This window comes from Balaenoptera physalus, assembly GCF_965194825.1.
Source record: "Balaenoptera physalus genome assembly, chromosome: 7".
NCBI lineage: Eukaryota > Metazoa > Chordata > Mammalia > Artiodactyla > Balaenopteridae > Balaenoptera > Balaenoptera physalus.
This window is the reverse complement of record NC_138886.1, coordinates 36477586-36602157: the sequence shown is the minus strand read 5'-3', so window position 1 is coordinate 36602157 and position 124572 is coordinate 36477586. Positions and strand designations below refer to the sequence as shown.

Genomic DNA, 124572 nt, shown 5'->3' with positions numbered 1-124572 from the left:
TGGCAGGAGATTGTACCAGTATCACAGACTAAGGTCACAGTGCTAAATTTTATAACGTGTTGGTGTTGGATGCCTTGGCATTAGGGCTTCTCTCCCTCCTGTGAGATCTCAATATAGGGGCCAACGGGGCTTTCAGATACACCGATTCTGCTCCAAGTCATGGGATCCTTTGTTCTCCAAGGCCATATTCACAGTTAGTAAATTAACAGAGAACATGATAGCACTTAGAAAATGTTTGCTCTGGCTGGGCAGTTGCTTCCAAGCGACAATTTCTAGAAGGGCTGCACAAATCTTTGATGGACAGCTACTTGTCTCTGCAAGTCCCCTTCCTGCTGAATGACTAAAACTTAAATCTCAGTCAATTCAGTAGGATCTCAGCTTAGTCAAGGCCTCTCCCGAACCGCCCCCCGAGTTTTGAGAGGAAAATACAGAGTCAAACCCACCAACTGGGACTGAGGAAGAAGGCAGGACATCTGGTCCTCAGTTGTCATCATCAATCCCTGTTGACACCTGCATTCTCACCTGGTGTCCAGTGTATAGACCATGCAAATGCCAGCTACAGCCTTCTCATTCTGATCTTGAGGCCTCTTCAGGCTCTCAGCTTTCTCAGCTCCTGCCTTGCCCCTCTCAAAGGGCATAGAAAACACTGAGCTCCTCTTCTGTGTCACTTTAGGTGGGGAGCGAGGAACAGTACATACCTGCAGCCATTTCTCCTCTACACTCCCATCATGCTCAGTGCAGGGGAACTTCATGAGGTGTGTCACTTCCCTGAGCTCCATGGGAAACGAGGCTCAGATCCCCTCTTATCTCATATTCTCAAGCCTTTCTGGGGTTCTGTGTCCCAGCCCACAGTAGCCTCCCTTCTCCAGTGGCTCTCCTCCTCCCCCATCACAGGGAGTCAAGTTGTTGGGGACTGATGGGGTGGAGGGACTGTATTGACTGACCACGGTATTCTTACAAGTCCATTGTTCAGACAAATACTTTACGCCCTCAGCCTTTTGGGCTAGGTTCTGATATCTCAAAAGCTTTTACTCTTGAAACCACTGTCTCTGGGAATTTCATATGTCTTGTTTTTAAAACCAAAAAGCTAGGAATTATCATCTTTGTCTACTTTTCTACTCTAATAATCATCCCTGAGGAAATGAATGCCTTGCTCTCATGTCTAGTTTTAGTAAAGAAATTACTGGGAATATACTTAAAATATATTAATATTTCAAAAAATTGGCCCACCATATATATATATATGTGTGTGTGTGTGTATACATATGTGTGTGTGTATACATATATATGTGTGTGTATACATATATATGTGTGTGTATACATATATATATATATAAGACTTTATATATAAAGTCTTAAAGAATTCAAAATGGACCTATTCCTTATCAAGATAGGTCAATTTGTGATAAGAAAATGTGTTTAGGCTAAATAAACCCAGAAAAATTATTTCCATTAAAGATTAACTTCAGGAATTTACTGTGCATAAATTCCAAAAACCAATGTATGGGGTCCTAGTTAATTAAAATCAGCAAAACTTGCCATGTTCTTAACAAAAATGTTTCTCGGGGCTTCCCTGGTGGCGCAGTGGTTGAGAATCTGCCTGCCAATGCAGGGGACACGGGTTCGAGCCCTGGTCTGGGAAGATCCCACATGCCGCGGAGCGACTAAGCCCGTGAGCCACAATTACTGAGCCTGTGCGTCTGGAGCCTGTGCTTCGCAACAAGAGAGGCCGTGACAGTGAGAGGCCCGCGCACCGCGATGAAGAGTGGCCCCTGCTCGCCGCAACTAGAGAAAGCCCTCGCACGGAAACGAAGACCCAACACAACCAAAAATAAATAAATAAATAAATAAATTTATTAAAAAAAAAAAAAAAAGTTTCTCTTCCTCTAGATACTAGAGAGAAATTTGGAGCTACATAAAGGAATGAAGAGCATTAGAAATGCTTAACATGTGGGTAAATATAAAACACATTGTCAGGACTTCCCTGGTGGTGCAGTGGTTAAGAATCCACCTGCCAATGCAGGGGACATGGGTTTGAGCCCTGGTCTGGGAAGATCCCACATGCCGCGGAGCAACTAAGCCCAAGAGCCACAACTGCTGAGCCCGCATGCTGCAACTACTGAAACCTGCGCACCTAGAGCCTGTGCTCTGCAACGAGAAGCCACTGCAATGAGAAGCCTATGCACCACAACGAAGAGTAGCCCCCCGCTCGCCACAACTAGAGAGAGCTCACGCACAGCAACAAAGACCCAACGCAGCCAATAAATAAATAAGTTTAAAACACATTGTTTCTCATTTTATAATCTCTTATTTAAATAATTGACTATTTAAAGCAAAATAATAACAGTGTGTGGAAGCAAAATGTATGATAACATTAGCACAAAAGATGGGAGGGGAAAATGGAAGTATACTGGTGTCACGTTCTTACATTTGACATGAAGTGATTATTATTTGAAGGTGGAGTGTAATCAGTTAAACTGTATACTATAAACCCCAGTGCACCTACTGAAAAATAAACAAAGAAGTAGAGCTGATAAGCCAATAGAGGAGATAAAATGAAATCATAAAAACAACACTCCAAACGCTTTATTATTCTAAAAGAAGGTAGGAAAAGTGGAAAAAAGGAAAAAAGAACAAATGGAGAAAATAGAAAACAAATTGCAAGATAGATTTAAACTCACCCATATCAACAGTTGTATTAAATCAAAACGATCTAAACATTCCAATTAAAAGACAAATTGTCAGATTAAATTAAAAAGAAAAAAGCAACCAACTATATGATTTCTACAGGAAACTTACTTTAAATATAAAGAAACAACTTAAAAGTAAAATGATGGGGAAATTATACTACACAAAGATGAATCAACAGATTTGATGGGGTTTATTTATCTAAAATACAGAAAGATGTTTTTGAGCTCAGGACAAAATCATTGGTCAGAAACATTTTTTTAAAGTGCCATTTTAAAGATGACCTCTAAGCATTAACCTTTGTTTAGAATGAAAGATAATTACACCAGCACTGTACAATAGAACTATGTAAACGCCAGAGTGAACCACATATGTAATTTTAAGTTTTCTAAAAGGCACATTAAAAAAGTAAAAAGAATAATGGTGGCTACATGTTGTTATACGTTTGTCCAAACCCACAGAATGTGTTACCACCAAGAATGAACTCTAAGGTAAACTATGGACTTTGGGTGATAATGATGTGTCAATGAAGGTTGATCAGTTGCAACAAACCTACCACTGTGGTGCGGGATGTTGATAGTGGAGGAGCCTGTGCGTATGTTGTTATGTTGAGAAAGGGGGTATATGGGAAATCTCTGTACCTTCTGCTTACTTTTTCTGTGAACCTAAAACTGCTCTAAAAAATAAAGCCTATGTAAAGCAAAAACAAGTCAAAAAAAAAAGGTGAAATTAATGTTAGTAACATTTTACATTCTTGTTTTCATACTAAGTCTTCCAAATCTGGTTCCAGCACATGTCAACTTGGACTTGCCACATCTCAAGTACTCAACAGCCACATATGGCTAGTGGCTACCATATTAGTGCAACTCTAGGATTTTTGACTCTTCTCTCCTGGGGAGGAGTGGGGAGTAAGGTGGGATGAAGTGGTAAAGGTGACTGGGTCTAAATGCTGAGAACCTCTGACACCACGTCGAATAACTGTACATCATTCTATCTTATAAGTAAAGAGGCGGCCTCTCAGAGAAGCAAGAGAATTGTTGCCACAGCAAATGTTTTAGAAAGATTATTGTAACTTATTCATGTTTTCCTTTTGTAAACCTAAAAGAGAGGGAATAGAGAGAGACCTAAAAGACATACAAACCAACTTCAGTATATGGACATTGGTTGGAACTTGAAAAACTGTAAAAGGAAATTATGAGACAATAACGAAAATGTAAACTTACTGGACATTTAACATTAGGTATTTTAAAATGTAACTGTGGTTATGTTTTTTTAAAAAGGAAGGGGAACGGAAAAAGTTATTAACATAACTCACGAACGGAAAAGAGAGGGAGAGGAGGAGGGAGAGAGGGACAGGGGTGGAAAACGCTTTGATAGCAAGTGAATCCTCTCAAACATACCCCACAGGAGCTGTGGGGATAAGGGGTGGAGTGGGGACCCACCTCCAAATTGTCTCTTAAAAGTCTAAACCCAACCTGACATTCAAGGCTCTCCATATTTAGATACACAAGCATTCCTCTCCCCACATTTTCCTGATAGGAATAGGTACCTAGAACATCGAAGACATTGAGGCTACACGTGCCAAAGAGCTTTGGTGGCGAATTCGTGCCTCGGGCCCTTGTCAGGGGACCGTGTCCGGGGCAGATTCCCTCCAATTTCAGGAGTTGTCCCGGGTGGCACGCCTTCTTTGCGTGTGAGGCAGCGTCTGGCAGAAAGGATATTAAGACCATTGAAGGTACGTGAAAGGGACAAGTCCCTTTGGTTCAGCCTTGGCTTATGCCTCAGTTCTCAGGCGAACTTGCAGTGTGACCTGGACCAGATGGTCTCTTCTCTGAGCCTCAGTGACCACATCTGCAAACCTCAGGAGGTCCAGGCGTTCCAAGGGCGGTTCCAGCTCTGACATCCTCCGACTCCACTCTTGGAGAACGCTGGCTGCGGTACTCCCCGGCAGAAGCCGACACACAGCTGGGCCTTAACAAAGAGCCCGGGTCTCGGGCAGGTTCCCGCCCCCAGCAGGTTTTGGAAAGTCTGTGCGGCCGAGGGGCGGGGCTTCAGCGCGCCGCAGCCAATCATCAAGGGCCCAGGCCGCCGGGGCGGGGCCTCCGCGAGCTGCGGCGGCGGGCAGGCTGGGTCCGAGCATCCCGCGGCTCCGGACCCCCGGCCCGGACATGGCGACCGTCCGGGCCTCCCCGCGAGGCGCGCTACTGCTTCTCCTGGCCGTGGCGGGGGTCGCGGAGGTGGCAGGGGGCCTGGACCCGGGCAGTGCGGGTGAGTAACTGCTGGAGCAGCGGTTCGGGGCGGTCCGGAGCGGCCGCCTCAGCGCTCCAAGATGGCGCGGGGTAGGGGGCGGGGGTGCCGGCGACCCCCAGACCCGGCCCAAGTCCGGTGACCCAGGGTCCGGAGGTCCCAGCAGGCTGCAGGAGAAGCTGAGGCGGGAGGAGCAGGACCCCTCTCCACGCTCGCTCTCCCCGCCCCGATCTGCTGAACTGGGAGCGGTGACCCGGGTTCGAGGCCTTATTCTGTTACCCACCGAGCAGGGGCCCCCAGCTCAGCCCTTATCCCCTCACCCGGCTCGGGTATCTGTCCGAAGAGGGTGAAATGCCTTTGCCCAGGATCGTCGCGAGGGTTGGATGGGATTTCTGAGGTGCCGCCGCCTTACCCCCGCCCTGGCCAGTTATTGTTGCTTGTTCCTTGACCCGTGGTTCAGAAAGGCCGACCTCGGGCAGCGAGCATTGATGGGCCCTGCAGCCTGCCTGACTTCTGAAGTCTCAGAAGACAGTAGATCCAAGCCTCCTAAATCCGATTCTGCTGCCGTTCGCTGTGGGTATGCTGTGTGTCCAAGACAGCGCTGGGCTCTGGCAGGAGACAGATTAAAAATCAGGAAACTGTCTCTTTGGGGTCTGACTGGCTTGAGGAAAGTTTTGTTCTTGCTCTAGAGGAATTAGACCACGAGTGGATAGCAAGCTGTTCAGTGCTTATTGAGTGTCTCTCACGTGCTGGGCTTTTAGGAGTTGTTGCCATCTCCTGCTTTCCAGCAGCCCTGGCTAGGAGGTGGGGTGCAACAAGACATGAGCAGCTCGAATTCAAGGCAGAAGTGTCCAGAGGAGATGAAGGGCTGTGAGTGCACAGAGGGAGAGAGATGATGGATGATGTCCACCTAGGGTAGGAAGAAAATTGAGTGATGCCCCAACTGCAGTAGATATTAAAAGATGACTGGGATTTATACATGCAAAAGTGGTGGAGAAGTGCATTGCTTACAGGGAGACACACCTAGAAAGAGCAAAATCAGTCTCAAGGTTATAAGGTAGCTTACAATGTTAAAAGTTTTTTTGTTTTTTGTTTTTTTTTCAGTCAAGAGTATTTAAAGAAGGGAGAGGATCGTCAGGAACCTGGGGTTAGATAGTTAATTATAATTGGATTCTAACAAGCTGTCAATTAGACAAATCAAAGGAGAGAGAGAGACAGAATGCTGTGTATTTGTGGCTAAATCAGCTTACCTTTCTGGGTCCCATTTTTCTCATTAAGTTAAAGAAATTGAACTAAAGCACTTTCAAAGTTATGGTTCATTAGAAAATTAGTCGTCCATTCTTATTCTACAACTAGTCAATTCTGTGGGAGATAGTAGGGTAGAATATAGTTAAGAATATTTGAACAAATTAGTTAGCTTTAGTCTCTGTGCTTTAATATCCACATTTATTGTATACAGAAATTCTCATAGATTTTATTGTGAGAATTGAGGTAATACATGTATAGCATTTAGAATAGCATATAGTAAGCACTGAAATGTTAGCTCTTAAGGTTGGGAAACACTGTACACTGTACCCCTCTCTTATAAATTCACAAACACGTTAGATTCATAATAATTCGCAAGGATTCCTGTAGTAAAGAAACTTGTTGCTGGGAGAATAGAGAAATGGGGAACTGACTGCTGATGGGTATGCGGTTTCTTTTAGGGTGATGAAAATGTTCAGAATTGGAAAGTGGTGAGCACAGTTCTGTAAATGTACTAAAAACAACTGAATTGTGCCTTTAAAAGGATGAATTTTGTGGTATATGATTGTTAAAAGATAAACTGAGGCATATTAAAATGTTAAGAGTTTATTTGAGCAAAAATTGATTTGAATTGGGCAGTGCCAAATGGGAAGTAACAGGAGCTAGCGGAAGGACTTTTATGGAAGAGGTGGAAACAAAGCAAGGAAATATTCGATTGGTTATAGCTTGGGCAGGTGCCTTATTTGGGAGAGTCCAGGTGGCTGTTTGTGATTGATTGTCCTTAGGGTTCTGATTTCTTAACCTTGGGGCACTATAGGCTTAGGTTTTGGTTTGCTTAGGTAGGCTACTGAGGCATTGAAGCCGCCTCAGTCTAATGGCCTCCTTGTTTTATTAATTTAACATGATTTATATCTCAATAAAATTATTATGCAAAGAAAGAAAGAAACTTGTTTGCTTAAAGAACTCTTTTTCTTCATAACACCTAAAGCACACTTTAGAAAATTCTGGGCTAGATGATTTCTAAAGGCCCTACCAGTTCAAAAAGTCCATGACAATATAGAGTTTGCATTGTTTAGTAAGAAGAAAAATTCCAAGTTTGATGTAAAAGTGAGATTTGTTCCTTTTACTAAATTCTTAGGCATATATTGCCTGGTTCCTTACATAAAAGACATTGAGTAATACAATGGACAAAGGCTTCCACTGTGGATTTGTATAAACTGTGGAAAACGTTCTTCAATCCTAAACAAAAATTAAGAACACAATATTAAATTGTATTTCATTGAAGGCCTGACTTGTATTCCTGCTCAGACAGTCTTCTTTCCCATCTCCTTACCCCATCCAAAGTCGGGTACTCCTGTCTCCTCTGGTATAAAGCGTTTCACAAGTCTCATCTGTTCTGACTTGCAGATTTTTGTTCCTGTTGGGGGAGAGGGGGTGAGGGAAGGAATCATTTGACTTGCTCAATTATTATTATCTCCTGTGAAGTTTGGCCACACCCTCCTCATTGGAGTAATGCCACACTTCCTATCCTGTGTACTTTCTGGTCTCCTCAACACCCCCAGCTCTCCTCCCCAGCACCTCTGGTGTTCCCTTTGGAGGATGGGATGGAACCCTATGCTGCAGTCTCAGGATCTGTGTGTCATGGCACCTGATATTAGCTCTGTTTCTATTTAAGATATTTTCTAATAGTACAAAAGAGAGAAAGATGTAACATTAAGGGCTAGGTTTCAATAAGTTGACATTTAAGAAATTATGTAATAGTCAGCCTAGAATCCTGAAAAAGAATGTAATGAATTTTAAGTTAGAAAAAGCAACCGCCTATCTGGAGGAATGTAATAAGAAGCAGATTCTCTTCCCTAAGAACTATCTTGGCCCACACTGTACAAAGAGCTAGAATTGGTGATAGACCAGATATGACAGTTTATTCTGGTGTGCTACTAAAAGTTCCTATCTTATATCCATAGATTTAAACAGTCTTTCATTAATCATACTTTTCACCATATGCCACTTCTGGAAGAAAGTGGGACAATATCAAGGAGGTGGTTTTTATATATTATAAATGTGTTTTTTTAAAGGAGCAAAACAGATACTACAGGGGTTTGTTTATTCAAAAAATATTTGCATGCTTACTATATGTCAGGCACTGTTCTAGGTGCAGGGTTGCTGCTCTCAAGGGGCTTACATTCTAGCAGAGGGGAGACAGACAATAAACAGTTAAATAAAATGATTTCTGGTAGGGATAAATACGCTGTGAAGGAAACACATAGATGGTAGCGTAGAGCAACAGTCCCCAGCCTTTTCGGCACCAGGGACCGGTTTCGTGGAAGACAGTTTTTCCGCGGGGTGGGGGGAGGGGGGAGGGGGATGGTTCGGGCGGTAATGCTAGCAGTGGGGAGCAGCAGTTGAAGCTTCACTCACTCGCGCTCCACTCACCTCCTGCTGTGCGGCCCGGTTCCTAACAGGGCCGTTCCTAACAGGCCACGGGCCACCAGTCCATGGCCAGGGGTTGGGGACCCCTGGCATAGAGGGGAGTGGTTCTTAACATAGTGATGACAAGAATGGCTTCTTTGAGAAGGTAAGGTTCTGAACTGAAATCTGAAGACCGAAGGTGCTGTCCTTAGAAAAGACCGGGGTGGAGACCAGGAAGTACATAGGCCCTAAGGCAGGAAAGAACAGAAGGTCAGTATGGTTGCAACATAGTGGGCAGGAGAGTAAACCAGGGCTAGATGGTGCTGGGCCTTGCAAAAAGCCACGTAAGGACTGTGGATTTTATTCTATATACAAATAAAAACCAATGGACTTTTTTTTTTTTTTTTCCAGTGGACTTTTAAGTAAGAGATAAGTGCTTTGATTTCTATTTTAGGTCACGCGGGCTGCTGAATGAAAAAAAGTGATCATAATAGGGTAAGAGTAAAAGCAGAGCTACTAGAAGCCCATTTAGTAGTCGAAGCAGGAGATAATGTCTTACAGTAGAGTGGTGGTGGAGATAGAAGAGGAGAGATTCAAGATATATTGCTGTTGGATTGGATGTGGGAAGGGAGGGAAGGAGGCAGTAAAGATTATTTATAGATTTTTACCTTGAGCAACTTAGTGAAAAATAATGCTATTTACTGAGGTTGAGAAGATGGGGAGGAGCAAGTTGGAGGGTTGGCAGGTGAGTCAGGAAGAGAATCAAAATTTCCGTTTTTGTATGTGTTTAAGACGGATATTAGGAATAACTCCCCTTGGTCCATTGCTTTCTAAACTTAATTTCATGCCTGTAAGTATTCCATTCAGCAAATATTTGTTAAGGGGTTAATAGTGCCAGACACTGTGATAGGCACTAGGTATATAATGTGGTAAGCAAAAACAGACATGGTCTCTGCTTTCATGGGGTTTAAGGTTTATTGAGAACATCAGACATTAAATGTCACCAAAAAGTGTATAATATCTACACTGCTAATATTTATGTGGTTATATTAGTACATATCCATTTATATTCTAAATCTGAATATATTTGAGGAAAAATGTGATTTAGTCAAGTAATGGATGCTGTAGAGCACATAGATTACATGAAGAAGACGTCAAGAAAAGTATAAGTATTAAGAGAAACATTTTGACCATGGACTATACCATTGGGAGCCAGACATTAATACTTTCAGATCCCTTGTTTTACACATGGGTGTCCTATGGCATAGAATGGGGAAGGGAATTATCTGAGAGTACTGGCTATTAGCATCTGCAGGGAGGATCTGAGGAGTCATTTGCTTTAGTTGTTTCATAATGATGAATGATAATGTGTTAAGGCTCTTTTGACCCCCAAAAGAACAGAAACCAGGGTTGCTCAGGATTAGGGAGCTAGTTATATAGCATCTAACAGGGAACACATGGAAATCCAAGCATAGGAAATTGAGCACAGCACAACCTCAGGGACTGCTGTGGGAACTGGAAAGCTGCCAGCAACCAAGACTACTTTTAGAGACAGTCTCTCTCTCTACCTCTCATAGAGTCTCTCTGTACATCTCTTGCATTTCCCACTCTCCACCAACCAGCTTCCTCCTTTTACTCATGGTTTCTGCACACCATAAAACTTCCTCAGCCCCAGCTCATCTTGACCTTATAGATGCAGAGCCCACCACCAACTGGCTGTATACCTCTGTGCCTGTGCATATGATTGGGTCCAGCTTATCTTTTGACCTGGGTCAAAAACTCATATGATGTTTGCTAAATCATGGCTTGGTCACCGTGTGAAATATGGTATGGCAGTGGTATAGTGGGAGAAATAAACTTTTTGTACTTTTTTTTCTGATTAAAAAGGCATTGTATAAATAGGAAATTATTACTTATTAGCCAATGAATAAATAAAATTTTTCGAGCTGAGCACTGTGCTAAATGGGTACAAGAAGTTTCCGTTCAATCTGGAGATACCATTAGTACACACATGAAATTATTAGAGTTAAGTGTTAAAGCTTCCAGTTCTGACTGGAAAAGTAGGACATTAAATAACCAAAAAACCAACATGGCCTGGAGTTGTTGGAGAAGAAAGGCTTACTAAGAGTTGAGTTGGGATTTCAGCCTTGAAAGATGTTTAGGATTTATGTCAGCAAGAAAGAGGGCACTAAGCATTTCAGGCAGAAGGCTGTGTTCATGGTAAATGTAGGCTTTCCTTGTTAAAAAGTAATAGAAGATCAGGGAAGGGGAGGTAAGAAGACGACTTGGAAAATTTAGAACTGGAATAGCAGGAAGCCATTGTAGGCCCTTAGATTAGAAGAGTGACATCATGAAAGGTCTATTTAAAAAATTAATCTGGCACTCACTGATAATAGAAGAGAATGAGCATAATTGGCTGTTGTAGCAGTGCAGTATGAGGCAAGCAATGGAGAAGGATATCCATCTGTCTAGATAAATAAAGCGGTATGACAAGATGTTAGCAGTGTTGAATCCAGGTGGTGGGTATATAAATAATCATTTTATTGTTTGGCTCTTCCTTGGCTGATGATATATTTTATGTATATACACAGATATATATATATATCATTAAAGGGATAAATGTGACAATTGTAAGAATGCATTTATAAGTTAAAGTTGCAGTTGTCATTTAAATGTTTTTAAAGTGATTGTCAATTTCCAGGCTGTTTTAGAAATAAAAATTTGATTAAAAGTAAGATGAGAATTTTTAAATTAGCGTATCTTTTTTATTTGAAATGACTGTTTTCCGCTATCAGCTTGGATTTAGTTTTTTCCCCTTCAATAGTGCAGGATATATATATTCTGTTCTAGTAATTCTCTAGGAATACATTAATTAGAAGGAATCTTTATTTTCTTTAGAAAAGAAAACAGGACTGGCTTTTCATTAACCAAATTGAATTACAGCTTTTGGGAGGCTTCTGGGGCAAAATCTCTTTTAACTTCAAAAATCCTATAATTCTGTGAATATTTTAGCTTTAGATTAGGGTGTGTATTTGTTTTTAAATGCTGGTTGGTCTTAGAAGTTGCATTTTTCCCTTGTGGCTGGAGCATGTGCTTCCTGCTTACTTGCCTATCTTTAGTAGACATGTGGTCCAAACCAGCAGACAAACCTTGATGTTTCTAATTATTGGATGATTCTACTCACATATTTCTAGGTTACATTAATCCCTTCTTAAACCCAATATACATGGCCTTTAGTAAGCAGTTTTTGGTTTTTATTAATTTTATAATTACAGACTTTTGGAATAAGAATGCAAAATATGACGCTCTTCCTTATGTCTCTAATAAGGATAACACCTGTGCTGTTTATTTTCATCCTGTCAATATCAAGTGTTATTTTGAACTAATTTACCTTTATCTGTTCAGTTCCATTTTATGAAAATAACCGGAGTTTTAAACTATTCTTGAAGAACTAGAAATTAGGTTAGAATCAAATTATAAAAACAAAACATTTCTAGAATTCACTGTCTTCTCTTGTATAAAACATTAGGCTTTGGAGAGTTTTTTTGCACTCTAATAGTTCAATGACCCAATTAATCCATTTTAAAAGCTCTAAAAAAGACAAAGACCTTTAATTGCCACATTAATTGCGTTTGAATCCTTTGCCCTCATTCTTAATGAAGGCATATGACTAGATATCTATTTGTAGATATTTATTTCTTAAAAAATATGCAGGGTTTAAGATTCTAGTAAGTTTTTGTTGTTTCAAAGAAAGAAAAATGTGTACTAATATAACGATGACTAAGGTTAAAAATAAAGTGTGGAAAATGTGATGGAGTGTAGGTCCCCTAGCCTGTTCTAGGAGGGTGGCAGTCCTCTCAAGGGAGGAAATGTACTATTACAGAGGAATGCTTGGTTGGGAGGGGGAAGGGCATTATTACCAGAAGACTTCAGGCTGCTCTCTTTAATCCCATTTTGTCAGAAATTTCAGAAGGCTTTTGGAAAGACTAGAAGGGAATATGTCAAAATGTCAACACACGTTCTGGCAGGACAGTGGGAATATTAGGTCATTTTTCTTCTTATTTTCCAAATTTTGGGGTTTCTTAATGAAAAAATGAATTATTTTAAAATTTTAACTTTGGTGGCCACTCTACTATAAATTTGACCTTCACCATTAAATAGGAAAAAAACAGGCCTTTATATTTTTAATAAAACCTTTCATTGTTATTGGAGTTTTAATTATGACATGTTTTATGTTTCTGTTCTAAATAGACCTTTGCTCCAAGAAACTTTTTTCCAAAAATCCTTAGGCCCAAGTCAGACTCTTGTCTGCCTGACTGTTTACTTTTTGCTAAGCCTGTGCTTATTGGGACCATATGTTATCCTGAGCTATCTTTGCTCTTGATCAGCTGGATTTTCTGCCCTCGTGTGACCTTTGTGTTGGGGGACAGTAGAAAGTGGCAACAACTTGAGCACTTCAAAAGAGCACATCAGTATCACACAGGAGACCCCCCCCCCTTTTTTTCCTGCCTGTCCTCTCCATTCTAATGAGGCTGGGGACATAACAGAATCTTAGAAGAGGGGGTCGGCATGGTGTGGCATGGCAGGGGAGAAGGGGTGTTGTGAGAAAGTCTCATGAGTGTTTGGGCCCTCCCTCGAATTAGTAGCTTCTAAGAAAGTAACTACAGCCTATAAACAAGGAATTTTTTAAATTTCTGAAACTTAATGGAATTTCTATATGTTTTTCAGAATTTTAAAGTCAAATGTTTAGAACTTTAAGACAGCTTTTCCCACATAGTATTAGAAAGCCAGCCCCACAATAGTCTTTTTTTTTTTTTTTTCTAAAACATAGTTTCATCAGATCCTTCCTTTCCTAAAGAGCACATACTGCCTTCCTGCTGTCATTTTTATTCCCTTCACTCACTCTTTTTTTTTTTTCTTAAATTTTTATTTATTTTTGGCTGTGTTGGGTCTTCGTTTCTGTGCGAGGGCTTTCTCTAGTTGCGGCAAGCGGGGGCCACTCTTCATCGCGGTGCGCGGGCCTCTCACTGTCGCGGCCTCTCCTGTTGCGGAGCACAGGCTCCAGACGCGCAGGCTCAGTAATTATGGCTCACGGGCCCAGTTGCTCCGTGGCATGTGGGATCTTCCCAGACCAGGGCTCGAACCCGTGTCCCCTGCACTGGCAGGCAGACTCTCAACCACTGCACCACCAGGGAAGCCCCCACAATAGTCTTTTATGAAACTAAACTATAGTGGTATAATATCACTATATATCACAGTAATATCATACACCCTGTCATTGTTTTACGGATTAACAGTGATCGGTTTTGAATTTAAAGGATTGTTGGTAAGAGCTAAAGAGGACCTTTTTTATTCATTCATTTCTCCCCAATACTAATCCTACCTTCAATCAAAAAAGCTCTGCTTTCACGTATATTGAAATTGTATAGATTTCATTTAAAGAGATTATGTTGCATATATATGTATAAAACCATTGTATTTGATCTACCTGCCTGAAATATAATATTATTATGTCCTTGTCTCTTTTGACTTAGCAGTCTAAACAGGCACTGATCAATGTAGTTGTATCTTTTTTTTCCAGTCAACATCACTCTAGAATAGTAACATGCCCCCCTGCTGATTATCTCTATCACCAATTTATTAATTTCTCTGGGCCCATAATGCTGCTTGGCAAATTTTTCCTTTTCTCTGATATTTCTCAAATTGGCATTCTGAAATGTTAATATGTGGCATGAAAAAAAGTATTCTGTGCTCTGAGAAATCTGTCTACTTAGATCCCTTTTTAGGAGATTAATGATGCATATTAACATATTAAAACCTTCATAAAATCCTACAGAAAAGAATTCTCTTTAATTTTTTAATCCTTTGTTTCCCAATTTATTTGAACATGAAACATTTTCTCTTGAGGGATAGATATTAACAATTCATGAAACAGTGTTTCATAGAACAGAAGTTTGAGAAACATTTATAGTTGCCTCCTTTATTCTCTACAATGGCTGTTCCAGACCTCTACAACCTCACCTCAAGCCCAACACCATCTCAATCCTTTTTGTTTTCAGACCTAATCTCTACTTCACTGAGATAATGGAGGCTTACGTGTAACATGTCCAAAACAAAATTCATTATCTTTTTATCATTTAACCTTACATTATAGGTATAATAATAGAATATAGTCCATAGGGTAATTGTGAGGTTGAATGAGATAATACATAAAGCAAGCAGTAAAATTCTGGCATGTAGAAAGTACACAGTACCTAGTAGTTATTATTATTAAATGACAGTCTCCCCTATTAGATTGTAAGCTTCTTGAAGGCAAAAACCATGTTCTGCAACACAGCACCGTCCTTGACTTGAAATAGGTACTCAGCAAAGGTTTGTTGAGTTAAAATGGATAGTAATAGTAATAATTGTTGAATAAATGGTTTGTGTAACCATCTGGCTTAGCTTAATCATCATGTTTATTTAACAATAGGCAACATCAGGTGTTTATTTTTTCTCCCTAGGTGCACTGTGTTGTAATCATTCAAAGGATAACCAAATGTGCCGTGATGTATGTGAGCAGGTAAGCTTACATAATAATTGTAGAAGATATTATTTAGTATAATTGTTTTGGAGAAATCTGCTGGGCAGCACTTAAAACAAGTGTTCAGAGTTCACATCACCAATGATGGAACAAATTAACGTGTGTCTGCTGACATGATGGAGCACAGTATCTTAAGTAGGATTCTTGCCCAAAATACATAACCTGAATCATGAGGAAACAATAGGGCAAACCCAGATTGAGGGATATTCCTCAAAACAACTGCCTGTACCCTTCAGAGGTATCAGTGTTATAAAAACAAAGGCTAAGAAGCTTCTAGATTAGAGGAAACTAAAGAGACAACTAAATGCTAGTGCATAATCCTGGATTGGGTCCTGGAATTAAAAAAAAGATTGCTATAGAGGACATGATTGAGATAAATTGGTGAAATTTAAATATGAACTGTAGGGACTTCCCTGGCGGTACAGTGGTTAAGAATCCACCTGCCAATGCAGGGGACACACGTTCAAGCCCTGGTCCGGGAAGATCCCACATGCCATGGAGCAGCTAAGCCCGTGCGCCACAACTACTGAGCCTGCACTCTAGAGCCCGTGAGCCACAACTGCTGAGCCCGTGCGCCACAACTACTGAAGCCTGCGCGCCTAGAGCTTGTGCTCCGCAACAAAGGGAAGCCACCGCAACAAGAAGCCCGCGCACCGCAATGAAGAGTAGCCCCTGCTCGCCGCAACTAGAGAAAGCCCGCACGCAGCAATGAAGACCCAGCACAGCCATAAATAAATACATACATACATACATACATACATACATACATACATACATACATACTGTAATAATATTGTACCAGTGCTATGATCTGAATTTGATGATTATATTGTGGTTAGCTAGGACGGTGTCCTTGTTCTTACGAGATATGTGCTGGGATTTAGGAATGATCATGTCTATAATGAATTCTAAATGTTTCATCAAAGTAATAGTAATAATGTGTATATGTAGAGAAAGTTAAACCAAATGTTGCAAATGTTAGTAATGGGTGAATCTAGATGAAGGCTATGTTGGTGTTCATTGTACTATTTTGGAAACTTTTCTGTGGTTTTGAATTTTTCTGCTTGAGCCTTTTTAGGCAGGTTCCACTGAGACAGCAGCTGTTTGTGTCTTACCTTTCTTTCATCATCTTGATTGTGTAGTTCTAGTCTTACCACTTGAGAATTAACGACCTCAGTCATCTTTTGAGGAGTTTTCAAGTAATAACCTGGATTTTGTTACTTCTTAAAAATGAGAGCACTACCTAACTGGGATTAAAACTTCTCTCAAACAGTATTATGAATTTAGAAAGATTTTGCAAGATACTCTAAGTATAAAACAAGACAGCTCATCTAAATAGCTGCTAGAGAATTCATGTCAAAACACTATAGCAGATTAGGTTTTCTACAAGTTTACTGCCAGAACGATAGCTTTTGAAAGCAAAAATGGCCTCTTGATGGTGTCACCATAAGGGAGCTTTTAAAGTAGCTCTTCTACTTTTGGAAGCACTGCTTTCCTGACTTTTTGCTTTGTTTCCTCTTGTTTTTTCCACTAAGGTTCCATAGGGTAAATGATTTTTATGAGGCACCTGGAACAGGCAAGGTCTAATTTCATTAAATATCAAGTGCTAGAAATTCTATAATTTAGCATATTAAGTGAATACTGTAGTCATCCTTTATTAGGAAAAAACATTCTTCCCTGACCAAGTTCTTAACTAATTGAGAAATAAGGCAAAGGAGTAAGGCAGGTAAAACCCCAGATATTACTTTTATCACTAGTTACACAGATGCTGAATGTAGCATTTATCTCCAGGTAAACACTAAACTACAGAATTAGACTTACTCCCAGAGGAGGAGAGGTAAGGGTTGGGTTATATATGTTCACTTTCCCCTGCCAAACTCAGCAGTCAGATGAGTCAGTCATTGCAATCACGGGAGAAGAGAGAGAGGCCAGGGTGCTAAAATTGCTAGAGCTCACTGAAAATGAAAGGAATTACCAGGAGTGAGGAATCATTATTTCTTCAACCAGTAGGAAATGAAGAAAGGGTGGCGTTCTGCTGATATTTAGGTTTGGAGTTGGAGTGAATACTAGTGCCCTTGATGGCTGTGGAAAGTTAGGAAAAAGATGGTAGGGGGATGAGTTGCTGAATTATCAGTGAAAACCACTATGTGAAGACAGTTGGAGATTTGGAGTTAAAACTTTTAGAATTTGAATTTAGATAAGAAGTCAGGACTGATGTTTTATAATAGTCAGCACAATAAGGTGTCAGATGCCATATAATTCAAGAAGTTTGAGATCTGAGAAAAGTCCCTCAGTTTTAAAAAGAGGACTTTTAGAGGAGATATTCTAGAACAGGGACTTTTGTTTGCTTTGTTTGTGCTGAATCCCCCAGTGCTTAGAATCGAAACTCTGCCTTTTCCAATTCCACTACAAATGTGATGTGCTTCCTCCTTCCCTCCTTCTCTCCCTCCCTCCCTTCTTTCCTTTCTTCCTGACTTTTTTTAATTCTTTCTTGCCTTTCGTCGTTGTCTTTTCCCCTTTCTTTTTCTTTTCCTTCTTCTTTTTAATCTTTTCATGATGGGAATTTTCAAATATATACAAAAGTAAAGAGAAATACAATAAACTCCCATATTCAGCTTTCTCATTGTTAAGTCAAGGCCAGTTGTGTTTCATTTACAGTCCCATCTACTCCTCCCCCCCGCGCATTATATTGAGGCAAATTTATATTGAAACAAATCCCAGTTGTCATATCATTTGCTCCATAAATTTTCAGTCTGTATCTATAAATTATAAGTATTTGTTTAAAAAATAACCATGTTACCATTACCACTTCTTTAAAAATGTAATACTCAAATATCTAGTTATTTTTCAAATTTATTAACTGTTTAATAAGTTTCATTTTATAAGTTTGAATCAGGATCCAAGTGAGATATAAGCATTGCAGTTGTTTTTTAAATATCTTTTAATATGGGTTTCTCCTTGCAGTTTGTTTAATGGATAAATCTGGTCATTTATCCTGTGGAGTTTCCCACAGTCTGAATCATGCTGTTTGTAGCCCTATGGTATCATTTAATGTGTTCCTCTTTCCTCTGTATTTCTGTAATTGGTAGGTAGATTTAAGAGCAGAGCTGTCCAATAGAATTTTCTTCAGTGATCAAAGTATTTCATATCTGTATGATCCAATAGGGAAACTGCTAGCTCTGTGTGTACAGTAAACACTTGAAATATGCTTCAAGAGACTGAGGAACTGAATTTTAAATTTTATTTCATTTTCACTGATTTAAGTTTAAATTTAAATAGCCACGCATGGCTGGCAGCTACCTTATGGAGTAGATCCAGAGGCTTGATCAGATTCAGGTTAGGTTTTGTTTTTGTTTTGTTTGGCAAGTCTTACTCATAAATAGTATTGTGTCTGGTTGTCTCTTTGTAATGTTAGCAGTCATTGTTAATAATTGCCTCAATGCATTAATTTACTAGGAGTTACAAAATGGTGATATTCTAGCTCTCTTCATTTATTAATTATAGTTTGTGGTTTGGGAGAAAAATGGCTGTTAAAACTAACTGGAGATAAATCCTTTTTCATTGTCGTTAGCATTCATAGACTTTACAATCTTGACTATTTGCAGGTAATAATATATGTAATGATTTAAATTTACAGAGACATTAAATTGTAATTGCATTAATTAAAGTTGTATTTGGAAGTGAGCCAACTAGCCTGTTGAGTGAACTTGTCAACCCCTCAGCAGCTTTATTTAAAAGATGGCTTTGTCTCTATTTTATGGAATTCTGTGGAGAAGTTTTTGCTACAATGCTATTCACACAGTTCTTCACCAATATAAAGGGTATGGCATAGTCTGTTTTTCATTGTGGTCAGTTGACTAAAAGCAGTTTGTAGGACAGTTTAGAATAAATTTATTGTTTTTTCTTCCTTTTCTGTTTTTTTTTCTCCCCTATACCCTAACAGGTTAACAGCCTGGTTTTCTCCATTTTTGAGCATTATACTTGCCGTATTTAGATTTTGTTGATTATTTGCCAAGCTAACCAACCTTTCAAGAAATATTACCTCAACTTAATTTAGATCTTTCCAAAGGTTTTCCGTTTATAAAGGGAAATTGGAAAATATTCTAGACAATTCATATATCTAGAGGACAATAAGTTTACCTCTTCTATTTTCTTGTTGAAAAAAATGCCACAAAACTTTTTTTTTTTTTTTTTTGTCAAATAGATATTCTCCTCAAAAAGTGAATCCCGACTAAAACATCTGTTGCAGCGAGCCCCAGATTATTGCCCTGAAACAATGGTAGGTCTTATTTAACTTAACTATGGAAGCTTTTGTCTAATGAAGCACTCTAATGAGTTACTTTAGATTTAGCAAATTTTTCAGTGTAATTGGGGTTTGTGGTCAAATAAAATGTTAGATTTAACTAGGTACTTTAAAAAGATCTTCACACAAATTGCTAGATAGAATATTGTTTTTCATCTTTCATTGTTTATTTTATACCTATGTTGTAGGTATATGATATATTCCAGTCTTTAAATTTCATTATAATAGTTTATCTGGAATTGGGAATTTTACTTATTATCATATTTTGACAATTTTATGAAAACCATAATAACTAAGTCTTACATATATTTTGATTTTTAAAAAGTTGGATTTGGGGTAAGGGAAAATGTGTGATTTCTCATTACTTCTGTCTTCCCATTTTCTGGTATATTATAGATACATTGCATTCTTGTCTGAATCATGTAACTTAAAATGCCTCTAATGCGTGGGCCATCCTCAGCGTTTGGGATACTCATGAGCCAGGCTAAGAAAGTCTGAGCTGGCATGAGGGAGCCTCCTTATATAAGGTAGCTTGGGTTAAATGGGGGGAAGGTTGATGATCAAACAGTTCTGACTGACATATTTTCCTTTAGTCACTCAACAGGCACTTTTATCTCTGTGCTTGGAAACAGTTATCCCAGTAAGCATCCTGAGTAACCGTATTTGTCCTTAGTACTCTCAGATGGGAAGATGGGAAAACAGCAAGCAGTATTTTTACATCTCAGTTCTATTTTTTCTTCCCTGAATAACTGGTTGATACTCATATAGTTCTAGATCATTGATTGTATAGACACAAACATAATCAAATTAGCTATATATAATTTCTGTAGAAACTTTCATATTTAGGAACTGGTTATCTACATAAAAGTCTTTTGGTGATTACAATTTTAGGTTGAAATTTGGAGTTGTATGAATTCATCTTTGCCAGGTAAGCAATAGAAGTGCAACATTTAGCACTTTATTTTTTAAAACTTATTTTGTGATTGTAAAATCTGTGTCATAGTCCTGTAACCTAATGTTTACCCTTGAATTTCTATCCTCTCCTTCCTGTAGGCACCCAAATTTTCAAATGTATAATTAATTCTCATTCACTCAGTCCTTAATGGTACTCTTGTCTCCACTTCTACCATTCTATTGAAACTGGTCTTTGAAAGATCACCAGGATCTCTTGGTTCCTAGATCTTATGGCTTTTTCTCAGTACTTATTCTCTTTGACTTCCCTGTGACACTTGATATGATTGACCACTCCCTTCTTGTGACTTCACCTTGGCCTTGTGACTTTGCCCTCTCTTATCCCCACCTCCCCCACACACCGTCCCCCCCATAACTACCACAGTTATTTCTGTGTGTGGTCCTCTTCCCTTCTCTCTCCACATTCACCCTGGTAACCACATTCCTTCCCAGAACTGTTAACTAATCAGCTCTGGGAAGATAACTTTCAAATCCAAGTCATTGTTCATGACCTCTAGACGTCTTTACCTGGATCTATGCATCCAGGTGGCATCTGAAGTGCCAATTCAAAACCAAACTCGCCTTATAACTGCTTTCTCTTGTGAATGACACTCTAGACTGGAAGCCCTCAAGTCATTATCTCTGATTGCTTTTTCTTTTTAGCTCATTGACTCTCTTCTTGTAAAATCTTGTGTCTACCCTCACCATTTCTAGTTCAAGCCTTTATGATTACACCTTTGGGGTAGATTATTGCAATAACCTTGTAACTGGTGTTTCAATACACCATAGGTGTCCTCCCCACCCCCTTCAAAAAAAATCCCTCCGGGGATATCCACTTCCATCAGAATAAAGGCCAAACTCCCTAGCCTGGCATTCATGGTCTCCTAGGATTAAAGCTCATTTTCCAGTCCTGGTTAAAGCCAGTGCCTTGAAAAAAAGGGAGTATATCTTATGTTTCTCTGAATTCTAAAGGCTCTCACACTGTTTGAAGTTTTCATTTCAAACAAATTGTACTATTTGCTTCCTAGAATTGCCCACGTCCTTGCTTGTTCTCCCAGTTATCCCTCTCCCTGGTGTCTGCAATTATATATATATGCGTGTATTGTTCCTACCAAACTGTAATCTCCATAAAGGGATAAATCATATATTTTATCTATCTCATAGCCCACAAAATACCTAATAGAGTGCCTTGTACACAATAGGGGTTCAGTGAATGTAAATGCTTGTTGAATAATTTAATATTTTCTAAGAGACACTGGATATGTGAAAACAGCAGTAAAATGCATTATGGTATAAAAGTTCACAGAGTTTATGACCTACACTGTTTCCATTCAAAATTCTTTCTAGAATATGAGTGATTCTGAATAGCAAGCAGCAAAGATTGAGAGGAAACTATACTAGGCAATGGGACTAGATGGGAGTCTGTTGCCCTTTATACCATTAAAACATGTAGGGTTACAGAAGCTTATGATATGCAGGATTTTTAGCCAGTTTTAACAATTGGGATGGTTTATGATTATATTTTGAGAGCTTTGTCTGTCCATGGGCCATTTGTTTGCTTTTGTTTGGTTTGTTTTTTAGCAGAATACTTCTATTTGTTATATTAGGTCTTAGTTTTGTATAGAGAACTATGTTACATATTGCCTTGAATCCCTGACATTTTTTAAAAATGGAAATAATAATCTAATTTAATGTACATGTGGATTTGCAGATCTATGTATTATATGGAAGCAGCATAAAGCATTTCTTAAAAGAGATAAGAAGGAATTTGCAGCATTCCTACAAGTGAATCTTTTCTTTTTTCATAATTATTACTTATATCTCCTAATTTTATCCTAGGAGTTATTCATTGACATTTATGATTGCAAAAAGGGATCTGAAAATTGCATTAGAACACTGTGTAATTTTATCACCTTTTGGTATCACTGTAATTTGGTTGGAGAAATAGAGCTATGCATAAATTGAACCAGAATAGTCATTTTGCCCCACAATAAAGTGTACCCATCAAAGTCAGTCATGGCTCACAGGAGATGTTCCTGTCTGTTTACTAAGTATCAGTTTTTAAACAGCATCATGTGTTTTATGCTATTCTAGGTATTTAATATTTTGAATGTTGGAATACAATAATACTCATGCCCTTTTTCGTTTGTTGGCTTATTAAGTTAAATGGAATCCTTTCCTCTTCTGGTTCATAGTCCAAAGGTGAAGAAAGCCTCTCATTGCTTTCCTTAGCCTGTATGTCCTCTAGAGATTCTGTTTACCTAAGAGTGAGAATGAGCTAAAGAGAGTTTAGGGTGGGCAGGGAGAAGAGGGGAAAAAAAACAAAGGACCTGGTAATTTTGCTGTGAGGGACCCTGAGAAGACTGATAGCATTGAGAGTAAGGGTGGGAGGAGGGGTTTCATACTTTTGAGACCCTGCTATCTAAGCTAGCTTTCTTATGGACACCTGCTTTGACTTGTAGTGGTATCCATGAACCAGTTTGGCACTCTATTTGTGTTTGTCACTACTTATGACCAAAACATTTGAACATTTTGTTTTTAAGGTGTGTTTAAGAAGTCTGATGGCTGGGTTGGCTTAGGCTGCTGTGAACTGGCTATTACCTTGGAGTGTCGACAGGCATGCAAGCAGGTAACACTTGGCAATCAGGCTTTTAAGCAGCGTGGAGTAGAGTTTCAGTTTTGGCTGTGTCTTGGACCTAGCCTACCTCATATCCTTGGAGAGGTGACCCATAACAGCTGCAAATTTAGCATTTCTTACATGGACCATTTCCTTTTAGACATGCTGCTTTTTCAGTTACGGCTGCTGCATGTAAGACCCTCAGCCTTCTCTTATTCTTTCTTAACTTCTCTCTGCCACACAAAGAAAGAATATTATAGGAATCAAGGCCTTTTGTATTCTGCCTATGGTCATGCTTAGTCAATGCTGAATGACTCCAAATGGTCGTGTAAATTTCAGGCATGCTTGGATGAGAGCAGTTGACACAGTTGGCTTATTTTGCTTTCATCTTCCCTCTGTCTTTCATCATGGGTTTACTCTGAGTATGTTCTTTTATACCTTCTCTGCTCCTAAGGTGAGCGTGACTCCTACAGTGAATTATGACTTCTCTTTGATTTGATATATCTCAGGTCCAATTCAAGTTAGGCCTCTGAACTCTTCCTCACTGTGTATATTTTCATAGTGGTTCCTCAGAGTGCTGTGGAAAAACTGGTCTCCTGGCTCCTCATACTCCAAATGGTGGGAGTATGGAAAACTGGGAAATTTAAGTGTCCCTAAAACTAAACTGGAAAGCCTTCTCTTATTTTCTCCTTCTAGTGACTGGTCTCTAGACAGGAGTAAATGAGACATGCTGATGCCTTTGCTTTCATACAGACCACTGAGCCACACTCTTTGGGCAGCACATAGCCTAGCTATCTGCTATTCTCCTCCAGGCATTGAGACGAAACTGAGTTGCAGAGGATTTGAGCTATGGTACATCTAGTGGGCCACAGAATAGTTGCCAGTCCATTCTGCTTCTTGCTTTCCCTGTCCTCATCAGCTGGTCTATTCAGAATTGCATGAGCCTGGGTGATAGAACAGGAGGAAATAGAACAAGGAACCGGAGTCCATGGCTCTGGAACTATGTCTCTAAATGAGGATTATCATCATGTGGAAGAACAGCCACCCCTCAGCAGATTTGTTTTGGCTTGTTTTTTATAGAAAGTGTATACTTAAATGTAGTAAATAACCTATTTTTCTGTGTGTGAGTTTCCTCATCTGTAGAAGGAATATCTTCTACATAAACTTGTTAAGAAAATTACATAAAAATAACTTATTAATTGTCTGGCATTGCCTTTCCCTCTTTAGTTGTCTCCTCTGTTATATATGGATCTTGGCTCATATGGGAACTTAAAACATGAAGGGTTAAAGAAAAAGCAAACTATAAATGCCCTAGCAAAGCTTCACAAGAAAATTCACTGCAGCAGAGCTTCAGAGCTTCACAAGAAAATTTGCTACAGAATGGAATTCAGCTTAAAAAAAAAGTCCTCTGTTTACATTTCCTTCAAAGTTATCTAGTTTCTGAAATAACAAAAGGACTGTGTCATTATGTGAGATTAAAGCCATAAAAGTTAGAGTGAAATTCTAGCATATCTGGAGCTAATGTTTGTTTAATGTGGATTAAATAAATTAATGCAGAAATTTGTTATTTTTTAGGCATCTTCAAAAAATGATATTTCCAGAGTTTGCAGAAAAGAATATGAGGTATGCATTTTATTTAACAAATTTGGATAGATTAATTAGATGTTATCAGAATTGATAAAATCGCTCAAATTTTAAAAATGAATTCATTGTTAAATAAATTGCCTTTTACTTTACAGAAAATATGGCCTTGAGAAAAATGTGGTTTACCTTTTTTAGAAATGTTATAACTTTAATTAACTTGTTGAAATTAAACGTTAATTTGAAAGAAATGCCTAAATCACATATACAGAGGATTTAACCTATAATGTTTTCATAATAAAGCAACTGGTTGTATCCAAGGTTGTAAAATAGTTTTTCTTAGGTTCCATATCCTCTTTTGCCCCTTTTCCTATACCTTGATCCATCCAGGTATCCACCTTTATGAACTACCTCTAATTGGAAGAAACAAAATCACATTGCTAGTGTGAGTAGCTTCAGACTTTCCTAGCATCTTACATTTGCGGGGGAAAGGTACATACCAAATTACAAAGGCTGTATTAAATCTGAAGGACTCTTGTCTCCCAATGGTGGTGTTTCAAGCACTGTGGTATCTAGATTGGGCGTGGGGGGGACACAGGTTGAGGAGGGGCAGAGGTAGAGGAGGTATTTCACACCAGGCAAATATGTACAAAAGATTGTCCCTAATGTGATAAAGCTCCTCACTGGGACTACTTTGTTCAGTTCCTAGAACTTCATTGTTAAGTATGATAATATTATTATTTTCTATAGTGTAAGACCGTGTAATTAAGCATACTTAAGCACATATGCCTCATTCATCATTTGTATGTATAAACATTGGGATTCCTATTGCTTTTAATAGTCTGTATTCTCTTGGAGAAGAAAGATAGAACAACTCTCTTAACTGCTTCTAGATTATAGTTCTGATTTTTTTTTTCTTTTCTCAAAGCCTGTAATTATATCTCTCGATTAATATTTTGGAATTGGAAAAATCTTATTTATCTTTTGTTCCTTTGTACTATTGCTAAGTTATATCTGTTTCTCTGAAGACAAATTTCCAAAATAACTGCAACTTTTCTCTGTTCTTATTGAAAAGAGCCTTTCTACAAAGAAGTAAAAGATCTTTCTTTTTTTTCTTCTCTCTCTACCTTTGAAATAACTAGTTTTAGTTTCTCTTGAACAGAGTGGCTAACTGTGATAATTCCTTCTTTTCTCCCACATGATGTCTGACACTGTCCATCTCCTGTAGCCTGTCCTCCATTATTTTAGTGTGCTTCCTTCTCTTGTCTGGATTTCTGCATTGCCCTAGGAAGTCTGCCAGTATGTGTTGATGAAGGACGGGACAGGAAAGGTAAGAGAGATAAACACTGTCCTATGAGAGAAATACTAAGAGTAGTTTACCTTTTCCAGTCTATCCTCCCCTATTTGGCCTAGAATTAAGCAACTATCTTCCAAAAATATACATGCCAAGAAGTTTCTTTCGCATATATATAAACGTAAAATATATATATGTAAAGTATACATGTGTTTTATATATATATGTGTGTTTTATATATATATAAAACTGACTGTACAAATTATTCAAGATAATTCAAGATTCAATTTGATTTTTTATATGTTATTTAGAAATAAAAAGTGAGGCAAGAGCACTTTAACACAGAAAGAAGTTTCTGCATTATAAGCCCCAAATAACAGTCACTCTCACTGAATTGTTAAAGTCTTGTCTAGACACAATGGCTATTTGTTATAAAGTGAATTGGGTAACATTGGTGTAGTGCAACCTATTTTAACTGGATTAGTTGCTTATTAACATTAGAATAATTTATAAAACTAGGCTTTTGGTACCTTTTCCTTAACACTGGAGTGGTCCCTGGAAGTGAACTTCCAGATGTCTAAGCTATTCCTTTAGGCTTACAACTTTAGGGGTTAACATTTACCCTGAAGGATGGTGTTGTGTAGTTTGACTAGAGATTCAGAGAATGAGCTGTTATATTTGAAGGAGCTAATGTTTATCTTTACTGATAAGCTGCTGCAGAATCCCCTTTGAGGGGATTTCCTGAGAAATTTACTTACATGAATAAAGTTAAAAATTTTTATGCCATTTAAGATTGTTTTGTTCCAACCAAGCTAAGATAAACTAGTAAAATGTAAAGCATTTTTATGTCTGATTTTATAGTATCTGGTTTCTTTTTTATGCAAATCAACAAATATTTATTGAATAGTGAGAGGCAGTTTTATTATATTAGAAAGAAAACAAACTTTCGGGAATTCCCTGGCAGTCCAGTGGTTAGGACTCCGTGCTTCCACTGCAGGGGGCATGGGTTTGTTTCCTGGTCGGGGAGCTAAGAGCCCTCATAGCTACACAGCGTGGCCGAAAATAAATAAATAAAATAAAATTATCTTAAAAAAAGAAAGAAAACAAACTTTGGAGTCAGACCTAGGTTAGAATTATGGTTAAGCTACATATAGCTCAACTTCAAATACTAAAGAATTATACCTGAGTCAAGATAGTTAAAATATGTACTGAATGCTCAAGAACTCAAGGAAATTGGAAAGCAGACTGAGCATGTTGGGAGTTAACAGGGAAAACTTTGCAAAAGAGAGGCCTGAAAGGATTGGTATAATTTGGGTTAGAAGACTGGATCAACAGCATGTTAGCAAAAATGCACATGACTGAGGTGGGGGGTAAAAACGAAGATAGGCCTATTTTGGGCTGAGAATCTGCTTGGATAGGCAAAGTGGGACCAGATCCTGGAAAAATGATATTTTGGGGCTCAGCCCATTATTAAGTAGAGGGAGATGATAAAGATTCTGTGATAGGAGACCAACATAACAAATAAAAGTCCAATATTTTAGAAAGCTTCAAGTCTTAGGTATGTGCAGGCTAAGTTTTAGATCCCCGAAATTCCTCTAACTTAGCTAAAAACAAATAAGGCCCACAACTAGGATGATAGCAATAGAATCGAGTATTTGGGAATAAATCAGAGATTTGAAGGTAGAGTCCATCATTCAGGATTTGTTATAAAGGATTGAATATAGGAGATGATGTTCAGGGAAATATAAAAAACAATTAGTGAATTGGGAGATAGGACTAAAGAAGTTATATGGAAAAGCAGCGCAGGATAGGCTGAAAGAGAGTTTAAGGGACATGGAGGATAGAGGAAGTATTCTAATTGGAATACTCAAAGAAGAAGAAAGAATATGGGACAGAGGCAGTGTTTAAAGAAGCCCAAGAAATCCCCAGCAGGATTTTTTTTTAAAGCCATATGTTACAGACATACCTCATAGCCACAGGTCTTAAAAAGCAGTCAGGAAAAAAGACATTGTCTTCAAAGGAGGTCAACAGCTGATTTTTCAGTAGCAACAGAGGAAGCCAGGAACAGTGGAATGATACCTAAACTGTTCTGAGAGAAAATAACTATCATATCCAGCGGAAATATTTTTCAAGAAAGAAGGCAAAATTAAGGTATTTCCAGACGACAAAAACAGAGAATTGCCAGTACTGGACCCTTGCTAGAAATCCTTCTTTAAAGGAAGTTCTAAAATATCTATAATTATTTGAGATGCAAAGGAAAATGAGAACAATAAAAATACAAAGTGACTAAGTTAAAACACACACAGGTTGTATAAAGCAGTAATAATTTATTATTGAGTTTAAAAAAAGAGAGAAAATACACAGCAAAGATAGCATATACATTGGGAAGGGATTTTAAAGAAATTGAAGTATATTGTTAGGTCTTTTTAAGTGTAAAAACCCGTATCTCAGAGGTAGTTAGGAATACCAGACTAAAGATGAGGAGAGATCATGCCCAAAGTCAACCATGAGGTAACCCTTGAACGCTGAGCGTGAAAGAAAGCTCTGTGAAAGAAAAAATATAGAAAAAAATAGAAAGCTGATTTTGAAAATCGTTTTTAGGGAACGGAAAGAGGAGGAGCCATATGCTGATCTGACATTCAGTGAGAATATTGATTGAGATATTCCAAGAGAAAGAGAAATTCTTATTAGTGAAAGTGTTCAAAGCAAAGATTTACTGGATAAATACATTGTGGAGGGGATTTCTGCAATGGACAGGAGATTTGGCTGTTCTCCCATCTTTGCAGTTCTCTTATTCTGACTCATACCTATGAAAGAGTACTTCCTTCAGAAATTGAGAATACTTCTTTCAGAATCACACACATTTGGTTAGAGCTATCAAAATCAACCAGTGGCTTGATAACTCCATCACAGACGTGTTCAAGTGTCACGGGCATGCTTGGTTCTAGGTTAGCCATGCGTTTTCACAGGCTTGGTCTTGGCCCATCTAGAAGTATTTATCAGGCCACATGCGCTCATGGATGTATGATACTAGACCAGGGATGATATTTAAAATATTAAACAACTGGAATGACAGGCACCAACAATCAGAACAAATGCTGGATATAAACTAGAGCCATACTAGTTTAGCCATACTAGGGCAAATTGGCTGATTAGAACTAAAGTAAAAACTTAATCATGTTTTCCATGAGGTGTGAGACATCTAGTGTAATACTTTTTGCGTAGTCTTTGTCTACAGCTGGCTGAAAACATTTTCTTCTAGCCACCAAGACGGTGGTTAAAAACAAAAATTGGTTGTTGATAGTGATTTTCTTGAATGTCAGAATAAACATCAAGATGATATGAGGCTGGTGTATTTCCAGAGACCTGGCAGTGTCTGTAACATGATGAGACAAATTTTAGTTTCAGGTTCATAAACCCATTTCATACCTTTATGTCACACCTTACCTGCCATTCTCTAACATAATGGCCATAAATATATATACCTTTCCATTTGCTGCATGAGCCACTGAAATACAGTGTTGCAAATTTGTCATCAGACTTTTGTGCTTTTACTCTTTTGTTCCTTCTTTCACAGATCCTTCTCTACGCTTTTCTTTATATTGTTTTCAGAAATGTGATTTTCAATTCTCTCCTTTCTTCCTAGCTTTCTTCAGTCCAGTTATTTGATGTTATTTCATTAAGGAAGTTGAGAAACTATGAAGGAAAGTCAGTATGAGATATTTTTGTGAGGATTTGCTTTTTTTTTTTTTTTTTTTTTTAAGCTTAAGCCATTTAAGTTTTAAACTAAACTGTTGCTAAAGAAAACTAAAATAATGTTCTGTCCTGGGGCTCTGGTTCTCTGAGAATGCTGAGATAAAATTAAGACTCTGAGGATATTAAAAAGAGGCTCTAAGAACCACAAAAACAAAGATGGTCAGCCTTGTGAGTGCCAGGCTCAGTTCTGTCAGCACTATCCTATCAACACACAGCTAAATGCATAAGAGAAGAGTGCAGGTATGTGTTAAATTTTATTTTTTGAATATTCACGTGTTCAAAATTCAAAACAGTATACAATAAAAAGTCTCTTTCCTACCTCTTATACCACAGCCACCCAGTTCCTAAGGTCACCAGAGATATTTTATGCACATAAATGTAAATATGTATATATAGTCCTCTTCTACCCTTCTGTACACAAATGGTAGCTTACCACACACTTTGTGGTACCCGTGGATGCCAGTGTTTGGTGCATATTTATGTATGTCTATATGGGCTGTCCAGTGTATCCTCAGGAAATGTCGCAATAAAATGCTCTGTTTTAAAGATTTCTATGTTTTAATTTTATTTTGTTCCTTTTCTCTCAAATTAACCTTGATTCTAGATTTACTACCAGAAGCATAAAGGAAAAGGGATGAAAAAATAGCCCTAAAAATTTAGACCTAGGAGGGCAGGGATGTAGGACCAGCAGGATTCTCTGGACAGCTAGAGGCCTTCTGTGCCTCGGTATGATTGGATCTGTGCCGCAGTAGTTCCAGGAATAGAGTAGACCTTCTTACATGGTAGATGACAGCCTAGGCTCTGGAAGTTGGCTTGGGGATTTCAGCAAAAAGAATCATGTGGTACTTTGCCTCAGCAGAGCCTTCAGCACCTAAATGTAAAGCTTCTTTTAGTTAGTACCAAGGAAACTCTGAGAATTGTCAGAATATGGTAAGTAGAAGACTGTGAATGGGAGGCTTTGTAAATGGTAAAATGCTATACAGGTATGCTGTATCAGAGTAGATTTGAGCCGTTACCTGCAGCTGATGAGCTCCAAAAAGAGCGAAACCTATTAGGTCCTGCAGTACTGGCTTAAGATAGTATAAAACCTTGATTATGTTCCATTTGTATGTTGTTTTGTTTTGTCATATTTTGTGCTGGGGAAGGGAATAGCTCCCATTTCGTCTCCTTGAGCTAGTGTATTTCCTCTGCAGTCCATTCTTCTTATAAGTCACCTGAATGAGATCGTCCCAAAAGGGAAATCTGATCAAGTCTGATTAGATTGTGACCTGGTCTAATCCAAATGGCCAGGTTTTTCTCCCTAGGCAATCTCATCTACTCCCATAGCTTTAATTGCCCCAATATGATGACAACTCCAGAATCTTCTTTGCTAACCTCTTTTTCTCCTGAATCACTGCTGGATATGTGTTCTTTCGATGCTCAACTGACATTTCAAATCAGCCAAACTGACTGTTAACCTTCCCTACCTCTCCTTCCCTCTACCCTACTGCTACACAACACCACACATACACACATCTCCAAACAAAAACTTATCATTTTTCTTACATTTCTTGCTTGGTTGTTTAAGTACAGTCCTCCCAGACACATAAACTAAAAGCCTAAGAGGTATTGTCTACTCTTTCTTCTTTCTCACCACCTCCCACAAAACAAAACAAAACAAAAAATAAAACAAAAAAACTGGCTATCAATCTCTAAAGATTTGCCTCTGAAATATGTCTTAAATTTGTCTCCTTTCCAGATCCTCAGTTACTGCCTACCTCAGGCCTTTATACCACTTTGGGGGACAACTACAATAGCTGCCCAACTAGCTTTCCTGTCTCTAATTTCTCCTCTTATTTACTATCTCCACTTCTCCTAGGGTGACCTCTTTAAAGACCAAATATGGTCGTATCACTCCCTTCCTTGAAACTCTTCAGTGGCTCACCTGTAAGATACAGTTCATGTTCCTCAGCCTGGTGTACTTAAGCTTTTCTCGATCTAGCCCCTGACTCTTCCCTCCTTGACGCTTCAGCAGCTTACTGCTTATAACTTCCCAGATCGACCATGTGTTGTATTTGTTAGTTGTAGTTGTACCACCTGTTGCCCTCCTGGAATTCCTGTTCCCTGAATCCATCCTATCATCCCCATCCATTAGTAGGCTGGAGCCAGCTCCTACCAGCTAGGGAGAACTGGTTGTCAAATATTCAGGAATTTGGCAAGCCAGTTTTTAACTTGAAAAGCAGCTGTGATGGGGGTATTTATACCACACATATCAGCAAATATTACAAATCAGAACTCCCCTTCACCCCCACCCCACCCCAGCATGCCACAACCCCTGCTGAAATCCTGGCTTAGATGGTTCCTCTTTAAAACCTTTCCTGCTCAGCCCTCTACCCTCACACACACAAAATTAGTTGCTATTTATAAACACTTGACATGCTTTATTATAGCATTGGTCACCGTATAGTGTAACTCTTTGTTTTCAAGTCACTTTTTAATGCTAAAGTCTTGAGTTCCTAGAACAGAGTCCATGTCTCAATTGTCTTTGCATGTCATTCATTCATTCCTTCAACATTCATTGAGTTGATACACTTAATATGTATCAGGCACTGTTCTCAGAGTACAAAGATGGAAGGATTTAGCCACTGTCTGTAAGAAGTTCATAGCCTAGTCCATGGGAAGAGAGAAATTCAAATAGTCCGTTACAATACAGTGAGACAAGTACATTGCTAGAAGTCTGTGCAAGACACGTTGAAGCCTGGAGGAAAAAACCCTTCCCAGGGTAATGGGGAAGTCTTCACAGAGCAGGTAAGACTTAAAGGATGAACAAAAATTTGTTGCCTGTAAATAGGTGCTACAGTTAGTATTTTTATAGGTAGAATTTTTTAATAGAAAATTTTCTCACTCTGGACAGTACACAAGGTTCTTTGTTTCAGAGTAAATAGCAGTTTTATGTGAAAACCCTGTGTAAATGTCTATGAATCAGGCATTCTTTGAATGAGCAGAGAAAGCACTGAATACTGTATCTGTAATCACAATGTTGTGTAGCAAACCATCCCAAAACTCCATAGCCTAGAATTATTATTATTTAATAATAATTTATTATTTCTCATGCATTTAGCAGGCCTAGCTGCTTCTGGCTGCGCTCACTTGTGCATCTGCAGTCAGCTGGCAAGTCAGCCAGGGTCTGGCTGGTTTAGGATGCCCTTGGCTAAGTCAGCTCAGCTCTCCTCCATGTGTCTCTCCCAGCCTTCTAGCAGGCTAGCTCAGGCAGGTTCCCATGGTGGTGGCAGGGGCCCAAGAAAAGAATTGGAAACATGCAAGTATATGTGCAGGTCTCTACTTACCTCATGCTTGCTACTGTCCACTTAACTAAAGCAAATCACATGACTAAGTCCAGAGTTAGTGTGAGAGAAATAGATACAGGGAAATGTAAAAAATTGGGGCCATTGCTGCAGTCAATCTGCCACAAACACATACTCTGTGTAAGCTGTCTTCTAGACCTTATGTTACTCTGCAGGTGTTACTTGCCAGTGAATTTGCTTCCAGCTGGTTGGATGCTCTGGGTGATAATGAGCAAACTTCTCTGAGCAGTCTGGACCTATTAATCTTATCTCAGTTTTGGGTTTCATTTTTATCCCACTATTGAAATGACATTTATTATTTGGGAGGCTGAAGAGTCATTTGTTTAGTGATATCCATGTCCTATTAAACTCCTTTACATATTCTAGTCACTTAGATTTTTTTTACTAAAAAACCATGGTGTCCACAACAAGGAGAAAATATCTTGTGGAGGTTTAAAAAACATGTTTTTAAAGGTCAGTTATTGGGGAATTCCCTGGTGGTCCAGTGGTTAGGACTCGGTGCTTTCACTGCCATGACCTGGGTTCAATCCCTGGTCGGGGAACTAAGATCCTGCAAGCTGCACGGCGTGGCCAAAAAAAGAAAAAAAAAAAGGTCAATTATTTAATCTCTCCAACTTAGCATTTAATAAGCTAGATTCTTCATGCAAAACTTCAAACTGGGAGAACTCTCAGTCCATCTGTGAAAAGCAAACAGATTTTATTTATTGAGACCTTAGGAACAAAGCAGCCCCTTTACTTTTAACTAGTAGGCTTGGGAATAGGAAACATTAATAACAGTTCATAGAATGTACTCTTTTGGGTCTTTGTCCAGAAGTGACTAAAATATCCAAGATTCAAACCTGGTTTTGTTTGTTTTTAATAAAATTCATGTGAAATGTTTGTTTCATTTTCATCATCCTCATCATTGGTGAGAAAGGGAAGCTGGAGGGACCAGTAGTAGTAGAAGGGCAGTGGACAGAGAAAGTATTGAGACAAGTGGACAAATGGAGAAATGCTAGAAGGGGTCACTGAAGTGGAAAAGTGAGTGGCCAGGTCAGAAAATAAATCTGCAGAGCCAACTTCTGAGCAAGAGGTTAGAGCCGCAGTCTACCTCGCAGATGGACCCCAATGGCTCTTCTCCCCAGAAGGAAGGTCAGTGTGGCATAAAGGATCACATAGGGTTCCCTTGACTTTGATTTCACTCTGTATCTGAGTTTTTCTGCTAGGTGTGCCCACAGGTGGGAGGGCTTATTGCAGTTCTCAAAAACCATTTTAGGTAGGGCAGGGAACTGGCTAATGAAAGCAGCTGCCTGAGGAAAGATTTCATGATCAAAATTTTTAAGGGAAATAATAATACTTCAAGAAAATGATTTTTTTTCACAATTTAAGATGTTGATTTAAAAAATAGACTTAAAATAGGTTACTCTATGGACATAAATTCAACCTTGCATTGGCTGCATTCAGAATAATAATCCAAAGTCTTCTCACAGGATAGTGTCATGGGAGAGCACTGGCAGAGCAGTCTGGGTTCTAGCCCCGCCTTTGCCCTTTGCTTACTGTGTACATCTCTCTATCCAGCTGTATAGTGAAGGCTTTGGGACTTGAAGATCTCTTGCTGTCAACGCTCACATACTGACTTGTTCTTTGGGTCTCTGAGGTTTTCGTAGATCCTAACCTCAGTTACACTGTAATTTTGATCTCTTCTAGAGTAAGATGAGTGGGGTGAGGGAGCTGCTATATGGAGTCACATTGAGTATAATATTGGTGGCAGAAGGTCAAAAGAGGCTCGGTATAAACCCAACTGAGTATAAACCCTCAGTTACTGCCCACTTTTGCCACTAGATGGCGATCAGACATTTGAAAGACTTAATTGACTAGCTAAGACCCTGATGGACCATCTTAAGAAATGAAGAGACTGTCGGCCAGGGCTGTAACTCATGTGTGTCTTAAACCCTGTCAAACTAGTCAGCAGTAGTTTTAGCAGTGAAAAGGTAGAGTTACCTATAGTTTATACCTTAGGTAGAGTTACCTAAGGTTAAGACTCTTTTATCAAAGAGGGGGATATGATAAAATCATGATGCGTGTAAAGTAAGCAACAGAGAATTGATGAATTCATCAAATACCAGTATACTTGAGTGAAGGATCATTCTTTTTTAAATTTAATTTAATTTCATTTTTTACTGAAGTAGTTGAATTACAATGTTGTGTTACTGCTGTACAGCAAAGTGACTCAGCTATACATATATATACATTCTTTTTCATATTCTTTTCCATTATGGTTTATCACAGGATATTGAATATAGTTCCCTGTGCTATACAGTAGAACCTTGTTGTTTATCAATTCTGTATATACCAGTTTTCATGGTATATATACCATGCAACCCCAAACTCCCAATCCAACCCTCTCCCACCCACCTCCCCTTTGGCAACCGCCAGTCTATTCTCTATAAGGACCATACTTTGAAACCTTAAAACTGGTAAAGATAAAGAAAGAGATGTAAAAATGGTATTAACACTAGAGGTGCTGCCATGTGGAAATATAAAAGTTTTTAGTTCAACAAGTTAGAGTAACTCTATGCATGAAAGGTCTATCAGTGAACATTAAGGGAAACGAGAAATGCTTAGGGAACATCTCTGAACTCTGGATGTGACATAAAGAGAGACAGCTGAGCCCTTCTGTATCAGCGGTTAGCAAACTTTTTCTGTGAAAGGTCAGGAAGCAAATATTTTAGGCTTACCGGCCAGTTTAGGCTTACTGTCCACTCAACTCTACCATTATAGTGTGAGGTAATCGTATACAATATGTAAATGAATGGGTGTGACTGTGTTCCAATAAAACTTTACTTACAAAAACAGGCAGCAGGCAAGATTTGGCCTGGGTGCCATAGTTTGCCAAACCATTTGTGGGTGAAAGCTAGGGTCCATAAGTAGTTCTCCTTTCTAGGCCTCAGACTCTGGCTTCTTCTGTCAAATGAGTTGGATTAGCTGATCTCCGACATTTTTCAGATTTTGTGTCCTTTAGTACCTCTCTCTGAAGCTAAGTGATCCACAAGGCTGACCCAGAGTGATATTTCTTTTATTTTTAAGATCAAATTAAAAAAAAAAATCAAGCTTGAACAAATTTGTAAGTTTCTAGAGCAGGATTTCTCAACCTTGACTCTATTGACATTTGGGGCCGGATAATCCTTTGTTGTAGGGGAGCTGTCTTATGCCTTGTAGGATGTTTAACAGCATCTCTAGACTCCTTTACCTACTAGATGTCAGTTCAGTAGAACACCCCAACACCCCCGTGTTATGACAACCAAGAATGTCTCCAGACATTGCCAGATGCTCCCCGGGAAGCAAGATGACCTCCACTTGAAAACCACAGCTCTAGAAACTTTAAGAGTAACTGGAAGAATAACAAAAATGGAAATCAGGGCATGTAACCCAGGACAGCCACCAAGATAATAAACATACTTCTTTAGGAACAAGGCCAAAAAAGCCAAAACCAAGAGGAACCAAGAGGAACAAGAGGAACAACCAGCATATTAGAAAGAGAATGGCAGGGAATTCCCTGGTGGTCCAGTGGTTAAGACTCCGTGCTTTCACTGCTGAGGGCCCGGGTTCCACCAGGGAACTAGGATCCCACAAGCCTCTCAGCTCAGCCAAAAAAAGCAAAGCAAACAAAAAAAAGAGAAGGGCAATGAGAATTTTATTTACCCAGTTAAGAGGGGCTGGAAAATTGGTAGCAGATGACTTTTTTTTTTTTTGGCTGCACCAGGTCTTAGTTGCCACGTGTGGGATCTTTAGTTGCTTGCAGCATGAGGGCTCTTTTAGTTGCGTCATGCGGGATCTAGTTCCCTGACCAGTGATCGAACCTGGACCCCCTGCATTGGGAGCTTGGAGTCTTAACCATTGGACCACCAAGGAAGTCCTGGTAGCAGATGAGTTTTTAATGTTGATTTAGATCATTTTATTGAAAGTGTTCCTGAAACCATTGAACCAAAATAGAGGGCTACCTATAATGGGTAGCTGAAAAGTCAAACTAAAACAAAGAAACATGGATGAAGAGAAATATAAAAAAGACCACTATTAAAGAATACCAAGAATATTTATTTTTCACTATTTTATATTATTTAATGAGATCTCTAACAGAAAGAATTCATACTGGGTGAATTCATTAGCCCTTTTCTATGGGTCCTGGGTATTTTGTTTTGCTTTGGATAAATCAAGTGTGGTTTATTCCTACAGTAGAATATTATTTAGTAGAGAAAATGCAGTACAGCTTCACACAACTACATAGATGGATCCTTGAAGCTAGGTTTTAAATGTCAGTAAAGCTGACATTTAATAAGTCTAGATCACGTAGCCAGCTTGGAAGTTAGTTGCAAATAAAAGCCAAAATCATCTCTATTCATTAATAAGGGTGTACTTGTTTTCCATCTACCTTTTATTTATGCCCATATTCTTTTAAGAATTTATTCTCTTCCAAGTGTGATATTAATCATAGTCTACAAGCCCTGATTATCCAAATAGCTTTGTACAAGGAATGTTTTGTTTGTCTTGTTTTGTTTATTTTCCTTACAATGACTTTAACACAGTGTGATATTTTCCGAACAGTGATCTAAGAGATCTAAAAACATTAATTCTAGTCTCAGATTCTACTTTTAACTTGCTCTGTGACCTGTGTCTCTCCCCTGCTAAGGAAATGGTTTCTTTATCTGTAATATGGTAAAGAGATTCCCCAACTCTGGCCCCAGGATGGCTACATAAGAATCATCTTTGAGGCCTTGTTTAAAATTTAGATTTCTGTGCTTCATTCCCAAATTCCAATTCTGTAGTCTAGGGTAAGGCCTAGGAAGCCCAGGTGTTCTAGTGCATGGCCAGGTTTGAGAACAATTAGAGGTGATCTCTAAGGTCCTTTCAACTCTAAAATGCAGTGGTTATATGAAATATGTATTTCCCTAAATAACCTTTATTATATTATTTTCTGAAAGCTTTTTTATGTTCTACAAGAAATAATTGAGATTACTACATTGTACTTTCCCCACATCCGCACATTGGTACAGCTTTACATAAACTTGGTTTGCTATAAGGTGGTCAGCTTATGGCTTGGGTGATAATCTTGATCCCCAAAATGTATTAGAAGATGGTTTCTCTTTTCACCAGAATGCTATATCATAGTTTCTTTGTTTTTAATCTTGGATTTAGAAAAGAATTAAATAGTTTGATATCCTGATTTGCGTATAACTATAAAAGTGGAATAAAATTAGAAATTCTATGTGGTTGTTAATTTCTGTTTGTTTTCCTTTAATTTACAGAATGCTCTTTTCAGTTGCATTAGCAGAAATGAAAGTAAGTATATTGTTGATGGTTATACAAGCAATCCAAAGAGCAAAACACAGTTTACAGAATATGATTTAGCTGTTATAAATATTGCCAAAACTCTGACATTATAACTTAGGCTGTTACTAAACCGTCTGAAGGAATGTGCACAGCAGGATTCTGATAGGCTCTTTCCTCTGGAGTGTTTGGGCCATTCATGAATTCGAACAATTCCCATGTCCTAATTACAGATTTACAAAGCAGATATCAGTGCTGGGTGTTTTAGAGGAAGATCATGCCCCACTTGGATAAACAGGAAGTTGAGCACTCCCATGTGATATAAACAGAAGTTGAACACTCCCACGTAATACAACGTAATATAATTGCAGCACTTGCTGAGGGCTGCCTCTCAGTTCATTCAGCAGATATTCACTGACTGCTTGCTCTGTGCAGGGCAGATGCACACCTGTGGGGGACACAACCTGTACACAAAGAACTCTGGGACACGGTGGGTATGGGATAGAGTTACTGATAAGGTGCCGAGGGAGTTCAGAGGAAGGAGGGATCACATCTTGCAGGGGCGCTTAGAGGTGACTTCATGGAGTTGGTAGCTGAACTGGGCCTTGAAGGATGGACATGATGTGAGCAGTAGAGATTGGAGGAAGGGCATTCCAGCTGAAGGGAACAGCGAGAGCAGTTGGAGATGGGGAAACAGGTGTGAGGAGTAAAGAGTTGTTAGGTGAGCTTGGCAGTGGGGTGTATTAAAGTATAAGAAACATTAGCTGTCTGTACTTTATCTTCTACTCTTTCTAACTGGGGTTTAGTTCAAGATTTTTCAGATAGTCTTTAGCACATAATCCTATATCCTCCCACACTGTGAGGAAGCCAGCCTAATTGGGGCATCAGAAGACAGGCATCTTTGTCCTATTCTCACTTGTCTCCTCTGTCCTCAGCATCCCTCACCCCTGCCCCCAGTTTTAGCTTCATTGAGGTTGACAATGATAAATGTAGCCATTAATGATTGTTCTTTGTGATTAAAATGAACAATTCAGCAATGAACAATGTAAGTTTGTTAGTAATTTCAAATCAAAAACTTAGTTGGCACAATAGGTATGAAACAATTTCCTTGTCCAGGAAAGAGGCTTGTCTTGCTATCAGTTTAGTCCTACTTTAGTTCATTTGTGTATGATTTTATCATTATCATTATTTCTGATAGTCGCCTGAGTTCCCTGCTCATTCCTTGGTCTGTGGAATCCACCAGAAACCTGATTCTGGTTCCTCTATAACCATCCCTACTTATTATCAGAGGTTTCCTACCTGCCATTTTCTTAACCTTTTCCGGCCATACCTCTACCCTTTTGGCTCCCTTCAGCCTCCCACAGACCCCTTAGCCTCTCCTATGAGGACCTCTTGCTCTTCATTATAAATCCCACATCTGCACCCCCAGCCACTCATCCTGCTCTTCCCAGATACCTTAAATAGTCCACCTTGATTTTTAAAAACACGTACATACAGAATCATTTATTCCAAATGTGGGTTTTATTTTTCACTGTTGAAGCAAGTCATATCAGTTATGAGGTGAGGACTTTCAATTTAGGCATAGTCTTGGAGATTTTCAAACAGTATAGAACTTTTGGGATTTTGTTTCAAGATAGACAGTTATATAATTTGCAAATTTATGAAGTGGTCCTGATATCTCTTAGTTTTTACTGGTCCTATTTTATAAATGTGAGGTATTTGGGGTTTTGTTTTATTTTGATATGTTTGATTTGTTTTGCTTTGGTTTGCTTTGTTTATGAATCTCCACAGATCTAATGTGGAAAGAAGCTGTTCCAGTGGTTCTCAACATGGGTGCTATTAGCATTTTGGGAAACAGTTTCGATTGTATGAGACTCCTGTACATTGTGCAGCATTTAACAGCCCTGACCCCCATGTGCTAAATGCCAGCAGTCATCCTTAAGTCATCATGAAAACCAGAAACACTTCCACATGCATCCAAATTCTCCCAGGGGCTGGTACTGCTTCTGCTGAGAACCACTGCACTATAGACTATAAGTTGACAAATAATGACTTTCTCAGACCAGTGAGCGCCTGAATGTCCCCATGGCCATGCTTATAGTAGTGCTGACTTTAAGTACGTGTCTTCTATGGCATGGTTTTATTTCTGAAATTCAAAAAGACACATATTGTTCCATCATTATTATGATGATTTAATGTTAGCAAATAGCTGATTTCATTTCAATGTAATCTCCTTTTTTTTTCCCCTAGTGGGCTCAGTTTGTTGCAGTTATGCAGGCCATCACACAAACTGCCGAGAATACTGTCAAGCCATTTTTCGAACAGACTCTTCTCCTGGTCCTTCTCAGATCAAAGCAGTGGAAAATTATTGTGCCTCTATTAGTCCACAATTAATACACTGTGTAAACAATTATACCCAATCTTATCCAATGAGGAACCCAACAGATAGTAAGTAAAAGCCACATATTCCTCTCATTTCAATCTTTGGTAAAATAATTTGTAAAAAAAAAAGAAGTAAATTCTTGAAGATATCTACAGTCTGGGTCATTTGGGAAATACCAGGCTTCCTTTGGTCTTTAGATTTGGCAGACTGGACATTATCATCACAGCTAAAAGATGCCAAGAAAGACAGTGCTGTCAAGGGTATGAAGAAACAGGCACTCTCTGTTCTGAAGTGGGAAAATTCACTGGTATGGATATGTTAAGAGGGTAAATTGGGTTATGACCATGAGAATTTCAAATAATCATGCCTTTTAATCTAGCAATTCCATTTCTCAGAAATTATCCTTCACAAAAACTCACAAATTGTCAAAAATACATCTACACATATAAAGGATGTTTACTACAACATTGCTGGTATAGAGAAAAATTAAAAATGACCTAAACATCCACCAATAGGATATTGATTAAAGTTGATTAAATAAATTATGTATCTCTATAATAACAACATTATACAATCAACATACTGGAAGATGTATTATGTAAATCAATGAAGTTAGTACACTCCCTCACACAATACACAAAAATAAACTCAAAATGGCTTAAAGACTTAATTATAAGACATGATACCATAAAACTCCTAGAAGAGAACATAGGAGAAACATTCTCTGACATAAATTTTAGCAATATATTCTTAGGTCAGTCTTCCAAGGCAAAAGAAATAGAAGCAAAATAAACAAATGAGACCTACTCAAACTTATAAGCTTTTGCACAGCAAAGGAAACCATAAACAAAATGAAAAGACAACCTATGGCCTGGGAGAAAGTATTTATAAACAACGCGACCAACAAGGGCTTAATTTCCAAAATATACAAACAGCTTATACAACTCAATATCAAAAAAATAAACAATGCAATCAAAAAATGGACAGAAGACCTAAATAGACATTTCTCCAAAGAAGACATACAGATGACCAGCAGGCACATGAAAAGATGCTCAATATCGCTAATTGTTAGAGAAATGCAAATCAAAACTACAATGAGAGAGAGGGCAGACAGCAGAAGCAAGAAGAACTACAATCCTGCAGCCTGTGGAACGAAAACCACATTCACAGAAACATAGGCAAGATGAAAAGACAGAGGGCTATGTACCAGATGAAGGAACAAGATAAAACCCCAGAAAAACAACTAAATGAAGTGGAGATAGGCAACCTTCCAGAAAAAGAATTCAGAATAATGATATTGAAGGTGATCCAGGACCTCGGAAAAAGAATGGAGGCAAAGATCGAGAAGATGCAAGAAATGTTTAACAAAGATCTAGATGAATTAAAAAACAAACAAACAGAGATGAACAACACAATAACTGAAATGAAAAATACACTAAAAGGAATCAATAGCAGAATAACTGAGGCAGAAGAACAGATAAGTGACTTGGAAGACAGAATGGTGGGATTCACTGCTGCAGAACAGAATAAAGAAAAAAGAATGAAAAGAAATGAAGGCAACCTAAGAGACCTCTGGGACAACATTAAACGCAACAACATTTGCATTGTAGGGGTCCCAGAAGGAGAAGAAAGAGAGAAAGGACCCGATAAAATATTTGAAGAGATTATAGTCGAAAACTTCCTTAACATGGGAAAGGAAATAGCCACCCAAGTCCAGTAAGTGCAGAGTCCCATACAGGATAAACCCAAGGAGAAACACACCGAGACACATAGTAATCAAATTGACAAAAATTAAAGACAGAAAAATTATTGAAAGCAGCAAGGGAAAAACGACAAATAACATACAAGGGAACTCCCATAAGGTTAACAGCTGATTTCTCAGCAGAAACTCTACAAGCCAGAAGGGAGTGGCATGATATACTTAAAGTGATGAAAGGGAAGAACCTACAACCAAGATTACTCTACCCGGCAAGGATCTCATTTAGATTTGATGGAGAAATCAAAAGCTTTACAGACAAGCAAAAGCTAAGAGAATTCAGCACCACCAAACCAGCTCTACAACAAATGCAAAAGGAACTTCTCTAAGTGAGAAACACAAGAGAAGAAAAGGACCAACAAAAACAAACCCATAACAGTTGAGAAAATGGTCATAGGAACATACATATCGATAATTACCTTAAACGTGAATGCATAAAATGCTCCAACCAAAAGACACAGGCTTGCTGAATGGATACCTAAACAAGACCCATATATATGCTGTCTACAAGAGACGCACTTCAGACCTAGGGACACATATAGACTGAAAGTGAGGGGATGGAAAAAGATACTCCATGCAAATGGAAATCAAAAGAAAGCTGGAGTAGCAATACTCATATCAGATAAAATGGACTTTAAAATAAAGAATGTTACAAGAGACAAGGAAGGACACTACATAATGATCAAGGGATCAATCCAAGAAGAAGATATAACAATTATAAATATATATAGTATTATAAATATATATGGTGCACCATAGGAGCACCTCAATACATAAGGCAACTGCTAACAGCTATAAAAGAGGAAATTGACAGTAACACAATAATAGTGGGGAACTTTAACACCTCACTTACACCAATGGACAGACCATCCAAACAGAAAATTAATAAGGAAACACAAGCTTTAAATGACACAATAGACCAGATAGATTTAATTGATATTTATAGGACATTCCATCCAAAAACAGCAGATTACACGTTCTTCTCAAGTGTGCACGGAACATTCTCCAGGATAGATCACATCTTGGGTCACAAATCAAGCCTCAGTAAATTTAAGAAAATTGAAATTGTATCAAGCATCTTTTCTGACCACAATGCTATGAGATTAGAAATGAATTACAGGGAAAAAAACGTAAAAAACACTAACACATGGAGGCTAAACAATACGTTACGAAATAACCAAGAGATCACTGAAGAAATCAAAGAGGAAATCAAAAAATACCTAGAGGGCTTCCCTGGTGGCACAGTGGTTAAGAATCTGCCTGCCAATGCAGGGGACACGGGTTCGAGCCCTAGTCTGGGAAGATCCCACATGTCACGGAACAACTAAGTCCGTGTGCCACAACTACTGAGCCTGCGCTCTAGAGCCCGCGCTCTGCAACAAGAGAAGCCACTGCAATGAGAAGCCAGTGCACCACAGCAAAGAGTAGCCCCCGCTCGCCTCAACTAGAGAAAAGCCCCGGTGCAGCACCAAAGACCCAGTGCAGCCAAAAATAAAATTAATTAATTAAAAAAAAAGTTTAAAAATATACCTAGAGACAAATGACAGTGAAAACACGACAATCCAAAACTTATGGGTTGCAGCAAAAGCAGTTCTAAGTGGGAAGGTTATAGCAATACAAGACTACCTCAAGAAACAAGCAAAATCTCAAATAAACAATTGAACCTTACACCTAAAGGAACTAGAGAAAGAAGAACAAATAAAACCCAAAGTTAGTAGAAGTAAAGAAATCATAAAGATCAGAGCAGAAATAAATGAAATAGAAACAAAGAAAACAGTAGCAAACATTAATAAAACTAAAAGCTGGTTCTTTGAGAAGATAAACAAAATTGATAAACCATTAGCCAGACTCATCAAGAAAAAGAGGGAGAGGACTCGAATCAATAAAATTAGAAATGAAAAAGGAGAAGTTACAACAGACACCGCAGAAATACAAAGCATCCTAAGAGACTACTACAAGCAACTCTATGTAAAATGGACAACCTGGAAGAAATGGACAAATTCTTAGAAAAGTATAGCATTCCAAGACTGAACCAGGAAGAAATAGAAAATATGAACAGACAAATCACAAGTAATGAAATTGAAACTGTGATTAAAAATCTTCCAACAAACAAAAGTCCAGGACCAGATGGCTTCACAGGTGAATTCTATCAAACATTTAGAGAAGAGCTAACACCCATCCTTCTCAAACTCTTCCAAAAAATTGCAGAGGAAGGAACACTCCCAAACTCATTCTATGAGGCCACCATCACCCTGATACCAAAACCAGACAAAGATACTACAAAAAAAGAAAATTACAGACCAATATCACTGATGAATATAGATGCAAAAATCCTCAACAAAATACTAGCAAACAGAATCCAACAACACATTAAAAGGATCATACACCATGATCAAGTGGGATTTATCCCAGGCATGCAAGGGTTCTTCAATATATGCACATCAATCAATGTGATAACCATATTAACAAACTGAAGAATAAAAACCATATGATCATCTCAACAGATTCAGAAAAAAGCTTTTGACAAAATTCAACACCCGTTTATGATAAAAACTCTCTAGAAAATGGGCATAGAGGGAACCTACCTCAACATAATAAAGGCCATATATGACAAACCCACAGCAAACATCATTCTCAATGGTGAAAAACTGAAAACATTTCCTCTAAGATCAGGAACAAGACAAGGATGTCCACTCTTGCCACTATTACTAAACATAGTTTTGGAAGTCCTAGCTTTGGCAATCAGAGAAGAAAAAGAAATAAAAGGAATACAAATTGGAAAAGAAGAAGTAAAACTGTCACTGTTTGCAGATGACATGGTACTATACATAGACAATCCTAGAGATGCCACCAGAAAACTACTAGAGCTAATCAATGAATTTGGTAAAGTTTCAGGATACAAAATTAATGCACATAACTGATAAGAACCTGATATATAAAAAAATAAAATTCAAAAATTCAAAAAAACCCCAAAATTAATGCACAGAAATCTCTTGCATTCATATACACTAATGATGAAAAATCTGAAAGAGAAATTAAGGAAACACTCCCATTTACCATTGCAACAAAAAGAATAAAATACCTAGGAATAAACCTACCTAGGGAGACAGAAGACCTGTATGCAGAAAACTATAAGACACTGATGAAAGAAATTAAAGATGATACCAACAGATGGAGAGATATACCATGTTCTTGGATTGGAACAGTCAACATTGTGAAAATGACTATACTACCCAAAGCAATCTACAGATTCAATGCAATCCCTATCAAATTACCAGTGGCATTTTTTACAGAGCTAGAATAAAAAATCTTAAAATTCGTATGGAGACACAAAAGACCCCGAATAGCCAAAGCAGTCTTGAGGGAAAAAAACGGATCTGGAGGAATCAGACTCCCTTACTTCAGGCTATACTACATAGCTACAGTAATCAAGACAATATGGTACTGACACAAAAACAGAAATATAGATCAATGGAACAGGATAGAAAGCCCAGAGATAAACCCACGCACCTGTGGTCAACTAATCTATGACAAAGGAGGCAAGGATATACAATGGAGAAAAGACGGTCTCTTCAATAAGTGGTGCTGGGAAAACTGGACAGCTACACGTGAAAGAATGAAATTAGAACACTCCCTATTTTTGTGTATTAGAATACACAAAAATAAACTCAAAATGGATTTGAGACCTAAATGTAAGACCGGACACTATAAAGCTCTTAGAGGAAAACATAGGAAGAACACTCTTTGACATAAATCACAGGAAGATCTTTTTTGATCCACCTCCTAGAGTAATGGAAATAAAAACAAAAATAAACAAATGGGACCTAATGAAACTTAAAAGCTTTTGCACAAAGGAAACTACAAACAAGATGAAAAGAGAACTCTCAGAATGGGAGAAAATATTTGCAAACAAATCAACGGACAAAGGATTAATCTCCAAAATATATAAACAGCTCATGCAGCTCAATATTAAAAAAACAACCCAATCCAAAAATGGGCAGAAGACCTAAATAGACATTTCTCCAAAGAAGACATAAAGATGGCAAGGAAGCACATGAAAAGCTGCTCAACATCAGTAATTATTAGAGAAATGCAAATCAAAACTATAATGAGGTATCACCTCACACCAGTTAGAATGGGCATCATGAGAAAATCTACAAACAACAAATGCTGGAGAGGGTGTGGAGAAAAGAGAACCTTCTTGCACTGTTGGTGGGAATGTAAGTTGATACAGCCACTATGGAGAACAGTATGGAGGTTCCTTAAAAAACTAAAAATAGAATTACCATATGACCCAGCAATCCCACTACTGGTCATATATGCAGAGAAAACCATAATTCAAAAAGACACATGCACCCCAATGTTCATTGCAGCACTATTTACAATAACCAGGTCATGGAAGCAACCTAAATGCCCATCAACAGACGAATGGATAAAGAAGTAGTGGTACATATATACAATGGAATATTACTCAGCCATAAAAAGGAATGAAATTGGGTCATTTGTAGAGACATAGATGGATCTAGAGACTGTCATACAGAGTGAAGTAAGTCAGAAAGAGAAAAACAAATATCGTATATTAACACATGTATGTGGAACCTAGCAAAATGGTACGGAAGAAATGGTTTGCAGGGCAGAAATAGAGACACAGATGTAGAGAACAAACGTATGGACACCAAGGGGGGAAAGCAGCGGGGGAAGGGGGAGTAGTGTGATGAATTGGGAGATTAGGATTGACATACATACGCTATTATGTATAAAATGGATAACTAGTAAGAACCTGCTGTATAAAGAAATAAAATTCAAAAATAAATTTAAAAAATAAATTTTAAAAAAACCTACAATGGGGGCTTCCCTGGTGGCGCAGTGGTTGAGAATCCGCCTGCCAATGCAGGGGACACAGGTTCGAGCCCTGGTCTGGGAAGATCCCACATGCTGCGGAGCAACTGGGCCCGTGAGCCACAACTACTGAGCCTGCGTGTCTGGAGCCTGTGCTCCGCAACAAGAGAGGCCGTGATAGTGAGAGGCCCACGCACCGCGATGAAGAGTGGCCCCCACTTGCCACAACTAGAGAAAGCCCTCGCACAGAAGCAAAGACCCAACACAGCCAAAAATTAAAAAAAAAAAAGAAAAAAAAACCTACAATGAGAGAAGAAAAAGAACTACACCTCACACTAGTCAAAATGGCTGTCATCAAAAAGTAAATAAATAAATGCTGAAGAGGGTGTGGAGAAAAGGGAACCCACCAACACTGTTGGTGGGAATGTAAATTGGTACAGCCACTATGGAGAACAGTATGGAGGTTCCTTAAAAAACTACAAACAAAGTTACCATATGATCCAGCAATCCCACTCTTGGGTATATTTCTGCAAAAGATGAAAACTCTAATTTAAAAAGATACATGCACCCCAATGTTCATAGCAGCACTGTTTACAATAACCAAGGCATGGGGCTTCCCTGGTGGCACAGTGGTTAAGAATCTGCCTGACAATGCAGGGGACACAGGTTCGAGTCCTTGTCCGGGAAGATCCCACATGCCGCAGAGCAACTAAGCCCGTGTGCCACAACTACTGAGCCTGCACTCTAGAGCCCGCAAGCCACAACTGCTGAAGCCCGCGTGGCACAACTACTGAAGCCCCCGCACCTAGAGCCCGTGCTCCACAACAAGAGAAGCCACCACAATGAGAAGTCCGTGTACCGCAACGAAGAGTAGCCCCTGCTCGCCGCAACTAGAGAAAGCCCGCGCGCAACAACGAAGACCCAATGCAGCCAAAAATAATTAAATAAGATTTATTTAAAAAAAAAAAATAACCAAGGCATGGAAACAACCCAAGTGTTCATCAACAGATGAATGGATAAAGACGATGTGACACACACACACACACACACACACACAATGGAATATATTACTCAGCCATAAAAAAGAATGAAATAATACCATTTGCAGTAACATGGATGGAGCTGGAGATTATCATACTAAGTGAAGTAAGTCAGACAAAGACAAATACTATATGATATCACTTATATGTGGAATCCAAAAAATAATACAAATGAGCTTTTTACAAAACAGATAGACTCACAAACATAGAAAACAAACTTATGGTTACCAAAGGGGAAGGGGGGTGGGGTGAGGGATAAATTAGAAGTATGGATTAAGATGTACACTACCGTATACAAAATAGGTAAACAACAAGGACTTACTGTATAGTGCAGGGAGCTATATTGAATATCTTGTAATAACATATTATGGAAAAGAATAAAAAAACCCAACATATATATGTATAACCGAATTACTTTTCTGTGCGTGTGAAACTAACACAATATTGTAAATTAACTATACTTCAATACAAAAAAAAAAAAGATGTATGTTTACAGAAGTCCAAGATGTAATAAGCAAAAAAAAGCAAGTTTCAGAACTAAATGTATATAATAAGGTACATTTTTAGTTATATACCTATTTGTTCCACATTATATGGATGTGTAATGTTTGAATTTTACCAATGAAATTTATTACTTTTATAATAAAAACATCAATATAAATGAGATCCTGATACTTTTAAAAAATTAGGGCCTCCTAATGAACTTGCACCTTATGGGGTCTTCAAAATCTCAGCTTTGGAAAGCCCATAATCCACTTTCTTCATTTAGAGGTGATCAGACTTTAAGAACTGACTAATTAAGCAAAACTGGCAAGAGACTTGTAAGACTCAGAAGCCAGATGCCAATGTTTTGATTTACAGTGGGATACTGAAAGACTTGTTTTTGTAAACTCAAAAGCAGTGCTATGGGCCTTGTTTGGCCAGAATCTAAAGCAGAACTCTAAGGCTTATGGCATTTGTGTGGTTGTGTGATGAAAATCAGAGGGTGAAGCATTTGCCATAATAACCTTCATTCATTTTAAAGGCAGATCTGTCTTCACTGACATTTAGGCTATAGAGAGGTGCTGCTGAAGCAACATTGATAGATAGCAGCTCAAAAAAAAAAAAAAAAAAGGCAGAAAAATGTTTTAAGGGTAGAACAACCATCTCAAATGTCTGTGCTAATACACAGGAAATCCGGAAAAGAAAGCTACGGACAGATAACAGATATGCCTGAATAAGCTTCTTAAGAAGTCAGACTCCTAAGAAAACTACTTCAAAGAAGCCCTCTGAATCCTATAGACTGGTTGAAAATGTTCTCTTGCTTTCTGATTTTTTTATAGAAAAGTAAAGGCAGAAGCAAACTGATATCTTGTCAGAGTTTGTAATTGTATTATTTAAATTGCTACTTAGATTAATTTGCACAGATTTGTAAAAGCTTTATATCCCAGAATGTAATGAAATACAGTATTTGTGGTTATTGCTATTAAAATTAGTCATCTTTCTCATTATGTCAAGAACATAATCCCTTTTATGTAGCTGTTTCTAACATGCAATAATTCCAGTTTGATCTACAATACCCTTTCCAGGAACATAAAATGCCTTGCATGTAAGGACCTCTTAGGTGTAAGAGGACTTTTCATTTATCTAGGAATAGTGCTGGAGATCCCATGATTGGGCACAGTGGTGAATCTGGTAATAAATACCTGGTCTACCTTTAGCTTTTCACTTATTTCCTATATTACAAAGTAATGGAGAGAGAATTTGGTAGGCTCAGTATCCTGGAGAAATTGACATGACTCAAAGTAATAACAGGTTCCAGTACACCACTGAGTCCTTCTGTCTGAGCAATGCATGACATAAAACCAGCTAATTAAGCCACTTATATTCTGAAAATGTAGGTTTATATTGCTGTGACAGAGCTGAAGATCATGCTTGCCAAAATGCCTGCAAGAGAATTCTGATGTCTAAGAAAACAGAAATGGAGATTGTTGATGGCCTCATCGAGGGTTGTAAGACCCAGCCTTTGCCTCAGGATCCACTTTGGCAGTGTTTTCTTGAAAGCTCACAATCTGTTCACCCTGGAGTCACTGTACACCCTCCTCCCTCTACAGGCCTTGATGGCGCTAAATTGCACTGTTGTTCTAAAGCAAACACTTCAACATGTAGGTCAGTACCTCATTTTCCTTTATTAAAAACAGTAGAAAATAGCATTTTAATTAATGAATTTAAGTCTAGCAAATGTGTGTTATATTCTTGTACTGCGTAGTCTTAAGAGTCTAGAAGATATAAAATCATTCTTTCATCCAGCAGATATTTATTGAGCATCATGTATATATAGAGCATTGTTTTTGTACATTGAACTAAAAGCACTGTGTTTTGGGGTGTGGAGGTTTAGCATTGGCAGGGCAATAAATATTTAATGATGATGCAATATGAATTCTACCCTCGACGTTATCGTCAAGTAAGCTTACAATTTAGGAGATGTTTTGAGCAGACATCTAAGGGATATTCTTTCTGTTAAATTGTGAAACTTTGAACTTAATCAACTTTTTGCATATGTTGGTGAATAACCTGGGCTGGCACTTATATCCAAAGTTAGACAACAGTGTATTGGCATTCATTTGGATGATACACTTAGGGATAAAAAATTGACAGTACTATTTGTGTAGGATGGAGGAAACACAATCTAGAGATAAGAATAAATGGAAATAAGGTAATGGTTTAACACAGGTGAAACAGAAGTTTGCTTTATTAGAGATATTTTGGGTGAAAAGGTACCACATATTACTAGAATATCCTGAAATGAATATGACATACAAGGAGTAAAACGATCTTCCTGTGGTTTCTAAATTGGATGGACTTTAGCAAAAAATTGTACCTAGAATAGCTCATCAGACTTTATCAAAGATATGAAAAAATCTGGAAAATATCCAAAGAAAATTAACAGAAGGGCTAAAAGAGAAGTTAAGTTGGCCCTATAATTCAGGAAATTGGGTTGCTGATAGGAATTAATAAATGTACATATGGGAGGGATGCTGAGTACTTCTCTGAATGTCTACAAAAGAGTTTATGCCCTGTAGTCACTGGAGATAGGACTGGCTGTGTCATCCCAGAAGAATTTCAGTAAGAAACATGGCATCTCTTACCTTGATGTAAGGTTTTATGGTATACTGAATGCTTTCACTTTCATCTTGTTTCATCCTCATGAAACCTTACAAGATGACTGGTATCATCTTATGACTGATGTCAATTTGTATAATTCTTGTATGTATATAGAAAACTAACTCTGAGATGTTAAACGATCTGTCCAAGGTCATACAGAAAGTTAGGACTAAAGAAGGGACTGATTTCCAGATCAAGGTACCTAATGGATCTTTTTTTTTTTTTATGGCTGCGTTGGGTCTTCGTTGCTGCGTGCAGGCTTTCTCTAGTTGTGGCGAGCAGGGCTACTCTTTGTTGTGGTGCGCGGGCTCTCATTGCTGTGGCTTCTCTTGTTGCGGAGCACAGGCTCTAGGCACAGAGGCTCAGTAGTTGTGGCACGTGGGCTCAGTAGTTGTGGCTCACGGGCTCTAGAGCACAGGCTCAGTAGTTGTGGCGCACAGGCTTAGTTGCACCGCAGCATGTGGGATCTTCCTGGACCAGGGCTCAAACCTGTGTCCCCTGCATTGGCAGGCAGATTCTTAACCACTGCACCTCCAGCGAAGTCCCTACCTAATGGCTCTTGATATCAGCTTTCTCATCCCCATCATGTGTAAGCTCAATTGAGAGCAGGGACTTTGTCTCTTTTATTCAACACTGCATATCCAGTGCCTTCAACAGGGCCTCACACAAAACAGGCACTCAATAAATGCTGGTAGAATGAATGAGCAAACTTATAAAAGTAAAGATACCCTCCTCATAGGGGTAATCATGAGAGTCAAAATGTGACAGGGGTGGAGAATTTTTACTTGTGACTTTGCATATTACGGTAGTATTAAAATTTTATATTATGTGTTACTTTTTTTTTACACTTTTATTACATTTATAAATGTTAAAAATTAAACTAATGAATATAATGTGTGAAAGCACTTTGGAAATGATACTGATGTTATTTTAGCTATATACATGCACTGAAGTTGCTTTATAATCATCTAATACTGAAATAAAAATACATACATACTACAATAGTGTATATATATATATATATATATATAGTATATATTGCTATATACAATAGTTTATAGCAGCTTTGGAATTCATAAAGCCTTTACATGTAGGCTATCTTGGTATATCTTAAGGAATATAAGTGGCTTGGGGATACTTTTTCAGGGAGAATCCAGTGAACCCTAAGTCTATAATGCTTCTTAAAAGGAGTCTGAGGATCATGTCACAGTTTTGCCTCCTGTGATTGAAGCATAAATATAGTGGACTATATCTTTGTGGAGGCAAAACCATATGCTTTATCTTACTTCAAGTAAAGGTAAAAGAGAGATCAGAAATATAAAGGGGAATAATTGTGCCAAGAATAAGGATGTACAAATACTATAATTAAACATTAAATTTAGCACCGAGCTTTCTAGAAACCATAGCAAAAAGGAAAGAGATGGATAATAAAAGAAAGCTAACTTTTTCATATAAAAGATTACTTTTTCAGGCTCTAAATTCTAGAAGATAGATCTTAGTCTTTTGGTTTTTGTACTTTTTTTTCGTTTATGTTCCAAAGTACAGTTCATAGAGTTCAAGTTTTATGCAAATCAAATATTTATTCATTTGGCTCATCTGTACGTTTCTTCATTTGTTCTTTTGTTTCAGGGAACTGTGCACTAAACTTTATAGCATGAGCTGGGGCAATACACAGAGTTGGCAAGAGTTTGATCGCTTTTGTGAATATAATCCAGTGGAAGTGTCCATGTTGACCTGTTTAGCAGATGTTCGGGAACCTTGCCAGTTGGGTTGTAGAAATCTTACTTACTGTACTAATTTTAACAACAGGTAGGAGCAAGTTACTATACATGGAATAGAAGTATTTTATCATTAATTGCCTTGTTTTTAAATAAGTGAAAAGATATTTTACTCTGATTTTGTTCCTGCTAAGTTAAAAGGAAGTAGTATACCTTTATCATTTCGTCTTTAAATGCTGTATTCTATCTTGTAAATCACCCCTGGGAAAGGAAGCACTATAACAAAGTCACTTCTAATCTCGAGATACTTCAAACTTCTAGAATTCAAAGAGTCTCCTCTTCAGTCTACCATTCTTCCCCTCTCCCTTCTGCTGCACCACCAGTGGAAATAATTCACTGCAGAATAAAACACCGTGAGCAATTTGCTCATCCGAATGCCCTCTTATGGACAATTTGTTTTGAAGGACCTTCAGATTGGTTGAAGTTCCCACTCAGTGAGTCCCCTATTTCATACAAAAACTTTCTTTACAGAAGCAATTTGAATAGGTGTTTCCCTGAGATATCAATTATGGTATGAAAAATAAGGGCCAAGAACTGAATTAATGGCTGAAGAAGCAATGAAGAAAACAGAAAAAGGGCATTCAGAAGCATAGAGAATGCCATATCAGAGAAGCCAGAGAGGGAGAGTTTCTAAAGAAAAGGGGACTGGCTGGTTTTATGAGCTGCAGCCCAGGGATCAAGAACACAAAAAGGAAGAGAATCATTCAGTTGAGGCAGAAGGAAGTTCAGAGGATACTCACCTCAAGCTAACACACATCCGATCCTCTTAAAAGTATTCAGATTATTATTTTGAGTAAGAAAATTGAGATATCTTTACAACTAGTGTTAGCCAATAAGGACCTGGCTTAGAGGTTGAGCAAATTTGAAGTCTATGAAACGTTTCAAGTTAAATTTGCACATAGTTCTAGCTTCTGGTAATGGTGGAGCAGTTTGTATCAGACTACCACTCCTGTCAGTACCAATTATGAGCTCTGCACAAAATATAAAAACACAATTGTTTTGAAGGCATTTGAGAGTGACCAAAAGCAGGAGGAGGTACATCTCATTAAAGATAGAAACCACACTGAGTGGGGGCCACATTTATCCAGTTTTTTCTTCATGGGCACTCTCAGTCCCCTGGCATGGCATACAGAATTCAAGCAAAAAGCAGCAGTCTTGGGCTGAGGAGTTAAGAGATCACAGTTTGGGGCTGCCAGAGTGGCTGGATATGAAATTGGAAAATCCCAGAAAGGAGGGAACCACAAAAGGAGATGCCCCAACAATCTGCATACAAGCTCCCCTTAAATCCTTGAATTTAACAAAGTCACAGGGTACAAGTTTAACATACAAAAGCCAATTGTATTTCTGTATATTAGCAACAAACAGTTAGAAAATGAAATTTATAAAAAAAAATTTGCACATTGCATCAAAAATATGAAATACTTAGAGGTAAATCTAACAAAAGATGTGCAAGAACTCTACACTAGGAACCAGAAAACTTTGCAGAGAGAAATTAAATGGAGAGAAGTACCATGTTCATGGATTAGAAGACTCAATATTGTTAAGATGTTAATTCTCCTGAAACCAATCTCTAGATTCAGTGCAATCTCAATCAAAATCCCAACCAGCTTTTTAAAAAAGAAAGTGCCAGACTAATTCTAAAATTCATATGAAAAGACAAATAACCTAGAATAGCTAAAACAATTTTTTTAAGGAATAAATTTGGAGAACTTACAGTACATGATTTCAAGACTTATTATAAAGCAATAGAAATTAAGTCAATGTAGCAATTCCCTGGTGGTCCAGTGGTTAGGACTCTGTGCTTTCACTGCCGAGAGCCCAGGTTCAGTCCCTGGTCAGGGAACCTAAGATCCCGCAAGACGTGTGGCACAGCCAAAAAAGAATAATAATAAATTATATAATAATAAATAAATAAATAAATTTTAATTTTAAGAAGAAATTAAATCAATGTAATATTGGCATAAATTTAGACAAATAGATCAATGACAAAATAGAGAGGCAAGAATAGACCCACACGTATAAATTGATTTTCAACAAAGGCAGCAAAGCAATTCAGTGCAAAAAGAAACATCTTTTCAACAAATGATGCTGGAACAACTGAATATCTGTATGAAAAAAAAAAAACCTTAACCTCCATCTCACACCATCCATAAAAATTAATTCAAGATGGGTCGTAGAACTAAATATAAAAGCTAAAAATAAAAGCTTCTAGGAAAAAAAAATAGGAGACTATGTTGATAGCCTTGATATAGCCAGAGATTTTGTAGGCAGGACACAAAATACACTAATTATAAAAGAAAAAAATGAGTGAACTAGAGTTCAACAGTAAACATTTTTGTTCACCAAAAGACACCATTTAAAATTTGAAAAGATAAGCCACAGTCTGAGAAAAAATATTCAATATATTACACATGTACACACACACAATCACACACACGTGCATTTGACAGAGGTCCTGTATCCAGAATATATAAATAACTCCCACAGCCTCATAATAAAAAGTCAAACAACCCAATTAAAAAATGGGCAAAAAATTTTCAAGGACACTTCATCAAAGAAGACATCAAAAGAGCCACTTAGTATATGAAAAAGTGTATTACCATTAGTCATGCAAAATGCAAATAAAAACCCCAATGAGATGCCTCCTCATACCGAATAGTTAAAATTAGAAGACTGACAAGCATGTAAACCAACTAGAAGTTTCATACATTGCTGGTGAGAGTGTAAAATGGTATGACCACTTTGGAAAACAGTTTGGCAGTTTCTTAATAAGTTATGACCCAAAAATGCCATTCATAGCCAGGGGAAAGAGACATGAAAACGAGAAACAACCTTTATGTCTATAAGACAGTGAATGAATAAACCAGCATTTCTCAAAGTGTGGTCTGTGGTCCCCAAAACCCCTTGAGATCAAAACTATTTTTATAATAATACTAAGATGTTATTTGCCTATTTCACTCACATTCTCAAAAGAGTGAAGAGTGAAGTTTTCCAGCTGCTTTAAGACATGATACAGCAACAGATTGAATGCAGGAGCAGATATGAAAATGCAGCTGTCTTCTATAAAGCCAGACATTAAATAGATTTTCAAAACTATAAAACAGATCTACCCTTCTCACTAATTTGTGCTTTAACATGTAATGGGTTTATTATCATTTTAAATGAATTAATAAGTACTTTAAAAATCTCTCAGTTTTGATTTACAATGTGATGGGTAGGGGTGGATATAACCCACATAAACAAAAACTTTTTGAGAACTTAATAATTTCAAGAATGTAAATGAGTCCTGAGATCAAAAAGTTTGGGAACCACTGAGATAAACAAATTGTGGTACATTTATTAATGGAATACTACTGAACAATAAAAAGAACAATTTATATGTACAACAACATGAGTAAATCTCAAGAAGATTATTTAGCTAAAGACACTAGACCCAAAAGAATACATATAGTATGATTCCATTTATATGAAGTTCTACAACAGGCAGAATTAATCTATGGTGATCTAAGCTCAAACGGTGGTAGCCTCTGGGGTGCAGTCAGCAGGGAGGGCATTGACTGGACAGGGACACAAAGGAACTTTCTGACATGATGGAAATGCTTCTTTGTTGATTTGGATATGCCTGTGTGAATGTACATGTTTGTCAGATCACATCAAACTAACCATAAAATCTGTAAATTTTATTTTTATAAATAATACCTCAATTTTTAAAACTTGGACTTTAATATTTATTTTGTGAAATGAAAGAAATGGTATAGTTGGAGATGATAGTCCTGTCCACAGTGTTTTAAAGTTTTTAACTGCCTCACAAAAATCCATATTATGAAGAAAAATTGCAATCAGAGTCTAAATGCTAGTGTCTATGTCTACATTGAATCTTCATATATTCAAAGCTGACAATCTTTGATGGGTTGTATGTACTTTCTTCTTTAAAAAAAAATCAGATTTTCCTGATGCATTAGCATGTCAAGATTTTACATATTGTTTCTCTGTAGAAAGTAATTGCCTCTTGATTCCTTCTGGCCTTTTTTCTCTTCAGGCCAACAGAACTTTTCAGGAGTTGCAATGCTCAGTCAGATCAAGGAGCCATGAATGACATGAAGCTGTGGGAGAAAGGAAGCATAAAGATGCCATTTATCAACATACCTGTTCTTGACATTAAAAAGTGTCAGCCAGAAATGTGGAAAGCAATAGCTTGTTCACTGCAGATTAAACCTTGTCATAGTAAATCCCGGGGAAGTATTATTTGCAAGTAAGTTTCTTTCATCATAATGACTCTCTGGTTTTGGTTCAGACCCCTCATGATCTCTACCCACAGCCTATCTTTAGTTTTCTTTCCCACCACTTCCTTTTGCCCATCACCCCCGCATGTCAAATGCTTTCCCACTTTTCCTCCTCTGCTGAAAATACTCTTCCATCTCCACTCGCCCACCGCTTGTCCTTCTTAATCCCTCTCAAATACCAGTCATTCCTATGGAATCTTCCCAGATTTCTCCAGCTGATAGTAATTTATCCCTACTACAAATTTCTGTAGACCTTTATTTGTACTTCTCTAATGGAACTTAGTTCAAGAAACATTGTGTATCTTCAATGCACAATTCTATTTGTATATTTTCATTTGTGTACTTGTTTTATATTCTGTTAGACTTTGCTCTCCTTGAGGAGTTTATTCTTCTTTGTACCTCTCTTTTCTTATTTCCTCTCTCCTCTTTTTCTCCTCTTCAGGGATTAGCATAATCCTAATATGCAATAGGTATTCCAAAAATGTTTGATGAGTGAAAGACTTAGTAAATATACTCATTAGGGCCTGTTCCTGAAACATTTTGTGAATGGTTTGCTTACGATCTAGGATAAAATACAAGGACCTACTGTATAGCACAAGGAACTATACTCAGTATTTTGTAATAACCTATAAGGGAGAAGAATCTGAAAAAGAATATATATATAAAGAAAAAGAATATATATATATATATATATATATATATATATATATATATATATATATATATAACTGAATCACTTTGCTATACCTGAAACTAACACAACATTATAAATAAAACTATACTCCAATAAAAAATAAAATTTAAAAAAAGTAAATAGGAAGACAAAAAAAAAAAGGCTCTAAGATAAAGATGAAAGCTGCTATGGTGGGTGAAACCAAAAGCATTAACTACATAGTAATCTGTGTCATCTGCTCTTCAAGCATCTTTTTTTCCAAAACCAAGGTAATATCCAGCCCCTAAGGTAATGGTATGTGGCTCAGTGCTGCTGGGCACTTGATGACTGACTGCAGATTATTTCAACCTTGAATAGGGTCCAGATCTGTTCTCTGACATGACTTTAGGGTGGCCTGAGTAGGGGAGAGATGAGGGGTAACTACTGGGTGACAAGCAAGAGGCAACAAGTGGGAAATTTATAGACTCTTAGCACAGAAATTTTATAGATGTCAAATCCCTATTGAAGACAGAAAATTTTAAAGTAGTGGATTTTCCAGTTGTTATAGGCCAAACACCTTAATGTTGATAACAAAGCAGATTTTTAAAAAGAGAGCGGCAGGAAGGGAGTGATAGAAGAAGAAAGGAAGAAGCAAGCATGCATAAGGTCCTGAGACAATGTATGATTTTGCAAAGAGCAAATCAGATTAGCCTAGGTTCATTTCCTTTCAAAGACAGTGAAAAGCCACACTGATGGTAGTAACAGTAATTATGAGTGTAAAATCTGAGCAAGGCCTTTGATCTCAGGTCGGAGAAAGTTAGGCATGCTTTGATGTGGTAATACATTACTTACTCCTCAACCTAATAAGGTCTGCTATCACTCCTGTTCTCTTTTGTCATACTTACACCTATAAAGTGTGAAACATTGTTGAGTTATGAAAACTGAAACAGAATTGATATTGGCTAGACAACGTGAGGCAGTTCCTCAAACCCTAAATTTGTGTGTGTATTCCTTTTCAAGATCAGATTGTGTGGAGATTCTGAAGAAATGTGGGGACCAGAACAAATTCCCTGAAGACCACACAGCTGAAAGTATTTGTGAGCTTCTATCACCTACAGATGACCTGGAGAACTGTATACCTTTGGATACATATCTCAGTAAGTACTTTGTTTTTTTTAATTTCAAAGGCTTCTCCCTTCTGTCTCTGCCCTTGATGTTTGCTTTGGATGAGCATCCTTCTGTTGAGAACATGCGGTTTAATGATACTACCTCAACTGCAGACTCTTACTTGCTTGGCCTCTTTGGCCCAGGAAAGAACTGTCATCTTTCTCTCTTTTCTTTTTTTGATTTTTATTGGAGTCTAGGTGATTTACAACGTTGTGTTAGCTTCAGATGTACAGCAAAGTGAATCAGTTATACATATACATATATACACTCTTTTTTAGATTCTTTTCCCATATAGGACATTACAGAGTATTGATTAGAGTTCCCTGTGCTTTACAGTAGGTCCTTATTAGTTATCTATTTTATATATAGTAGTGTGTATATGTCAATCCCCCCCATCTTAAAATATGGACACGGAAGCAATTATTATATCAGTCTGAGGAGGTAGTGAACTGTTATCAATCAGGAATTCTAAGTGGTGACTCAGGGGCCAGCATACTCAGATAACCAGCTCTTTATCATTGCTGTCTCCTTGCCATGATTTGACCAAGAAGTGGAATTTCCCCTAGGGAGTCTTCAGCTTTCTGTCATCAGAATATCAGTGGACCTGAGCCAGGTGTTGGCTTGGACTTACCCACCAAATAGGGGGTAAGGAATGATGGTCTGGGTTAGTACATGAAAAATGGAATTTTTCTGTGCCAAATACTCCTACCAAGAGCTAGAAGAATAAGTTGGTATCTCCTTGAAGAATTCTGGAGCTAAGCTTCCTGGCAGGAGGTGACTATGTGTGGTGGAAACCAGGGAGTAACAAGTAGAACTCACACACCATGTAGTTAGGGTAAGGGAAGTGTTTAGGCTGCCACCAGGGGGCATTAGTGCCTTGAGCTAGCTGGAAAGGCAGTGAATTCAGCTCCTGCTAGCTTTGTTTTCCTGTGTTAGATAGGATTAAGTTCAACTGCAAATAACAGAACAGATAGAAGCAAAAGAAAGCCCAGAAGTAAATAGTCCAGGGCTGTTATAGTGGCTCCATCATCAGGAACCCAGGCTCCTTTTTCTTTCTGCACCATCCTTAGTGCTTGGCTTCCATCATCAAGGTTACTTCATGTATTTATCATCACATGACTACTGTAATTCTAGCCACCATATCCTAGTGTAAGGGAAAACCACCCCTAATTGTAAGGGAAACTGGGAGAGATGTTTTTATCTGTGGGTCCATTGCCATCCTGCTATATATAGCAGAAAACATAGCAGAAAATATCTGCTATATTTTCTCAAGACAAACAAACTGTGTCCCTTAGCCTTAGTGACCAGTATAGAAAAAAAGAGAGCATTAGACTAGAATCATAGGCAGATCACTTCTTTGAGTCTCAGCTTCCCTATTTATAAAATGATTGGGCTGGATGAGATAAACTCCAAGAGCCCTCTACCTCTTTTAGCATTAGAGGCCTAAAATCAAGTAGGCAAAATGAATGTATTCACAATCCTGGATGCTATTAGAGCAGTCAAATATATGTGTAGAAGGAAACTATTTCAGTGGGAGGAATCTTAAAGAAATGCTTTTGTTTAAATTTCAATACTCTTTTTAAATATCACACATATAGTTGGCCCTGCATATCCACAGGTTCCGCATTTGCAGATTGAAAATATTCGGAAAAGAAAAATTCCAGAAGGTTCCAAAAGGCAAAACTTGAATTTGCTGTATACCTGGCAACCATTTACATAGCATTTACATTTTATTTACAACTATTTACATAGTATTTACATTGTATTAGGTATTATAAATAATCTAGAGATGGACTTCCCTAGTGGTGCAGTGGTTAAGAATCCGCCTGCCAATTCAGGGATCACAGGTTCGAGCCCTGGTCCGGGAAGATCCCACATGCCATGGAGCAACTAAGCCTGTGCACCACAACTACTGAGCCTGCACTCTAGAGCCCGCGAGCCACAACTACTGAAGCCCGTGTGCCTAGGGCCCGTGCTCCACAACAAGAGAAGCCACCGCAATGAGAAGCCCGTGCACCACAATGAAGAGTAGCCCCCGCTCACCGCAACTAGAGAAAGCCCGTGCACAGCAACGAAGACCTAACACAACCAAAAATAAATAAATAAATAAATAAAATTAAAATAAATAAATAATCTAGAGATGATTTAAACTATACAGGAGAGAGTACTTAGGTTATATGCAAATACTATGTATGCCATTTTATATAAAGGACTTGAGCATCCTCAGATTTTGGTATTCATGGGGGTCCTGGAACCAATCCCCCACAGATACTGAGGGATGACTGTATATTAAATGAGATTCTTCCTTGGTCATTGTTTAACAAGTTAAGAAATATAATCATGGTATAGGGTCCATCTTACCATAATAAATTATCATCATTTATGGTGAAATGTGCTAAATTATCCCTCTTAGACATAAGCTATTTGACTACCTTATTCAAAATATACCTGTTACTTTCTATCCCCTTACACTGCTTATTATTTATTGTTATCTGACTTTTTATTTACATACATACACACACACACACACACACACAGTGTCTATTTATTGTCTATATCCTGACCAGAACGTAAACTCTATGTCAGAGGTTTGTCTGTTTTGTTCACTACTCTATCTCTAGTGCCTAGAACCTTGCCAGGTGTATTGTAGACACCCAATAACATTTATTTATAACAAATGAATGAATGTATGTTTATGCTAAATGCACAAATGATCAAGGAATCTGAGTATTTTAATAGCTTACTAGAATCAGTCCTCATGAGCTGTCCATTTGTTCCAGATGTCATTAACTCAGACAATTTACAGACCTCTGCTACTCTTTTGGGTTGGTTAAACTGATCTGTTTTTGTTTTTTCAGGACCAAGTACTTTAGGTAACATTGTAGAAGAGGTAACTCATCCCTGTAACCCAAATCCTTGCCCCGCTAATGAGCTCTGTGAGGTAAACCGGAAAGGGTGTCCGTCTGGTGATCCCTGCCTTCCATACTCTTGTGTTCAAGGTAAGAGGTAGATGGGTGGGGTGTGGGGTGGGTATGAGTACGTGCCTCTGCTGTTTCTTCACAGGAGTTATCTTTGGAATGAGATTATTTTCTAAATTATGTTTTTCTATAATGTTCAAGGTTTTTCCAACATGTATTATTTATGTAAGCAGAAAAAGACAAAGACAAATGTAATTTTCGACAGTCATTTTGATTGTAACCTAATTTCAATCCGAACCCAGACTCTCATAACGAGTCGTAGGGTTCTTGACAACAAAAGAAGAAAGACCCTTGGGCCAGCTTTTTGTACTTTGTCTTCTATGCTATAATGTTTGAGAAGATGTACTGCACATTGTTCGTGTTTTTTCTTTTCTTTCCTTTAAAACATGGAGAAATAGCATTCTCAATCGGATGTGTAATTATCTTCATAAATTTAATGTTGTGCTGAAACGCATATGATTTTAAGGCTGAAAAATTTTTATCCCATAGAATTCTTATGGTCTTTATCTCTCTGTGGGTCCCTTTAGAATATAGTTGCTTTCTTATATCTATTTCCCAATTGAAGATGTTTCTTTATCATGTTAGAATCAACATTTTTAAACATGTGTGAAGTAAAAAGGAACAAAAGATTAAATAAGCATGATGTCTCAAAGGACCATGTATAATATTTGTGTAATGCTATAATATATCAGCTATAGCATCATAATAAATCTTGTTAAATTTGGAAACAAATGGGTTTTCCTTAAGTCCAATCAAGTATTCAACTTTTCTTTGAATTTAAGATGTACTTGTTTTCCATCACTAAAAGTTTTCTGACCAAGATTATTCTAAAACTAGTCAGTCGCCATACTCCATTTTAAAAATATCTGTGATTCCAACTACTGAGCCTGCGTGTCTGGAGCCTGTGCTCCACAACAAGGGAGGCCACGATAGTGAGAGGCCCATGCACCGCGATGAAGAGTGGCCCCCACTTGCCACAACTAGAGAAAGCCCTCACACAGAAACGAAGACCCAACACAGCCAAAAATAAATTAAAAAAAAAAAAAAAAAGATGTGAGCTATATATATATATATATATATATATATATATATATATATATATATATATATATATATATAATGGAATACTACTCAGCCATAAAAAAGAGTGAAATAATGCCATCTGCAACAACATGGATAGACCTAGAGATTACCCAACACAGCCAAAAATAAATTAAAAAAAAAAAAAAAGATGTGAGCTATATATATATATATATATATATATATATATATATATATATATATATATATATATAATGGAATACTACTCAGCCATAAAAAAGAGTGAAATAATGCCATCTGCAACAACATGGATAGACCTAGAGATTATCACACTAAGCGAAGTAAATCAGAAAGAGAAAGACAAATATCATATGATATCACTTATATGTGGAATCTAAAATATGACACAAATGAACACATCTACGAAACAGAAATAGACTCGCAGACATAAGAGAACAGACTTGTGGTTGCCAAGGGGAAGGGAGGAGTTGTGGGGGAAAGGATTGGGATTTTGAGATTAGTAGATGCCAACTAGTATATATAGGATGGATAAACAACAAGGTTCTACTGTAGAGCACAGGGAACTATATTCAATATCCTGTGATAAACCATAATGGAAAAGAATATGAAAAGGAATATATATAACTGAATCACTTTGTTGTACAGCAGAAATTAACAGAACATTGTACATCACTATACTTCAATAAAATTAATAAAAAATACAGTAACAATTAAAAAAAACTGTGATTTTAACATACATTTGATAAGCCTAAAGAAATAAAAAACTACATATCTTATAGCATTTTTGTACAGAACTATTGCTATCTTTGAGGTACATGTCCTTTAATCACCACCATCTCACAGAATATGGAATTTTTGTTTGAGAGGATACGTTTTTGGCCAGTGAACCAAAGCAGTTCCTTAGTTTAGTGAAAGTTCTATTACATAATCTTTAGTGGCCACACAGTACCTATAAGACTTGTGTGAAGTGTATCTAATGTCATAAAACAATATCAGAGAACAATACCAGCTCTCTCAGCTAATTTTGTCTATACAGGTTGCAAATTGGGAGAAGCATCTGATTTTATTGTCCGTCAAGGGACACTGATCCAAGTGCCATCATCTGCAGGGGAAGTTGGTTGTTATAAAATTTGCTCATGTGGGCAAAGTGGACTCTTAGAAAACTGTATAGAGATGCACTGTATAGACCTTCAGAAGTCTTGTATTGTTGGAGGAAAAAGAAAAAGTGAGTGTTGAACTGTTTTTGTTTTTTGTTTTTAACATGAGATTAGTTATATTAATTTTGTAGGGAGAACATTGGATGGGTTCTCACCAGAAAGTAAAGTCTACAAAGCAGATATTCCAGGGAAGTATTTTTCAACTATACAGAACATGAGGACTTCTAAGGAACCCTCTTAGAAGCCTCATCAAGGAGGGACTAACAGCTAATAATAACTAACACTTGAACTCTTAACTGTGTGCCAAGCACTATGCTAAGTCTTGGCCTGTGTTATCTCCTTAAATCCTCCCAGTTGCTCTTTGATACGGGTGCTATTGTAAGGAAGCTGATGGTAAGAGAGGTCACCCAACTAGTAAGTGACCAAAGCAGAATTCAGTCCCAGGCCTATTCGACTCCAAAGCCCTTGCCCTCCACAGGCAAGGACACAGGTCTACCCCTCCCCACCCCTTCCTCAACAGTCTCTCTCCCCTCTGCCCCTTTCCCAGAAGTAAAACTCAGAGTTTGACGTCATGCAAAGCAAACTGGGGGATGGAAACGACACTGTTGATCCGTGATTGTGAGAGAGCACATTAACAGGTGCCCCGCTTTATCGCCTTCTCTAAAAGTCTGAGAGTCTTGCTTTCTCACTGTTTCCTTAACCATCTTTTGCTTATAGCCCTAATAACTGTTCTTATCAATATATAACCTCAAAAATTGTGAAAAAATACCACTTTTGAGAGTGTGCTCCCCACTACACGTGCTCATTCTGCTATCCTTACCTCTACGTCCATCCCCCTAGCCATCAACCAGAGTAGTTCAGCTTGTATATGCCTCTTGTTTTACTCTTCTGTGTGAGATTTTATTTTAAGAAGAGTACTCTTGGCTAAAAAGGGCTTGCAAATTTCTGCTTAGACCAGCAAGTCAGGTATTCATTGCTTAGTCCATATTCTAAAATGTAATGTATGTACCTTGAATCACAGAAAACATCTGAAGATAGACAAGTTCATTCCTTCCATAAGCTTTCACTGATTAAATGCCTATTCTATACAAAAGAACATACTAGTGCCTTGTGGAGCTGAAACTGGGATGAGGGATTGAGGTCATGCTTTGCATGCTAAGATGGGAGAGAATTTGAGCCACAAAAAGGAGCAGACCAAATGTATGTACTTTAAGGAGCTAGTCATTTCTGCCAGGGCATCAGGAGAGTCTTCAACCCAAAGATGGCATCAGGGCTGGTCCTGGAAAGATGAGTTAAGTTCCAGAAGGAGGAAAGGAACGAGCACTTGAGGCAAAAGAGGTAGCCAGAAACATTCTCAGAGAATAAGGTGCAGTCTGGTGAGATGAGCACATTAGGGGTTTTGAGGGGTATGGTGGGAGGTAAATACAAAAATGTAAGTATTACAAATTTAACTCCCTAGTTTGTGTATTCAGAAGTCATCTTTCAAGAATTTCTATTTTAGAGGTCTTTAAACTATTAAATTTTTTAATTTATGATTTATTTATAAATGCATGACATAGATCAACATTTTATTTCTCTTTCTCTCAGGTCATGGAACTTCCTTTAATATTGACTGCAATATCTGTTCTTGTTTTGCTGGCAATTTGGTGTGTTCTACCCGCCTGTGTCTCAGTGAGCACAGCTCAGAAGATGACCGTCGTACCTTCACAGGTAACCATGGTCACCCAGAAGCTGCCCTCATCCCTTTGTACTCATGTTCCCTTCAAGGCAGCTTCTCTGGTCTTGCCTTAACTGCAAATTTTCACAGTAAAATTAATACATAACCTGAGAGCAAGGTACTTTCCTCTCTGGATCTGTTGCCTCCTCTATAAATTGAAGGCATTAAACTAAGTGGTTTCTTAGGGTCCTTTTGGAGTTCCATGAGTCAAAAAGAACAGGGCCAGTGATTGGGATGGTTTTAGTTAAATGTAATTTTTCTACCTGCTAAAATACCCATTTATCCCTACCATTATGGTCTAAAGTGTCCATATATTTTCTAAATTTGCTTCTGTTTTAATGTTTTTTTTACCACCTTCTTTCTTGTCCTACCTTGTCTTACTGAATTCATATAGGTAGGGACCCCTATAAACAAAGCTATAGGTAGAAAAAGTAAAGAGTGTTTCTCCCAATCTAGTATATAAAATCTAGAAGTTAGATGTGTCAAGTCTTCCTTGGGAGATTTCTGGAATGTTGAAGGGTGATAACAAAAGCAAGACAAAGACAAAGGTTGTAAACACCTTACATAGATTCCTTCCATTCATATCTCATTAGGGATGGGGAAAAACAGGAAAGTAACTCAGGAAATTATTGTAATTTTGAAACTTAAGAATTTTTGTGAACAATCGGTCAAGAATACGACTTTCTTGACTTTCCTTTGCTTTATGCTGCTGGTATTATGCTCACACCAGCTGCAATAAATGAAAAGCCTAGCTCGATGGGATGCTCTTTTCTTGAGAAGAAGCTACGGTTGTCAACAGCAACAGCACAGTGGCTGGTATCTGCTGGTGTCTGCTTTTTCCCAAATCTGAAATACCTTCGGTTCTGGGTGAAGAGGAATCAGGTAGCTTCCCTTACTCCATTTCTTGCTGCTGCAGCAGCAGCTTGATTCTCCTTCCATGGAGTTGGTATTACACATGGAGTGGGGTAGGAAGAGAACAGAATAGGGTTTTACCAACCTTGTATCCCCAGCCCATTGGAAATAAAAAGGAGATCAGAAATAAGAAGTGATGAGGCAGACTGATGAGGAAGTAGAGGCAGGACTAGCTCCACGCCATCCTCTATCCACCCTAATGAGTACCAGCCTTTGCTGCTTTATTGTTCTGTTGTTGTTGTCCTTTATTTTTATCCTTTGTCTGCTTGGTCTGATGAGGACAATTCATTCTACTTAGAGAAACAGTTAAAATGATGTGGGGATGAAAAATGAACTAAGGATTTACACAGAAGACTTCTATTTATTTACTTACATCTAAGTGTTTTTGGAAGTTGAACTTTACAACTAGCAGGACGCTTTTTCCCTGTAGTGTGTAGCCCCTCATGTCCTGGGATAAATTACATTAATGACTATTTAGCTAGCAGACTCTAAGGAGATTTTACTGGCCACAAGGTATACCACATTTTGGGGGACTCAGAGAGTGCCCCAGTCCACACAGGACTCAGAAGGAGATGTTCATAAAAATTCTTAAGTCTCAAGTTACAATAATTTCCCAAGTTACTACCTTCTTGTTCTTCCCCCTCCCTAAGGAGATGGAAGGAACCTATGTGAGGCATTTACAACCTTCATTATTTGTCTTGGTTTTGATATTATCCTTTAACATTCTAGAAATCCCCTAAGCCAGAATCAAACATCTAAATTTCAGATTTTATATACCAGACTGGGAGAAACATTCTTTACTTTTCCTACCCATAGCTCTATTCGTCTCTACCCCTGGAATCAAGATCTGGAGGCCCTCAATTAGCTGGCAATAAATGGAACAAAGGAAAGTCGTTATGCAGACAAATGGCTTTTCAGAACCTTGCCACCTTTAAAAACACTGTCAGAGATTGGAAGGATTTTTTTTCTGACTTATTAAAATTCTATTTTAACCTGAGACCTCTGCGTGCTTGTTAGTGGTTTGCCTTAATTAGGAAACATGAGGGGAAGGGGACCATACAAATGCACACTGTTGAGGCACTCTCCTCCCTTCAGGTCTGCCCTGTAACTGTGCAGATCAGTTTGTCCCTGTGTGTGGGCAGAATGGACGCACTTACCCCAGCGCCTGCATTGCTCGCTGTGTGGGCCTCCAAGACCATCAGTTTGAGTTTGGATCATGCATCTCAAAGGATCCATGTACTCCTAACCCCTGCCCAAAAAACCAAAGGTAAGTCAAATGCCTCCTTATCTTTTTCAACTGAAGGTCACAACTTACTCTATACCAGACAGTGAAAATACAAAGATGAATTAAGGTGGTCTCTGCCCTGAAAAGTTGGAGTCTAGAGGGAAAGATCCAGGTAAAGCTGCTTGGTAACATGCTTTGATTGGGGGCCCAGAAGTTGAGCAGTTTACACAGCCTGGGGGAACCTGGGAAAGCCTCTAGAGCATGTGATAGTCGGCTGGAAAAACGAGGAGGAGACTGACAGCAAGGTTTACGGTGGAGGAAAGGTGGTGCTGGTGAAGGCAGAGAGAGTAACAGGAGCAAAGATCTTGGCTGCTGGAAACGAGTAGAGAGCGTGGTGTATGCCGGGAGCTAGAGCAGTTCTGTAAGACTGGAACAAAGTGTGAGGCGAGGAGAGGTGGCAGCTGAGACAAGAGAGGCAGATGCATTCTTGTTACTAGCTACCTATGCCTGATGGCAAGAGGAAACATTCTACTTAAAACCTACCTCCATTGTAGGGATGGGACATGAGAAATCTCTGGAAGTGCAGCTTCAGTATTTTATGAAGTTGTTTAGGGGCTCCTTTCTCTGCAGTTTCCTCAGGAGCTCAGAGTGCAGTTGACCTCGCCTTAATGACGGATTTCTGCCTGTGGTGGCTGCAGGGTGAGGGTCCTGATGATTCACTTAGGTTTCAAGCTTCTAGAACTGGAGTGTTCACCGACTACCTCAGAGAGCTGAGCAGGACATGTCCCAGTGCCACAGTCCTTGCCTTATGAAGGTTTTGTGGAGAATAAGCAATTGCTTCTCCATCCTGAAAATCCTGGTGCAGCATGAAGGGATGGAAAGATTTTCTCGTGTGTTAAATTTATTTTAACAAACTTAAATTTTCTTTTAGCAAAGAGAGTTGGTCACCCATCTAGCAAAGTTTACATCATGAAAACTAAGCCCAAAGAGTTGCTATGGAAGGAAGACAGGGTGCTATACATAAGGAAACATGATAAAGAAATAAATCAGGGCTTCCCTGGTGGCGCAGTGGTTGAGAATCTGCCTGCCAATGCAGGGGACACGGGTTCGAGCCCTGGTCTGGGAAGATCCCACATGCCACGGAGCACCTGGGCCCGTGAGCCACAATTACTGAGCCTGCGCGTCTGGAGCCTGTGCTCCGCAACAAGAGAGGCCACGATAGTGAAAGGCCCATGCACCGCGATGAAGAGTGGCCCCCGCTTGCTGCAACTAGAGAAAGCCCTCGCACAGAAACGCAGACCCAACACAGCCAAAAATAAATAAAATAATTAAGTAATTTAAAAAAAAAAAAAAAAGAAATAAATCAAAAGGATAATATAGTTGTGTTGGGAGGTAGAATTGAGGGTTGTTTTGGTATTTGTTTGTTTCCCTCTATTTGCTAAACTTTCTGAATACGGTTGGCTTGCTTTTATAATAAAACAATAAAATCTCAAAGTGGAAAGGGCTGGCTGGGTATAATACAAAATAAATATAAAAGAAAAGTTTGAAAAATGCAGCTACATGAAAATGAAAATTTTCTGCATGGTAACAAACAAATGACAAACTGAGAAGAATCTCAGAGAAAGGGCTGATGTCCTTACAATATAAAGAACCCCTACAAATCAATATGAAAAAGATGAGGGCTTCCCTGGTGGCGCAGTGGTTGGGAGTCTGCCTGCCAATGCAGGGGACACGGGTTCAAGCCCTGGTCTGGGAGGATCCCACATGCCGCGGAGCAACTAAGCCCGTGTGCCACAACTACTGAGCCTGCGCGTCTGGAGCCTGTGCTCCGCAGCAAGAGACTGCAATAGTGAGAGGCCCGCGCACCGTGATGAGGAGTGGGCCCCGCTCTCCGCAGCTGGAGAAAGCCCTCGCACAGAGGCGAAGACCCAACACAGCCAAAAATAAATAAATAAATTAATTAATGAAAAAGATGAACAACCTAGTATAAAAATGGGCAAAGATCAATAACCAATAGAAAATGGACCAAGGACGTAAACATAGGAGAAGAAGTAGAGATGGTTCTTAAACACTTGAAAAGATGCTTATATTAGCTGGGGGGGAGTAACTCTAGCTACTGTATACAAACCCAAATATCAGTGCTTTAACATAGTAGAAGTTCAAATACAGTCCATTTGGGTATTCAGCAGGTGGCTTTCTACATGTGATTCAGAGACTTAGGATCCTTCCATCTAGCAACTCTGCTCCTACAGCCTCTAGTCCTCCTCTGTCCAGCAGACAAGAGAAGGGAGATGATGGAGGTTGCTCTTGAGAAGCTTTTACAGGCCAGATTAAAAATTCATCTCTACTTCCAGCCACATTCCATTGTCTAGAACTTAGTCATTCGGCCAGAACTACTGCCAGGGAGGCTGGGAAATGTAACCTAGATGTATGCCCAGGAAGAAAATTAAATGAATTTGATGAATGATCATCTAGCCAATCTACCACAATGCTTAACCTTTCTCATATTAAGAGAAATGTAAATTAAAGTAAAACTACAATTGTGTACCATTTTCTGTCTACCAGATTGGTAAAGGTAAAAAATTTGATGACAAAATGTGGGGAAGTAGGCACTCCCATACAAGAGGGTTTTGGGGTGAAGATTGGTACATCCTCTTTGGAGGGCAATTTGTCCAAGGCTACCAAAATTTTAAATGCACATACTTTTTGAGTCAGCGTATATAAATGCTTATTCTTATATAAAATATCTCTGGAAGAATAAATAAGAAATTGATAATAATGGTTGCCTCTGGGGAAGGGAATTAGGTGGCTGGGACACAAGGAGTAGGAAGATTTACTTTTCACTGTATATGATTTTGTGTCTTTTCACTTTCTACATGGGCTTGTATCATCTGTTCAAAAACTAATTGTTTAAAAAATAAGAAGTTGAGAATAAATAAATAAAGTTGTAGTCATTCATCAAGTATCTATGGATATACCAGGCATCTTTCTAAACACTAGGACACAATAGTAAGCAAGACAAAGTCCCTGCCCTGATCATGTTTATTTTAATTTACCCACCAGAGTCTCAGCCTTTCCTATTGATCCTCTTATTTTTGTACGTTCAAATTGGTAATGTTTTTCCTTCCAAAATTACCAAATTTCTCCTGATATTCTTTGTTCTCATTCCTTCAATGTTAATAGATAGTGAAGTTCTAAATATTCTTCTTTTTCTTTATTTCTCTTCAAATGTCTTAAATTTCTGTAAAATTATTACTACATGCATTCTAATTTCTTTCTTCTAGTTTTATTGAGATAGAATTGACATATAGCACTGTATAAGTTTAAGATGTATAGCACAATTATTTGACTTACATACATCATGAAATGATTACCACAATACGTTTAGTGAATATTCATCATCTTATATATATACAAAATTAAAGAAATGGAAAAAAAAATTTTTTTCCTTGTGCTAAGAACTCTCAGGATTTATTCTCTTAATTTTCATATATAGCATTCAGCAGTGTTAATTACATTTATCATATTGTACATTACATCTCTATATTATAACTAGAAGTTTGTATCTTTTGACTACCTTCATCTAATTCTCCCTCCCCTCACCCTTTGCCTCTGGTAACCACAAATCTGATCTTTTTCTATGAGTTTGTTTGTTTGTTTTGAAGTATAATTGACCTACAACTCTGTGTTAGTTCCTGGTATACAACATAGTGACTCAGTATTTCTATACATTTTGAAATAATAGTTTAGTTACTGTCTTTCATCATACAAGGATATTATTGTACGTAGTTATCGACTGTATTCCCCATACTGTACATTTAATAGCTGTGATTCCTTTATTGTGCAACTGGAAGTTTGTACCTCTTAATCTCCCACACCAATTTCTGTCCTCTCCCCACTCTCCTCCCCTCTGGCAACCACCCGTTGGTTCTCTGTATCTATGACTCTGTTTCTTTTGTTATGTTTGTTCATTTGTTTTGTTTTTTAGGTTCCACATATAAGTGAAATCATACAGTATTTGTCTTTCTCTGTCTGACTTATTTCACTTAGCATAATACCCTCTAGGTCTATCCGTGTTGTCGCAAGATTTTGTTCTTTTTTATGGCTGGGTAATGTTCCATTTGTGTGTGTGTGTGTGTGTGTGTGTGTGTGTGCACTCGCACACACATGAAGTTTCCCTTTTCTCCACATCCTCACCAAGACTTATTTGTTGTCTTTTGGATAATAGCCATTCTGACAGGTGTGAGATGATATTTCATTGTGATTTGATTTACATTTCCCTGATAATTAGTGATGTTGAGCATCTTTTCATGTGCCTGTTGGCCATCTTTATGTCTTCTTGGGAAAATGTCTATTCAGATCCTCAGCCCATTTTTTGATTGGGTGTTTGTTTTTTTTGATGTTGAGTTGTATGAGTTCTTTGTATATTTAGGATATTAACCCCTTATCAGATATATCGTTTGCAAATATCTTCTCCCATTCAGCAGGCGGCCTTTTGATTTTGTTGATGGTTTTCTCTGCTGTGCAAAAGCTTTTTAGTTTGATGTAGTCACATTTGTTTATTTTTGCTTTTGTTTCCCTTGCCTGAGGAGACATATCTAAAAAATATTACTAAGACTAATATCAAAGAGCATACTGCCTATGTTTTCTTCTAGAAGTTTTATGGTTTCAGGTTTTACATTTAAGTCTTCAATCCATTTTGAATCTATTTTTGTGTATGGTGTGAGAAAGTAGTCCAATTTGATTCTTTTACATGTAGTTGTCCAGTTTTCCCAACACCATTTATTAAAGAGGCTGTCTTTTCCCCATTGTGTATTCTTGCCTCCTTTGTCATAGATTAATTGCCCATATAAGAATGAGTTTCTTCGTGGACTTTCTATTCTGTTCCATTGATCTATGTGTCTGTTTTTGTGCTAGTACCATACTGTTTTGATGACTGTGTGTAATATAGTTTGAAATCAGGGAGAGTGATACCTCCAGCTATGTTCTTCTTTCTCAAGATTGTTTTGGCAATTCAGGGTCTTTTGTGTTTCCTTACAGATTTTAGAATTATTTGTTCTAGTTCCATGAAAAATGCTATTGGTATTGTTATAGGGATTGCATTGAATCTGTAGATTGCCTTGAGTAACATGGCCATTTTAACAATATTAGTTTTTCTAATCCATGAGCACGGCATATCTTTCCATCTTTATGTGTCGTCTTCAGTTTATTTCATCAGTGTCTTATAGTTTTCCAAGTACAGGTCTTTTACTTCCTAAGTTAAATTTTTTCCTAAATATTTTATTCTTTTTGATGTGATTGTAAATGGGATTGTTTTCTTAATTTCTCTTTACATGCATCCTAATTTTAAATCCCATCAGAAGAGGCAACCACATTAGTAGTAGTGATGGTGGTGGTGGTGATTTCAGTGCAGGAAGCTTATCTCTAAAAAGAATAGAAGTAATTTCCTTTGAAATTATATGATGCTAGCTAATATATTCTTCTCCTTTTACTTTATAGATTAATATTTGTGTATCCTATTATTTCAAATACCCAGTAAAAGCTAAACATTTTCGTAGGTCTTATCTTGTTATAGAAAATTATAAGTACCCTTTATAGAAATGAGGGAGGCAAAAAGAGTCTAAAGAAGAAATGAACCATCCTCCCTAACCCCTCTGAAGAAGTTCAGAGATTGAGAATGGAGCAAGGTTCAGGTATTACTGGGAAAACCCAGCTTCAGGGGGTGGCATTCTCTCAGTGATTCACTACCAGCCAGCATCAGGTCCTCAGCCTTGTAAGCACAGAAACCTGAAATTTTCAGCACATACTGTGAAGCCTTCTCTTAAGATAGACTCATATTAGCCAAGCTGATAATTAAGCCTCTGAAAATGCTTCATTTATTACTAATGAGAAGGCCTCCAGCCTTGGGCCCCAGCCCATTTGATGGCTTCATATCATGCCTCTTCCACCCTGAGCATACTTTGCTCCTGCTCTTGGTGTCCCCTGCCCTCTCCCCCAGCACCACAGGGTCTCAGGCATCACACCTTTGCTCTGCTGCTCCCTCAGCCTGGCAGGCCTTCATCCTCCTGGTTCTACCTCCTCCCGGTGCTTTCTCCAGGCTCCCCAATCAGAATGACTCATTCCCACGATCATTTGGTGTGTGATTTTCTACCTGATAGCCTGCTTTACATGCACGCTCGACTCCCCACTCTCCATAAGCTCTTGGGCACAGGGACTGTTTCTGATTGCTCTCTTACTTTCTCCTCAGCCTCCTGTGCCCTGTCAGTGCTTTGCCGGCCCCACCATGGTCCCTTACGACATTGGCTCATGGTGCTGCGTTTGTGTTTTTCAGATGCATACCCAAACCACAAGTCTGCCTGACAACTTTTGATAAATTTGGATGTAGCCAATATGAGTGTTTGCCAAGACAGCTCACCTGTGACCAGGTCCGAGATCCTGTTTGTGATACAAACCACATGGAGCACAGCAATCTCTGCACTTTGTACCAGAGAGGGAAAAGCCTCTTATACAAAGGCCCGTGCCAGGTACCACTGTTTACCTGACAAACCCAAGTACACTGAGCGTGAAATCAGCTTATGATCTTTTACACATGAATCAGCAGTGAGACCCCTTCAGGGTCTGCTGTGAATCCCGTCAAATCTAGAGCACTCAGTCCTCCACCAAAAATGAGCCATCCCGAGGCTGGCTTTTCCTCCTAACACTGGAGGGCCCCCTTGCTCATGTGTGAACCTTTGCACATCTAGTGTACAGAGCAAGAAGAGAGAGGCTTCTTGCCGCCAACCATTAGGAAAAGAATTTAAGTCTCACACCCCCTGGCATTAGTCAGCAGCATCTTCACTTCCCCTAGTTCTGCGGGCCCTCGTTAGAAAACAGCCCAGGAAGAATGCCAGGTAAAACAACGAAGAAAAGAGCTCTTTCCCCACTCTTCCCACTGAAGTCCTACCTGAGGTATGAAAGGTCACTGAAAATTTCTCTGAAACTTAATGTTGTCTTACATCAGTTTATCTTTCAGTCTTTGAGGGTCGTGAAATCTGTATTCATGTTAAAAATAACCCCAAGGACAACCCCACTGAGGCCTCCCACAGTAGCACTGATCTGTGTGCTGGGCCCTCTGCCTGGGGGAAGCCCAGCCTTGGGCCAGCATCCCCTGCCCACAGCTGGCTGACACCAGACATGCTGGCTGCTCATTTCCTGGTCTTCATTGTCGGAAAATCCCTTCAGCTCATCTCCCTGGGCTTGTTTCCCCTCAGAGATCATGTTCCAAGTGCACTGATACCTTTACTGTGAATTCCCAGTCTTCTCTTCCTGTTGTTCCCTGTTCCTGGCTTCAAGTTTTCTCTTCCATGTTCCTAACCTACCTCATGGATCCAGTCTGTCTGCTCTCCTGATCTCTCCACTCTTCCCTCTCCTTATCCCAAACCCAGCGTGAAATGATAAGGCCTCTGAATTTGCATGAAGATTGGTCTTGTTTTCTTCTAACAGGTTCTTCTGGAATAATGGAAGTCTGGAGGGAGGGAGGATTTTTATCTCATATCAGTTCACAGAGAACGAGTACCCAAGTCGAGTACCCAAGTCCTGGAGAGGCTGAGAAAAGTAATCTCTTCAATTCATCTTGGGACAGCCCTATTGCCCCCAGCCCCACCCCATGTTTAGCAACCTCAGGAGCTTACTTCAGAGGGTCCAAGAATTTATACTGTCTTTTTTCCTTCCTGAAAATAGGGAGACCTACTCTGCACTCTTGGTTAGGAAAAGTGCACCACAGAGGTTTATAGGCTAAGTGTGCATTCTTGCCCTCAGGCCTTCTGCAGAGCCCCAGAGCCCATCTGCGGGCACAACGGGGAGACCTACAGTAGCGTGTGTGCTGCCTACTCGGACCGGGTGGCGGTCGATTACTATGGGCCCTGCCAGGCCGTCGGGGTCCTCTCCGAGCACAGTTCTGTCACTGAGTGTGCTGCTGTGAAGTGTCCTTCGCTCTCAGCGACCGAATGCAAGCCCATCATCCCACCCGGTAGGCTGGCGGTATTGGGGGTGGGGCAGGGGTGGAATTGGGAGGATTTGCATATCTGTCTCCAGAGAGTGAGTCACTGAGAAGAGAGATGACTAGTGTGTTTAAACTTTCCAGAAAGTCTTGACTCCAGCTGATGCTGATTAGATGCATTACTCTGGGCCAACCTTAAAAAGCTGTGGATCTGCCTTAGACATCATCTGGTCTGGTGATTTTAAAACAATGTGGAAAACTTTTTTCAATCCTGCCTTAAACACCAATAGATAAACAGCAATATATAATTGCTAGAATTATGGTTATTAGTTCAAATGCGTAGTGTTTGCATATTATAAAGTTAATGAATAAGGAATTGGTCACTAATGAATGAATAATTGAAGTAGTTTTGATGAACACAAACATTTTAAATTGAGAAAAACAGAAGATAGTTGTTGTCTTAGATTGGCCTTAGCATCTAATTTAATTGTTTTGGTTGCATATAATCAGGAAAGTCTTGTTTCGTACAGGCTATTATAAGCGGTGACAGTTTTCAAACAGCTTACCTTACAGTCTCATACTCTTCGGTTAAACAGAGGTGTCAGAAGAGACTTTATCCCAAGTCTGCACAGAACAGATTAATCTGGAGTCTAACAAGTTCATTCCTCTGTCCATGAACTCAGCAAATGTTTCTTGAGCTTCCACTATGTCCTAAACACCTTCTAGGCACTGGGGACACAGCAGTGAGCAGAACAAAGCCTCTTTCCTCCTGGAGACCATGGTCTGACATTTTATTATGGTTTAACGGTTTAAAATAATTTTTAAAATTAAATTTCAATTAAACACTCATGGAACCCCTGAAACACTTGCTCCTGTGTTTCGCAGACAGGAGACACTTGCCCGGGATCACACAGTGAGTTCTGAGCAGGGCAGGGTCTAGGCCCTGCCTGTCTTGAAAGGCCAGCTCTCCCTGTGCTGTATTAAACCACCGCTGCCCCGCCTGAGAAGTAGCACAGGAGGAAAGCAGAGATGGAGGAAGGATTTCGGTAAATGTATAGATTATAAGACTCCAGGTTGGTCAGGGAACATATCTAAAAGTGCAGTCATCAGGAAGGACTGCTGTGACTTTCCCAGCACAAAATGAAGGGCTGGTCATTTCACCAACTATTATGAATTCTCTTTGTTTCTAATTCTGAACACACATAAAATGGTTTCTGTTATACAGGTGCTTGTTGCCCGTTATGTGCTGGGATGTTAAGAGTTTTATTTGACAAAGAAAAACTGGATACTATTGCTAAGGTAAGTTGCTTTATGTGCCATGTACTGTTGAAACCTTATCGATAAACCCGTCAGTAATCGTACAGACAGAATGGGTCATGACATTTATAGATGAAGAAACTAATTTGCACAGGAGCAACTTGCCCAAGGCCGTATAGTAGCTCACAACCAGGAGAACTGGGGTTTGAACTCAAGGTGTCTGGCTACGTCCTGTGCTCCTTCCCTCTACAGCCTGGCTGTGTGGTGACCTTGCTCTGCAATCCGTCAGCCCGGGCCTTTCTCAGAAAAGGTTCCCTGCTGGCATAGTGGAGGCAGACCAGGCAGCCAGGGACTGGTCATGCCCAGATGGTCTCAAGGTTGCCAGCCCTCACATGGTCCCCATGCTGCCGGGGGCTGCGTCCAGAACCGGCCACGTTCCTCTGATGGTTTTGCCCCTTGCCCTTTGCTGTATCATCACTTTTTCTGCTTGCTGTTATAGAGACTCGTCTCTAGAAATGTAGCAACCAACACCTGCCACTACCTAGAAAATTATGCCCATTTATATGAAAACACCTGTATTTTTACAGGAAGGCTTTAATTCTTTTCCTGTGGCGTCCAACTCAGAACTGTCCCTTAAAAAAGTGCTCTTGGTGAGAGTGTTTATGTCAGCCAGAAAACTCAGCAGTCAGAAAAAAAAAAAAAACCCATTGGAATGGGCTCTGTGGATATTTTAGAATTCGGCCAACAAGGCCCTGTTGGGGCCCCGCACTTAGGGGTTCCTTGGTTAAAAGAGCCTCTATGGCTTAGGCAAGGTGGCAAGGCGGCTTAGGCAAGGTGGCAAGTCAGCTTAGGCAGTCCTAAGGAATTCTTCTTTTTTTCGGGTAATGAATTTTTTTCTCTCTCTAGGTGGCAAACAAAAAGCCAATAACAGTTCTGGAAATACTTGAGAAGATCCGCATGCACGTGTCTGTCCCGCAGTGTGACGTGTTTGGATTCTTCAGCATCGAGTCAGAAATCGTGATCCTGATCATTCCTGTGGATCATCATCCAAAAGCTTTGCAGGTGGGGTTCAGCACCTGTTGTGCAGCCATCCTGTTACTTTCAAGTGTGGAGGACCTGGGAGGGGGCGAGGGCAGGAGGAAGGAAAGCATGGCAGTCTCTGAGGGACGGAGCTGCACCAGGTTAGCAGCGGCCAACAGAACGCAAAGGAGTGGGAGAGGGGAGAGGTTGAGATGCTGTGACTCAGAGCGTGCAGAGATGGAAGGCATCTGCTCATCGTCCAGACGAGGAGGCGGCTGAGGCCCAGGGAAGGCAGGGACTGACACAGGTCACGCAGTAACAAAGCCGGAACCGACTCCTGTCTCCCGAGGGCTGTGCTCCCACTGGGGAGGAGGAGCCCCCCAGCGCTGGTCTTATGGGCCAGCTCACAATCTAGAGGTGAACTTCACTCAGGAGGCCCAAGTTTCAGCATCAACATAGTGAGGGCTCCAGTGAAGGGGGTGAATACAGCCGTTTATAAACTGCCACAATTAGGAAGCTCATTAAGTCTAATTGCTTTCCTCCTGATGTGTGGGTGGGCATTGAAAGGCCACTCCCTGTGACTATGTTTAAGCATGAAAAGATAACTTCTAAGCGTGGAGAAGGGGTGAACAGGATTGTGGGAAAAGAAAGGGCAGTGGCAGTGTGGGTCATGGCTTTTTTCATTTGATTTCCATTGATGCAGTTATTTTTTGTGTAATAAATTAAGACTATTAAAATGCTACTTTGGGTAAGAAAAGAAGGACAAAGAGAAAGCGTATTCCTGGTGTTGGGATATTTGTGGAATTTGTCTGACTTGACCTTTTCATGGATTCTGTGATTTTATATTAAAAGAATCTGATTATCCTCTCTCAGATTGAGGCTTGCAATAAGGAAGCAGAGAAGATCGAATCCCTTATCAACTCCGACAGCCCTACTCTGGCGGCCCACGTGCCTCTGTCCGCCCTCATCATTTCTCAGGTGCAGGTCTCCAGCAGCGTGCTTTCTGCTGCTGCCAGGGCCCAGCCTCCCTGCCACTCCCACCTCTTCCTCCTCAGCCTGGGTCTCGCCTTGCGCAGGGTCTGGACACACAACTGACTGCCCGTGAAAAGTGCAAATTATTCCTCGATCTAATCTTTCTACTTTGGAAAAGACGTACAGGACTGCTGGTTTATAGTTGAATAGTGGCCAAGTCAAAGCACTTGTCACCTCTAACCTCTATGCACCACACAGTATTTTTCTTAATCACCAGTGTTAGTAAGGGTTTTGTTTTGTTTCTACAAATGTTACAACACATTCTTCCAAATACTAATGAAAAGAGGATGTCTCCTTCTGGCAGATCGCTGCCGTACTAATGAAAAGAGGATGTCTCCTTCTGCAGATCGCTGCCGTACTAATGAAAAGAGGATGTCTCCTTCTGGCAGATCGCTGCCGTACAATTTACAGTTTGCTCATTAGATGGCTCCCCCGCTCTAAAACAAATTCTGTATCATTGGTAAAGGAGATGGTCACATTGTAGAAAGATAACTCACTTTACTATGGGCTTCGTATCACAAAAACTTCATTTCCAAGTTCTTTTTAGTGTTAAGGTGCCCCTAGAGTGTGTGTGTTTGTTTACAGATATTCCCTACTCTGTCTAGAAGTGAGGGGTCACAGCAAAGAGCCACTGCTATTAGAGTATGAAATAAAGATAAGACATCTTTGGAATTATCATATAAATCATCATGCAAATTTAATTTACAGAAATCTAATTCAGGAATCCATTTAATGTGGTAAGCAAAAGCAAGCTAAGTAAGTGGCACTCATATAATATATTGTAAGTGACAGTCTCAGTGGTTCCTAATGTGTGTCTGTGACTTTTGTGAAAGGGAGAAGTCATATCCCATCAAAGCGACTTGTATTATGCATTTTTATATTAACCAGATGTATATTCTTTGGTATCATCCAAGTTAAATTTAGAGTTTTTAAAAATCGACCTTTAAACCAATTGCTGCTACTTATGTAATTGCCAAAAAGTGAAATAATTAGTAGTTCATGTAAATAATACATGATTTTTCTATTTTATTATGAAGAAGGTGAATAGCCATATTTGTAAAATGACAATCATGTGTGTTAACCCAGTACTTTCCGTTCATGAAGACACATTTGCTTTTTGTGATATGCACAGTGTAGATAAGTGTTCTGTTTGACTTTCTTTTTTGATATAGAATTATAAAGAATTGTGGTTTATATATTTAAAAGTGTCAATCTAAGTTTGAAAATGTTTGCATGTTGTCTAAGAAATTGAATACTTTGAATGTGTTTCACAGTTTGAAATAAGCTATTCAGTGTAATACTTCTTGTTTATATGCACCTAAACTTAGATTTTACATGAAGTGTTTTTTTCAGTGTTATATGTACCTTCTGAAAAATATAGGGATATGCATATTATACCAAAATGTTGTTTAAAAGTGGGCACTTAAAGCTTTCAAAATTTCTCAGTGGTGATGTAGCATGTTTGTTGCAATTGCTTTTTCTATATAAATGTCTTCAATGCAATATACTGGAAAGCTTTTCTATTTTAATAAAATAATTTTATATGATTATGTGTATTTCCAAGCAATGTGCACATTTTAAATGAAACCACTGATCATTCTTGGGCAAGCTATGTCCTTTGCTTTGGAATAAGAAGTTATGGGAGTGTTATTACTCCAAACCTGGGAAAGCGGAGCAGCTGGAACAGAGCTGGTCAGAGCAGACCCAGGCGTGACCAGAGGCCAGGCTGTGGCAGAAAGTCAAGTACAAAGACTCCAGCTTTAGGTCTTCAGGACCGAGAGAGCTTCAGGCCCTCCAAGACCAGGAACAGACTAGGGAGTTCTACCCCCCACTGCCTCGGCCCAATATTCCAGCCCCAGGATATGTCCTGGGAAAAAGAGAACTGATCAGCCGGTCTGAAAGGTTCTGTCAGTCAGTGGAGGCTAAAGCCCCAAGCCTCCATCTTGCTCCCATCACACGTCTGCTGTAGGTCAGTTGCACTTCTTCCCTATACTGTCTTCACTTCTGGACCCACCCAGTGTCCTCACAAAGAGAAGAAGGAGACGAAGAAAACCACAACTGGCCCTTAGGTCTCTGCTCAGAAGCGACACTGTCGTTTCTGCCTACGTCTTACCAGCCCAAGCAAGTCACTCCCGAGTTCAAAAGGTAGGGATGCATCGTCTTCTGGTGTGTGTGTGTATGTGTGTGTGTGTTGGCGGGAGGCAGTAGGGAAGGAGCTGGGGGCGGGACCATGAGTATTGTGAACAATGATACAGTATACTGCAGAGGCCCTTTCTCATCAGGATAGGACAATAGCCAGGACTGACTAAATTTCTTATTAAAAAAGCAGTAGAATGAGAGCGGTGCTTGGGTTTGGGGGAGGGGGAATATCAAGGGAGGAAAAGATCTAAAGATTGGTCCTGCCCTGAGGACACAATCACACAATCATGAGAACTCTGACGATAGATAGTCACTGGCCAAACAAGCCCAGTGCTGGTCAGTTCAGGAGACGGTGCTCCCCACTGGCCAGTGTCTGTGGTGATCACAGCCAGGCTGCCTCATGGACAGGGTGTCAGTGGCTTCCTGGCCTTGAAGCAGGACAGAGCCCCTGCTGGTTGGCTCTGCCCTAGTGTGTCAGGCAGGCTAATAGAGGCCCTGTGGGAGACAGCGGGGCTGTGGGAGAGAGAGAAATGAGGCCCATGCGCCCCTGTAATTCTGCCAGGACCTAGTAGCGGGGGGGCCTGGAAGTCCAGGAGAAAACGGTTCTGCAGGATGGGGACAATTTAGCAGGTGAGGTAACTGCATGAAAAGGGGACTCCAGAGAAAGATTCAGAGGCTCCTATGGCCATGGGTGATGAGGCCAAGGCACTAGGAAACAGATGAGATGGCCCCCTATCCAGCCTACAGGAAGTAACTGGACAGGAATGGACCCTAGGAGAGTCGTAGGCCTGGCCTGGGTCACATGCTCACCTCTGTGGCAGAGAAGGAAAATCAGGAGAGCTTCAGCCCCACCTAAACCAGATGGAATGGATTTCTCACAGGAAACAGCTCAGTTCCTAGAAGAAACCTTCTGCTAGATGTGTCCTCTGGGGTGTGTGCATCTCTCACAGGCCATTAGCCCCCAAACCAATTCAGCCTGGGAGCACACAGCTCTGCCTCGCCCTCAGGCCGGGTGCACACCTGGAGCTGTCAAACCGTCAGCCACCAGAGCCCAGGAACAACCAACAGGGTCCCTGTGAGACCGACCTATTGAAAAACGGAATTATCCAAAGTGATTGATAATAAAGTAATTGTTATCCACAGAGCAAAAGTGCCAACCAAAAGGAGAGACTGTGATGAGTGCAGAAATTTTAAATCAGTGCATAAAGAAGCAAGCCAACTTGGGGAAGATTTTGTTTGCCTCCTGGATGCCTCGCTCCAGAGCAAGCTCTATCAGGGAGCTTCCCAAGGGCTCTGGGACAGAGGACCCGGGCTTAAGACTTGATTGTCACTGGATGACACTAAATTGTTAGTCTCTCCTAAGTCATTTTTCTGTAAACCAGGGACAGCAAATGCATGTCATTCGTGCCACCAAATCGTCATTTGATGTCCATGGTAAAGTGATCAGGGCTCCGTCATGGTCTCCTGGTGGTTGTCTCCGCTCCAAGCCGAGCTTCAAGCACAGCGTTCTGAGTGAGAAAAAAAGGGGACGAGAGTCGTGGTGCCTTCTTTTCCTGCCAGCACCTCTTATGAGTAAGAAAAAACATCTCTCAGAAATCCCTCAACAGTTGTCCCTTGTATTTCCTTCAGGATCAGGTAATATTCCCAACCCTAGTCAGTTGGCCAAGGGGAGCAGGATAGCCGTAGCTGGCTAGTCAGGGGCTGCACACACTGCTGCCCCAACCAAGTCGAGGTGCAGGAGGACAAGAGTAAGATGGTCAGGGCCGCCAACAGCATTCGCCTTAAGATAAAGCCAGTTTTTTGCAGTCTCAACTTGTTAGAGTATAAATATGAAAAGTTTTGTTTTTCCAGTAATTGCCTCCGGCTGTTCTAGGTGGACCCCTATTTCTAACTAGGTAGCAGAACCCCATAAGAACAACTGTCTTATTTCATAACTTTAGTGCTTTCCTCCAGTTACTTAAACAGCCTCACTTCATTTCTCAGGCCTCTGTCCTGGTTATTTTAAATCTTCAATCCCATATCCAATGCGAAGGCCTCTTCCACCTCCTCTGGCCTAGATGCTTGCTTAGAGTAGGGGGCGTGGCAGGGATGGTCTTTTTGCAGCCAACAGAGGCAAGGCTTACTTCTCAGTGCGTCGGTGAGCTTGTCCTGGTGTCCCTAGTGGCATCAGTCACAGACATTAGGATGTCTTCAGTACAAACTGTGGGACATTAGTTTCTAGTAAGAAAACTTGTCAACCAAGAGCTGAGTGGTCTTGCCCTCAGCTATGGTTTGCCTGTACAAGACAGGAATAGGTAACCTTATTGTACAACGTGTCATGGGAAGTGTGAGGAGGGGGAGAGAAAATCTAATCAGGAGCAGACAGAAGGCTTCCCAGGGCGCTTGATTTGAGCTGGGCCTGGTAGAAATAGGGATGCTTTGCCAGATTGCTTTGAGGTGCGGCATTCTAAGTAGAAGGTACGGCTTAAGCAAAGATACAGAAGCAGGAGAGTCTGGGTTCATCCCAGTGGTAGCGCAGTGGAGCTGACAACTTGGGGAGGGGTGGTGAGGGGAGGTATAAGGCAGGTCATCTGTGCAGCCTTGAATGCCAGACCAGAATGGCACCCAAAGCCTCTGGCCTTGCCTTCCCAGCTATACTGGCTGACTGGATAGCTCCGGTGTACGTAGGACTGTGGCCATCCAACTTCAGTGCCAGAGAGACCCTCAAGATCACCCACTGATCTTGTTATGGGGCTGTGCTCCCTTCCCCTCTGTCCTGTGAACATCCTGGACTCTACTGAGGAAACATTAACTGAGCCTGGCTGGGTGCCAGGCTTCCCCTCGGCCTGGTACCCCCCCTCAGGGTTCAGCCTGGGTCTGTTTCAGCTCCACCTTGGGAAGAAAGTTAAACCTGCCAACAACACTGATAGTCTTGACACAAAATCCATAGAAGACATTTTATTTTCCTTCATTTGATTGAATGGTTTTCCTCTAGCCCTGGCTGATGGGAGTCGAACCCATACATTCCCACAGAGGGAACTGTATTTCTCAAAGGGACCAGAGGCCCTGCTCCTCTCGCCCTCCCTCCCAGCTGCGTGTGAGCTTTGCCAGGCGAGGGAAAGGGAACGCTGAGGGATCATTCCTAAGGAAATTCCTTTCCCCAGTCCAGCAATCTTGGAGCTGGGGAGCGGACATCCATTTTTGTAGACAGAGGGCAGTAGACTCAGAAAGCAATATTAGCCCAGGGTCACACTGCGAGTCAGGGCAGAGCCAAGCCTGAGGCCAGGTCTGGGCTTTCCCTGGCACAAGGCAGCCGGGCAGGATTTGTGTTCTCAGGGATGGAGCCAGCCATGCAGGAGAGCTCCGTGAAGGTGGACACCAGGAGTGGCCCGAGTGAACTAGGTTCAGCAGCAGGTCAGGCTGATAAGGCAGGCACCTGAGTGGGGTCTGACAGGTCCAAGGAGCAACAGGGATCATAAAAGTAACAGACACAGCTCTCCTGCCCTTTCTGTGGCAGAAAACGGTACACAGAGAGGGCACGTGCTGAGTCTAAGGTCTGGTTAGGTTCTCAGGAAGTTAGGCTGGCGGGGGTAAGGGTGAGGCAGGAAGCCTTCACATGGGGAAGCGTGTTAACACCCCTGCCCCCAGCTCCACCCGCTCTTTCATTTTTCCTAAATGAAATTCTATTGTTTTCTTAATGTAAAAAATAACCTGTGTGCATTCCCCCAAATACCTGGAAATATAAACAAAGGAAAAAGTCACCCTCAATGCACCTTCCTTCCCCTGCCTCTACCAATGAGTGCAGAATCCTTCTAGAGCTGTCTCTGTACCTAGTTGGGGCAGGGTCCTTCCTCTGTGTGCGTGGGAGCACAGGTGGTTACCTCAGGACCATGGTTTCATATCTGGGACGTTGCCTGCTTGTTGGCACTTCCCTGCCTGCTGGTTCGCAGGTGGAAGCTGCATCTCGGCCAGAACCTCGCCAGGTCATCAGCTGTCCTATTCCTGAAGCCTGCCTCACTGTTTCCCTGGACAATCTCCCTCTGACCTCTGCTGGAGATGTGAACCGCAGTTTTACTAAGGAGTCAGGGAGGCATTTATGTTGGTCAAGACCCAGCAGGAAAACAGGTGGCCCACCCAAATCAGGATAATTTGCGGAAGGCTTCATAAAGGGACTATTTACAAAGGTGTGAGCAGGATGTAAGAAACCACAGGAAGAGTGCAGGGCATGAGCTATGACATGGGGCTGTTAGCACCCCTTGGCCCAAATCAGTGAGGTGGTTACCAGAACCCAAGGGGAGTGCTGCATGGAGGAGGCGTCCTGCCCCTCCCTCAGGTCTCCTCCCATTGCTGAACCCTGTCAGAAGCCAGAGGACAAGGGAGCCTGCTGCAACTATACAGGTCAGCCTTCCCAGCAGAGAGCAGGGCGTGGAGTCAATTTAGGGAAGGAAGTGGAGCAAAAGAAGACACCAGCACAACAGACCAGGGCAACGCCAAGTAAGAGGACGGGAGATGTGACAGTATCTGCCCCCTCATTCCAGTGCACCCCCCTCTTGATTTAAACTTTTGGAGGGGTCCCGCTGAGCACGCCTACCTCCCTGACCTCACTCAGCCTCCGCAGTTCCTCTCTATCCTCCTCTCATAGCCCTTCTTCATGCCCACATTTCCCAGACTCTCTCCCCAGCTCCCCACCCCTCCACGACCTAGAAAGGATCCAGGCCCTCTGCCCCTTTCTGAGTCACACAAACGCACTCCCAGCCTGTAGCGCTTCAGGCAGGAGCAGAGTTACGGGCTGTGCTTGTTCAGGCTATGGCAGAACACTTCCCCTCCCAAGCAGAGGACCAGGCTTCAGGATCCAGCTCACCTTCCCCATCAGCAAGGAGCTGCCCAAGAGCAAGTACCCTCCTCAACGTGAGTATTCATTTTCTTCCTAAAGCAGCCCAGGCTGTCGCATGTAAAGGGACAAAATCCTCATAATAAAATGAATTTGATCATGTGTCTAGTGAAATAAGTCTATACTTGGGTGCTTTTAAAATGGGTTGCTGGCTTTCTGGGGTCTCTATTATAACAGCACTAATCCCATTCATGAGGACTCTACCTTCATGACCTAATCACCTCCCAAAGACCCCATCTCCAAATTCCAGCATATTGGGGGATTAGGTTTCAACATATGAATATCAGCAGGACACAAACATTGTCTACAGCAATACAGTTATCAGTAAGAAGGGATTTTCCTTGAAGTCCCTTTATTTTCAAATCAAAGAGGTATCAAGTGATAAGTCACGGGGACTTCCCTGGTGGTCCAGTGGTTAAGAATCCACCTTCCAATTCAGAGGACACGGGTTTGATCCCTGGTTGGGGAACTAAGATCCCACATGCCATGGGGCAACTAAGCCAAAACTAAAGAAGCCCGTGTGCCGCAGCTAGAGAAGCCTGCGTACTGCAATGAAGAGCCTGTATACCGCAATGAAGAAAAGACCCAGTGCAGACCAAAAAAAAAAAGGTAATAAGTCGCTACCTATAGACACTTTTCTCAGCCCTTTGATGGTGAAGCTTCTCTCTTTACCGGTTTCCAAGCTCTGGGCAGAGAGTCGGGTGTGTCCCCTCTCTTAAGAAGGGGATACAGTAAGAGACTCATCTAGAGTTTGGCTCCATTGATATGCTGTGGCGACTGCTTCTCTCCCTTCCACCTTCTTACCTTCCTTTGCTTATCCAAGTTTGACAGCAATGCCATCTAACTACAGCTTTTCTTTCCATCTGGAACACTGAGAGATAAACTTGGTCTGTATGTTAACAGGAATACATACTACAAATCAGCAAAATGTAAAATCTAGCAAACACTCCATGCTTGGTTATATCTTACATCTATTATCTCATGGAACTAGTATAGCTTAAGCCTTGTGTATCATGCTCTTCTACTGACGGTTCCCACTGGAAGAATTATCATGTGAAAAATGACCAAGAACGTTCCTAGACCATTTTCTCAAGATTGTCCAAGGATTCCTTTCACACAAGCATAGTGGTCAAGTGTTTTAAATGAATTACCTCATGCAATTCTCACAACCTCTCTCTGAGATAAATAGTATTATTAATATCATTTACAGTTGATGCAATTAAGGCTTGAGGAGATTAAATAATTTCTCCAAGGTCACATGGCTGGTAAGTAGCAGAGTAAGGATATTTTGAACTTAGGTCTAATTCAAAGCTATACTCATATTTATTATACTGTGTATTTTCCTCTAAGTACAGCTTTGGCTGCATCCCATATATTTTCTAACAACAATAACAAAGAGAGCCTAACCCAATAACATAAGGAGATTTTCTGCCAAGGTTTTTCTTTCCCCCACTTTTCTAGTTGCCATGGCCTTCTACCCATTGAACTATTACAATGAATTTTTTATTCCAAATAACTCTGCAGATCAAGACCCAAAGGCTGAAGGGCTTAAAGCATTATACATATCTTAAACCATAGTTTAGGGAAGAATTCATAAGAATATAAGACTTTAGACACTGAGAAGGGCTGAATCATGGAGTGCAGCACACTCTGGGGAAGCATTTAGGACAGAAACAAAATTTCCCTTTCTGAAAAGGGAGATATGGTAGACATCTTCTGGGTTTTGGCTGCTCAGCATGTGGAGAAGTCTCTGTATGAGTGTAAAAGATCTTGTATCTAACTATGGAAGCTGAAGGGGGGCAGACATTCCTCTGTTCTCTGTCTGAAAGCTTGTATGAAGGCATGTGACTCAGGCTCAGCCAAACAGGTGCTCCTGCCCAAGAATCTGAGTCTGGAAGAGTTGACCCAGAGGTGTAGAGAGGGGCCAGGAAAGGTTCTGGATTGCTTGAATATTTATCCCCAAGAGACTAAAATAGATATGACTGAGTTTCTGTCAATATGCAAGTTTAAGTTTTCTACCATCAGCAGAATTTGGACTAGATCTATACAGAGAAAAAGTTACCTTATTACATATCTAAATTGGGACTGTGAAATATTACACACACAAAAATAAGTGATTTTTAAAGAGTGCTTTTAAGTAGCATCTCATTTAATTAAAAAAATCCTCTAAGATAGGTATTACTGTCTTCTTTTCAAGCACCTGGATCATATCAGTCAGTGGGCAGCAGAGTCAGAACATGGATTTGGGCCACATGACTTCAAGTCCATGCCCCAGGCTCTTAACTGAGTATTCTAATTGCCATTCATCTCTGAACACCTGTTTTGACTTCACCTTTCAGTGCTCTAGGAGGGATTTTTAAAATTTTCTAAATAGTTCAAAATTTTTCAGTTAATCTTTTGTTAAATTTTAGTGTTATTATATTGTGTTCAGAAAATTTAACTGAACAGTTTTTACTTTTGGGAATTTATCATGGTTTACTTTAAGGCCTAATATTTGGTCAACCTTGTATTTGTTCCATAGAAATTTGAAAATAATGTTATCAAATAGAAATGGTCTTAACACAAATTAAAAGACAGATATTGTCAGACTGGATAAAAAGAAAGACCCAACTACATCTTGTCAACTACAAGCTAGCCATTTTTAATGTAAAGAAAGAGCTGTGTTAAAAGTTAAAGAATGGAGTGGTGGTAAACATTTCTACAGTGCTTAATATTGTCAAGAACTGTTCTAAGTACTTCACATATATTAGATTTAGTGTGAACAATGTTGCAATAAAGCAAAAAGTATACAGTTTTTGCCTATGTGTGCAAATTTTGTCTTTTGTATACCAGTCAATATATACAACCTTCCAAATAAGTCAATATCAAGTTTTATGCCAATAAGGCTATAATTCTATAAAACACAAAAGCAAAATGGTGTTTTGCTATGTAAAACAGTAGTCTTCTGGGTTGCTGAAAGAAGGAAGAAAAAGTTAAAGGATGCAAATTAAATGAACCTACTAACACTAATTAAAAGAAAGCTAGAACGATTATATTGATATCAGACAAAGTAGAGATTTCACAGGAAGGAGTATTGCCAGAGATAGCATCCTTGCATAATGACAAAGGAGTCAGTTTATCAAAATGATACATGAATTGTCAATATTTATGCTCCTTATTTGGAGCATTACCTTTTTATTTAAAGGTTCAAAGTACATGAAGCAAAACTGATTAGAATATAGAGGAGAAACAGACAAATTTACAATTATAGCTGAAACTTTCAACATCTCTCAATATTTGATAGAACAAGTAGACGAAAAGTCAGTAAAGATATAAAAGACTTGAACAACTATAATCAGCTTTATCTAATTAGCATTTGTGGAATATTCTACCCAATAACAACAGAACACACAATCTTTTCAAGGGTACACAGAATATTTACCAAGATAAGTCACATTCTGGGCCATAAAACAACTCTCAGTAAGTGTAATAAAAGATTGAAATCATTAAACAATATTGTTTCCCAAATATTTAGAAACTAAATAGCATTTTTTTTTTTTTTTTGGCTGTGTTGGGTCTTCGTTGCTGTGCGCGGGCTTTCTCTAGTTGTGGCGAGCGGGGGCTACTCTTCATTGTGGTGCGTGGGCTTCTCTTGTTGTGGAGCGTGGGCTCTAGGCGTGCGGGCAGCACGCGGGCTCAGTAGTTGTGGGACACAGGCTTTGCTGCTCCGCAGCATGGTCTGGGATCTTCCCGGACCAGGGATCGAACCCATGTCCCCTGCATTGACAGGCGAATTATTAACCACTGCACCACCAGGGAAGTCCCTAAATAACATTTTTAAATAACCCATAAGTCACAGGGAATAAGTCACAAGGGAAGTCAGAAATTATTTTGAACTGAATGAAAATGAAAACACAACATATCAAATTTGGTGACATGCAGCTAAAGACAGTCTTAGAGGGAAATTTATAGCACTAAATGCTTATGTTAGAAAAGAAGAAAGGTTTACTCAGACTTCCCTGGTGGTGTGGTGGTTAAGAATCCACCTGCCAATGCAGGGGACACGGGTTCAAACCTTGGTCCAGGAAGATCCCACATGCCGTGGAGCAACTAAGCCTGTGCACCACAATTACTGAGCCTGTGCTCTAGAGCCCTCAAGCCACAACTACTGAGCCTGTGTGCCACAACTACTGAAGCCTGCACGCCTAGAGCCTGTGCTCCACAACAAAGACAAGCCACCGCAATGAGAAGCCCACGTACCTCAATGAAGAGTAGCCCCCGCTTGCCACAACTAGAGAAAGCCTGCAGGCAGCAACAAAGACCCAAGGCAGACAAAAATTAATTAATTAACTATTTTAGAAAAAGAAGAAAGGCTTAAAATTAGTGACCTCAGCTTGCACCTTAAGAAACTGGAAAAAGAAGAACAAATTAAACCCAAAGTAGGGCTTCCCTGGTGGTGCAGTGGTTGGGAGTCTGCCTGCCAATGCAGAGGACGCGGGTTCGAGCCCTGGTCTGGGAGGATCCCACATGCCGCGGAGCAACTAAGCCCGTGAGCCACAGCTGCTGAGCCTGTGCGTCTGGAGCCTGTGCTCCGCAACAAGAGAGGCCGCGATAGTGAGAGGCCCGCGCACCACGATGAAGAGTGGCCCCCGCTTGCCACAACTAGAGGAAGCCCTCACACAGAAACGAAGACCCAACACAGCTGTAAAATAAAATAAAATTAAAAAAAAAAAAAAAAGATCCCAAATGTTAAAAAAAAAAAAAACCCAAAGTAAGTGTGTATATATATATATATATATATATATATATATATATATATACACATATATATTTATAAAGAGAAATCAATGAAATTGTAAATGGGAAAACAATAGTGAAAATCAATTAACCCAAAAGCTGTTTTTCTGAGATCAATAGTACAGCTGATTCTCATTATTTGCAGTAATTATGCTTTATAAAGTTGCCGGGAACACTGAATTAGAGAATACTGAACCATTGCTCCTAGAGACAGTACAGGGTTAGGTTCCTGTGAGCTTCTAGTCACATTTTTTTTGTCCGACAATCAATAATAACCCTGATTTATGTGTGTCTCTGTTTAAAGACATTCTATTTAATATATATTGTTGATTCATCAACATTGGACTCATGGCCAACAGCACTATACCTCATGCCTGAAAGAAACTTATCTAATGTACATTTTCTTCTTAAGGCACACCACAGCCTTCTTGCACTTAGGAACACTAAACAGCACTTCAGCACTTCACTTGGGGGTCATTTTAAGGAGGAAAATCACCACCACCACCACCACCACCAAGAAAAAGTTACCAAAGCTCACTCAAGAAGAAATAGATCATCTGAAAGGTTCTATATCCATTAATAAAGCTGAATTTATCATTTAAACTGCCCCCCCCCAAAAAGGACCTCCATGCCTAGATGGCTTCATTGATGATTTGCAGCAAATATTTAAGAAATAATACTAATTCTATACAAACTTCCAGAAAACAGGAGAACCCTTTCCAACTTACTTTATAAGGCCAGCATTACCCTGATACCCAAGTCTGAAAAAGACATTACAAGAATAGAAAACTAACTATAGATCAACATTCTACAAAACATATCTGAGAGGGATTAAAGAAGATATAAATAAACGGAAAGATATACCATGCTGGTAGATCAGCAAACTCAATATTGTTAAGAGGTAACAGTTCTTCCCAAGTTTATCTATAAATTCAAGGCAATCCCAATCAAAATCTCAGCAGGCTATTTTTAGTTGTTTTGTTTTAAAGTAATTGACAAGCTGATTTTTTAATTTACATGGAAATAAAAAGGACTTAAAAGGAACAAAACAACCTTGAAAAGAAAAAACGGGTAGATTTACACTATCTGATTTCAAGACATTATAAAGCTCTAGTAATCTAGACAGTGGGGTCTTAGTAAAAATAGGTATATAGATCAATGGAATAGAATAGAGAGCCCATATATATATATGGCCAGTTGGGAAAGAATAATCTTTTCAAGAAATTCTATTGGAGCAATTTGATATTTATATGCCAAATAAGAAAACAAAGAGAGAGACATAGAGAGAGAGAACTACAACCCTGACTTCACACCATACACCATAATCAAAATGAATGTAAGAGCTAAAACTGTAAAACTTCTAGAAGAAATATAGAAACTTTTCATGATCTTGGAGTAGGTAAGGAGTTCTTAAATAGGACATAAAACAAACAAAAAATAACTTGGGTCAAACACTCTTTCCATCTGACTTTTGTTGCCATATCTCTTTTCTCTGGGGCCAGCTAGGCAGTGACTCCCCCTCCAACCAGCCCAGGGCCCTTGGTAGGGGTCAACTTTGGCACTGACATAACTCCATTCAGCACACTGTCCCTTCCCCGTGCCTGCTGCAAAAGCCAGCTCTAAAGCCCACAGCATCCCACCCTACACAGACTCCAAAGATGCCACTACTTAGGATTCTGTCCCCCATCCACTCTCAGGCTCTCACCTCTAGCCCTCAACTCTATACAAGGAGATGTGAGTGAAACTTGGTCCCCACATGGGCTTCCAGCTGTGTGCAGTGAGTGGCTCCACTGTGCTCAGCTATCTCAGCCCATGCACCACCTTGAAGTTTTGTTTACAATGGAAAGTGCCTTCTAGAGATTCTAGAGGTGACATGGAATTCTTCCTACTGGGTTCATTTGGTCATTTCAATGGGGATCTGTTGGCAAAATGGGAGAGGAATTGAACAGAGGGAATTAGACCCCCACCTAGCACCAGAAGTCTCTTTGGATTTAGAGTGGGCAGCAACTTGGTCCCCTCTGATGCTGTTTGAAAGTATGAAACTACAGTAAATGTATTTGCCTGACATAGGGGAGGGAGTAAAGACGGCAGTGCCCAGCCTTGCTGTTGCCCTACTGGACATCTGAAGCCCTTGGTGTTAAAAAGTCTACCCTTACAGGGACTTCGCTGGTGGCGCAGTGGTTAAGAATCTGCCTGCCAATGTAGGGGACATGGGTTCGAGTCCTGGTCTGGGAAGATCCCACACGCTGCGGAGCAGCTAAGCCCGTGCACCACAACTACTGAGCCTGCACGCCGCAACTACTGAAGCCTGAGCGCCTAGAGCCCGTGCTCCGCAATGAGAAGCCCGTGCACCGCAACGAAGAGTAGCCCCCCGCTCGGCACAACTAGAGAAAGCCCGTGCGCAGCAACGAAGACCCAACGCAGCCAAAAAAAAAGAAAAAAAAAAAGTCTACCCTTAAAATAAGCAAGTCAGTTCACTTCAGTGCCCACTTATTGAAAGGTCTTAAAATTAGCTTCCTTCAATTAGGGTTTACTGAGCCCCTTCCCCAAAAAGGAGTTACTCTGCGGAATCTCACACAGGTGCCCCAGGCTATGTCTTTATTCCCCACTCTTCTCACACGGGGTGGGGCTGTGACTGAGACCAAGTCTCCCCAGTGCCAGGTGTGTACTGACCACTGCCCCAAGGCCAGAAAAGGTCAGGACCTCTGGAAGTTGAAGGGACCCATACGCCCTGAGGGAAGGGTAGTACTTGAACCGGCAGAGATGGGCCAGCAGCCCAGGCTGACGGAACAGCCTGAGGAAGGCAAGGAGGCGAGGAATCTCAGAACATGTTTGGGGAATATCAGAAAGTCTACTTTGGGGAATTCCCTGGCGGTCCAGTGGTTAGGACTCAGCGCTTTCGCTGCCAGGCCGGGTTGGATCCCTGGTCTGGGAACTAAGATCCCGCAAGCCGCTCGGCGAGCCCTCCCAACCCCGCAAAAAAGTCTAGTTTGACTTTAGGGGTGGGGGATTTGGCTTGGTGTGACAGGCGACGAGGGACAAGAGGACAGGTCAGAGCGGGGCTGCAGGAGCCTCCCCGGGACGGCCACGCAGGAGGGTTGGGGAGCGCGCATCTCCCACCTGGACTCGCACCACAGGGTGTGTGCTGGGGAGAGGACGGAGACGCCCTTCGGAGCCCGGGGTCCCTGCGGAGGGGAAGGCGGCATGCTTGCGGCCTTAGGGGTTTGTGGGGGTCAGGCCGCGGCGGGAAGAGCACCGACCCCTGGTGACGCGGGTCGGAACCGACCCTCACACCTCGACTGTGAGCCCCGCGGTCCCCGCAGCGCAGTAGTTGCTGAACATCTACCAGGAACAGGGCGAGAGGCCTGGGCTTCCCTCTGCATCCCCATTCAGTGTCCCAAGAGGCACAGGTATCCAGGAGGCCCAGAGCTGCCCGTCCGCACTTGGAGAGCCCTGAGAGGTCGCTGGGGTCCCCACGCGGGGCAAGTTCTCGGGAGCAGGGCGAGAAGGCGCGCGGAGCGCCGGGCGCGCGGTGCCTCCTCCAGGAAGCCGGCGGGGTGGCCCCAGGCGCCTCCTCCTGCAGCTGCCGCTGCCTTATAAGGCGGGGGCCGGGCCGCGCCGGGGGGTGGGGCTGCGGCCGCCCGGCCTCCTCCTTGGCTCTCCGAGCTGCGCGGGGCCGGCAGGGAGCGCAGCGCAGCGCAGCGCAGCGGGAGCCGAGGAGCGCGCGGAGCCTGCCATGGGCAAATCAGGTGAGCCCGCCGGGCCAGCCGGGCCGGGGTGCGGGGATGGCTCGGAGCCCCAGGCTCCGGGGTTTCACTGTCACTCTTCCCGCGGTGGGCTGGATCCCCGGGGAGCGGGTCGACAGCCTCCGCCGGGGCGACACGGCTCCGGCCGCGCTCCGGGACCACTGGGTGCGGGATGGAGGGGCTCGCGACGCGGGCAATTTCCGGGGCAGCCAGGAAGCCGGGGTGGCCGTCGGGCCCTCGGGAGAGAGGGAGGAAGGCGAGACCGAGGGAGGGTCCTCCTGTCTGCGAGCCAGAGATTGCGTCAGGGAGGGCTTCCAGGCGCTGATGGGATTAGCGCTCAGCGTCCGGCCAAGGCGTGGCTTTTGCTTTGTTTCAGGACAGAGTTAGAGTTGGAAAAAGCCACAGAACTGTGACAGCATCTCTTCCTGCAAAACAGCTTGCCCCGACCAACCCTCCGAAAGACAGCTCTGAGCATCCTTTTCTTCTGTCGTTGTCCCTCTTCCTTTAAGCGCCCCTCCACCCCTACCCCGTGCCAGACTCAGTCAGGCTACACACGGCTGCCAACAACGGCTTCCCCTTTCTCTCTGACCTGTCGCGGCCCATCCTCACCACGGTGGCTGTCCCGGTGAAGTCCCGTCATTCCCTAACATCTTCCATCCCATTGTCTGCAGGTGAAAGAGTACACATTCTTCAGCCCCATGGTGGGGCCCTCTGGGAGTTGATCGTCGCCCGTTTCCTCCCCCTGCCCTCATCTATGCTCTGGGCATAGTTCTTCCCCTGGGTTCCCTTTCCCAGAGCTCACCACCACCACCAGCACTCCACCTCTCCCACTTCTGTGAAGTTGAAAATCCTCCCCATCTTTCTCGGCTCAACTCCTGTGCTGGGAGCCCACCCCGATTTCCCCACCTGGTGTCTTCTTTGTTGCAGCCCTCCCAGCAGTCAGGTTGGGACACTACCCAGGCAAAGACCTGTTTCCCACAGACTCCTCACTTTGGGCAGCCAGGAACCATGTCTATCTCAGCATAGTTCCTGCCTCACAGGAGGCTTTTTAATGAACAGCTTTTGAACAGAGTTCAAAAGTCCTGCTTCATGGGAAGTTGAGATTGTCAGCCTCAGATGGGTAAGGCTGGGTCTCTTCTTGAATCTGTCCTCAAGATCTGGACTTATGAGGTACCAGTGTTGGGAGTAAGTAGCTTTCTCTGGCATTGGTCCTAACCTGCCCTTATCTGTAGTTACAGGTCTGGCTTTCAGCCCCGACTCTGCTAATCACTTGCTGTGTGATCTCGATCAAAGCCCTTTCCTTCTCTGTGCCTCAGTTTCCTCATCTATACAAGGAGGATGGCCTATATCATCCCCAGGGTCTTTTACAGTATGGAAAGGTGATATGCAGTTAAAGAAGAATGTGATAGGTGGCGGATGTGGGGAGAGGAGGGCGGGGACATGAGCATGGCAGATGTGAGAGGGCACTTTGAGATCCCTACTTGGGAAATCAGTTCCTTTCTCTATAGGTTAGGAGAAAATCCACAAATTCTCTAAAGCTACATTTTAATCAGTTGTTTCTGGCTTCTTCCCTAAGAAACAGTTTCCAGAACTGCTGGGTGCCTATCTTCTATTTGTTCATTCATCCCTCTCCCCCTCTCTCCCTCCCTCCATCCTTCCTTCCCTCCCTCTCATCCTTCCATTCCACCATCTATCAGCTCTGTACCAAGCTGTGGACCCAGTGCTGCGGAGGGCATGGCCCCTGCCCTCAGGAGTGTTCATGTGGATTACGAAATGCACCATAAAGCAGATTGGGGGGATAGACAGGCACCACATGGCTCCAGTAAGAGGTGGAAAGTGATCTAAGCCACAGACAGGTACAGGTGAAGAGCAGTGGGAGCTCAGGGGAGGGGGAAATCTCTGCCCAAACATCCAATGAAGGCTCCTGGAAGAGGTGGTCAGACCCCAGAGTGTCTTGGAACTTTGGACTTTTTCCGATGGGACCTGGGGGGACCACTGAAAAGCATCGATCTAAAAGCCGAAGGACTAGAGCTGTTCCAGGGTGGAGGGTGGATCAGATGGGAAGAGGGTGGAGGTGGGAGAGGCTGCTGCAGTTACTCAGGCAAGAGATGACAGAGACGTCTAAGGGACTGGAGAGGAAGCAGGGATGGATTTTCAAGATGGTAGCCTCGAGCAGACTTGGTGACTAACTTGTTGTGAATAAGAAGGAAAGGTTAGCGGTATGAATCTGGGTGCAGGAAGGTGATGACACCTTCTAGGACTGGAGTTGCCGAGTTGAGCAGGATGGTGGTGGAAGACAGGTTAGAGGTGGTTCAGGCAGTTTCCACCCCCCTTCCCATGCCCACCCTCCACATATACCCAGGGACCTTCCAGAATGCTGGCCCTTAGCCACATGTATTTTATTTGTCTCCCTGCCCCTCCCCAAAGACTCTGAGCCCCCTGGATAGTATCTGGCTCCCCTAAGGGTCCCCAAGAGAAAATGACTTTTCTGGGTGACACGGGCCCAACCTTGATCTTCCAGGCCACCAGCCTGAGGCTGTCTGTGCCCAAAAGACAGGTGGCATCACAGACGTGTATCCATACAGGGGCTTTTTGTGGTTCCACAAAGACCTTCATAAGGAGCCTGCCTCTTCTGGGCCTCAGTTTCCTCATCACTGCATAGGAGCCCATCTCTTTTTAATCTTCAACCTCAGATATACCCCAGAGTTGTTGGGGTAGCGGGCATTGCTGGAAAAGTGTCACATAACCAAAACAGCTTAAATTCCAGAAGTCACTTGGCCCAGTGTTCAGAGACTTCCAGGTCCGGCCGCTGGCCCTGGTCTCCCTGCTGGGCTTCAGTCTGCAGCTGAGCAGAGAAAGGCAATGGCCTGGGATTCAGTGGAAGCCTCTAATATAGTCCCTAATAATAGCGATCACCAATTATTCTGCTCCTGCTGTGTGCCAGGCTTGGAGCTGTGTATTTCATATGTGTTACTAATTTTCGTAACAGCATTGTGAGGCAGTTGTTAGCAGCTGAATAGATTTAAAGAGGTTGAGTACTTCGCCCAAGCTCACACCCTGACCAATAAGTGGACAAACTGGGATTTGTACCCAGCTCTTTGACTTCCCAGCTGGGCGCTGTCCCCTCTACCACAATGACCACTTGTCATCCTGCTTCTCAGCCTGGACTCTGGCCCTTAGGGACATCCACACACCCTCCTGACCCACATCTCCCAGCCCCAGAGGTTATCAGAGCAGAAAGACCTTCAGGGACCAACTAATCCAGGAATTTCCTACTGAGCAGGGCCCTCACACCTCTGCAGGGGGAGGCCATGTGGCCAGGTCAGTCCCAGCAGTACCATTTTCATCTGTTGATTCCAAAGAAAGGTTCAAAGAAAGGGTTTCCCTGCTTTGAAGCTATTTTGAAAACCACAGATGTCATCCTTCCTTCTCACACAGGTGGGGAAGCAGGGCCCCGGCACTGGGCAGGGACTTGCCCAGTGCTGGTGGGCAGGCCTGAGTGGCGGCAGGCAGGGCTGGAGAGGGGACCGCCTGTCTGCTGGTGGGAACAAGCGCTCTCCCTGCCCTGGCTCCTTCAGCCCTTCAGTGACTATTGCCCATCACAAAGGGGCAGCCAATACACTGGGACATCCTTGTCATTCTTGCTTAGGGAAAGGAAGATGTATGTAAGGTGGAAAGTGTGTGAGATCCGGGGCAAGGGAGGGACATTCTTAGATCTGGCTCTAATGTGGACTCACTGTGTGACCTCGGGCAATTCACATGTCCTCCTAAAGACCAAAGTTTCCTCCTCTGTAATGAGAAGAATCCTGTCCTCAGGCTTACCCAGTGATGGTGTGAGATTCTCATTCATTTGTTCTCGTGCTCACTTACGCAGTAAATATCTTAGCTCAGAGGTACTGAAAGAGGTCATCAAAGGCCAAGTTAAATACCAGCAGCCCTGCTCCTGTTAAAATCAGGGAAGGGATCTGATGGGGGCAGTTTCCCCCAAGGCCAGGAGGCTAAAGGCTCCTCTGCCCAACAGTAATGATAATAATTATAGCTGACATTTAGTTGAACTATAGTTGTTCACTTTGCTCCAGATCTGTTCTAAAGCATTTACGAAGATTAATTTATTTAATTCTCACAACAACCCTGTGAGGTGAATACTGTTATCCCCATTTTTTATATGGAGTCCATGAGGCACAGAGTGATTAAGCAACTTGTCCAAGGTCACACAGCTAGTAAAAGGCAGAGCTGGGATTTGCCTCTTGAATTTCCTGGAACCCAAGCTGAAAAGAGCTACTCATCTGGAACTCATTGCTTTTTTGTTTGTTTGTTTGTTTGTTGAATTTTATTTTATTTATTTTTTATACAGAGGTTCTTATTAGTTATCTATTTTATACATATTAGTGTATATATGTTTGTTTTTTTAATCAACTTTTTATTCTTTCTTCCTGATAAACTAGCAAAACCAGCTTTGCCCCAAAGACTTTCTAGCCTCTTGCCAGGGGACCAAACAAAACCAGCTTTGCCCCAAAGGCTTTCTAGCCTCTAGCCAGGGGACCAAAGGGGCCTGTCCATAATTCCTGCCTTGGCCCCTGACGGTCCTGGGCCTCTCTGGTGGGGAGTCTGGAGAGGGCTGAGAAATGAGTCAGCTGGGCTCTGGGAGGCCTCGGAAGAGAATGGATGCTGAGGGAGGAGCCCATCCCAGCCACCAGCTGCGAGGGAGGAGGGGCACGGACCTCCTTAGAGTCTTTATTCAACAGTTAGAAGCTCTGCCCTAAAGAACCTTCAAGAGCCCCCAGTCCAGCCCCACCCAAGACGCCTGCACCCTCCACGCAGCAGAGACCGCCCTGGCCTGCCGCCTTCCCTCAGCCACAGGAGCCAGGCCCAGGCAGCCCCTTCCACCTTTCAACAGCTCTGGCCTTAAGCCCCAGATCTGCCCCCTGGAGCTTCTACTCCACAGCCCCTGATTTTCCTCTAGGGCCCCTCACGCCGGTCTGTCTATAAAGGCCTTGGCACAGAGGAGGCTCTTGAGAAATCTTAGTTCTTTTCTCCTCTTCCTTCTTCCTCTTCTTTCCCCTCAGAGATTTGAAGGCGGCTGCCAACCCCACTGGGCTGATCCTCCTCCTGGGTCTGGTGGCCCTCTCTTTCTCTTCTCAATGATTTTCTCTGTCTCGTGACCCTTGGGGTGGGGTGGGGTTAAGGGCAGGGTTTCTCTCCTCGTGGGCCTACCTCTGGACCAGTTGTGGGAATGTGGACAGGTTACTTCCTTCTTGAGCCTCAGTTTCCTCATCCAAAAAATGGGTACAGTAGTGGAAGCTCCCACAATGGTGGTGAGAAGTAAATCAGATCTTGCACAGGCCTGGCACCTAGAATGGTTGGCCATCAAGCAGAAGAAAGGTCCTCCTTCATTCCAGGCTGGTACCCTGAGGCTGTGTGACCTCTGAGCCTCAGTTTACCCTCCCACAAAATGAGGGCATAATCCCTCCCTTCCCCTCCCCCCCAACCATGGGGTGGCTCTGAGGGCTCTCCCTGCCTGATGCAGGGATTGGTGGGTTTTCTTTGACTCCTTTTTTCCTTATGTTTATCTGCTCTCAGGTTTTTCTAAAAAAGTGAGGCGTGCCTCTTTCTGGGTGTGGTCATCAGTGGTATCTTGCCTCCCTGAGGCTGCGGTTCTGCTCACAGGGGCCGCCTGGACTGGGACTGGCTGCTGTGTTGGGAGGGGACTCGTGTTGGGAGGGGACTCGTGAGTCAGCCAGGGGTGTGGTCATGGGGCCCCCAGGCCTCCCAGCCAGGCGCAGGGAGAGAGGGCACCCCTCCTGACCCCTCCCTAGGAACCCTGGCCCAGGGCACTGGCTCTGCTGGAGACAATGACTGGCTTCAGCTTCTGGGCCACGAACTTAGATTGGGCACAGGAACTTTCACTTTTGTTTCACTACTTCCCACATTCTGGGAGTGCAGTGACCTAGTTTTTGGCAGCCTTATGTCCCCTCTGCCAAGGAGACTGCAGGGCCTGAGCACTCCAGAGTCCAGTGTATCCTCACCCCAGCACTCAGAGCTGTCTTTAAATGGGCTTCACCTTAGTGACCCACCCATTCCCCTTATCTCCACCTCCTCCTCACAGCCCCGGGATACACCAGATCCCTTCCACACTGGCCCTTTCTGCGCTTTTGTCTCCTCATCACCTCCTCCAGGGAGCCTTCCCTGATACATCTGTGGTCACCATTGCCCATGCCACTCAGTCCCATGCATCTCCCATAGTGTCCCACCGTGGCCTGCCTGGGACATAGGAGCTGGAAGGGACATTAGTATGGGCCTGGCCAGGTCTGTCACTCAGATAGAGACCTTCTGCCGCTTTGTGTGTATCCACATCTGCCCTTGCATGGACACATACACTTACCTTGATCACTCCTTAGACAAGCTATGAACTCCTGGAAGTTTGGGGTCAGTCGGTCATCTTGCCTCCTCTCACCCCTACCCTGATGGGACCTTATGGGATCTCAGGGTTGGAAGGGACTTAAAGGTCATCTGACTGGGTCTCCAGTGCCTGAATCCCTCTGAGAGGCATCACCTGCTTGTTTGCCCCCAGTGCTGGAGAGCTCACTACCTTGCAAGGTAGCCTTTTCAGTCTTCAGAAAGCTTTCATGGGGAGAAAGATCTTTCTTAGGCTGAGCTGAAATCTGTCATCCTGGCTTTTCCACCCACTGGCCCCAGCTCTGCCCTGTGGTGCCCCAGAATTCAGCAGGGCCCTCTACGGTGTCTTCCAAAGTCTGATCTTCTCCTGTACTTGCAACCATCCCTTATAAGACCACATATCCAGCCCCTCCTTCACCTCATCACCATCTCTGAACACACTTCAGATTCTCACTGCCTCTAATGCAAGGTGGGGGCTAGGCTGGGTGAAGCATTCCAGCTGGACACTGGCTTGTGCAACGCATCGCCCTGGAGCCCCGGGGTTTCTGGCCGCCATGCCACCCAGCTGACTCCTTAAGTGTTGTCAGCGAGGCCTCAGTGTGGTTCCCATGAGTTGCTGTGGCTCCCGCCACTTGCACCTGAGATATTCTTTAAAAGCCTCTGTGACTCCATTATCCAAGGAACATGCTAAACCCACAATCTTTTTTTTTAATTGTGGTAAAAAACACATGACATAGAATTTACCATCTTAACCATTTTTTAGTGTAGTGTAAAGTATATTCACATTGTTGTAAAACAGACCTCCAGAACTTTTCCATCTTGTAGATCTGAAACTCTATACCCATTAGACAGCACCTTCCCTTTTCCCCCCTCCCTCCAATAAACCCGAAATCCTTGTCTTTTGTACCAACAAGGGCTTGGCCGGCCTCTTGGCCACAGAGGCCTGAGACTTCAGGTGGAAGCTCCACCCTCTGCCTTGTGCCCAGTTACCATCACCAGGGTTTTCACCCACATGCCTTTGTCACAGCATCTCCCCATCTCTGCCTGTCAACCCAGATCTCCCAGATCCTGGCATTCAGCACCCCTCTCCCACCCCTGTCCCTGTCCCACTCCACATTACTGTGACTGGACCCCACTGGACTGCCCTGCCGGGCCCTGGAATGTCTGAGGTCAGGACCACTCGCTGTCCAATATCTCGGAAACCCCTAAAGCTCAACCACCACTGGCATAGCCTGCAGTTTCCTTCCCTCTCCTGGGTCGGCGTCTAGCCCAAAGCTCCGGAGGGCAAGCCCTGGGTCTTCTTCCCTCACATCCCCTCAGAGGCCCAGTGGGATTCTATCTGAAGGCCCAGGAGACCTGGGGGATCTGGCTGAGGGAGGGGAAGAGGACCCCTGCTGGTTCTTCTTCACGGCCTCTGGGGGAAAAGACAGCAGAGGAGGAGAAAGGTGGCTGGTGAAGGTGACCTGGGCCAGTGGACGGAGGGGTGCTTCTTTCATCCTTCGGTTTACACCCTCCCTGCCCATGGCCAGGCCTCATGGGCAGGCTCCCTCCAGAGGGGACTAGCTCAGTGTTATGGACCCTCTGTGGCCATCGCTCATAACTCACCCAGCTCACACCCCCGTTTCCATGGTGGGGGGGTGGGGGGAGGGGGAGGGGGGACTCCCAGATTCCTAAGGCTGCGCTCTGTGCCTTCACAATCTTAGCCTGGCCAGCTCCTGTCCAGACATCTGTGGGGCCTCAAATCAGGGGTCACCTTCCTGATCCCCCAGACCATGTTAGGCTGCTTTTCTCTGAGTTCCTCTTGACCTGTGCTCACCTGCACCTTGGCCCTACCACACTGTTGGTTAGTGTCTGTTTACAAGGCTGTCTCCCTTCTGTGTGTGAGCCCTTTGAGGGCAGGACATAGCTGATTTGTCTCTGGACCCCCAGCATACAATATGTGACCTCGCACAGAGGAGGCACTCAGAGAGCAGATGAACAGAGGGATGGGTTGGGATTGGATGGATGATGGGTGGGTGCTTGGACGCTGATGCTTAGATCATGAATCAATAGGTGGATGGATGAGTGGTGGAGAGATGGATGGAGGATGTGGGATGGATGGGGTTCCATTTCAGATCCGAATTGAAGTGACCTCTGTCCACTACTGACCTGGCCTACCCTTGGCTTCACCACTTCTTGGCCTTGCTCTTTCTGAGGTTGTGACCCAGTTGGACACAGGCTCCACCTCTTCCCTCACCTGCAAGCCTAAGCCCAGCTGATCCCACCCCACCACCGCGTTCTTTCCCACACTCTCCCCTCTCTCCGCTTCCCAGTGCTGTCCTACCCTGGTTGGTCCTCTTCTCTTCATCTGTCCCTCTCTCTCGGGACAGTGCAGGCACCCCTCCACCCCAGCCAGGCCTGTTATCTCTGGGCTCCCACCTCCAGCCCTTCCCAGTACCCCCCACCATGCACTGTAGGTCCGCTCTGAGATACCGTCTCCTTCAAACATTTTCTTGCAGAAGTCCTGCTGCTTTCTTTCCAGCCTCCCACCATCTGCTCTGCACCTCCAGCCCATCCCCCACTCAGCAGCCAGCAGGGTCTTCCAGAAACACAGCTCTCCTCAGCTCACTTCCCCGCCCCCATTCAGTCGCTTCCCATTGCCTTGGATAAAGACCCAAAGGCCTAACATGCCCCATGGGGCCCTGCGTAGTCCAGGGGGCATCAATGTGCAGAGACTGGGGCAGCAGCCTGGGCACGTGGCCTGAGGTTTGAGCTGGGCTTCGCTCTGAAGCCCGCTGGCGTACTTTCCGTGGCTCTTTTCTCCACGCTGAGACAGTCTCCATCTTGAAATCATTGCAGCTTCCAAGCAGTTTAATGACGAGGTCCTGAAGGCCCACAATGAGTACCGGAAGCAGCATGGCGTCGCCCCGCTGAAGCTCTGCAAGAAGCTCAACCGGGAGGCTCAGCAGTGAGTCCCCCCGGGGCCCCGGGCAACTCGGGCCCTTCCCGGTGCTGCCACTGCTGCAGTCCCAGATGGGCTCTGGAAGGCAGGAGGGACGTGGGTTGGGGGGCAAATACAGCCAGACTTGAATAACCACTCTGCCACTTACCCAGGCAGGTCCCCTTGTTCCTCTGAGCCTCGGTTTGCTGCTCTGTAAAATGGGACTGGAGTGGGGGCTTAGACAAGATGCAGGTGTGATGCTCCTGATTGCCTCGGCGAGCCCAGGGCAGGGAAGGAAGCTCAGCCACACCAGGTTAGGGCTCCTACTCTGGGGGCTTCCCTGGGCTGTACTCGCTCTAAGGAAGCACCGCGGACTCCGGCAGGTATTCAGAGGCCCTGGCCAGCACGAGGATCCTCAAGCACAGCCCGGAGTCCAGTCGTGGCCAGTGCGGGGAGAACCTGGCGTGGGCATCCTACGATCAGACAGGTGAGTCGTTTCTCGGCTCCCCTCCTCCTGCCTGAGCCGGGCCTAGGACATCCAGCGTGCAGGCCCCTTCGGGCCCCAGCGCCCTCCGTGGTGTCGTCGCCGTGATGCAGCCACAGGCCCAGAAAGGGAAGAGAACCCCAGAGCTGTCTGTCTGCTCCCAGGAGCTGACTTCAGCTCACCACAAGGTCTCCGATGGCCAGCTCAGGGCCAGGCCTGCGCTGGCTGCCAGGGACACAGAGATGACTCAGACTGCCCGGCCCCACCCCCTTTCCAGAAGAGCTCCCAGCAGAGGAGTGAGGGCGGGGAGACAGACCGTTTCTGTGCTGAGTCTCAGCCTGACCCTGCGGGCCCTGAAGCATCCCCAGCCTCAGAAAGATTTTACGTTCCTCACGTTCTTCTGAAAATATTTACAGTGCTTGTGTATTAACTTTCTTCACGAGAAAAATGCAATAGAGCTTTCTTCCGTGCTGGAAAAAGTAATCATAATGGGAAAGACAATTCCTCATCCAAGGTCACAGCCTGGAATGGTGATCCCACCGCACTGACCAAACATTCTTGAGCTTCCTGGCTCTGACAAGGCTGTCGTGGCTTTTTAGGAAAAATGCTGGAGAGAGCTACCTCGTGCTCTGAAGCTTTCTCCAAACTCCCGCGGGAGAATGACTGCTCCCTTCCCGGCCTCACATTCCTGGGAGTTCCCTGGGGAGGCCCTGGGAGTCCTCTTGGTTTCCCTGGGGCAGAGTCCCTCCAGGAGAAGTGTGCGCTTGCTGCCCGGGAAAGCAGGAGCCTGAGGCCTGCGGCCCCTCCCCAGGCTCAGGCTGTGGGCCTTGGCGGGGAGAAGGGAGAGGGGTGGGAAAGAGCCGGCAGGAGACAAGGCTCCTCCTCGCGCTGGCTCCCTGTGGAGCTTTGAGCAAATCTGCTACGTTCCCTGGCCCCAGTTTCCCCATCTCTACAGAGAGGGGTTGGGTAGGACATCTCTAGGGCAGGGGTTCCCCACCCTGGCTACACACTGGGATCTTTTGTGGAGCTTTCAAAAAATACTAGTGCCTGGATCTCTCATCCCGAGACACTGATACAGTCCGTCTGTGGCAGGCCCCAGGCATCAGTAATTTTGAACAGTTCCCCAGCTGCGGCCACTATGCAGCCACTGTTCTCGAAGGACTTGCTCCTCAAAGTGTGGCCCACGGATGAGCAGCAGCACCTGGGAACTTGTTAGCAGTGCGGACTCAAGGCTCCACCCTAGATCTTCCAGAGTCAGAATCTGCATTTTAACAAGAGCCCCAGGTGATTCGTGCACTCATTCAAGTTCAAGACTTACTGCTCGGAGGTCCCAGGCTCCCAGCTCTCTGGCCCTGAGATGAGCCGCTCCCAGGGAGATGCTGTGGCCAGTGGATGCTCCAGGGGAGTACCTTTCTGCCTGCAGTGGAGACCTTGACCCACCGGCCCAATTACATTTCCTCCTGTGGGTGTTTCAGGAGCCAGACTTGGGGTGGGATGAGGGTGTGGTCTCCCGGAAACTCGGAGCATCATTAGAAGCCCTTGGAGTACGTTGCATTCAACCCGATTGTACAGAACGGGGCAGGCCTTGCCCAGGATTACACAGTGAATTCGTGTCAGGGCAGGGACACAGATGCTGGTCCCCTGACCTCAGGCCAGGGCTCCTCCCAACCCCTAACAAGGCCCTCCCTTCAGCCTGGATGTGCTCATGGGCAGGAGTCCCCATGTCAGCTCGTTGGTGCTTTATGAGACGTCTAACTGTGGGATGGGTGCTTTGGGGTTAATGGGAGAAGATGGAAGGAATAGGGAGTCGATTGATTTTGCTGCTGAGTTTTAAACTGTCTTTTCCATACAGGAAAGGAGGTGGCTGATAGATGGTACAGTGAAATCAAGAACTACAACTTTCAGCAGCCTGGCTTCACCTCCGGGACAGGTGAGTGACATGGTCACACCAGTGACCTGGCCCTGGGCTGGGTTGCAGTTTGGGTCTGACTTCAGAGAGGAACTAACCCTCTGAAAATCAATCATTTCTCTCCTGTTTCACCTCTTCCATATTTCTCTGGTTGGACTTTGCCCAGAGGGCAAAACCCTCTTTCCCCAACACCTCTCCCAACACACACACACACACACACACACACACACACACACACACACACACACACACAACACACACACACACAACACACACACACACACACACACACCCATCCAAGAGCACCCAAGCTGCCGATTCCTGCCCCACCAGCTCAAGGCTCTTCACCTGACTGGAGTGTGATATAAGGAGGCTGTGGATGTCAAAGGCCGCTGAGTGTTTCTTTCCAGGTGTGACACCTCAGCGCTTTGAACCCGTCATGCCACTTCTGCTCCTGTTCCCCTCCAATCCAGCCTGCTCCCCAGCAGCCAGAATGTTCTAAGACCCTTTCTGCCCACGCTGCTCTCCTGATTAAGCTGCCAGGGGCTTCCTGGGGCCATCAAGAAGAGGGCCAAGCTGCTGGCTCTCCTCCTGGTCTTAACTCCCGCATCCCCCCACGCCCCCACATCCTTCCTCTCTGCCCCTCACTCCTCACAACCTCCCAGGCATTCTCCCTTCACCTTTATACTCGAGTTTGTCATTCAGGTGAGCTTGGAATGCAGAAAGCTTGGATCTAGTCTCAGCTCTGACACTATTAGTTGTGTGAACTTGGGTCGACTCCCTGTTCTTCCCTGTCCCCAAGGGAGAGGGACAAGGTGGAGGCCTCTATGGGCCGTTCTGAGAGCCGGTATTTAGATGCAGAGAACCGGCCACGGGACCATCAGCCTTTGCCATAGGCCTCCCCGGTGAGCAGTAAATGGTTAGCTTACTAAAGCCCCGGGCAGCCACTCCAAGCTCTGGGCTCCCCGCTGCCCCTCAGCAGGAATCACCAGGCTCCTGTCTTTCCTCAGAACCAACTCACATCCACCCAGGGCCCAGGATGGGTTGGAAGGGGCTGTGGATTTCTCTGACCAGAAGGCACCAGGGAAACTGAAAAGGGGGTTCTCTGTCCACCCCCCATTCCTCTACCCCATCCCATCCCACCCATGGGTGGAGCCACTTATGGCTTCTTACCCTCTGGAGGATTCTTCAGAAGCAGGAAGTGACATGTTCTCAGAGCCAGTCACCGTTTCCTGTGGTCTGTGCTCACCCCTTTGGGCAGGGGTTCTTGCAGCCGTGTGGGGAGAGGTAGAAGCGTCTGCCCTGCGGGGCAGGACAAGGAGGCCACTGTCAGGCCCTGAGTGAGAACTGCTGGTTCTGTGGCAATTAGATTTGAGAGGTGAGGGAGGGAATGGTGACAACCTGCCACCAGTGATTAAGGACACGTAGGCAGAACCTGGTCTTCTTTTCATAAAGATCAGTGACCAGAAGACGTTTTATTTCACAGCGTCTGGATCTCCTTTTCCGTTGAGCAAGATTCTTGAGCAATCAGACATGTGTCAGAGCAAGTGATTGGCGTTGCTCGTGTGTGCACGCCACTTGACAGTAAAAAGCATCTCCGCCTCCATGGCCACGTAACCCTGCTACACCGTTTGAAGGTGGGGCTTTATTCCACCCATTTGCAGAAGAGAAACTGAGGCCCAGAAAAGGGAAGAGACTTCTGTTTACCTTCTATCCTCAATCTGATGCTTTTTCCATGGCCCCTGCTCCAAGGTGGGAATCTCTCAAGTGTCAGAGCTGGAGATGGGACTCAACTTTCCATGATCACTGACCCCCTGTGATCCTGTCTGTTGCCCCACATCTCCCAGCCCTAAAGAGGAAAACCCCAGAGCCTCCAGCCCCTATGCCATCCCAGATGCCAGTGGACAATGCCTGGGGTCACACACAGCCTGATCCTCAGACGGGAGCACAGCTTTGGGTGGTGATATAAGCGGGGCTCGCAAGACCCTTAAAGATGCTCAGGCCCATCCCCCATGAGTCAGCCTCCCCCAGAGCTGCTTCTCGCTGCACCATGGCTCAGGGGTTCCCTGACCTGAGTCCATGTTGTAGGTGAAAAGGCCTTTGAAATATCCTATAATCTGTCCCAAGCCCACCCCACCTGGGTCAAAGTCTTGTGATGAAGGACACTGTTCTGTGCTTTGTGCTGAGCGGAGAAAAATAGCTTCTTGCAGTCCCTTTATGTTTTCTTCTAATGAGTAGGATTTGTTTATTCTGAATAAATAATACTTTTATATGACATGAAATTTGCAAGCTATATAAGGTGGAAAGTCTTCCTTCTGTCCCTGGCCTCCAGCGCTTTCCCTCCCAACCAGTAATACCAGTTTCTTGTGTATCATTCTAGAGATGTTGTGAACCAGCAGTTGTATAAATGCTCTCTTTTCCCTTTTTTATACCCTGGTGTCAGATAGATGATCTGTTTTGCACTTGCTTTGTTCACACAGCAGGTTGGCAGAGATTGTTCCATATCAATACAGAAAGAGATTTCTCTTTCTTATGCATTATTCTCTTGCAAGGATGTACTGTAACTTATTCAACTTGTTTTTCAAATGCATATTCTAGGAAGTTTGGGTCCATAGCAGGAAAGAGGATGTGATCCCTTTAGGAAAAAAAAAGAAAAAGGAAGCTGTTAGTAGTTTAGGGTTAGAAACCAGTGTGTATCTGATGGTTGCTAAGGAAGTTGTGTCCTTTAATTCATCTCTAAATACCCAGGCTTAATTATCTCTGTGCAGACAGAAACCTCTCCAGTCAGAAGAAAGATTACTTAGTCTCATCTGTTTGGAATAGGCTTCCATGGGCATTCACACTGCTGGTGCGCATGTGGTGTCTGTAATTATTTTCTTGGCAACCAGTGGATAAATGGCAGCTCTTCCTTGTCTGGGTGACAGAGAGAGTGGGTGGGTCAGTGGCCAAAGCATGTGGTCTCTTGGAGAAAAGGCTTGTATGAAAAAGGGCATGAGCCTTAATGAAAAGACAGTCTAAGGGACTTCTCTGGCAGTCCGGTGGTTAAGACTCCATGCTTCCAATGCAGGGGGCTTGGGTTCAGTCCCTGGTTGGGGAAGTAAGATCCCACATGTCTCATGGTGTGGCCAAATTAAAAAAAAAAAAAGAAAAGAAAAGAAGAAGAAGAAAAGACAAGACAGTCTATAGAAGCAGTGACGCCTGGCAAAGCTGCTGACAGCCTGGAGATGGGAAAGAGATGTGACTCAAAAGTGTAAGGACCAAGGGTGAATTGGAAAGTAGTGTTTCTTCTTTTCTGAGGTGAGAATCAAAGTGTATTGAGCAGCAGTTAACATGAGCTTAAGGATAAGTGGTCAGGATGCATACTTTTACTTAGTGTTTGTTTTCTTTTAATTCTTGCTTTGATTATATCACATCAACCCTACTGATGAGTGTTTATGTTTGCTTATTTTCATAAAGAATTTAGTAACCTCAAATCTTTTAGGGATGTAGGCAAAGAAATAAACTATACCTAAATTTCAAAATTATAAAAATGGAGTTCATTTATAGGGGGAAAAAAACACAATTTAATTAATGAAAGTTTATTTAGTCCTTACCAAATACAAGACACAATGGGAAATATCAACTCTGTCTCTTCCCTGAATGGAAGAGTGTGGGTACCAGCCTGTCTCTTTCCTTCCCTCCTTTCTTCCTTTCTTTCTCTTTCTTTCCCTTTCTCTTTCTTTCTTTCTTTATTTTGTGGTGAAATACACTTAACATAAATTTACCGTTTTAACCATTTTTAAGCATACAGTTCAGTGGGATTAAGTACATTCATGTCGTTGTGCACTCATCACCACCATCCATCTGCTGAACTTTTTCATCATCCCAAATTGAAACTCTAAACCCATTAAACAATAACTCTTATCCTTTCCTACCACCCCCAGCCCAAGCCTTGTTAACTACTATTCTACTTTCTGTCTCCATGAATTTGACTATTCTACCTATATAGGTGAGAATCCTACAATATTTATCCTTTTGTGTCTGGTTTATTTCACTTAGCATAATACCCTCAAGGTTCATCCATGTTGTAGCATATGTCGGAATTTTATTTCTTTTTTAAAGTTGAATAATATTCCATTGTGTATACATACAACATTTTGTTTATCCATTCATCGATCAACAGGCAGTTGTTTTCTTTCCCCCTTTTGGCTGTTGTCAATAATATTGCCATGAACAATGGTGTACAAATATTTGAGTTCTGCTTTCAGTTCTTTTGGGTGTATGCCTAGAAGTGGAATTACCGGATTATATGGTAATTCTGTATTTAATTATTTTAGGAACTGCCATACTGTCTCCCACAGTGGCTGCACCATCTTACATTCCCATTAGCAAAACAAAAGGGTTCCAATTTCTCCCCATCCTCACCAACATTTGTTATTTGGTTTTGTTTTTTAAATAATTTCCATCTTAACAGGTGTAAAGCGGTTGCCCTCTTTCTTTCCTAACCAGCCACTGGAAGCTTAGCTACTCTGATCACAATTTTCCTCCTTCCCTCTGTCTCTTCCTTTCTTCATCAGATATTAATTGGGCATCTACTATGTGCCAAGCCCAGTGGTCAATAAGAGAGATATGGTGCCTGCCCTCAAAGAGGAAACATAATCTCTTCGGGGTTGTTTTCGAAAATGAATGCCATTCTGTGACATGGCAGTAAATATCCCATTGACCTGTCAAAGGATCTCTATGAGAAAGGTGCGAAGGATGAACTCCCAATCTCTACTCCCAGGAGACGAGAATTTATGGTCATTGAGCAAAGAGTATGTTACAGCATCAGCTCTTTGACCCCAAAGCAGGAGGGGAGTTAGAAGCTAAGCTATGTTAGCAGTTTGAAAATACCAGTGAGTGAGGGGCAGGCAGCCTGAACAGTGGCAGAATGATGCTGGGAAGCCTTGGCAAGCCACAAAAGCACCTGGAGGGGCAGACAGTAGCTTGAGAAGGAACTGGGCTATTTGGCTCAGAGCAGAGGGAACTGAAGGAGGCTCTAACTTGTCAAGGTCTCAAAGAGCTCTCAAAACATAGAAAGCCTGCACTTCCAGTGGTGGCAGAACTCAGTCCAAGATGGTTCTTCCATATGCCTTTCATTCATTCACTCATTCATTCCATTCATTCATTCAACCAAGGTTTATTTTACATTTTCCATGTGTCAGGCTGTGCCAGGGCACTGCGTGTACTTTGATGAATAAACCAATTTGGTTCCTGCCCATGTGGGGCTCATGGCCTAGTGAAGGGGCCAAACAATTAGCAAAATATCATTGCAAATGGTAAGAATGCTACGAGGGGGAAAATGGTGCAATAAGACTCTCTGGGGAGGGAGGTGTTCAGGAAATAAGAGTGATTGTGAAAGGCCTCTCTGAAAAAGTGACATTTGGGCTGAGACCTAAGGGACAAGAAAACGCTGGTCATCAGAAGAGCGTTGCATACAGTGGCCAGTGTGTGCAAGGGCTTTATAGTCGGAAATAACCGGATGTGTTCAGGGAATGGAAAGGAGGCCACTGGGGCAAAGCATTCACTCTCGTTTTAGGTACGACTAGAAACAATGGAAGGATTTTTAAGCAGAGAAGTAAACAGATATGACTTATGTCTCAAAATGATCACTCTGGCTATGTCAGTGGAAAGTGAATTGCGGAGGCAAGGGTGGATGCTGGAGAGCCGGGCGAAGGCTGTTGCAGTGGTCCCAGTGAGAAAAGTTTGCGCTTGAGACCACAGTTTGGGGAGTGGACGGACTAGAGGTGTATTTTGGAGTTAGATTCTTCAGGATTGAATGGTGGGTTGTTGTGGGGAAATGAGCGGGAGGGAGGAATACAGAGCCACCCTGAGGATTTTGTGCACAGAGGTACCAGTCATGGAAATGGGAGACACCAAAATCAAGAGTGAGCTTTGGGCAGGTTAAATTTGAGATGCCTGTGAGTCATCCAAGTGGAAATGTCAAGTAAGTAGTTGTGTTTGGAACACAGAGGAGAGATTTGGGCTGGAGAAAGAAATTTGGGAGCCAAGGAAAGATGAAATTGCCTGAAGAGTGCAAAAAGAAAAGATAAGAGAGCCCAGGATTGAGCCTTGGGAAATGCGGGTCCTCCAATATTCACAAGTGAGATGGAAGAGGAGGAGGAAGAGGCAGTGACATGGGAGGAATGCCAAGAGAGGAAACCAAAAGAGGAGAGTCCTTTGAAAAGCGGAAGAGTCGACTCCATTAATGTTCCTGAGATGTCAAGTAAGATGAAGACAAAAGGTGACCATTGGGAAGGAACATGGAGATCATTGGTGACCTTGAAGAGTACAGTTTGGGGGGAGGGGTGGAAGCAGGTGCCAGGTAGGGTGGCATCCTAATTGTTGGGGTCTCTGGGCTTTGCCATGATCTCTGGGAGACCATGAAACCTTTGGGCATCCGAGAGTAAGATGAGTAGGGTCTTTGTGGCTGACTGAGAGGACCTGATGCATTAGAAAATCGGTCAGTGTTTTGTGTCTCCTTCCTCTGATTGGTGGCTGAAGATCAAGCCTCTAACAGCATGGCAAGATGGCACAGGGGTTCAAGAGTCCCTTGAAACATCATTCTCCAGGCTTTGCTAACTAATCTGTTTCCCTCTCCCCATGACTGTTCCCCTACAGGACATTTCACTGCCATGGTATGGAAGAATACAAAGAAGATGGGAGTGGGGAAGGCATCTGCAAATGATGGGTCCTCCTTCGTGGTGGCTAGATACTTCCCAGCAGGGAATGTCGTCAACCAGGGCTTCTTTGAAGAAAATGTCCTGCCTCCAAAGAAGTAATTTGTCCAATGTAACGGGAAGGTGGCAGACTTAAGAACTTGGATTTGAAGTGCCTAGAACAACAAAAACTCAGCTGTGTGTCTGTCCCTGTGGGTGTATGTGCTTGCTTGTGTGATGCTATGGGTCCCTTGAGCACACACTCAGTTTTACGGTTCTGCATGAATTCATTCTTACCAAAGAAATGAGCATATGAAGCCTTCACCTTGATGGTTCCCTAGACTGCAATTATTTGGACTTTGGGGGGGGGGGGAAATCAATTTTTAAACTTTAAAAAAATTTTTTAAGCAAACTCCTTTTGTACCTTTCTTACTTCTAATATCCATCCCTGGAATTTCTGTATTCCAAATGTTTGTGATGCTGAGAAAATGAAGTTCATTTTATGTGACCTTCATGCATTGTAATCTACTTTTGGTAGATATTTAAGAATATTAAACCCTCATTAAATGTGACACAAGATACAGCTTTAAACACATAAATATAAAGCAGCTTCCATCGGAAACACGGGGTAGGCAGGGGCTCCATTTCACAGAATTACTGAGCTTTCTCAGTTGTAAGCCATGATGTCATCTGCACGCCTCCTGGAATTCTCTAGTGGGATTGCCAAAGAACAAATGGAGAAAAAAGCTTTACTTCCTTGCATTTTTCTACCTTCCACCGCCCCTTGCCCACCCACCACCCTCCCTTTTTTCTTAAAATCCTCTGGCATTTCAGAGTTCAATATGCCCCCCAGCACCACCTTGGTTTCTAGGGAGCTGGGCTAGGCCTGCGACTCACCCATCCCCCACTCGGCCTGGTGGCCCAGGGCCTGTTCTGGGAGAAAGCCCCTCACACTGCCTGGGCTCTTGGCCAAGCAGCCTTGGAGGATGAAGTCAGTGAGCGTGGGGGTGAGGGTGAGCTCACTCAGGGCCCCCAGAGGAAGCCCTCCAGCCTCTGCCCTCCCCCCAACACACAGGGTGGGAGCCCGGGGCGTGTTCCTGGCAGCTGTGCCTGCAGCTGTGCTGTTACTCCCTCCAGGAATGTGTGACAGGCCCAAGTGTTCCAGGGAGATATCTCCCATGCGGGGGCTTAGAGTCGCTAATTTAGTTCCATGTTTTGCCTCAAACTACACAAAGTCCTCTTGAATAACGACTTCACGTGGTCCATGTGGGAGGGACCAACCCAGGCGCCAAGCTGTGTGTCCTTGAAACCGTGGCATCTCCAGGTGGTGCGATAGGCAGGGCTGGGGGTCTGTGCAGGCCAGTCTTTGAAGGTCTCTGTTGCACTGTGAACACAGGCTCATGCTGGGCCCTTCATTTCACCCAGGGATATTGACTAAGACAACAATAAAATCTTTTTTGTTTGTGTAATATCTTACTCCCATGTGATTCATGCCCGATTCTTTATCAGTGACTAAGGTAATCCATAACTCTGAGTTCCCATCTTAGGTAACTCAAGATTCTGAATACCTCCAACCTCTCCCCTGTAGACTGTGCTCCTTAGGTGGCTATGTTTTGAATCACGTGACCTACCATCACACAGCTGACTGGACTAGAGTGGACATGTGATCCAAGGGCAGCCAATCCCTAGGCTGGCCATGCACTGGGAATTGGAGCCAAGAAATATGGAGAGAATTTACCAGTGGAACTGAAAAAATAAGGATGCCACGAGTTTGAATTAAGGCCATGGCAAGCCAAAGCTATATGCAAGCCCTGTTATGAGTTGGAAATATATAGAAGTGAGAAAGCCAGTTGTTAGAGGTATAAAGCAGGTGGAAATACGGAAAGACTCTTCTTGACCTTTCTAGTTCCAGGCCAAATCTGTATCTTTAAAACATACCCTTCATTTTCTTCAGGGCTTCCCAACAAGTTGATATATCAACTGATGGTCCCCAGAAGATTAGAATATTAGAGTCCCCTCCCTTCGGGAGTTTCCAGGAACAGAAAATGCTGAGCTGGGCAGGAAGCTGAGGATGGATGGAGTAGAGAGACCCAGCTGAGGGCCTTGAGCTGAGGTCCTATTCTGGCCACACCTGGGCAGCTACCACGAACAACACAAACTCAATGACCAGTCACTGAACTTTCTGGGGCTCCTAGGGATACACTCTGCCCAATACACACATACATAACCAGGTGGTGGACACTGGCAGGCTGCCAGCCGCTTTAGGCTGGAGTCTGTTTCCTCAGTTGGCTGGAGTAAGGGACAAGCTGACCAGGGGAGATTTCCAGGCTGAAGACAAGCCAGACCACAAAGCTGGCTGAGCGGGTGGGCACAAATCTAACTTCTTTAATGGATTTCTTAAAGATGGCAACTCCCACAAGTTCAACAGGAGCAGAAGACAAGCCAGATTGCCGGCTCTCCTTTGCAGCCAGAGGGCAGAGGAAGGAGTTGGGAACCCTGGCTCCCAGCCCTAGCTCTGTGAACTGAGTTGGACGAGGCCCTTCCCGCCTCTGGGCCCCAATCTGTCCAGCTGTACAAGGTCTGGCACATGGAGTTAAGTCTAGTGGATGCTCTCAGGTCTCCATGACAGCCCATAAGCCCAACTTTCCTAACTGGGAGGAAGCATCTGATGAAAGACCTCCCCTCCATGGTGTTCTGGGACCTGAAACAAAAGCAGAGGGGCATGGCCACCTCCTCCACCAAAGTGGGTGTGCGGGCAAAGGAGTGGTGAAGCACCAGGGCCTGACCCTGGGTGGGCAGGCCTGGAAGCCAATGGGAGTGACAGGTCTCTGACAGCAGCACCAAGAGACCTCATCCTCCTCCGCCTGAGTCATCGCTGCCTCTCGCCTCCCCTCTCCAGAGATCAGAGCTGGAGAAGCAATTAGAGCTCAATTATCCTCACACGGAGAGAACGGACCAGGTGGAACTCACCTCAGCCACACAGCTAGTCTGTGGAGGGGCTGAAAGCCAAGCTTTGTTCCTTTGGGGAAAACAGAAAGTCTTAGTCCTGTGCAGACTGAGTGCCTCTAACCCTGAAGACATCAAGGTGAACAAATTCAGCATTAAAAGGTAGGTACTTTAAAATAATTTTCAAATTAAGAAAAAGCCAGGTCTGGAATGAAAGGATGAGGGAGAGACAGTGAATAATAGTGAGAACTTGACTACACCAGGGAGGGAAAGACCTGGCAGGCTCACATTCCCCAGGCTGCAATGACTGTTTTCCTAGTAGGGACGCTAAGGACGGCCTGAGGGTCAGGAGTGGGGCTCAGGGCCCAGGCTGGAGATCAAGGACGCGGCCCGAGGCCAGGTCCTCTCTGCACGACCTCGCCAAGGCCGCCAGGGTCTGCGTGTTGAGCCGCTTCCGGGGAGCCCCCAAAGGCTGGTCCGGGTGGGGCCCGCAGGAGCCTGCCCTCCTCCGTGGGAGGCTCCGGCTGGTCCTTATCCCCTCCTGGGTACAGCCGCGCCTCGGGAACTCCGAGGGACCCACGCCCGCTCGGAGGCGGGGAGCGCAGTGGACGTGCGAGCCCGCCGAGCCCGCGAGCACCCCACCCCGCGGGGCGCCGAGGGGGACGCCCGGGGTCCGGATGGCTCCTCTCTGGCAGCCGGGCCCTGCGCCCTCAGTCTGGAGCTCAATACCCCGTTCTGGAAAATGGGCACAGTTATGTTTTGTGTTGATCGTAGGAGGCCCGGCTACAGGGAGGAGGGGGTGAGGGGCGGTGCGCCGCTCCCAGGCGGGAGATGACCCTCTAGCGCCACCGCGTGGCCGAGGGAGCGCATGGAGCCCGGCCGGAGGGGATGGCGATTGCAGACTTCCCAACTACAGCGAACTGAGAACCACCACAAGGGTTTCCGAAGGGAGCAGCAAGCCAGGAACGCCGGAGGTTGGCGAACTGGTGTAATATTAAAGTAATGGCGGCTAGCAACTATTGAAGGTTTGTTACGAGGCAAACACTGTGCTTAACACTTTCTAGTCCTTTTCTCTTGTAAACTCGTATTAATCTTTTTTTAAAAATTAATTAATTAATTTATTTTTGGCTGCGTTGGGTCTTCGTTGCTGTGCGCGGGCTTTCTCTAGTGGTGAGCGGGGGCCTACTTTTCGTTGCGGTGCGCGGGCTTCTTATTGCGGTGGCTTCTCTTGCTGCGCAGCACGGGCTCTAGGGTGCGCAGGCTCAGTAGTTGTGGCGCATGGGCTTCGTTGCTCCGCGGCATGTGGGATCCTCCCGGACCAGGTCTCGAACCCGTGTCCCGTGCACTGGCAGACGGACCCTCAACCACTGCGCCACCAGGGAAGCCCACTTATTAATCTTTGAAGCGGGTACTATTATTATTCCCATCTCACAGAGGAGGAAACTGAGGTTTAGAGAGAAGTCCACACTTGATGAAGAGAGCAGACCCATCACAACCCCCAACATTTTACAAGCTAGAGACTTGGAAATGTGGAGAGAATGTCCCAGTTTTCGGTGGAACTGAAATAATCAGGGCTTTGAAGTCCCTCTCATCCCCCAGTACGCAGCTTACTCCTGTGTCCCTGCTCCTGGGAGTGGCCTCCACCTTTCCCTCTATTTTATAAAGAATGGTATCTGTAACCACAAAGGTCAGAAGCCAAAGGACAGAGCTTTTCTTCTCTGATATCCAGGAGCCTTGGCAGAGAAATGCGCTTTGGGGCTTGAGAATCAGAGACAGAGGAAAGCTGAGTAGTTACGAGCATCCTGGAAGGGTGGGGAAAATCCTACATTACAGAAGGCCTGGGTTCCAGGCCCTGCTCTGCTTCCAACTGGCTATGTGATCTTGGGCAAGTCCCTTCTCTTCTCTGGGCCTCAGTTTCCCTCCTGTACAATGTACATTCTTCTAGATGATCTAATAATCCCTTTCCTTCCCCCCACCCCCCGCCTTCCTAACCCTCTTCACACCACCCCTGCCCAAACTGGCTCTGACATTCCAGAAGCAGCCCTGAACTGAGGTTGAAGGTCTCAGGTGGGAGTTGCGACCCATCTCTGAGTTTCCTCCTGGGTTCTGGGCCCCGGCACTAGGCCCTGGCAGGGCATCTGGCCTTGGCAGCTCAGGGCCATCAGAGGGGAGAAAAGCCCTGTGCCTCTGAGAAAGGCCTCTGGGGGGCCTGCATTGTGATGACCTCATCCACTCTGTGACATCATCCTCTCTCCCACCCCCACTCCTCCCTGATCAACTGCTCTGCAAACAACCATCAGTCTGAATCCCAAAGGCCTGAGAAAGTCTGTTCTCCAGTACCTGCTGCTGATCTTCTGCCTCAGCCAGCAAGAAGCACCATGAAATTGGAATTCACCGAGAAAAACTACAACAGCTTCGTGCTGCAGAACCTGAACAAACAGAGAAAACGCAAAGAGTACTGGGACATGGCCCTGACTGTGGACCACCATGTCTTCTTTGCACATCGCAATGTGCTGGCTGCGGTCTCTCCACTGGTGAAGAGTCTCATCTCCAACCACGACATGAAGACCACTGATGAGCTCTTTATCACCATTGACCCCAACTACCTGAGTCCGACCACGGTGGACCAGCTCCTGGACTACTTCTACAGCGGAAGGGTGGTAATCTCAGAGCAGAATGTGGAGGAGCTGCTTCGTGGGGCCCAGTATTTCAACACACCACGCCTTCGAATTCACTGCAATGACTTCCTGATTAAGTCCATCCGCCGTGCCAACTGCTTGCGCTACCTCTTCTTGGCTGAGTTGTTTGAGCTCAAAGAGGTATCAGACTTGGCCTACTCTGGCATTCGCGACAACTTCCACTACTGGGCCAGTCCTGAGGCCTCCATGCACTTCATGCGCTGTCCACCTGTCATCTTCGGCCGCCTGCTCCGAGATGAAAACTTGCATGTGCTCAACGAGGACCAGGCTCTCAATGCCCTCATCAATTGGGTATACTTCCGGAAGGATGAGCGGGAGAAGTATTTCAAGAAGTTCTTTAATTACATCAATCTTAATGCTGTCTCCAACAAGACACTGATGTATGCCAGCAACAAGCTGATGGGCGTGGAGAACAGCTCAGCCCACTCAACCCTGATTGAGAGTGTCCTTGTGGACCGCAAGCAGGAGAGGCCAACCAGCCTGCTGAGCTACCAGCGGAAAGGGGCCCTGCTTGATTCGGTGGTCATCCTAGGTGGCCAAAAGGCCCACGGCAAGTTCAACGATGGAGTGTTTGCTTATATCATTCAGGAGAACCTGTGGTTGAAGCTCTCAGAGATGCCCTATCGGGCAGCAGCACTTAGTGCCACCTCTGCTGGTCGCTACATCTACATCTCTGGTGGTACCACTGAGCAGATTTCAGGGCTGAAGACGGCTTGGCGGTATGACACGGATGACAACTCCTGGACCAAGTTGCCCGACCTGCCAATTGGGCTTGTCTTCCACACCATGGTGACCTGCGGGGGGACAGTGTACTCAGTGGGTGGGAGCATTGCCCCAAGGAGGTATGTCTCTAACATCTATCGCTATGATGAGCGCAAGGAGGCCTGGTGCCTGGCAGGGAAGATGAGCATCCCTATGGACGGCACAGCCGTGATCACCAAGGGTGACCGGAACCTGTACATTGTCACGGGGCGGTGCTTGGTTAAGGGCTACATCTCCCGGGTCGGGGTGGTGGACTGCTTTGACACCAACACTGGGGACGTGGTCCAGTGTATCACCTTCCCCATTGAGTTCAACCACCGGCCCCTGCTCTCTTTTCATCAGGACAACATCCTCTGCGTGTACAGCCACCGGCAGAGCGTGGAAATCAACCTGCAGAAGATAAAGGCCAACAAGACGACTACCTCAGTGCCTCTCTTGCCCAACAACTGCCCCTTGGATGTGTCCCATGCTATATGCTCCATTGGAGACAACAAGGTGTTTGTATGTGGAGGTGTCGCCACAACCAGTGATGTCCAGACAAAGGACTACACCATCAATCCAAACGCCTACATGCTGGACCAAAACGCAGGCGAGTGGAAGACCCTGGCCCCCCCACCAGAGGCACTGGACTGCCCTGCCTGCTGTCTAGCCAAGCTGCCTTGCAAGATTCTTCAAAGGATTTAAACGGCTTTTTAAGTGGGAGAATAAGTAAATGCATTATTATTCACAATTTAATGAGAGAGAGAAAAAGAAGAAGATGGCCTGTTGGTTCCTTCTTAGTCTTTGTTTGGCCCTAAAGGTGGAGATGCTGGGCTACAGCTACCCCCAGTGGGGGGAAATTCACGGCCACTCTGTCACTGGAGGGATCCAAGCTGAGGCTGGAAGAGTCCCTGATGTGTGGGATCAAGACATCTCCTGGGTAGTGGCTCCCAGTGGGTGGAAATTCAGGGCTACTCTGTCACTGGAGAGATCCAAGCAGAGACTGGAAGGGAATCCCTGGTGGGTGAGATTGAGGCATCTCCCAGGCACTGGCCAAGGTGATGTCTGGAAGGCCCCCTATTCTATACCCCTGTAGTCACCTTGCGGGCATCTGCTAGACTGACAGTTAAAGCATTTACTTAGAGTTGTGAAGCCTCAGACTCCTCCAACACTCATTTCCCTTGAGTCTGCCTAGGAAGGCAGGGGAGGGCCAATCTCAGGTCTGGGAGAGGAGCCTCCTGGGCTGGGGAGGGGGAAGACAGTGTGAGCCAGGCTCAGGGATGCGGGCAAAGGGAGTGGGGTTGGGGTGGGAGGGGAGGCAGGGTTACTTGGCTGTTGTGCTTGGCCACGCAGCTATGGTGTGTTTGTGTCTCATTTGTGGGAAAGTTGGGGGTTTACTTACAATTGTTTCCAGCAAGCAAGGTTCATTGGGAACTTTCTCCAGGAATACAAGTTCTGAGGAGCTAGGGGTGGAAGAGAGGCGAGTAATGGGAGAGAAAAAGGAAACTGCATCTCTGTTGGAGAGAAGATTGGCGATAAGGCGAGATGACGGGATGAGAGACAGGGTAGTGTTGCAGTTAGGGGTCTGGACACTGGGGACAGATGGCCTGGTTCAAATACCAGTTCCATCACTTACTGGGTAATCCTGGGAAAGCTGTTGACATCTCTGTGCCTTAGTTCCCTTATCTGTAAAAGGGGGACAATAAGAGCACCTACCTCACAGGGTGATGTGATGTGCAAAATGCCTAGGACAGTCCTTGGCATATATTAAAGTGCTGTGGGAGTACTTTTTGAAAAGAAAAAAAAGAGGAGTGAGGCAAGGGTCTAGGTTCTTGGGTCCTTATATTAAGTGAGGTTCCATAAAATGTTCTTTGAGACTCCCTACCTCAAAGTCTTAGTGAGCTCTCCTCAATTCTAACTCCCTCTTCCCTTTCATTCGTGTACTTGCATATAATCCTCAACAGTTTAGAAGAAACTGACTCATGTCCTCGAACACTATATATAATCCTCATTCACCCATTCACTCGTTCATTCATGAATTTACTTGTCCACTCATCAATTCACACACACACACACACACACCAGTCACTGAGGCCTCTCTGCAGGTCCCTGTGCCAGTGTGTATTACACTTACAGCATGGCTCATGTTAGACTAACTACATACATAAAGCCCCGCAAAGCTAGTGGCTACTGTATTATACAGTGCAGGACACTTTACATATCCTCATGGTTCAAATCTGCTCCATCCCCTGCCTTTTCCCACTCAGTCCTGCTTCACCTGCTTAGCGGCATCTTCCTGACTTCCCTGACAGGTGGCCTCCCTCTTCAAAGCCTACCCCTCTGCCCAAGTCTTACTTTCCTCCTTGCAGGCCAGGACCTTGGATGTCACAGCTGATGCGCTGTCCCCTGGAACTTCTCCCACGTTTCTCACTTCTCCAATCCTGGGCAGCCCCCGACTCTGCTCACCTCATTGCGTCCCCCAGCTGGAAGAATAGGGTCTTACAGACCCACGCAGCTAAGCCCAGCTGCCCCATCAGCACCCCACCAGGCTTGGCTGACCCCAGAGTCACCTCTTATGACATCGGATGCCATTCCCTAGTGCTGATTCTCCAACCTTCTCTGGTGTCCTGGGGCCCGGCCCTTCCTTTCTCTTTCTTCTCAGCCACTTACCTCTCATTCTGCCACCAGAACTCCAAAGAAATAGAGGTCAAATTACCTAGCACCATAAACGATCCCTTATCCCCCAGAGCTTCTGCTGCTTTTCTGCACCTCAGAGGAAAAGGTGTCCTTCCATGATTCAAAGCTGACCCCTCCCTGTCTCTCTTTTTTTTTTTATATACATTTATTTATTTTATTTTTTATTTATTTATTTTTGGCTGATTGGGTCTTCGTTGCTGCACTCGGGCTTTCTCTAGTTGCGGCGAACGGGGGCTACTCTTTGTTGTGGTGCGCGGGCTTCTCATTGCGGTGGCTTCTCTTGTTGTGGAGCACGGGCTCTAGGCACGCGGGCTTCAGTAGTTGTGGCACACGGGCTCAGTAGTTGTGTCTCGTGGGCTCTAGAGCGCAGGCTCAGTAGTTGGGGCACACGGGTTTAGCTGCTCCACGGCATGTGGGATCTTCCCGGACCAGGGCTCGAACCCGTGTCCCCTGCATTGACAGGCGGATTCTTATACCACTGCGCCACCAGGGAAGCCCCCCTCCCTGTCTCTTCATTCTGTGACCTCACAACTTTTCAGGCTCCCCAGTGCCCGTCTCTCTCCACATCCGCTTCCTGATGTCTTCTCTTCATCCCATAAAGGTTCTCCTATCAAGGTTCTTCTATCCTGAAAACAAACCCTCCTCAGTTCTGAGGTCCGCCTCTTGCTATCTGTGCATATCCCTCCTCAGCTGAGCTTCCTAAATGTTGCTTCTGCTCTCTGGCTCCAGATCAATCTCTAACCCACTCAGTCTGGCTTCTGTTCCCACCATGCCACCAAACTGTCTACTGATGACACTGTCCTCTGTCTTTTTCTCAGCATTCTTTCTATTCCTTGCAGTACTGGACAGTATTGGGCACTCCCACCTGCAGCAGAATCACTAGAGTGCTTGCTAAAATGGGAGATTTTTAGCATAGTGGGATTATAATTTGATATATTAACCAATGTGGCCTTTCCTTCCTCCTTCCCACATTAAAATTAGACCATGAGGCTGAAGCATCAGGGTTTATCACCTTGAGGAGGCTGACACAGCTGAATGTAGGAATCAGAGTCCAATTCTTTTGTTGCTAGGGGAACTTTAGCAATTCATAGCAGAGATTATGGTCTTGAAAGACATGACTTTTGTACTACAATCCAGGTCTTCAAACTGGGGTACATGAAGTCTTTCCAAGGGAAATTCAGACATTCATAGTTTTAAGGGAATCAGTTTCCAGATCCTCAACTTTTTCCTAAAATTGATCTGAGAATACACCTGTGGTGGAGATTTCATTCTAGCTCCCTTTTCCCATCTTCCCTTTCAAAATTATCTGTCAAACATTTTACACACACACACACAGAGCAAACTTTAACCATCCCAAATCTTCCCAGGATGCACTGCCCCGGATGCCACGTAAGGGTATAAACTGGTGTCAGTGAAGCGTCGGCGAAGACTCCTTTCATCAAGACACCAACATCCAAAGAAGAGTTTGTTGTATTTATCTGGCTTTTCTAGACAGTGTTTCTGCCAAGGTGTGAAATCTGGTGTTAGAAACTGGGGTATTTTGGTCCAAGTTGGTTTTTTCAGAAATGTTAAATAGCACAATGGTATGATGACATATTTTTAAAAGCTTTATTGAGGTGTAATTCACATACTACAATTCACCCATTTAAAGTATAGAATTCAATGGCTTTTATAATATTTACAGAGTTGTACAATCATTGCCACAATCAATTTTAGAACATTTTCATCGCTCCAAAAAGAAACCTTGTACCCCTTACCTATAACACTCCAACCCCCTCATTTTCCCAGCCCTAGGCCACCACTAATCTACTTTCTGTCTCTATGGATTAGCCTATTCTAGACATTTCATATAAAATATGACCTTTTTTCT

At 42.6% G+C, this 124572-nt stretch overlaps 3 protein-coding genes across 8 annotated transcripts in view; all 3 read left to right on the top strand.

Moving 5' to 3' along the window:
• The first annotated feature begins 4762 nt into the window (after window positions 1–4762).
• On the top strand, window positions 4763–80013 carry RECK (reversion inducing cysteine rich protein with kazal motifs). Of its 5 annotated transcripts, XM_082468601.1 has the most exons (22): window positions 4765–4956; window positions 15093–15151; window positions 19377–19451; window positions 20367–20403; window positions 22970–23055; window positions 24619–24666; window positions 25913–25954; window positions 38301–38334; window positions 40573–40770; window positions 50221–50488; window positions 53114–53293; window positions 57302–57514; window positions 59218–59354; window positions 62223–62363; window positions 64441–64629; window positions 66149–66271; window positions 68286–68457; window positions 74747–74939; window positions 76213–76423; window positions 77619–77692; window positions 78557–78712; window positions 79544–80013. In XM_082468601.1, the coding sequence occupies exons 1-22, from the start codon at window positions 4857–4859 to the stop codon at window positions 79763–79765; spliced, it is 2958 nt and encodes a 985-aa protein (XP_082324727.1). In that variant the 5' UTR covers window positions 4765–4856; the 3' UTR covers window positions 79766–80013. The 5 variants fall into 5 exon arrangements, with proteins under 5 accessions (XP_082324726.1, XP_082324727.1, XP_082324723.1 ...); XM_082468597.1 differs by lacking the exon at window positions 25913–25954; XM_082468598.1 differs by lacking the exons at window positions 4765–4956; window positions 15093–15151; window positions 19377–19451; window positions 20367–20403; window positions 22970–23055 and having other exon boundaries at window positions 24651–24666; window positions 25853–25954.
• A 15101-nt stretch (window positions 80014–95114) lies between these two features.
• Window positions 95115–115095, top strand: GLIPR2 (GLI pathogenesis related 2). Its single transcript, XM_082468805.1, has 5 exons — window positions 95115–95236; window positions 104468–104576; window positions 104933–105036; window positions 106886–106963; window positions 113582–115095. The coding sequence occupies exons 1-5, from the start codon at window positions 95224–95226 to the stop codon at window positions 113740–113742; spliced, it is 465 nt and encodes a 154-aa protein (XP_082324931.1). The 5' UTR covers window positions 95115–95223; the 3' UTR covers window positions 113743–115095.
• A 2191-nt stretch (window positions 115096–117286) lies between these two features.
• Window positions 117287–124572, top strand: part of CCIN (calicin) — a 399321-nt gene continuing 392035 nt past the window's right edge. The window contains exons 1-2 of one of the 2 annotated variants that reach the window (XM_082468667.1): window positions 117287–117590; window positions 118866–124572. The exon at window positions 118866–124572 is cut by the window's right edge and continues 4580 nt beyond it. In XM_082468667.1, coding sequence (XP_082324793.1) covers window positions 118944–120710 — 1767 coding nt within the window. In that variant the 5' untranslated portion in view covers window positions 117287–117590; window positions 118866–118943 and the 3' untranslated portion in view covers window positions 120711–124572. The other variant, XR_014265516.1, reaches the window with a different exon arrangement.

What these genes read in the sequence shown, in the direction of transcription:
- RECK (XM_082468601.1), top strand. Translation starts at nt 4,857, where the DNA reads ATGGCGACCGTCCGGGCCTCCCCGCGAGGCGCGCTACTGCTTCTCCTG. An exon ending in CGGGGAAGTATTATTTGCAA is followed by an intron (nt 57,515 to 59,217) that starts GTAAGTTTCTTT and finishes TTCCTTTTCAAG; the next exon opens with ATCAGATTGTGTGGAGATTC. An exon ending in TCCATACTCTTGTGTTCAAG is followed by an intron (nt 62,364 to 64,440) that starts GTAAGAGGTAGA and finishes TTGTCTATACAG; the next exon opens with GTTGCAAATTGGGAGAAGCA.
- GLIPR2 (XM_082468805.1), top strand. An exon ending in CTCAACCGGGAGGCTCAGCA is followed by an intron (nt 104,577 to 104,932) that starts GTGAGTCCCCCC and finishes GGACTCCGGCAG; the next exon opens with GTATTCAGAGGCCCTGGCCA. An exon ending in TGGCTTCACCTCCGGGACAG is followed by an intron (nt 106,964 to 113,581) that starts GTGAGTGACATG and finishes GTTCCCCTACAG; the next exon opens with GACATTTCACTGCCATGGTA.